The following is a 133,038-nucleotide window of genomic DNA, read 5'->3' as shown; positions in this document are numbered from 1 at the left end:
CATTGTTTCACAGGGTCACCGGGATATAAACCGACGCGCCGTTCATTAATCATGTGTTCGAAACACTATATTTAGACGTAATAGCTTTAATTCTGCAGCCTTGACGGATTGTCCTCAGCTATATTGTTGCACACTATAGCGTAACATCCAGATGTGTACACATGTGGGCTCCACTTCAAGGCTTAACATGAGGATTACACAGGGTGACTCACATTGTCCCACAACTCACAATCAAATTACGTAATAACATGTACAATGAGTAGGTAACATGTCAACGTCTTTCTGCGTAAACACACACGATGCAGGAACTAATATTGAAATTAGTTTTCGCATAAAGATGATGATTAAATGTTAATGTGACCCAAGCTACAGAATATACTCTTAGTGGAAGCTGTCACATCTGGTGTACAGTACATCTATTCTGGGAAAAAGTATCTGCTTAACAGGAAATTATGCTTTTTTTTATTCTGGCAGCAGCAGGAAGAACATTTATCTGAATCACAATCTTTTTGTGCATTTAGCAAAGTTACTTTACCTTTCTTTAAGTTCAGTTTTACACAGTGACGACATGATCCGGTTAGGTTTAGGTACAAAACCACTTGGTCAGGGTTAGGAAAGGCTGGAAGGTCCCAACGTCTCTGTTAAAATATCTTTACGTCCAACAAAGCTGGGAATAATATATCTGGTTTTCGGCTTGGTGTTGTGCCTACACCATCCCCTCTTTTTCCTGATTAAGGCAGTTGGCTCATATACAGATAATCTGAACATATTATGCAACATATTTAAGAAATATTGATATGGTATGTATGAAACATACAAACTAAATGTATCCGCGATGCAGTCTTGAATAATATAACACATCTTCTGTCACTGTCATGACATTTGTTAAGGGATGATCCATAAGAATTAAGAAAAATGGAAATTGTTAAACTAACTTAACAAATGAGATGCATTCGAGACATAACATTGGTATGACATAATGACATTTGTTTGCATTTAAAAACTACATTATGTCCGATGTTCGAGGTTAAATATCTCGGTCGAGGTTTCGGGTTAAGGATGATTTCGTTCACTTTAAAATAAAGGCCTGTTTGAGTCGACAGTTTGTATCCTCTTTCCACAAACAACTGCAAATCTCAGATGAGGACAGACTTCACGGTACTGAAACACACGATTCTAACAGTTGGTCTCTGTGTGCAGGATAAACACGATGCAGCAGACTGTGCATCAACAAAGAAAACCAACAGTACAGTGGAGACGTTTTGAAAGAAAGTGAACATTTTTGACGTCCGGTGTTGCACGGTTTTAAAAAATTGATGGCAGAGGAAACATGCTGGAACACGTTGTATACTCTTCCCTGCTCTGTCTGCAGCTTGGACACACAACGCACCAAGCAATCCAGATTAGTGACAACACACACTGTCCTCATGTCCCCTACATACGTCCCCAGAGCTACAGTATAGTAAGTTGTAAATTATGACTTGATGAGGACAAGAGAAGAGATGAATCTGTGGACCCTTAATAACCCCACAGTTTCAAGACACTTTTAAATTATCTGTGTGAAAGTGTGTGGCGTTATCTAAGCCTGAGCTGTCAGTCCCTCCTCTGACCTTTGCCTTCAGCTATATGTCAAAATGAAAGTGGATCTGAAGTTTCTTGTTCTTACGGCGAACTTGGAAGACGATAAAATCAAAGCTGTGGAATTGGCCAGAACGACCTCGCTGTGATTTCAGCGAGTTAGACTACAATTATCTCTGGGTCGGTCCGTCCCCGGAGACGTAGAACATTTTCTACTTACACTCAACTTTTGATTGCAGCAAAAAGGCAACACAGGGGACAAAGAGTTTCTGCAGTATATTTTGTTTTAAATCAAAACGTCTCTCCGGCTTTTAGCTACTTTAGCTTTGCCTGTCAGGCTTATGCGCTCTGGGACAGCACATACACGGCGTACAGTGATAACAGTGGCAGATTTACTGTACCTCCCGAAAATCTTGGTAACTTCTGACACAATGAGGACTTCTCGTTTCTAGTCGCTGACAACCAAAGAACATTAAGTCCGTGAGTTGGCTAAAAACACAGTCTGCGGTTGAATTTTTAATGTTTCCTGCTGACTCGTTTGCAAATGAGGATGTAGTAAAAGGTGCTTCAATGGGCACTTGATGGCTACACTGATGTATTCAAAGAGTGAGAGTACAGCTGCACGTCTCAGGCAAGGGTTTATCTGGTATCGCTGCGTTGGTGTTCCCAGAACATCACATTTTATGTTTCTCAAAGACCATCGATATAACAGGAAAAAAAGCAAGACAGTCAAAATTCAGAGTTAGTTGTGGCCTAAACACAAACTTCTCACCCATGAGACAGAGCTTTGTGTTCGGTGACCTTTTTTTTTACACCGAGGTCACTTATTATTTATTTTATTCTGTTTTCTGTTGCAGTTTGGTTAGGTTTAGGCAACAAAACTACTTGGTTAGGTATGGGAAACATAATTTGGGGTAAAACAGACCTTTTACAATCACAACTTCTCCCGTGTGTCATTTTCCAGAGTGGCAAAGCTCTCTCAAAGTTTCCATGATGGCCCCACAGCAACCGTAACTATGATGGCAAAACGGTAGCATCCTCACCAGTTGAAGATCCATGGAGGAAACATATAAAATCAGACCGTGACACCATTTTCATTTAGCCTAACCCTGTTTGGCTGCTTAGCTTACATATTGTTTGTATTTTAAACTAGTATGTTTCAGGAGAAAGGCTTTAAGGATGACAACATTAATGTTGGTTGACTGTAAACTTCCCCAAATCCAACAGAGAGCAGGATAGAGATGTTAGCCTAAACTCTTCTAGCACACAGGACTGGCAATCAGACACAGTGCAGCCGAGCATAACAAGCTAGCAGCGTTGTCGTCAAGACCACCTCAACCGAGACCAATTCACATCTTTAAAAAAATGCTTAAATTCATGTTTTTCTGTGGTAATACATATTTTTGCAAGCCGTCTGTTTCAAGCTTTAACTAACCTGGATGGATCTTTTTGGAAGGTAAAGGAGGTGATTTTCATCAAATTAATTTTAAATGCAATAAAGGCTGTAAAATATGGGGCAGGATCATGTACTGAAGCTCATGTAACTCCTTTTCCCTGATATCTGGTGCAAGAAGGAGAGGATTTGTGCTGAAGGGGCCCTCAGGGGCTGATCTTAACAAGGAAAGAGCAGATGGATTCCTCGAACACACACACACACACACACACACACACACTCACGGTCAGAGAAATGGAAATGGATTTGCACTGGGAGCCTCTGGGGGCCAATATGACGCTGGTTGCAAAGTCAAATATTTCCAGATCCCCTCTGAGCTTCTGCTGCGGTAGAAACTTGAATTTAGATTTAGACTCCACTTACAGCCCTGCTGGATCATCTCAGCGGCTGCACACACACAGGAAACAACGTGAGCGCGGATTTGAACCCGGACAAGAACCGCACATAGAGGCAGCGTGGATTTCTCTCCGGAGCCCGAGGGAGCGATCTCAGCCTCTTTATGGTTATGGAGCCAGAGAGATGGATTTACCGTGGCGGGGAGGGATGAGAGAGGGCAGCACTGATGGACACACACGGTCAGCAGAATTGGACGACTGCTCAGAAAACAGTCTCGTCGAGGCGCGTAAAGTCCTCTCCGAGTCCGGTTCCACGCACACACTTGAGCACAAATTGTCGTTGGCGACGCCGTCACACACTCCCAAAGAGACCCTCTCGCTATAGAGGGTCAGGTGCACACAAAAACAGATGCACCACTCGCCATCTTAACCCCATTACCTAGTTGCCATGACAACAACTCACACCCGACAGCCATTGCAGCAGTAGGCTACACATACTGTGACCATAGACCGTGTAATAATTTATTGGACGGAGTCACGGTGAACTAGTTTGTGCACGTTCGAAGCCTCAAGTTTGGCATTATAGCTGCCGACACATTGATTTTTGGAGCCAGAAGTGACCATATTTGGACGAGAGGGTGGAGCTGGGGAGGATATCCTGATTGGATCTGACCGAGGACACGCTGGTAGCGACCTGTCAAACACGAGGTAGCCATGCTCTATCGTCTCTTATACTCTAAATGGGACCATAAACTCAGTAGGAAACTGTTAAGTGATGTAATAAACTGAGTGAGAAGTAGGGTCATTTTCTCATAAGCTTACATACAATCGGACTTCTTTCTGCAACCAGTCACAGTCGCCCCGTGTGGGCTATTGGAGAGAATGCTCTGCTTTCACTTTTCACACCCAGAAGCTCCATCTGCTGTTTATACTGTCTAACTGACACCTACGCATGAACTCTGGATGATCCGGTGTGTATACGGCGTTTAAGCCCACGAAGAAGACCGCCAGGCAAGACACATTCATCGAGTGTGTGTGTGTGTGTGTGTGTGTAGGATTAGGCAGATACATATGATGGTGAGATTAGTGAAGCTGAGCAACGAAAGAACAAGCAGCTGCCATCACTCTTTTTGTGACTTTCTATTCGATCTGATGTATATTTATGTCTGGATCGAACACTCATCCATCGTCCTGCACGAGTTCTTTACTTTGAATCATTGTACATCTTAATATATGTAGTTTCTTTTATAATAATGAATCTTTTTAGTGTGCAAACAAATAGTATTTTCATAGTTTTCACCTCATTTTTCCTGAAAAAGTCAAAATCCTTTAAATATATTTATACTTTTATATTTGAATTTGTTGTGAAGGGCAAAAACAAACAATAAAATCATATACTGTTGTGCAAAAATGACTCCACCAAAGCAGCTAAGACAAACTGTGACACATTCATCCATCTGTCTGCATTACTTCTGAATAACACACTGGCTCGTCCAGATTTAGTCGCTCATACATAACGGCAAATAAAGAAAAAACAACAGTTTAAGATGCATTTCTTGAACAAAACAACACTGCGTATCATCCATTTTTATCTTATCGTGTCATATTGATTTCAATCTCATATCACCAGCCTTGAATATCAGAAAAAAACATGAATACATTTATGGATTACAGCCTGTTGCAGGTCAGCTGTTTCAGAAAAGCCTCAACATTGGAAAACTCATTCAATCTGATCGCGGCAGGATTTGCAGGACGCTTTCACGTGGACACTCGAGGGGAGTAACCGCTGAATAAACATCATTTATAGTGTGTCAAAGTATCAGTGCAGTATAATACAGAACGTGACATTATCTATTGATTTTCCTCCTCCCCTGCTGCCTCTTCAGCTCGCCTCCCATCTGTTTGTCTGCCTGTCACTCTGACACACTCTTGTGAATGAAGCGCCGAAACACACACTTAATCACACACACACACACACACACAGATATGGGTGCGCGCACACATAACAGCGGCACAGCATGTCATATGGTGTGGGCAGCTGACATTTCACTGCAAGCAATCTGCCAGTCAGAGTTGGATGCACTCACGCGAACACACGCTCATACAAGCGAATCTTGTCAGTGAATGAGGGATTTTTTTTTCTTTCTTTCTTTCGCCCGGTTTACTTGATCAAGTACACATGTGCGCTGAATTGTCATTACGTAACGCTTCATTCCCAGCTCTGACTTTTTGCCATTTAGTTATCCATGTGTGCAGTGAATCACAGAGCCGCCACGGTTTAATATAGCACGCACGTGCGACCTGTTACGTAACGATCTAATCATCGGGTAATTAAAAGCTGCCGCTGCGTCCTGTGCGCACAGGCTGCTTCGTGAAACCTGGCAGCCGAGGAAAAAATAACAGCTCGTAAACTGGAGGAAAATGCTGCTGAGATGTCACCTCGTGACAGACGCGCTGATACAATACAGCGAGTTTAATGTGATATGTGTGTGCAAAGAAAAGAACACAACTGATTTTACATCCGTCTACATTTGCCTCAAAAGAGGAAAAAACAATATCTGATGTTTTGTCTGTTTTTCATCAAGAAAAGATGATGTGATGAAGTTTAGATTGGACTTATTAATTAGAACAAAATCATATGAAATAATGTGATAAAAAGAGGGAATAAAATGAAAATGGATGAAAAGTGTTGCAATATTTTGGGGGGAAAACAACAAAAATAAATATTGCATCGCTCAGTAATTGCGTATATTTATTTGATGTCATAGTGAAATAAAAATCGACTTTCCCCAACCCTGACTCTAGAATACTTCCCTACATTTCCCAGAATGCATTTCAACGAAAGAATATCTGAACCTGATGCACTCAGTTGTTGTTTTTATGTGTATCTGGGGAACTAGACCAGGACTGGGGTCGCATAGTGAAGAAAAATGACGTCATATTGTCTTTTCCCAAACATTTTTCCTCGACCGTGATGGAAAACGTCACAAAGTCGAGGAAAGATGTGAAGAATACGAAATCAGGATGTGTGTTAGTTGAGTGTTTCGTGGCCATCCATTCAATAGTCGTTGAGATATTTCACTTAAAATCACAAATAACCTCATGACAGCGCTCGAGGAAAAGTCAGGGGATCACCAAAGATATTGGGATCAGGGTTTTCATGGCATACCATTCAACTATTGTTGAGATACATGGCTTAAAACAGCATGCAGCAACAAAACAGCCAGGTTTTACATTTAATAACAACAAAGTGTCACCTTTTTCTGTACACTGTAGTCACATCATGTATCCTGTAGTTAAATAACGCATGTCATCAGTCGTCCAAGTGCCCTCAAGTCATGTGGGAGATATTAGGAGTGCAGTGCAATATGGATGTAATCCCATACACTTTATCTTTATTGTTAAACTTAAAAGGAGGACTTTGTGCCGGGCATGATTTAATCTACTTGTGCTGGTAACGTGGGCTTAAAATATTTAATGGAGCTTAGCTGAAGTTCAATCAGGAAGAGTAGTAGTCCATTCAGTCTCCCTTGAGCCTTTCATTCATTACTCCTACGCAGCCACACCTCTTCGCTGCTGTCCATTCATGATTTTAAATCAAAGAGGAAACAACTTGTTGGGTCATTTTAATCTGATCAAATAAAGTTGAATCTACCTTAAGTCTCATCCACACTCGCTGTAACGCCAAAGTAAATAAAAGCACACCAAACTCCCTTCTGGTTTTTCACTTTTTTTAAAGAACATTAAAAAAATCTGTTCTGTTTTTTGGCTGCAACATAAATCGTCTATTTTATGACAACAATTGTAAGATGTGTTGCCAACATCTTTGTTTGTTAGTGCTGCAGTGGGATTGTGTTCAAAGGACAAGACGTTCTCACACATGTTGTTATATAAGCATGGTTGTGTGTGTCTCCGCTCCCCACAATGGCAAAACTTACAGCACATGCAAAAATCTGAAATCGTCACAATCGGGATGTTTTTGAAAGTCTTGCTGCTGCTGTGGGTGGAAATCGTCGCGTCTTTAGCATCTCTGCCAGACTCCACTTGCAAAACGGCTAATTTAAGACCGCGTGTGTACGTCTGCACGTCTGCATGTGACAGGTGTAAAGGTAACCATGGCAGTCAGGCGGCGGGAGATGCTTTTAGAAACAGTCTAATGAGGGAAGATAAGGGGGGAAAATTCTTCCCTGCCTCTCTCACACACTCACACACTGGAAAAACTGACATGGCAGATGATACCTTCTCTCCTTTTTGCTGAATGGTCACTGACAGATTGCATCAGTAAAACACCTCCTCTGTGTATTTGTGTTTTTCCCCCTCGAGTGTCGCTAAGAGCATTAATGGTGACGACGTGCCAGCTATAGTCAGACACACAATGTGTGTGTGTGTGTGTGTGTGTGCAACACCGCCTAGAGGAAGCCAGAGTTTCATGCTGTCATTATCTCTCCGCATCCCTCATCGGAGCTGCAAGTCGCTGAGAAGTGGGTCAACGTCGTCTTTGAAGAAACAGCGAGGAGAGGAGCGGAGAGAAGAAGGTGAATGTGAAGGGAAAGTTTGGAGTCAGAAGACTAGAGGAGAAATGTCATGAACATGAGAGTATGTTTTACGTTTTATCTACAAAGTCTCCTCTATCCACAAAATACACAACTCATGTATCTATAATGCTCAGATGCAGATGTGTGTGTTCGTCAGTCAGTTTTCAATATCTTCAACCAGAAGGTTTAAGGAGCTATATGTAACATTTTGTAGCAATTTACTCGTATAAATCATTTTTTATTGGCTGTATGTGATTTCTTTCAAATTCTACCACATTTCATTGTGGATTATATGAATTTATTACACTGTACGGACGGACGGATGGATGCTTTATCTATCCCAAGGGAAATTTAGTCATCCAGTAGCTTTTATGGATCAGAGCTGCTCCAGCAGGTCTTACAGATGCTCGATCAGATTGAGATCTGGGGAATTTGGAGGCCCGGTCAACACCTTGAGCCCTTTATTGTGTTCCTGAGCAGTGTTTGCGGTGTGTCAGGGCACATTGTCCTGCTGGGGGGCCACTGCCATCGGGTAGTGTTGTTGTGATGAGGGGGTGTACTCGGTCCACAACACTGTGAGGATGGGTGGTGCGTGTCAAGTGGCATTCACATGAATTCCCAGCAGAACATCGCATTGTGATGAGATGATATATTATATATATGGAGTCACCACTTCACTTGAGCGTCTGACTGTCAGCAAGGACAGTCAATGAATAATGCAGCGGTATTGATGTTAATAATTGTTCATGGGTTTATGTTATGTGGCTAAACAGCACTTTAGGCTGAAGGAATTCTTGAGTGAGTGAGTGGTTGCTTTGTTTTACTGACGTCGGCGTTTTGAAGTAAAAGTTTGAATCTTCTCTTTGAAAACTCTTCAGCTGCATCGACTGCAAATCTTCATGAATCACTTGGGTCTGTTAACTCCATCACAAAACAAAAACGGTCACCTTGAGTGGGGGAAAAGGCCAAAAAACGAGACAACAATACTCGAGTATTTGTTTTATTCCACTCGGGAACGGAGGGGAGGCAGAATCATGTGACTTTGCGAGGTGTGAAGCAGTTTCTCTTCGTCTGTGATCAGAAAGGAAAGTAAATGAGAAGGGTTCATGCGGAGGACAGTTTTGCTGGTGCACACACACACACACATACAAAATGGCTGCCATGGTAACAGCAGCTCTCGCATCCGGGATGTGTGCCTTAAATAACCCTTGCCTATATTTGCCCGTCTGACTGACTGTCTGAGCGTCTTCATCCACCCGAACAAGACGAGTTCTGTTTCTGCAGTGAAACTTTTTCACCTCGTGGGACTCAGAGCTCAGCTGCACACAGACGCATTAAAAATGTATGACGAGATCTGACACGTTTCACTACAGCAGTGTTGTTCTCTGCAAGTTTGTCCACCGTGAAGCACCAAAACAATAACAGAATATCCGTCAATCATTCTGCCTCTTTTGCTACATCATTTAATAGATCCAGGATGTTACATGTTCATTATCTATTAAATTATTGCTAATTGGAAAGTTTTAAATCATTTCCCTTATATGAACATTTTAAAGGTTTTTCTCTTGTTAGTATATCTCTTTGTTGTATTTTTGTTTTGTTTGCTCAGTAATCGACTCATCGTCACCACTTAAAGAAAGCTTGAAAAAATGAATGTATGAAATAATAAACTACCCATCAAGAGACATGTTAAACATATCAAACTGGAAAAGGTAACACATTCTGTACTTAACAGGCACGTTTGTCTAAAAACACACAATTGCAGCCGTCATATTTCTCCCTGCCTTTCCATCAATTATTCTCTCACACACACTTGTTAATTAGGTAACCTGCCACTAATTAGAGGCATCAGTTAATTAAGGCCAACTAACCGCATGGGCTTCACAATGAGCAGCTGTGTATGAGTGTTTATGAGCACAAGATTGACATGTGGCGGGGGCGTACTGTAGTTGAACATGCGACCCAGGGGCACACGCAAGTCTCCAGAAAACTGCTGTATTGCACACTTTAAACTTTACTACAAGTTCTTTTATTTTGAAATCCTCCCTCTTGAAGGAGACGAGAGACAAAATGAAGCAAAAACAGGACAGGGGAAGTAAGAGTGTGAAAGATCAGCTGAAGTAAAGGCTCAGCATGTGCAGCAGATGGACGCCAGTGGCCACCCAGTGACGTGACGGTATCTACTGCCCTCCTCACATCTGCCACAACATCCCTCTGAGTGTGCGATCGTATGTAATTTACATCCACATCTGCCGCTAAAGCCCTTTGTGCATTACGTGACTGCCTGAGTTCAGAAGTCGGTGCGCTGTAAATCGCTCTCATCCACATCGCATTCACAGAGCCATAACAACATGTCAAAGGTTTGTCATAGTTACAGCAATGTGAGATGTAGTGCGACATGCACCACAATGTCATTCATGAAAGTGTATTTTAATTTACAGTGCGCGAAACAGGATGTAAAGATTAGAAGTTGGGTCAACAACACTATCAAAGGTATGAATGCATCGACAAAAAAGCAGTTTTAGCGTTACTAAAGGGCAATAACGAGCCAAAAAAAGAGTCAAGACCGACAACAAACTGTTTATTAATGTTAACAATATCCATGACTAGCACAGAAGTCCGATAACAAAGCTCTACTCGTGTCCGGGAGGTTATTCCTCCAATCAACCTCCAGGTTTACCCATCATTGCCCACATGAGCTTAAGACCAAGACCCCACCGAAGACTTGAAGAAGGCTTTTGGTTTGAGGTGCAAACAACAGAACCTTCCTCTAAGCAACTCGACGGGCCTTTCTCAAACCAGAACCACCTAATTCCCACTCCATCATAGAGTGTACTCTGCAGTCACCCTTAAAGCTGAATGAAGGTGTATAATAAGTTGTAGGGTAGCAGCAAACGGGAGAAACTGTCATACCTTTCCTTAATCATGGTTTCGTATCAGCATCTTTTGGAAGTTTCTTAACTCTTCAAGTTACTTTTTTACCGACGGTCGCAGGAAACTTACATTCCTATGGAGCATCGTTTATGACGAACACGACACAGCGGGGTCAGTGAGTCAGCATCGGTGTAGACTCACTGTTGGAGGTTTTTATATCACACCTCCACTCCCTGCTAATTAGTTTGGGGTGGCAGATCTCCACGCAGGCACGTACACAGGGTGGAAGTGGGTATGGAGAGGGTGTATGGGATGGTTTGAGAAAGGCCTATGGTCTCATAGAGGTGACCTCTCGCTCTCCAACACAGCTCGAGCTCAAGACTCAAGCTCCTCTCCAAGAGTTTGGTTCGAGACCAAGTGCTATACGTAGAGGCGAGCCCAATATCTAGTTCGTTGTGCACCAAATCCGTCCTAGCTCTAGTTACTTCCCTACCAGATGTTTCTCGTCAACAGAACCAGTCTAAGATGCCAGGGATCAGGAAAGGGTCTTTGCTTGCCAACCAGCATGTAGGTCTTTCAAAACTGTACCCGACCACGACCCACGGGTCGAAGCATGGCCACCAGACGACCCTGGCAACATCCCCTCCAAGGTCTGGGCCCCAGTTTTCCTGCTCTGGGCAAAGTGCTGCAACTCCTTACGACTTATTTTGCAGATTAAGATTTTAAAAATGTAAAAAAAAAATATACAGTTGCATATTTAGTTCTTTTAGTTGTGAGGCTGTCCACAACACACAAAACTCCAGCTAGAAATTGAGATATTGTAAAACTAACATCTGACTGACCCACACAGTTGTCCATAGTGGAAAGAGATGATACAGCACAGTACTCCTCTGCCCTCTATCAGCTGTGTGTGATTGTCTGTTTTCTCATCAGGGAGCCCTTTTTTTTCCCCACGTTGATCCACATCTGCTCCTGATCGTGAAAAGTAATATTTATCCAATGCAACATCTGACTCTCATTATTAAAACAAACACAATATGGAGCTGACTTAAAGGCCAAATCCCCGGATCAGAGTGTCTCGGCTACACGCAGCAGAACACAAAATACTGGTCTTAGTTTACACACGATACAAACTGTCGAGAGTAAACGCTGGTGCGGCTCTGAGATCTTACACCCCCCCCTGCTGTGAGCTCAGTCATCAAGAGCAACTTTTGATTAAACGTAAACAGCAGAACAAATCTGCTTTTGAATTTCAAGTCCTCTCACTGTTGCACAAGGGTGTAAATACAAACTGTAGAGATTGAAAAGATTAGAGGACTTTTTTTCATTTTTAAAACGAACTTAACCGTTGCCCTGCGGTTGCGGTGCGCACCCGGCAATGGAAAATTTTGAGTGATGCACAGGCTTGAAGTTTGAGATAGGAATACGAGAGGTGCTGGCTCGAGGAGATTAGAGAGACTGTACTGTAACCTGAAGGTCACATGTTTGATCTCCAGGATACTTGTATGCCTTCTCAAAGCGTCCAAGGTCAAAAGGCCAGCTCAGTCTCTCTCAATACTTTAAAACTTGGAGATAAATTTCAAGCCAGTATGTGGACACAGGGTTAGGTGGACAATCTGATGATTTCAGATCACGATCGATCTTGAAACCTCATCAATCTACGTATAGATCGCGGTATTTAATGTCCTCTTACTGTCCGAACTTGACCTCATTGGCCAGCAAAACCATGCTACGTGAACAAACTAATAGAGCTATGTAGCCAACTAGATGGCCATGCTGACTGGACACGTCACACGTCACATGGTCTGTCCTTTGGTGACGCATTTTAAACAATGCAAGATGACTTATTGCTAGAAACACGGCACATGAGGAGCGTGAGCCAAAAAATCTTACATCGCAATGTAGATTGTGGAACATAATTGCAATTAAATAGATCGTATCAGACCATATTGCGTACCCTTACAATAAGGGCGCACTCACACTAGGCAATCAGCACCGTGGCCGAGATCATTTGACCCCTAAAGTCCAGTTTGCTTGGCTAGTGTGAGCGCTTCGTACCATGCTCAAGCACAGTACACTTCCTTGGAAGAGGAACGAATATCGCCAGCCTTTTTAATCCTATGCATTAAATAACTAGAAGAATATGCATTCAACCTTTATTTTACAGACTGACTGATTTATGAAATGCGACTGCTATACCCAATGAACCCTCCTGCACGGAAAGAAATTGTCAGTTTTCCACAGAAGGACCAAACAAGGAAACTAAATTTCCAATCAATCATTTCACACAAAGCTGCTTTGACCACAGTAAAAGTGATTCCAGTGCCACAGCCTCGACTACGACTCAATCTGGGACAAATGTTGAATCTGAGCTAAAATTATTCCCAGGAGAAAAAAAATCCAATAATCATAAACTTGTGCTTGAATACATGTACTCGTCTGTCTCTCGCACACATACACACAGATGTTGTTTGTATTTAAAAAAAGCCCTCCTCCCGTCTTTCCCAGAATCCCTTGTTGTTTCTCCCAGCACGCTTGCAGGTTGCAGGGAGAAGAAGGAGGAGCTAAAATGTCAAAGGTCACCTGCGAAAAATGTTCGATCTTTTATCCTCTCTGCATGTCTACCACCTCTCTACCTCCCCTCCCTCTTCCCAGTATACATTCGCTCTGCTCTCCCTGTGTACGTGCGCGTTAACACTCTTCTTCTGGTCTCCAGGGTCGTAAACTTTTTCATCCCGGGACCAAAACGCTTCGACAGATTTCCAATAAAGGAGCCAGACTTTTCCGCTTTGATGAGTTCACAATGACATGCAGCAATTTAATGGCACAAAGTGAAATCTCCACACTTTTGTCTGCTCCCAAGCAGTGATTTAATGCAGTTGAAGTTTTCAGTGCTATAATGAGATGTCACTTTTTGAAAGGATGTCATCTGACGTCCCTAAATTCAAATTTAATAATGCTTCTTCTCGAAAAGGACAACGTGTCACCGAAGTCCTTTATTGGAATTGTCTTTCACCCCCTCCAACCACATCACTTGTATTTTAGATCATTTAAATTAAACTCTATCAATCTTAATCTGGATGTTGGCGCTTGTAAATGTTTTCAATATGAGCACTGATCAAACCTCCTCAATCTATTTCCTTTCTATTCTGTGGATCTCTGACTTCTGTTGTCTCAGGTCCAATGATTCACCCTCTTACAATAAATCTCTAGCGCCATCTAATGGATGATTTTGTGCAAGACAGTCACACTTGGACACATTTATATCTGTGTCTATGGGGGCGGGTTACCTGATGGTATTTCATTCAGGGTCATGCAACCTATGCATGAAAGGTTTTTTATTTTATATTCATCCCCAAACAAATAATACCTGTGGAGTCAATTTGGTTTACTTCACTAACAGAGTTTGTGTGCTCGGTAACATTTGAGCTCTCACACGAATGTTATTAAATACTTGCCTGAAAATGCTGCACAATTAAAGGGTCATTTCTTTTGTTTTTAGCCTGAATCCCACTAGGTTGATCAGCATCTCTTCTTGTCATTAGATTTAGATTATACGAACAACCCTCATCTACCTATCCCACCGCACATCTCCAAAGTAAGATACATAATACAAACAATACAAATAATAAGCAGTGGTAGAGGAACAAAAAGTGGATTTATAAGCATACTTTAAGATTAAGTAAGTCACACTTATTAAAATAACATTAATTGTTATTGTTAATAACAAACCAACAATGGATTGTTAAGGTAGCTGACTATCAATTAAAGAAATTGCTGTTTCCAAGCTGATATAAACAATTCGACTGCAGTGGCAGGTGAAGCGACATGGGAATGTGAGTCTCCAAAAAACTTGATACCGATCCAAGCTCAGCCTTGACCTGGATGATACAGTGGGCTGCATGCTTACACTAAACCACTCTGAGAGAGTCGGCTTAACACTTGGATGCTTTTAAAGCCACAAAAGGTGACGTTGCATCAGTTATACACCAGAGTCTGTGCGGTGATAGTGTGAAGCAGACGGTGGTACACTGGGTCGGGTGCATTTTGGCTGTAGTATGCAGACCTTCTTGCATAGTCCAACTTTGTGGAAAGGAGCTTGATTGAGCAGAAACAGTTTCCTTGGTGTCAAACAGAGTTGACTGACATCCCGTTAAGAAGCCTGCGGTTTCAATCCTCTTCAGCGTTTGATATTGAAACCCAATCTGAGGACAAAGCGCAGCACTGTGCTTTTGATTGCTGGTGCGGTCATTGTACCTAGCAGCTGCAGGGATGACTGCCTGGATGAGAATGTCAGAGGTACCAGCGACCTTAAATGGAGCCACTTCTGTGGTGTGAGTCCTCCAGATGACTCTATCGCTATTCATTTAGCAAATTGTTTACTGACACATGCTTGTTTGTGGTGGTTATCTATTTTTTTTTTAACTTCCATTTCTCTGAATTATATCTGTGTTCCAGATGCCAACCGTTGCAAAGTGATCTAAGCTATGTGACCAGCGCTGAAGGTCAAATATCTATGACGACAGTTTGCAGTTGTGGCACCGGCTTGAGCTGACCAAAACACTCCACTTGAAGAGATATCTTAGACAGCTATCGTCTGAGAATGCAGGCGATGAGTGTCCACACCGGATGCAAACTGGTCATGGTGGGAGGCCATTGTGAACTGTGTAAGAAATAGAAACAATGAGTAATCCTTGTTTCACTTGGTATTTAAACAGCTATCTGCACTATCAAAGTAGCTGAATTAAAATAAGCAGTATGAGCTTTTTATGCTTCATGTTTGAAATGCAGATGAGCCATTAAAACTGTTTCCTAACACCCTGATAGTGAGGATGTCTCTTGCCAGATCATAATGGGCTTAAATGCTTCAAACACTCGAGCAATCGTTTCCTTATCAGTGTCCCATACATCACTGAGAGCAGCCTCAGCTTATAGAGGCGATCACTTGGCACATGCCATGGCTGTAATGGTGTGCAACATCATCTCTGTTCTGTTTTACTTTCTTGTCTTCTTATATAATATTGGTACGAACTTTTATGTCGGATGATTAAAGGCTCAATGGTCTAAACTGAGCTAAATGTACAGCTACACATAGTTCACTGATATGAAAGGTAAGTGGCAGAGGTGGGACACAGACTTTTATTTGAAAATGAAAAAGTCTAAGGTCAAGTATAACAAGTGCCGAGTCAAGTCCAAGTGCTATTGTGCTACTACTAAAAACACTTCAACCAAGTTGCAAATCCTTTTTTTCCAGTTCAGTTTTCTATGTGTAACTTTTAAATATAATAATCTTGTTATCTCGTCTATTGGTTTCTACTCGTAGGCACATTAACTGATAATTCTTCGAAGCACACCAGACAAAATTAATCTGATTTGCATGTCAAGCAGTTGCTCGACTTGAGAGTATGTGGAAGTGAAAATGTTGTTCATCTTGATGATTTTTAGAGGCATAGAGGGGAAATCATCAAACAAAGTGGTGACAGTACTTAATAGTAGTTCTAGTGATACAAACATATATGTTTTGTTTCCTATCTTTTCAATCATCTTGTGACCATTTAGTTTCTTCTTGACTCCTGTCCCTGAGGATTTCTACAATCCTGCCTATCCTACAATCTCAGCATTTTTGTGATACAGTCTCAAACATTGTGTGACAATTTAACCACAATAACTCCTTACTATATTAATGTCACTACAAATTGTCCCTATTTATGGGTCAACGTGACTCATGACTCAAGGAGCTCCAGCAGGTGGGGTGTCCTTTCTCTTTTGAGGTTTAACTCAGGCTATCTGTTAAGCTGAGTGATCCATCGCAGAGCTCGGCCTCCCCTCTATCTTTAGTGAGCCACCGTCTGTGAATGGAGAGCCTAACTTTATCTCGCCCACTGTCATAGAAGCTGCTGTTATTTTTAGGGGGTGGCTTGCAGTGGCAGCAGCTGTGAAAGCATTTAATGCCCCCCCACCCCCCATTCCAACTCTCTCTTGCTCACTCTTTAGCCGTTGGACAATGACAGTATCAGAGCTGACGCACAAACCAAGCACTTGGCTGAAACACAGTGGTCATTTTCCTCTCTGCCACCTGCAACCAAACGCCAATTGGAGGGGACGCAACCAAGAGATGATACTTGTGATGACGGGCCACCCAGCGTGAATGGAGGACTTCATTTTTCTCACGTGCTTTGACTCTCAGTGACCAGGAGGTGTGTCAAAAGTGAGCCAGAATCTAAAAGCAACAAGCCAAAACAAGAAAGGGACACAGCCGAAGAGTCTACAGAAGGAATATCTGCCATTTCTACAAGTCGAAGACCAATTGAAAGAAGGGCCAAAGGTCATATGAATTAACTGATGCCAGCTTGAACATTTTGAGGGCATCATCTTTAAGTTAACATCACAACATCAACGAGATGTTTTGAAGTCTTCTTAAAGACGCACAGAAGCGGTAAGTCTATCTTGTGAATGTTCTTTAATGGATATTTAGAAAAGGGTCAGTTTTCCGTAAGTTTTATGAGCTCCCCATGTCTAGATCTTGCTTTCTAGGCTTGCTTAAGTAGAATAATTTCCATCCATGCGCCCACAAAATGCTCAATGAGTCATAAGACTTTAGAAATATCTGACATGCTACGTGAAGAGCTATTTTCTAACAGAGACATGAGGGCATGCCTGTATGGTCCATGCTGTTTCGAGGATGTGCATTAGATGGGAGTATGGTGCGTCATATAGCGGGGATGGTGGCCATTCTTTTAATGCCAAAAGAAAGATGTCGACAACACGAGGGAGACAACGTGTTTTCCAATGGTTACTAGAAAGATCAAATCATAATCCGCAAGAAAGCAATAAGTTTTTACCAAGAAAGAAGAATTTTGTTTCAAATAATGATTGACTTAGGACCAACAATGCAATCAATAGATAAGAAAGCCAATCAGGAAAGATGCTGTTGACATACGTACTCCATACATACATACAGACAAAGTTTGTGTGCTATGTGGCACATGGGCTCCCGTGTCTGTTTTTGGAAAGACTAATTTATAAATACACTCTTCAATGAGTTACAGCACCAGCTGTGAGACAACTGAGATAGTTTACCTTGCTCAAAACCCACTTTACTAAACCACCAAGCATGTGATAAACACTTTGCTAAATCTCAGTTAAGCCAAGGTAAGTATGGTAGGTATTTTGAATAGTTTAAACATTTTAATACATCTCCTCTGTGCAGTGAATCAGATACCAGGTCATTTTAAAAGCACTTTCCAGTTTTTTCTCTCAAAAATATGTCACATTTGAAATGTGACACAACAGTCGAGCGAGAAAGCTCCAGTCCAACGCATATTATGTAGACATTTAGTATTTAGATTGTGATGTCAAGTCAAGTGGTCTGGGCAAGGTCTGTTTTCTTTGAGTTCCCATTGATTGCCTGCTAAAATATACTTTTTCTACACGTTACAGCTCCTTCACCAACAGAAAAGGCTCTAATCGAGGCAAACCTACAACAAAAGACATTTCTTCATTTGAATTAGTGAGAGGGTGACATCACCATGGATATTTTTGGAGGTGCTCCTCGTGTTTTGGGTTACCCACGCCCTGTTTTGGCACAGTGCGGCACTGTTGCAACCCTGAGGTGTCAAATCGATGGGGATCCTCGCCCTGACGTGATCTGGGAGCGTAAAAACATCCAGATCTTGTCTGACGGACACTACAAGCTCTCAGAGGAAGGGAAAGCTTACCTGCTGACCATTACTGGAGTGACCCCACAGGATGCTGGCCAGTATATTTGTAAAGCCAAAAATAGTATAGGTGAAACCTATGCAGCAGCCTCACTCAAAGTGGAAGGAGAGGCCCAGCCACAGGAAGGGGGGCAACGGCAATCAGGGGTCAATGGTGTGACGCAACCAATGAAAGAAAATGGAGAACTCGAAGGACACATGAATGGCTACTGCACAGTGCAAAATGGTGATCAAAGGAAAGAAAATGGAGAGGTGCTGAATGGAAAGCACAAGTGGAACAGCAAGAATGGGGTAAAACCAGAAGAGGTAGACTTAACGCCTGATGATAAACCGCGATTCCTCATCAAGCCCCTTTCTCTGCGCGTGGATCGAGGAGAAGATGCTGCCTTCTCCTGCAAAATCTGGGGTACTCCTCTTCCTGAAGTAACATGGGAGAAAGATGGGAAGAAGCTGAACGACATCTTCGAGAGTTCACACTTCAGCGTGAGCAATCAAGATGGCGGCTGGTTCCAGCTCAAGATCTACAGGACACGCATGCCAGACAAAGGTGTCTACACCTGCAGGGCCATCAACTGCTACGGTGAGGCCTTGGCCGGCGCCGTCCTTCTCGTCGAGCCCGTACCGGAGCGGGAGGAAAGTAAAATGTCCTCAAATAGCCACAGTAACAGCCAGTGGTCGCCAAAGCACAGGGGTGGGAGGCTCAGTTTGTCGAGGCTTACAGAGGAATCAAGTGTCAACGCTTCAAAAGCCAAGAAATTTGCAGTGGCAGAGGGGAAACACGCCAAGTTTCGCTGTTTTGTGACAGGGAAGCCCAAGCCAGACATCATCTGGAAGAAAGATGGGGTTCCCTTGGAGCCCGGGAGGCGTCATCTGATATTTGAGGACCGAGAGGGATACTACACGCTGAAGGTTCTGTACTGTAAAGTGCAGGATACAGGGCTGTATGTGTGTGCAGCATCAAACGCTCTCGGGAACACCCTCAGCGCTGTTCACCTGTCTGTCAAAGGTAGGCCATACCTGCCTGTGCTTTCATAAAATCAGGTTTTCCATTTCTAACTGGCTAAACACACAAATGTCTTAATGTGACAACATATTTAAAATGTTATCACTGTTCGAAACACCAATGGATTGATAGATGGATGGAAAACCAACGCTTATATGATCCAAAACACGAACAACAACCCATTTCAAGAACTGTGCCATTTACATTCTTGTCATTGGTCGTGATTATTTTCAAAGAAATGAGGGGTCACATGAATGAATCATCGGGTCAATGATTTGTCCAACCACATAGATAAAACATTAGGTCATAAGCTGCACTTGTGGGCTAATTGCTTTGTGTGCGTGTTGAAATGCATGGCATCACGTTTTAAAGTGGTTAATCATTTTGTCCTAATCCCTTTATAATGGGCAGATAACTCTCAGGGTCACATACCTTTTCGTATGCACAGTGCCGCAGTGTGCCAGCTGCCTCTATCATAAGAGTCAGTTTAGGCCTGAGGTCAACATGCCGGTCCTTAATATACAGATAATACGGAGTGGCATTGCAGCAACTGGGCGCTGCTTAGAAAGTTATCAGTGGTGGCATGAGATATTCAAACAAACTGAAAGAGTTCGTACTAAGTTTGCGCCAGAAAGTCTCTATCAAAAATATTACAGTAAAAGCTTAAATCAAATTCATATCACTCACCCAAATTTGCTGTTATTCCCCTTGTTCTTCAGGCCCAGCTGTGCGCTTTACACGTCCATTAAAAGATGTAGAAGTGAGGGAGAGGGATGTGGCCGTGCTGGAGTGCGAGGTACCCGATGAGTCAATCCCATCCGCCTGGTACCTGGAGGACCAGCGGCTGATGCCCAGCAATAAATACGGGATGGAGCAGAAAGGAACGAAAAGAAGACTGACCATCCATGATGTCGGGACGGATGACGATGGAGTGTATCTCTGTGAGATGCCTGATGGAGGGAAGAGCATTGCTGAGCTGTCAGTTAAAGGTAAGTTGTCCTTAACCATCTCAACTTCCATCAGTTTAATTATGTCATGTTAGACTAATCTCTAATTAAGTAGCATTGTAGATATGTTTTAGCTTGATGTAAAGTTGTAAATCTACAGTAGATAAGAGCTGAATGTTGAACAGAAAGTTTAGTAATACACTTGTTGTAAATGAAATGTTTTTTCTACTTACAGGCACTATTGTTCGCAAACTTCCCCGGAAGCTGGAAGTCCTGGAGGGAGAGAACGCTGTGTTCTGTGTAGAGGTGGAGAGCGATGAAATGGAGATCCACTGGTTCAAAGATGGTTTTAAGCTGCACGAGTCTCACCAGACGATCCTGAAGTCTTTCGGGAAAACTCACATTCTGGTCTTTGTCAACGTGGCCTACCAAGACTCAGGGGTAGTGACGTTTGTCGCAGGAAGATCCAAGACCTCATCACGTCTCAAGGTCAAAGGTACATTCAGAGAGCACTAATGTTGGTTTCCCAGTTTCCAGCTATTTGATATGATATTTGATATTGGGTGGCTTCTTAAAAACTAGCTCAAGCCATAATCATTCATACCCATCATATTTTTTGTCCTCTCTGTCTTTTAGCCACAAGACATTGCCCTCCCATCTGCCCCGTGGGAGTCAAAATGGACATGGATCGACCCAACAGCGCCCTGCTTACCTGGACGCCTGCGCCCAACAGCCAGACCTCCACCCGATCCGTCTTTGTCGTGGAGAGACAGGAAGTGGGCTCCCAAGAGTGGCAGAAGTGTTTCACCACAGAGAACGCCACTTCCGCTGAGATCGCCGGCGACAGCGTGCAGTGTGAAGGCGATTACCGGTTCCGTGTCTGTTGCATCAACAAGTATGGGCGGAGTGGCCATGTGGAGTTTCCCAAAGCTGTCCATCTGGGTGAGGAACCTACTGTGAGACAGAAATGTGTATCTAATGTCACTCTAACAAGCCCATCTTCAATGATATTCAGTGAAAACCAATGGCGACCAGGAAGGGAAAATGCTTCCTGGTCGCCATTGACAGCGACTCTTTTATTAACTTGTAATTCTGCTTTTTCCGCTCAGTTCCTGGGCCAAAGATTCACAGAAGTCTCAAAGGCTGTGAGGTTATGGAAGGAGAAGACGCTCACTTCTCCATCGAATTGTCTGCTACAATGGTTGGAACCTGGTTTCTGAATAGCGCTCAACTGCAGCATGGTGGACGATATTCAATAAAACAGTCCCAAACAAATCACTCGTTGGTTATCCATGAAACCTGCGCTGCAGAGGACACAGCAGAGGTCACGTTTATAGCCAATGGAGTCCGGGACTCAGCTGTACTCAATGTTAAACGTAGGTTTAAACAAATGTTATTTCTGTTAAATTTAGCACGTGATGGGTGCATTTATTTTGAATGGATGTTTTTATGCATATTTCTTTTCAGCTGCGGTGGTGAAATTCAGCCCTATGTCAGACTCAGACAGCAATAAGAAGGTGGACATTGGTGATGCCATTGTACTCTACTGCGAGGTCTCCCACCCCTGCGCAAAGGTATCCTGGTTCAAAGACGGCGAGGAGCTCCAGGTAGCCGATGGCCTCAACATCCAATCAGATGGGAATATGAGAAGGATTGTGATTCAGTCAGCTGATGCATCTCACTCTGGGGTTTATACATGTGAAACTTCGGGAGATGTCATCAAATTCAACGTGAATGTTGCAGGTAAAGGGTTGTTTGAATGTGGAGAAATTTCAGGCCTTTGAATTTCAATCAAGTCAAATTAAATTAGTGCCTTTTTAAAATCATTTTTATATTACAACAGCTGGTTTCAACAACTAGTTAAACTATGTTTAATGTACAAATTCATCATCTTGTACCTTCAGTGCCAGCATTTGACATCCATTTCTCCGACCACGATTTTTTTCAGATCGTCCGGTGGAGTTCACCCCGGTCCCAGAGGAGGAGCTACATAAGAGCAGCATGGAGCTGGACCCCGTGGTGCTGCTCTGTCATGTCTCCACAGATGATGCTGAAGTCGTGTGGTAAGTCAGTTGGGGAGTGAATACCTGTCCGAAAAATGTATAGTAATTAACTGTAATGACTGCTTGTGTGTACTTCCCCTGGTACATTGCACTGAATGAGCCATTATTCAAGTTATTTGGTGTGTCTCAGGTATAAGGACGGGTGTGAGGTCCAGCCCAGTGACAACATCACTCTGCAGGCAGAGGGAACCATGAGGAGGCTGATCATCCGCTCTTCAGAGACCTCAGATGCTGGCAGCTACACCTGCCAAGCAGGAAACAACAGCATCGAGTTCACTGTCAATGTCAGAGGTACAAGAACCTTTCCAACTCCTGTTGGTCCAAGTACTGTTTAAAGACTCGTATACATGTACATTTTACACTCTGAACTCTCTCTACTTCCTCTTATTGCAAACGCAGAGCCTCCAGTGATGATTGTCGAACCGAAGGATGATATTGTGATGGAGAGATATATCTCAGAGGAGATCCACCTGCAGTGTGAGTTGTCTCGTACCAGTGGGAAGGTGCGGTGGTTCAAGGACGGCCAGGTGGTTGAGGAAAGCAACAACGTCCAGCTGATATCTGAGGGTCCTTACAGGAGGCTGACCATCCTCAGTGGCTCAGCAGAGGATGGCGGAGAATACGTCTGTGAAACAGACGGAGACTCTGTCTTTTTCCAGCTTACTGTCAAGGGTAAGGCTGAACTTTCCCTGTGTGCACACTTCTGATTAAACCATACATCTAATACAATTGTGCAGAATCCCTAAGTATTTAAAAGGATATTTACATCCTCTTTTTCCAGAGCCACCCGTAAGAATCATCTCACCCAGTGAATCAGAGCTGGAACTGACCCACTTGGCTTCCAAAAGGCTGGAGCTCAGCTGTGAAATCTCTCATGCGGATGCCCCTGTCCGGTGGTACAAAGACAGCCTGGAGGTAGATGAGGGTCCTAACTTGATCCTGGAGGTAGATGGGGCCAAACGCCGACTGGTAATACCCCTAACCACTGTGGACGACACAGGGGAGTATGTATGTGACACCGAAGATGACTCTGTGGCCTTCCTGGTGACTATTACAGGTAAGAATGAGGACACAGGCAAAATAATAAATGGAAACTCAATAAATTGATAGAATTTTTTATATAATTTCTATCTGTAATGTCCTCATTTTTCATTTAGAGCCACCAGTGACGCTCACTCGTCCAGAAAACATGCCCGACAAACTGGAAAGTTTTGCTGGCAAACCAATAGTGCTGGAGATCAAGGTGTCACGGCCAAATGCTGAAGTCAAGTGGTGGCTAAATGGCAGAGAAATAGAGGAGAGCAGTAATGTCACCATCACAGAGGATGGGCTCACCCATCGTCTGACAATTCACTCTCCCACCCCAGAAGATTCTGGGAAATATACCTGTGACGCTTTTGATGATAAAATCGATTTCCAGGTCACAGTTTCAGGTAAGAGGCAATGTCACGTCAGCTTTAGAGATGATTTCTGTCACGTAATGCGATTTCTGACTGTCAGTATGTAATTCTTGCATCATCAGAGCCTCCAGTGAAGATCCTAAGAAAGTCAGAGATTAAGACAAATCTTAAATCCCTGCTTTCTGATGACATTGAGCTGGAGTGTGAGCTCTCAAGAGCCAATGCTGTTGCCAAATGGTACAAGGATAACTGTCGTATTGAGGGCGATGAAAGGTACTGCGAAGAGGAAGAAGGTGCTTTTCGCTCACTGGTTATCCTTAATGCTGAACTTGGAGACTCGGGAGAGTATTTTCTGGACGTCGGAGATGACAGTATCAGCTTCCAGGTTACGGTAGAAGGTACAATTGATTTAGCGACTTTTTCAATTAAATGATTTGGTTTAAAAGCTGTTTCTTAAATCGATCACCTGTCTCCTCTTCTTGGCCGTAGAGCCTCCAGTGATGATCGTGGGCAACTCAAATGAAGCTGACTATCAGGAGATGATGGCAGGGGAAGACCTGATCCTAGCCTGTGAAGTGTCCCGTGACAACGCCCCTGTCCAGTGGTACTGCAATGACAGGCTGCTTACCAACGACTCCCGTACTAACATCGAGAGCTACGGCACTCTGAGGAAAATTGTCATCTCGAATGTCCAGCACTCAGATTCTGGGAAGTATGTGTGTGATGCTGTGGATGACAAGATGATCTGCGTTTTTAAGATTCAAGGTAAAAACTCACAAGACATCTCGAGAAATATGATTATCAATACGATCACAAGATTGCCTTGTATATGACTCCATTTCTTTCTCTATCAAAGAGGCTCCAGTCACGTTTGTGCACAGGAAGGATGACATTGTTGTGACGGGTTACGAAGCAGAGAGCATGACCTTGACGAGCTATGTATCTAAGGAAAGCGCTCAAGTGCGTTGGCTGAAAGACTGGACTCCTGTTGAAGGCGAGCGTTTCAAAGCACTCGTGGAGGGCCATGAGCGCACTCTCACCATTGAGCCTTTGAGGCGCTCTGATGCTGGCGAGTACACCTGCGATGTCAACACGGACCAGATCCACTTCAGCTTGCTGGTGAAAGGTTAAAAGTTATTTTTCATCTTGTCAACTTCACACACACCTCAGTTTGGACTTAAGAGCCGTATCAACTTTGTTCTTTTGCGTCACAGAAATGAGAATCAAGTTTGTGAGGCCACTCCGAGACACTGTGGCCCACGCTGACGGCATGGTGACACTTCGCTGTGAGGTGTGCAAGCCAAAAGCAGACGTTCAGTGGCTGAGGAATGGTGTGGAGGTGGTTCCAAGCCGGAGGTTCTCCATCCGGGCGGATGGACTTGAGCGAAGCTTGACCATCCACCGTTTAACTAGGGAGGATGCTGGGGAGTACGCCTGCGAGTCAAGAGATGACAGGACTGCTGCAATGCTGAGAGTAGAGAGTAAGTACGCCTGGACTCAGGACTTTCTTTCTTTTTTTGTGTGAGGTAGCAGGTCCATGAACTTTTCTTTTGTCTCTTCAGTGCCTCGAGTGGTGGAGTTCCTTACAGAGCTCCACAACACCACTGTGCTTGAGGGAGAAGATGCCATCTTCAAGTGTGTGGTTTCCCCTGAGGATGTCCAGTTGGTCTGGATCATGGACAATGAGCCTATCACCCTGGGCGATCGCTTCCAGGCAAACCAGAACGGCCTGTGCCACACATTGGTGATCAAGAAGTGCCAGATGTTGGACTGTTCGAAGATCACAGCTGAGGCAGAGGGACAAATAAGCAAAGCCACCCTCAAAGTTCAGGGTAAGACGATTGAATGAGGCAGAGGATATGGTGTTACCAGAATTCTCAAGAGTTCCTTGTAACTTTTATTTCTGTCTGGTATTTTCAGAGGCTCAAGTCATGTTTACAAAGAAAATGGATGCAGTTATGGCAGAAGAGTTTGGAGATGCCACGTTGGAGACGGAGATCAGCCTCGAGATGGGAGAGGTCCAGTGGATGAGGCAAGGGGTGGTCATTCAACCAGGCCCGCGATACACACTGGCCCAGAATGGCTGCAAACGTACTCTGACCATCCAAAACCTGACTCTATCAGACCGGGGAACCTATCGCTGCGAGACTCTGCATGACCGGACGCAGGTCAAGCTCAATGTAGAACGTAAGTGGTCCGAGGTGGCGTGTGGGTGGTGTGTTGCCAGAGATGTTTAGGCATGAATAGTGTATGGGTTGAGGACTAACATCTCTATCTCAAATACTAACGTAATGAGGGATGCTTATAAGAGAGCCCCAGAGCCCAAGACAGCATTTTCATATTTCATGTTGTGTCTGACTTACAGATCCAACATTCAAGAAATGTGATTTACAATGATATAAAATGGATAAAAGCAGCATCACATCACATTTGACAGAAAATGGAACCAATGCATCATTGTACGATGAATAAACTCAATGATTAATAAAAGAAACAAACACATTAGTTGTTTCAGCACTAATAGAAATACTATCGAAGTATTATTTTCAAATACTTTCTAATCTTTGGCGTCCAAACAGAACATTAAAATGAGCAGGAATTATTGTGGACTCAGTCTAGTGTAGCACATTGTGGCTGGCATCTCATCTGACATGGATGAGTTCGTGGTAACTGAAGAACAGTACATACTTTGTGTTTTTCACAGTAAGTCACAGTGCAAAAAGATGCTAAGAATAGCAGGGCTAGACCTGTATGTGTGAAAAGGTTTTTGAAACACAGCCATGCTGTTATACAATAGTGTGCTGAATGACACAGTGACAATGGACCGTGGAGCTCCAGTAGGTGTTGTTTTTGTAACGTGATAAACCGAGTCTATATTTGAACCACCTTTTGTTGTCCTTGAAACACAGCGTTCTTTCAATGTACTGTGAAATTGTTAAAGAAGTGTGCTTATATTTAAAATGCATTATATTAAAATGGATTTAGGACTTATCCTTCAAATCCATTTTTTATGAATGTCTGGATAGTTTTATTTGACCCTGATACCATTCCTAAGAAGCACATTATTATATATACTTACATAACACTCTTTCAACACACTCCTCATTTCTTCCAATCCAGCACGTAAAATCTGCATCCGTAAAGGCCTAACTGACCAGGAAACCTTTGAGCGAGAGACTGCCTCCTTCGAGGTGGAGCTCTCCCACACAGATGTGGAGGGCATCTGGCAGAAAGACGGCATCCGGGTGAAACCGAACAACCAGTGGCGGGTGAGCACCAACGGGCTAGTCCACGGCCTCACCCTATCCAACCTCACCCTGGAGGACACAGGCACTATCGTCTTCTCAGCTGAGGGGGTGCGCACCACTGCTAGGCTCACTATTAAAGGTGAATACTGGCTCTGTTGTGCATTATGGTATGGATAAAGGACAATTTGTGGTTTGTTTTCAAGCATAATGGTATTAAATCATAATTTATTTTAGTGTGGACCGATAGGAAACCCCTTTAAGAACATTTTAATCAATTCTGGACTCAAACAAATTGATTGTGATGTAGTGTTCACATAGCTTTTGAGAAATCTAACCATATGAGTGATTTATTAGGTTGTTGATTTGTTGGTTAATTGATTGGATTTGCTAAATTGACAGAGACTCCGGTTACTATCCTAAAAAACCTGACCGACGTCCGCGTGGAGGAGGAATTTCCTGCCACTCTGGAGTGCGAGTTCTCCAGACAAATCATCGAAGTCAAGTGGCTTAAGGTAAAATAAACCAGGCTCAAATGCTTTAAAAGATTTACAGGAATGGCAACTGGTTTTAGACATGTGAGGAATACCTTTGTCTCTTTTCTGTGAATCAGAATGGGAAGGAGCTGAAGCCTGGGAAGAGCTGTCGGATCTACTCCATGGGCCGGAAACGGTTCTGTCAGATCATGCAGTGCTCCCTGGCTGACTCTGGCACCTACACATGTGACGCTGGGGAAGTCAACACTTCCTGTTCACTGGAGGTTTATGGTAAGACGGGCCTCTGCAACACACATCACATTAAATATTAAAAAGAAATTCAAACAACAAAGTTACATTTTTGCAGATATTTATGACTTCAGGGCTCCTCTTTGTTGTTTTGTGTGTGCGAGGACTGAAACAGTGTGTGTGGCTTATTAAACATCTCCACCTAGTGGTTGTAATGCTTATTATCTTTCTGTTTTTCCTCACCTAACAGAGCACAAGTTGGAGATAGTGCAGGATCTGGAGGACCTTTACATTCAGGAGGACCAGAACGCTGTCTTCATGTGTGAGGTGTCTCTGGAGGATGTTAACGGGGAGTGGTACAGAGACGGCCACAAGATCCGGCCCACGAGCACCATCAAGATCCGCACTGAAGGTCAGAGAAAGAGATCACTTATAACTGATCAACCTAAATAGGAAACAGTGCAGGAAAAGTGTGAAAGCATGGACGTATGTTATGTTGAATGTCTAGTGTGCAAGCTCAGAGAATTTTAGAGACTCTTTCATATAGGCAGGTGGAATAGTTCTCCTTCGACTAGTGTATGAAGGAGGACCTCTGGTGGACATAATAGGGAATAGTAAGACCTTGGAAGGAGCAGAGAACAAGATATACACTGTGTAAAATCAAAGGAAAAAACAGCCTCTAGAACAAGTCTGTTGTTGTTTTTCTTCAGGGACCAAACACTTCCTGCTGATGTGCAACGTCAAAGCTGAAGATGCTGGGGAAATCCGCTTTGCAGCCAAGGATGTTGAATCTACAGGATACCTTGAGGTAGAAGGTAAGTCCTTTTTAAACTCTTTTTTTGGTTCAACGGCTTAAAAAGGGTCAAATAACAAATCTGAAAAATCGTTCTCTTGTTTCAGAGCTCCCTATTTCCATTGTAAAACCCCTGCGAGATCGAACAGCCCTGGAGAAACACCGTGTGATCCTTGAATGCACTGTGTCCTCACCTCGCTGCAGCGCCACCTGGTACAAGGGCAGGGAGGAACTGGTTCCCTCGGATCGGGTGGAGATGCTGGCCGACGGCTGCTCCCTGAAACTGGTGATCAGTCAGGTGGCTGTGGAGGATGAGGGAACCTATAGTGTCGAGGTCGGGGAGCACATGTCCAAAGCCAAACTGATGGTGGAAGGTGAGTTGGGATGTCCAGACGTCTTTTCTTATTTTCCTTCACACCTGGTTAACTCTTCTTTCTCTCCGTGCTGCTGCAGCCCAAGCCCTTGTGGTGGTCAAAGAGCTGGAGGACGTGGAGGTAACCGAGCCCGAGCCTGCATCTTTCCAGTGCGAGGTGTCCGTCGACATAAACAAGCCTCCCGTCTGGACTCTGAACGGAGAGGCCCTTCAGTCGGGCCCCTCTGTCCGCCTGGAAGACCACGGGACGGTCCACAAACTCACCCTGAAAGACACCAGCGTGGACATGAGCGGGGTGGTGAAGTTTACCCTGGGCAAGGCAAAGAGCAGCGCCCAGCTCAGTGTGAACTAGAGGAAGATCGAGAAAAGAAAGTGACTCAAAGAGAAAGTGACCAGAACCAGAACTGCTCATCACGCCTTAAACTTGTCAAGATCCATTTGTCATGTTTAGATGATGATGTTTATTTCAAAATGAAGGTATTCAGCGAAGTTAGAGGAAGCATTTTGAACCTTGAGTCAAGTTATTCCTTTTTTTATTTATTTGCCTGATTATGATGTATAATTGACTTTACATTCTTGTGTGCTGATTCTGATTAAAATCCCACCCGCCAAAATAAAACAAAAAGTAACAGTGGTTAGCATAAAATACATGTCATTAATGTTTTCTGTTTAAGGACGGAGTCCATGAGAATCCACTAGAAAACAGTTTTGTAATGTGTATATATCAATGCTACACAGACCTGCAACCATTAATTGATTTAAAAATTATGGACAGATTGATCAACAATGAAAATAATCATTAGTTACAGCCCTGATGCTAAATCAACAGTGGTGCTGATTCAGGAGTAATGAAACTAGTGGTGACTCTTACATTAATCCCCCTTGTGGCTTATTGAATATGAGAAATTATTCATATTAGCGCAACACAGTTTTAAACCACACTTTTCTTACATTTTCTACGCTTTTTCCTGATAAAAATAAACCGCTTACGCTGTAACTCACCTAGCTACCTAGTCGCTAGCCTCTGCAATTAGCATAATACAGGTGACTAGCTAACACTTTATTTCATTTAGTAGCTTTGAGATAACTTTATTTCCCTTAGGTGATTAGTTAAGAGAAAAACAGCTAAAATGAGAGTAACTATTGTACTTACATTCATTAGTTGGACAAAACACGACTCCCAATGAAGCATGCTGGTTGTGTAAGCTAGCAAGGCAGCTGTTGGCTAGTATGTTAGCCAACAGCTAGCCTGACAAACGAAAAACTATAGCTGGGCATAAAAAAAAAAATCACTTTTACCTGCTCATGCTGCCTCCAGGTGGCAGAAAACCTTATTTAAATAATATATATATGGGTTTTGATGCTGTAACAGATAAACTATCGTTATATTCAGATATTGGGAAAATATAGCATTATATAGCTTTTAAAAACTTGTGCTAAATTAAATGAATCCACTACTAACTTAAAGTTATGTATCTAGAAAGAAGAAACGCTCAACAACGCAGCATTTGGACCATCTTTCATTTAGCATTTATGGGAGAAAATGGCATTATTACATAGAGTCCATATATAATTTGGTATGATAAAACAACAGGTCAAAAAAAAAAAAAAAAAAATTAGGTTACATCTATTCAATCATGAGTACAGTAACATGAATATTCCATATATTAATGAACATTTGTTTGCTTTATTACCGTGCAAAACAAAATATACAAATCTACTGAATGTGTGAGAAGTACAGTATCAGTGAATGGGCCCCCGGTAGTGACACAACACTTGTTTTATATGTAATCAAATGACTGAAAGTTCCTATAAATACTCCTGTTCGCCAATGAAATTTCAACAAAACCAACAGTTATCAGTAATGAACCTAAATCGAGACATGTAATGATGGCTTATGTGAAACAAAAAATCAAAAATAATTACCCCGTTATGTGCCTACAACAGTAAGATGCTATCATTTTAGTCACTTGCTGGTGTTTCTGATCCATATATTATGTATTAATATACGAGGTAACGACCAGGTTTTGCACAGAACCACAAATATTGTATCGGAGGACCACTCAAGAGAATCAGTAATTATCGAGAAAAGAAACAGGCTAATTTGATTGACAATGATAATTTGTTAAACATAGAAAATAATAACTCTTAATATGGTGCCCCGTCCGTCTCGGTAGAGTCACATCACAAGCCTGCCGTGGAGGCTCTTCGTCAAATCCGCCATTTCATTCATCAGTGTCAACACGTGGTTATTGTCAACGCGTATGAGGAGAGCCACGTCCTCCTTAAAACAGACCAGACCGAGGAGGTTCGAGTCGCTAACACGTAGAGCTAAAAAAAGCAATGTGGTCGATAAGATTTTAAAAGGACAATTCCACCCTCGAAGCGTTTCACACAGCTACGTATCATTTTTTTGATACACTTACTACTTAAAACACAAACCCTGACATCGTCTCTCCATCCTAGCTGCACTGGAATCATCTCAACATTACGTCACGTCCGAACCATCCACTCGAACAACAGGAAGGACCCAGAGGTGCAAGATAAATCACCAACAGCGCGGTCATTAGTTGGGTGGATTTCTCCTTTAAATCTGGCCTGAATTAAACCACTTCTTGTTTCAAAAAAGGCACAACGACGTCACAAATCCTCCCCTCCTCGACACACATTTTATTACAAAGTCCTGAAATTGTTTCCAGCCCATGTGTACCGCTTCCGGGAAAAAAAACAAAAACAAACTCTGAAGCTTATGAAAACCAAACTTGACAGGCCAAACTGTAACTTTTATTCAAATACAGTCTGTAAATGCTGTTTGAGATTCAAGTTTTGTGGCTTTTTAAAACGAGCAACTGATCCGATCAGACTCCCGATCATGGTCCTCTAGTCTCTGGACTGTTCGTGACATCTGCATTACGGCTGTCCATCGATCTTTAAAACTGGGAAATCCTTGTCCGATAAACATAGCAGCTGCTCTTCGATGTTCATATTAGTGTCAGGTTTTTAGGAAGAAATACCACGGTCAACATCTGTTTCAACTGTTTTTGATACAGACCAAACTCCACTTGAAAAAAGTCAAATTGTTTTAAATGGTTCACATCGACACGCCTCCTTTATTTAACTGTTTTTTAAGCTTAAGCTAAAATCAGCTCCTCCACTGCACTGAAGGAGAACACTGTACTGTACATCATAGACTATACTTGTAAAGTGCTGTCCAATCATTTTCTTATTAGCAAATTTAACAACTCCTGATTAAATCTGACATTACAACCCCACTCAGGTTTACAGAATAAGCTTTTTTTTTTCCATCCGATTCATCCATAACACTGTCGTGATTACTCAAAAAAATACCTGATCACATCGCTCTAAAAAGACTAAAATGACACCCGAGGATCACGCGCTTTCGACTGCAGACTAATAGTGTGATAACTGACGAGATCGGGGTGCGTGGCAAAGATAATGATCTACAGTACGTATACACCATCTGTTCTTTCGATGACAAGACTGATCAAGTTTCCAAAAAATTCCTTTCCACTCCGTTCCTGCATCTTCTGCAGGATCAGACGGCTGAATCCACGAGAGAAAGTCCATTTCCAGTACCCAGTCTGTGTCCAGAGGATTCGTGGTTACAGACATCTGCTGTGTTAACCGCAAGACTGTCCATCCGTTCGCTCGCATCAGCTGGTTCGTTGCAGGCTGATAGGGAGAAAGTTACAAGGCATGTTTCAGGCAGTTTTTCTGTTTGACCAGAAGGTGGCAGTGACGACGGCATCAAAGTCACTCAAGATACTGGGAAGGTGAAGGCTCTGGCAGCCGTGGAGCAGTCTGTGTTCTGTTGGGCAGTGAAAAGCTGGTGCTGGTGCCGGAGCCTCGCTGGTGTGTGCATTTTTTTTTCCATTGTTGTACGTCGGTTTTGTTCAGAGCTGAGATGAGAAGTCGAACGCTGTTAGCTGGCGGTCCCTTGGTGCTTGAGGACCGAGTAGACGTTGTCCACTTTGCTCAGCCTCTCGAAGAAGGGGATGAGGTCCAGCAGCTCGGTGTCGGACATGTCGTCGAACCACGAGGCCACGGGCACCTGGAGGGAAACGCAGAGTATTAGCAACCACAACGAGGAAACTGTTTATCCTTTGCGGTCTGTAACTGTGGAGGATTTGTGGCTCATCTACAAAGCTGTCATTAAGTAAAACCAAGTTTTAGGGGCCAGCAGGAAGCTGGTTTGAGGGAAACATTTACTTTTGAGTCCTTTTGGGACACAATTGATAGTAAACAGTGGTGAGTTAAAGTTTTCTGACAAGTCAATGGCTAAAAAGGGGAAGTAAAAGATGTGTCGCAGCAGTGGGTTGGTGACAGGACGTTTGTATCGCGGTTTCAGACTCAGTTTCAGAATCGTCACGCCCCTGGTTAGTTCTCTTTGAGACAAAAGCACAAAAGTATTGATGCATTTTCTGTTTTCATGTCAGGGGCTTTTTTTTTTTAGGCAGGTGAATAACTCCACCCAAAGACATCACTGTCACCGTCATGACTCGGGTGCTGTGGTCCGAGGACACTCACCGCGTTGTCAGGGTGGAAGACGTAGGAGGCAGGGGAGTTGTCCACGATGATGACCTTGTTCAGGTCGCGACCCAGGCGGCTCAGGTCCTTGACGTAGTTACCTCGGTGGAAGACGCAGGACTCCCGGAACAGGCGGCAGCGGAAAGCGCCCCACTTGTCCAGGAGGTCGGAGACGGGGTCTGCATACTGAGACAAACATACTCCTTTTAACGTTTCATTAAAGTTAAATTAATGTTACTTGTGCAGCTGCTACAAAACAAAAATCAAATGTCGTGCAGTGCAGTAGTTTCTTACCTTGGCTAAACTGGCAGTGAACAGGACGCACTCAAACAGCTCCCCCATCCTCTTCAGGAACTCGTCCACGTGGGGCCGCTTCAGGACATACACCTGGAGCGCACAGGAATGCTTAACACCAGGTTCCTTTACGGCGTGCATTTCAAAATAAAACGTGTTTCTACAAACCGTTACTGCCTGAAGAGCTATGACGCTTTCTTTAGGCGTTAGATATGATCTACTGTGCTGTATTATGGATGCAGTAGACAGGTTTTACATACGAGTCAAAGCATTACAGGCATTCTTGCATTGGAAACTAAATATAGAGACAGCTGCAGAAGTTAAATCCTCGACTTGTGTCCTCGTTCCCCCTCCATTTTTTCTTCTTTCAGCAGCGCCGGCGGTTAAGGGCAGCGTTCCTGAACCAAGTCATCCGGAATAGGCTGTGCTTGTCTGAACAAACCTATCCTGGATTACTTGAATCAGGCCCAGACCCACAGTGCGTCTTCCATCTCTGAGCAAGCAGCCATCTTTAAATCCCTTAAACGGCACCTACTGCACTCAGCAATTTAAACTTGGGAGCTTAAAGGATGACGAGGCAGTGTCCGGTTAGATGACAAGTTACAGGATGAACATGTTTGCTGAGGTTATTGAGTGATGCCACCATTATTACCTGGTGTACCGTTCCATCTATTTCCACAGGAATGATGAAATCTGCGTTGTTCACAGGCTGTCGGAGGGACAAAAAAGTTGCTTTTAACACACAAGAAGACAAGAATATTCATGTTTTTCTACTGCAGGCATGACTCAGCAACAACATCAAGTCACAAGAAAGTTTACTTCTAGGAACTGAGACACTGCAGGCCTTATTATATAAAATATGACTGGTATTATTGTAGGACAGATGCAGGTAGAGACAAACAGTCTGCAGTGGAGGAGCGGCGGTGTTTATTTGGGTTTAGGAACCAGCTAGTTTGGGTTTGGCATTTGCCAGCGATGACAGAAATGTCACCGTCTGAGCCAACAACAACCAGATGGGGGAAAATGTGGACCTTATAGAGTGTTTTTACTATTAAACATAACTATGACATGATGTAATGTGATCACAGGGGACAACTATGAGCTGTTAAGTCCTTGCATCATCGAGAAAATTAAAAAGGATACGCTTGCACATAGCTGCTTGAGATTAATTCTTACCTTAAAGGAGCTGTGAACTAACGTCTCATCCAGATCTATAACCACACAGATCTTTCCAGAGTCTTTTGACTTCACTGAAGGCAGCAGAGGCTTCACCTGGATCTAAAAATGCCACAAAACGAATGTTTGAAGGATGACAAAGTAGAGAAATCTGTCTCCGACACAGATCGGATCTTTTCACTGCTGCCAAAACAGGACAAAAATGCAAGAGGCGAGACGACGGTAAACACACCTTGGAGACGGTTCCGTTCTCCTCCACCAGCAGAGGGGCGTTGTTGTTTACCGGTGGAGGATCGGGCTGCTCCCGACAGAGGCAGCAGAAGAGGCTGGACAGGAGGCCTCTGCTCCTGGGCTTCTTGGAGGACAGAGAGGGCGAAGAACCTGGAGAGGAAGATGGAGGATTAGGAGGTCACCAAGCTGATTTAAAAAAAACACTGACTTTCATATATGACAAAGAAACAGCAAATCCATGGTGGATGTTTGGCATTTTTGCTTGCAAAATGACCGAAACTACCATCTAAATAATTTTCTGACAATCGACTAATCGTTTCATTTGTTAGAAGGGGCGATATGGACGAATTTTTAGCTGAAAACGTTAAAAAATTAACCAAAATGATCAACAGATTGTGAAGACGTAGCAGTTTTGACATCATTTCGTCTACATATTGTGTTTTGGAGATATCTACTGAAGGTAACACGCTAACCGACTTTCCTCGGCCCGTCCAAAGCTCCTGTGTTAGCTGTGTGAACAACAATACTCCCCTGGTGCCCGAGCTCCAAACTGCTAAATTCACGGCTAACTGAGCTAACTAACTAATGAAAGCTCTAGTTAGCAGCAGTTAGCCGTTACTCTGGTGATAAGCGGCCCCCTATTTTTATAATATGAATTTGACAGGTGGCCAATTCTTACGCATTGCACCTTTAAAAATGTGCTGCAAACCCTTTAAAATAAAGCATTAAGCTGCAGTAACTGCCTTTTAGCTACAATCCTTGCACATTGGGACCCTGGCTAATCACTTACACACTGCATCATGTCAGTGAATGTGTGAACACTGTAAAACAACAAAACCACATCCAGCAGCTTTCCTCATACTTTGGTCATGTGCACAAACCCTCCTGGAGACGCACGTTGTCGCTGCCAGGAGCTGTTGCGTAACGGCCTCTCTGATGTCAGCAGCAAATAGCTTCGACTGCCACCAATAACCATTCAGCACTTCGACACCAAAAGTTGCTACTCTAAGCAGGCATCATAAAGACATCATGAGTTCATTGAGGAATGCAGTGTGCCAATCCGAAGAGGGCAGATGCCACATGATCTTTTAGAAATACTGGTTTAGCATAACGTCTCTGGCTTTTGTGTGTTTTAATCCATTTGATTTTGCATCCTCTATTTCTGTTTGTACACGAACATGTCCTTAATAGTCTTATTACATATAATACAACCATGAAAAACAATATTACTAATTGTAGAAGGTAATGAATATGAGGTATTTTAAATATCAGTGTACAATAAAGTAGAAGTTGGCCTTTAACTGCGATAGAAAACAACACGATTCTACATAAATAGACGGACACTGAGTCAATAATGTGACTCGAACGGTAACAAACTTCCACTTATGTTCAGTATCACCTGCGTACGTCAAGCAGCAAATGACTCTACTCCACTTCTTAATCCAAAACAAGCTGCTACAGTTCAGCATAACAAAAATGTACAGCTGCTCAACAGATGATGAACCAGACTAACTTGGCGAATGGTGACTGAGGGTTTAGTCTCACACCCTCATCTCTGTAACTGCAGTGGTGTGACAGATGAGGAAGTGTTTATCTGCGCAGATCAACAGGTAGAAAGCTTCAGTTCCTACATTGTTTATTGTGCTGCTTCATATCTTCAATTGATTTAATCATATACTGGATCAGGGCTGCAACTGATGATTATTTTCACAATCAAGTAATCTGATGAATAATTTCTTGATTCGTAGTTTTGGAAAAAAGATGATGCTTTGTCAGACCACACTTTGTTTCTCTCAAACAAGCCTTTGTCAGGGAGTCAAGATTTGACTCAGGCTTTGACGTTCAAAAACGTTTGTTTTATGGTCTAACGTGACCACGTCTTGGAGTTTTTTCAGTCAACTTGTATCCCTATCCAAATAGCGCGTCTAACAAACTCAATTTAAGTGCAAGAAGCGCTCCTAGCTTCACATTATTTTGTTTATTCAAAATATATCCAGTTTACTATCCAGTATAACAAAGAAAAGCATCAAACCCTCACATTTAAGAAGCTGGAAGCAACGACATTGTGGCATTTCTTCTGAACAAAACTACTAAAAAGGATTATTCTTTACTCTTTTATCAGTTTTGGCATAATGTCTGTTTTAGCTCCTGTCTCTTTAAGGAGAATACCCTGTCTCCTCTGATTGGTCAGCTCACACACGCCTGAGCAAGCACCTCTAACAACAACAGAGCAGCTGTGTTAAATCAATCCTTACGTGCCAAACTGGCTGCTTGGCATTGAACGACGCAAATGTGTGACATGGTGAGGTAACGTGACGTCACAAAGTCACAGAATTAAAGGCGGGACTTCTGACGAGGCGTTTCAGGGGCAAAACGCTTTCTGTTGGTGCAAAACGCTAAATAAGTCTCCTTTTACTTACTTCATCTTGGATATTCCCAATTATGAAATATTACACAGAAAAGCAGAACTGTTTGGAAAAAACTTTTTCAGGACAATATGACCGACCTAATAATGATGTATTGTCTAAATATGAGTTTCGTTCATTCGTGACATCACCTTACTGACATCATCTTGAAAAGGTCAGCAGGCTAACTGGCTGACCGAGATAACTTCTTAGAGGAGGAACTTTTGAGGTTGTATCAGAAGTTTTAAGCTTTGTTCGGCTCAGTTTAAGGATTGAGGATTTAGTCCGACAGTCACTGATTATTTCTGCTCTCGCAAATGTTCGTCGAGACAAAACTCTCCTCCTCCTCACTTCTCTGTCCCGCGTCACACTTTGTTTTGGCCTCTTTTATGCCCCGTCCTCCCTCTCTCTGTCTGTCCGGACGTGACTGGGCTACCAACACACAGGCCTCTGTTGTGCATCTCTCACGCCTCTTTCATTCCCTCTCCGCCGTGCCCTCCTACTGCATTTGTGGACTCAAACCCCGGCTGACCCTCCGCTGGCCTCGCTGGCGCGCTCGGGCCAAAAAACAGGAAGAGGAAACAGACGGGTATCAGCGAAGGAAGCTACTTGCCACCGTGTTTTAGCGAGGCAGGCGAGTCGATTTCATGTCAAATCAGGGTTTTAAAAAGGCAGATTGTTGTCTTCAATTTTTAATGCGATTATGAATTCAAACAGGCGTTTTATTGTGGATTTTTCTGTAAAGTAATACCAATTAGTGCCAGATAATGCAGCCTCAAACCACCAATGCTGTGACCTTAAGCAAAAAGAAGAGGAAAGATGTAGATTTAAAGGGATTATCACCCCTTTGTGCATTTATTTACTCCCCAATGTCCTTGCTACCTAGGCTCTTCACTCCTTTGTTTCCTTTTCCACTCCCTCCTGTCCTTCTAATTTCCAGCGTTCACTCCCATGTCCTTATTTGCTCCCTCAAGTCTGCTTTATCTTCAATATTCATGTATGCTATCACACGCCTTTCAGCAGGAGAAATGACGTACTGACCACAAAACACAGAGCGTGCATTAATTCATAAGGGGCATTACGAAGATGGCTCGTAGGAGTTGGAGTTGGAGTGGAACATACTGCAGGCTTCTCAGAAAATATCCCGACTGCTTGTTAAACCTGAATCATCAAAAAAGGACCCAGGCTCAGTGCTGTGTCATCCCCATAAAGGTTTTTATGTGACCAGAAGGTTTGTACTCTGGGAAATTTCCAAGCATTTCATTCCTGTGCAGCTCGAACAATGTTCGGGCAGTCGTGTTGTTCTTAAAATAGAGGCTGATGCAGATTATATGCACTGTAAACAGGGTGACGGGAGCACTGGACATCCTTGTTTTGCTCACAAACAAGTCTGAGGAGAGATTTGTCCGAACCCTTAATCAATTATTCATTTGTTTATGTAATTTACTACAGTCAAGAGGGCAAATTCTCACCTTTTAGAGGCTGGAACAGACAATATTTGGCTTTTCTACGTGGAAACATGGTTGTGAACGTTACTGACAACACCTGGCCCAGCTGGCACATGCACATCCCCAGTGAACATACTCAACATATGCTCTCATGCACGGGTGGAGTTAACAAACGTTAGTCCTTAAAACTGGAGCTCGTTTGTTGCGTTACGATTTTCAGGTGATACAACACAGAAAACAATAAAGTCTGATATTGATCTTGTGTAGTTTGAAGCATCTGTCTTACAAGACACATTAGGTGGGTTGCTGACAACGCCAAAAAAGCACTGACGCTCTGCGCTGGTCGTTTCCTCTGTGATCGAGAGCACCGAATATCTGAGTAATATCTAATCAAATCACTTCTCACCCCCTTCAACTGAAAACAGACTGACACCTGTTACTGAAGAAGTAGCATTTAATTTTGCAGTATTTTAAGTTGTGGTTCTTACACTGTGTTTAACAACCCCCCAACACATCTGGTTTGAGACAAAGATTGAACAGTCGTCTGATGTGTCTTTGCTGTGTAAAGTCAGAGATACCGACACTTAAAATAATGCATTTAAAGCTCGTGTGGGCTCGACAACAAATACACAAGCAACCACGAGGCGTGAGAACCACAATCCGCCGGATCAAAGTATAATCAGTGTGTTGCCGGCCCAGCAAACAAACACAAACCTTCACGACTGTTGGCATGCTTCCTGAACATCACCTGTGAATTAGGCAGAAATGCAGACTTTAACATGTTATCTCCTGTCCTATCACTTACAGAAAATGAATAATTCAAATACCGCATGACATCAGTGTGGAATAACTCACACTCCATACGCTCATGATAACACGCTTATCGGACCGATCCATCAGCCCAGGATCCATTTTAAGGGCCTGTGCGTCGGATAGTTTCCTGTAAACGCTTCCACTCCCATTTCTGATGATTTCCTATTTGACAGCTGAGCTTTAGTCACATTATAAATCTGGCCATTTATCTGTGGCCTCTATGATCTCAACCAATCTTATCAATGCAGGAACCTGAAGTGTGTCCGATGCTTAACTGTTTTAAATCGGTGACGAGGATTCAACTATTTTTAAGGATTGAAGTCTTTGAAACAGCTGTAAGACTTTCACGTGACAACGAAACTCTCCAATAAAAACACGCATATGAAACTTGTTAGATTGGTTAGTGATGTTAAAGTGACGAACCTGGCCTGAAGGGTTTCAGGAACTTGATCTGATGTCTGATAAGATGCTATATCCGCCTATTTTACTGAAGATCTGATAAATGAGTGTGAGCACACGGTGGGACGTGGCGTTTCAGAAGCTACCACTCAGTAATTAGTGGCAAATGATGAATTGGCCTTGATGAGCAAGAAACTGGGTGACAAAACAATATTTTGCATTGAATGAGACCGTGACACCAAGGTAGTCTGATAAACATAGACGAGGGGAGTTTTTCTTTAACCATCTGGTTAAAGTCAACCACTGACAAGGTATCTAAACCACAAATCTGACTCCTGAAGCCTTTATCATCACATCTACACTGTTACTATAAATGCTTGACAATAAAAATAAAAAACACGTGCACTCTGACCCAGTGTATGAGCACGAGAAGCCTTTTCTACCAGCATTAAGAGGGTTTCCTACCATCTCTTACCTTTCACACCACTTTTAGGTTCAAAATGATCATCTGGCAATGCAGTAAGACAGTAGCTCTGTAAGGATTATACAGAAATAATGTTGGATTCCTGGAGAACTGAAACTATTAGTCAATTAACCGATGAAAATAAAAATTAATCTCAAACATTTGCTGGTTTCAGCTTCTTAAAAGTGAGGATTTGCTGCTTTTCTTTGTCATTTCTGACAGTAAATAAAGTGTTTTTGTGTTTTGGACGTAAGATGCAATCTCAAGACGTCACTTTGGGCTCTGAAAAAGTAATAATTAAAACAATCGTTAGCTGCATCCCTATAATTCAGTGTCCAACAGCGCTCATTTATGAATAACAATATGCACGTCGCCATAATCAGTCGAAGGGATCTACAACTACTTTGTCAGCATGTTAAGCAACACCTTGTTCGGTCCTGACCCCAAAGTTGAGAAACACTTACTCCATCACCAGAGATGGCCTCGCATGACAAGACGTTCATCTGCAGACTTTTACAACGATCGACTCTGAACCACAGAGCCGACGTTCGTCGTTGAGGTACATTATCAGTCGCAGAGGGTTTCGTTAGGTGCTTTTTGCAACCTGAAACTGTCGTCAAACTGAAACTAAAACTTGTTTTGACACGGCTATAAACTTCATCAATGTATCCTTTCCTACGTGTCACCGTCTCTTTGAGCCGCACAGGGTAAACAAGCTGTTTGGAGACAGCAGCTGTGTGTCACACTGAGTTCATATGTTCACAAAGCGTGGGGACAAGCTTATGTAATAGATTAGGCTACCACTACACATTTACCACACGGCCACCTTGCTCGACATCTCTGCTTATCTTTTAATGTCAAATTAAGCACGACCACATGTATATCTGTGTGTACAGTATGTCTGATAATGTCTTTAACTCCAGCCACGACTTAAATATGTGCTGTTTGCGTTACATGTGACACCAGACATAAAAAATGTGAGGCTGCAGCAGTTTCTCAGGGATGATGACCGACAGGCCACCTGATTATTCAGTAACCTGCATTTGCACTCTGCGGTATCTCACTGGTTTGTGTACAGTGTACAGAAATCCATGTGAAGTGAACAGAGGGGGCTGATTGAGTTAATGTTGCACGGTGGAAATCAGGATTTCACAGGCCTTTCATTAAGTTAAGAGAGGAAACAGAGGAGCTTTGTGATGAGATAAGTCCTGCCAGGAAAATAGAGATATAAGGAGATTTAAAAAAAAATGTTATTTATTACAATCACAGTGTAAAAATGTCATCTGAGCTGTAGATATTTGATTTATCACACTGAAGCCATGAGTAAACACATTTAAAAAAAGATGCATTATGTAAGAATAGGGGCAGCATATCACCAGCGCAACTGCTAACTGCTGCTAACTGTATACTTTTTATTCAACCTTGACTGTAGCCAGCTCAGTTAGCCGTGCAGCTAGCAGTCTGGACTGCAAGCTCGGAGTAGTATTATGAAAAAAGGGACAGGTCTTGGTTAGCTGGTTAGCATGCTAACGTCGGTAGATACCACTTCTACACAATACATGTTGACAAAACATCAAAACTGTTATTTCTTCACATTCTGTTGATCATATTAGTTAATTGTTTTCATGTTTCGGACTTAAATTCTCACGTACTGCACCTTTAAATAATAATTTAAAGGTGCACTTCACAGTTTTGTGGAAGAAAGTTTGCACATCTTCATTGACTGATATTATTTATTCCTAAACAAACTAAATAAACAAACTCTCTCTGTTTTCACGACTGAATAAACAAACTGACATTAAAGCACAACCCATACTGTTTTACGTTGTTTATGTGTGGCGGACCCTGCCACCTTTCTAGCTTAAGTGCCCCTTTAATATGTGAGTGTTTTGAACTAAATTCCTACATATTGCACCTTTAAAAAACATCTTACACAGCCACGATGCTGCAATCCTTCATTTTTTAATCACCAGATTAAGAGTTTGTGGTGACTTTAAAACAGTTTTAAGCTCTTATTAAAGTATTATAGCCGTGTTAATCAAGCTTTGGTACGTCATTTCCTTTACTTTCATCACAGGCCGCAGCCATAATCTATGCAGGACACGAGAACAGTGACAGTTTTAGTGCTTTCACTTGTTTTCAGACCACTTCCCTCCTCGCAGTGTTATTATATATAGTATATACATAAGTTTGCAGAAAGGTTTAATATACAGACGTAAAGTAAAAGATTGCTGTGCGGGTTTTGCGTTGAGGGTCGTGAACTCACGCAGCTGCAAAACTTTTTGACATGAGCGCAAACACCCCCCCCCCCCCCAAAAAAAAAAACTCAGCGCCACTTACCCCTCTCCCCAGCGGCTTTACTCCCCTCTTCATCCCGGCTGACTTGCGTGATTACTGAGGACGGATTGTCCATCACATCCAGGTCTGGTGGTCCAGAGTGCTGACCTCACACTTTAAACTTCAGAGATTGTTTCGCTCGCTCGCTCGCTCGCCGCATTAACTTTAACATGAAGGGAGACGACGCTGAGGCAGCCCGGAAAACATCGCAACCAAAAGTCGGCCCTTTTTCACTGCGCCTCCATTACGCGTAGCGTCGCCGTCCTCCGCTCGGAAAAGCCGCTCAAGTTGGAGGTCTGAAAGTTGTAAAACATTTGTCAAGGAGACGGCAACTTTGATTCAATATGGTGCTCGACTCCGCTCGCAATTTCAAGATACAAACACGGAGGTTTCAAGGCTTCCCATTTCACTTAAAGTGGCGCAGTAAGGGGATGGCGGCGTACTGCGCTCCCTCCCCTTGGCGTCTCGCCTTTTTGACGACGGTCCCTTAAAGTAGCCTGCAACAAAGTTACTCCAAAGTTAGCTAGCAGGCTAAGCTAGCCGCGGCGGACTTCTTTTTAGACAAATACGCTGTGCTTGTAAATGATCTAAAGGCGTGTGTTACTTCATCTACACTGCAAACGTTTAATAACTTGCTCCACTAACCGTTTAAATGTTTAAAAAAAATAAGCCCGACGCCATTTATTTACAGGCTACAGTTAGCTTAGCGAACTCACCAACTTTAGCTAACGGCTACTCCTGCAACACACCACAGGACTAAACCGTGACACCGTCTAACACCGTGTGTCCAAACTTAATGACCGGCACGTTTGTGTTTACGTGTGTGTGAGCTGCTGTGGTGGCTCGGTTAAATTAGCGAAAACTTTTTTTTAAAAACACAAGAGCGAAAGTTTTTGTGAAAGTAGCCGCAAAGAAACGCCCAGTGCGGGTCCCCTTGAAACTGCCTGCAGCCAGGGAGCGTCGCACAAGTGCAGTCTGTGGCTGTGGCGTACATCTGGTTTTTTTTATTTGTCCTCCTCCAAAATACACGAGCACTGTGAGGTTAAATCACACAAACAACTGGATCGTAGTTTTTTAAAGTAAAGACAAGTGCATACAAGAGCCCTCCTGAGTTGTTGCTAAGCGTTTAACATAATCTGAGCTGAATGAAAAGTGTTAAAAGGAGTAATCGTTGGCGTCAGTGCCAAGTAGAAAAACAATAAAATTAATAAAATAGGGTCAATTACAATAAAAACTAAAATAGAAAAGTAGGGATGCATGATACTGATAATAATTTAATATTTTTGTATTTTAAAAATAAGTTCATAATCTGTAGTTTATGCACCCCTGAGGGTCAAAATGCTAAAATGGATGATTTATTATTCACAGCTCTAATAAGATTATTGTGTTATTGTATTATATAAGTTACAATTGGGTTGTCTTCTTCTGAACTTGAAAAACAACACCCACTCCAGCGCCGACATGTGTGGCTCTTGTTTACATTGCGTGGCTCTACACAGGTGCAGCAGCTCTACGTCATGAGCATTGTTGTTGTGTTTCTTCCTCTCTTTGTTTACCAACATTAAAGGTGCATACCACCACGTACTGTGTGCAAAGGCTGCACTTGTTGAGTCAGCGAAAGCAGTTTGGCTTTGTATTATCGGTTCTATGTATCAGCTATAATTTCATTATCTGCCGATAACCGATAATGTAAATTTTCCATCATCGGGCAGATAATTTATTGGTCCAATATATATCATGCATCCCTATAGAAAAGCTAGTATATGCAAGGATACAAGGTAACTTTGCACATGGCATCGGAAACATCGCACCTGATGTTGTACAAAGCAGCACTGTAAACATCGAGCGTAAAACAGTGACAGCTGTACGTTAGGAGACTCACACGCTCAGGCTTTTATTGGTCGCCGCCCTTGTTTGACTGCCATTGTTCTGTAAGTAAACACTCAGAGTCTGAACGAAGTGCTTCAGCCGTTGCGTTAAGAGGCTCCCGTAATGCGCTTCAGGCCCCATCAGGGATCCTTTTCCAGGGAATCATCAGCAACACAAACAGCACACACGAGAGGAGATTACACAACGCTGTTTGTGTCGTTTCACAGCCCGAAACTGCGTCCCAGAGAGAGAGAGTGACGAGTGACTTTCTCCAATTGTATCAATAGTTTATTACATACTATCTCATAAAAACATGTTCAACTTTTTTCCACATATAAACACCGCAAATTGGTACATTTACAAATCTTCAACCGTCCAAATTCATACAAAAAAGGAACACTGTGAGAGATCAATACACAAGACGCTCTATTATTACAAGGACTGCATGTGCTGTGCTGTACGTGTGCATGTAGAAATGTCTGCATGTGTGTAAGAATCTGTCCAAATGTTTGCAGTCAAATTTTTGCTTTCATCAATTGTGAGTTCAATGGAGACACATTTACAAGATCAATATGTTTTTGGATATCAATCCGATTTAGGCACTGACTGGGTGATCGTGGTTTGAGCAACCTGACCAACCGATGGGTAATACTGAGAAACAACAGCGATTTTTTTTACCAGCGTGTGAGACGTTTCTAAGTAAAATGTAACCTACATTTCATAGTTTTATTACAGATAAGAGTTCAGTTTTAACCACAGAACAAGAAGTTGTACCAAAAAAGTCCTAGCTCACCCTAAACTAGTTCATTTTTACGGCGTGAATCCTAACACCAATCACAAAGACACTCCTTATTTTTATTTTATTATCTTTTTTTTTTTTTTGCCTCGATGCTAATTTCGAAATCAGAAATGCTCGCGCGCGCACACACACATGCAAATAAATTAACATGGAAAAAAGTAAACAATTTCAAGAACAGGAAAAACAAAAAAAAGAAAGAATATTTTTGGTTTTGAGTTTTAAAATGTGTAAGTAAATGCGACAAAATAAAATAAATTAGCAGCTTAAATCATGGTACATTCACATGAGTTGTTTACTACTAAGTTCAGTGACATCGACGCTAATGATACACATGTTCCAGGCCGATCGTGCAGAGTGGAGTCCAAAAGTTGATCTAAACCAAAAACGTTAATGTGCAATTTTTCACAATGTGACTGAGAAATTGTGCAATCAATCAAAAAGAAAAGAAAGAAAACAAAAGAACATCCCGTGTCCTCTCAGTGGATTAACAGTTTATGAGAAGTTCTGAACCGAAGTTCTGTCACGGCGGTCCGCTTCTCTTCCGGTGTCATCTCAGAATCCCACTGAAGTTTCCCAAAATAACACGTGGACTCCTGTCTTTTCTTTGGATGCCTTAACCTGCGCCTCGCTCGGCAGGCTGACATTCCTCACGCGGCAGTAAAGAGGCAAAAAGTTCTTATTTTTGCTTCACTGTGCGCCGATCCGACTCTGCATTCTCGGTGCTGCGTTGTCACCGTCGTGTCACTTCGGGCTGGGAGCATGCGGCGCAGTCCCGGTCGGCGTGGACTGGGGCGAGCTCTGGTAGGTGCGCAGCATCACCTTGTGCCTGGTGGCGCCCTCTGTGCGACGGCATTGTTGGTCCACCAGGAACTCTTTGAGTCGGCTGGAGGTGAAGGTGAGAGTCTGTCTCCTCAGCTTCATAAGGTAGGAGTCCTGCAGCCAGGCCTGTGTGAAGCAGTCTCGTGTCGTCGGACGAGCCCTGAAAATACAAATACGCAGAACTTAAAGGAGACCCATTATGCTTTTTTTGTTTTTTTCCCTTTCCTTTTGTTTTATATATGTTGCTGTGCATGTAGAAGATCTTGAAAGTCCACACCAACAGAAGCTCTTCTCTCCCACAGAAAGCACTGCTCCTCAAACGCCTCGTCACCAGTCCCGCCTTTAATTTTGTGATGCTGTGACATCACACTACGTCACCATGTCACACATTTGCGTAATTTTTGCCTAGGAGCTAGGTTGGCACTCAAGAGTTGATTAAGCACAGCTGCTCTGTTGTTGACAGCGGTGCTGGCTTAGGCGTGTGTCAGCTGACCAATCAGCACAGACTGGGGTTTTCAGGAGGCGGGCCTTAAAGAGACAGACATCTTCAGACAGAGGGTGAATAGAGGTGCTGCAGCAGTATGAGAAAACTGATGTTTTTTGAGCATTAAAGCATGTAACCCTGTTCTAGTAGTAACCCAAAATAAATGTATGAACCTGACAATGAACATAACATGGCCCCTTTAAAATCTTACGTTATTTAAAGGTCCCATATTACAGTCATTTCCAAGTTCATACTCTTATTTTGGGTGTCTGCTAGAAAATGTTTGCATGTTCAAAACCACATTATTTTTCTCATACTGTCAATTGCTTCAGAACCTCTATTTACCCTCTGTCTGAACGTGCCTGTCTCTTTAAGGCCCCCCCCCCTGAAAACCCCAGTCTGCTCTGATTGGTCAGTTCTCACAGGCCTGAGCAGGCACTGTCCTCTTTGTTTCTGCATCAGCAGTGCCAACGTTTTTGCAACCTTGGCCATGCTATGGCCTGTGACTGTATATACAACCCTGCCCTAGACTGAGTTAAATACTTTAGCAGTATTCATTTAGCACCTAGACCTGCTTTATAATCAAAAAAGAGATCTCGCCTTTTAAAGGGAGAGTAAAATACATTTTTGCTGGCACTCACCACGGGTAACTGCTCAACATCTTCTTGAGAAAGGCGGAGGCACTTTGGGACACATTTGGGTACAGTTTCGTCGGGTCAAACTTCGCCATCAGGATTTTGGATTCGACTTTAAGAGGGTCTTTATCTTCGAAGGGCAGTCGACCACTGAGCCTGGTTGTAAACACAGAAAAATCATGGTTCAGGAGGATCATTCCAGGATTCAAAACTTCACTAAAGTAGCTAAATGTGGCACCTTCTTCAACAAAATACAGATATAACAACAGATATTTAATTGATTGAACGCTCGACAAAGAAAACACCCAATAAAAGCCAAGTCGTTTATCATATCTTTGCTTTAAATGTACATTTAGTTTCAAAGGGACGTTTCACTTACATGATGTGGGTGACAACGCCAACGGTCCAAATATCCGCAGGAGGACCAACCACTTCACCTTTTACCATCTCAGGAGCTTTTTCAAGAGGATGTAAAATGTAGAAAAAAGAGAGATTGCATTAATAGCGGATCTATGGAACATTGCTTAAGAGACAAAGGAGCAACATATTTTTGTTTTTACCCATGTACTCCAGGGTTCCCACTCCCGAGTCCTGGTGTTTGAGGCTGAGGGGGTTGAAGCACTGAGCGCTTCCGAAGTCCACAATCTTGATGGCGTTGAGGTTGGTCACCATGATGTTGTCGGGCTTGAGGTCCAGGTGGAGGACGCGCCGGTTGTGGAGGTACTCGACTCCCTGGAGGATCTGGACCAGATAACCCGCCACGTCGTCCTCGGAGTAACGGAACCTTTAGTGAAGAGAAAGATAGTTGATGCTGATAGTTAAGTTTTCTTTTAACATTAGGTTTTCTGGTTTTATCAGTTTATTTCACCTTCAGGGTTTTTAAATTGTACGTGGAACAATAAAAAACAAGAAGAAGACTGAATCTACTGTATTTGCCATTTAATGGTGATTGCCCATTTCTATTGGTGCTGTTGTGCCTTATGATTAGGAGCAGCCAACTCCCCTCAGGAGAACTGAACAAAACTGTCTTTATATACCCACTTATCCACAAAAAATGTAATTTAAAAAAAAGGTACACAGAATCCTTTTGTAACGAATATAATTGAGGTTTGATTCAAAAATTGCAAAAGTTCCTCACTTCCTGGAATTTAAATCATGTGCTGAGAGGGGAGTTATTGCGATTATACACCACACATCTGAGGAAAGTCATAATACCCGCGTCTTTCAATGTGAAAAGGAAATTTGTATGTCTTTCCTAGAAGAGAAGCATAACTGAGCGTCTGCGATCGTCTTTCCATCAACCTTTCTAGCTTCAAACAGTGTTCTGGGACCTTATTTTCCTCTGAGAACAGCTTGTTTATTCACTTATGGAAAAAATAAATATTTCTGAGTTTGTATTGTACCTCATTAATATTGTTGAGTTTAACGTCATAGTGGCCCTTTAAAGTCACTGAAGTAACATTAAATGGTTTCACTAAAGCACCGTGCTGTCTCAGAATGAAAAGGTCTCCTCTCTAACCCCCTACTATGTACGTCTGCCTGACTTTGTCTATCTCAGTGTGAGGTGACACATCCGCCCTCCTACCTGTCGATGAGGCTGTACAGCAGCTCTTTGCCGGTGCAGTACTCCGCCACCAGCACCAGGTAGCGCGGCGTGACGTAGGCCTCGTGCAGAGCCATGACCTTCTCGTTGTGGAGGGACTTCAGGATCTCGTACTCCTTCAGGACTTCCTGTTTGCTCTCCAGGCTGTAGGGAATGATCTTTGCCATGTAGATTTTGCCCGTCGCGTTCTCGCGGCACTCTCGGACGACTCCAAAACGACCCCTGGCAAAAAACAAACATATCACATGATTACAACACCAGAAAAAGGCAGTTATGGCCTCCATCCGGACAAGGACATTCTGTCTCACCTTGCTTTCTCGTCCAGGAAGGTGTAGGGTTTTTGTGGGACCCCCTGTCGTAAAGCAGTGGAGGGTGTAGCACGTCCTGATGGGGTGCTTCTGGAGGGGGTACTGGCCCCGTCAGCGATGGGGCTCAGGCTGGAGCTCTGGAGCACTTGCGGGGAGAAGGAGACGGGAGTTGGGGCCACGCGAGCAGTGACGGTGGTGGTGGGGACGTACGTGGGCACAGAGGCCGCTGCGGGTTTAGTTGGGGTCAAAGGCGGGGTTACAAGAGCGGGTGGAGGTGATACTGCTGGTGTCTGGGTCATAGGAGACACCACGTTTATCGGACTCTGGGGTTTGGGGACGACAAAAGGTGGAGGTGCTTTGACTGTGGATGAAGAAGGGAGAGCAGAGGTTACTTTTGGAGCGTCCTCGGCTGTTGCGGGGCCGGAAGGCAGAGAGGACGGAGGGGTGGGTGTGACGTCCATTTTGGATGGAGGTAAAGCAGCGGGTGGGGGTGCATCTTTTGGAGAGGTGACGGGTATCCTGGGAGCGCTGTTCTGGGCTGGTCTGAGTGTAGGGACGGACACTGAGGAGGTGACGACCGGCTCAGGTGGGGCTGGGACTGTTTTTACAACGGCTACAGCAGGTGGAGGTCCTCCACCTGTGAAACACAACCACATACTTGCTCAGCATTTTTAAACAGATATGCTTTTTACATAACTTTTAATGAATACATTTTCATCTGGTTATTTTATCGAGTTTTGTCTTTCCGGGTGCAATTCCAGTCTAGTACTGCTACTTTCCCCTCTAACTCTATGCAGTAGTTTACAGTGTCAGACAGTGTATAAATACCTGTTGGGTCCAGGCTGACCGGAGCAGAGCAGCTGCTGTACGGGCCCTGTCCTGCCTTGTTGGTACAGGTGACGCGGAACCTGAACGCGCCCCCTGCTGGCAGGTCCGTGACGTTGTAGTAGCAGTCGACCACTCCAGTGGCCACAGTCAGCCAGTTAGAGCCACCTACAGGACAGAGGAAGAAGACATTTATACAAATTTGTATGTATTTAAGTATGCATATTGGATTTCTATGTTTTTTTAAATAAAATCATGATGAAATTATTGAAATTATGAAATTATTATCTCCTGTTTTTTCCTCTTTAAAGGTCCCATATTATGAAAAACACGTTTTCTCTGGTGTCTACATAAGAAGAAGAAGAAGAAGAAGAAGAAGAAGAAGAAGAAGAAGAAGAAGGCCGAAAACACGCCCCCCTCTCCCCGGAGAGAGGAGGGTGCTCATCCCCGAGGTGAAGGTCGGTGTGTCCAGCGGTAAGCTAGCAGTGTTTCGCAGTGTCGTCGCTCAGAGACACGCAAATCCTCCCCCCCCCCCTCGTAAAAGGATCAGTCCCAACCACACGGACCCGAGCCACAGGTAAGTGTCGCCACGTGTTGACAGTATTTACAGTTGCCTACGAGTTTGGTGAAGTCAGCTTGACGTTGGCTAACTAGTTAGCTCCGCTTCGGTCCGCTATGCAACGGCGTTTGAAGCGAGTTTAATGTTAATAAAATGACGAGGGAGCTCGGTTGTCACAGTGGAAAGTCTGGAAACATGTGCAGACTGGAGACAGACAACCAGTTGAAGGACAGCATCTCGGCGAGCCATAGGATACATCCACCGTAAACATTAGCACATGCTATTGCTAGCGTTAGCAGCATCCTGAGGGGCGCGTAGCAGGCAAGGCAGGTGTTGACAGACGGAGCTCATTAGCATTAGATGTGCAGGCACAGTAGACAGCTGAAATTCAGGACCATGGATGGGTTTGGGTCAGTACATTTCGCATACAGTGTTGTTGGACCTCTGACAGCTGTGTGAAATTGATGAAAAACAGTATAACATGGGACCTTTTTAAAAATGAATTGTTGTAGTTCACATAGTCAGCACCAGATGGCGGTGTTGTCAAGCTGATACACTGGTGATAATCTGGACATGCACATGGACCAAAAAAAGGTTTCATAAAAAGGCTTCAAAATTGAAATGCACACAATAAAAATATATAGTGTATATGCAAAGAAGTTAGTGCTCAGTTTGGCTGCTGAGGAATTATGCGCCACAGTATCTTATTTGTTCCTAAGGCACGCTCAAACAGAGGTGAATTAAAATGTAAATTAAGTAGTGACACACTCGCCTCATGGCAAAGATGTCATTCGAGGCAAAATACATGCCAGAATGAAATCTTATCAGACCGAAAAGTTCAATAAATATTCACAAATTCTGAGTCTGCAACTCCAAGTCTGTGTGACTTCATTTTCCTCCAGTACATCATGAGATAACGATGAATCATCGCAGCACTGCTACAGTCACTATTCCCTCGTGGACCGACTCATTTTCTCTGTCTAAGTGGCGTCTATGGATTTGAAAACTCTTTTCCCCAGAGAACATGCAGTGCAAAGCCAAACATTGTCAAAGCTTCACCTCCTTGAAACATTTTAATTTCATTTTTCCTCATGTGGCTGTACCACATCAAACTGACGAGAGTACGGCCAGAGAAAGCGGTTTTAAAGCTGCGGACAAGCCACAATATACGTCTTTGGATGAGCTCACCTTCTGTCTTTCTTTCCAGGGTGTAGCTGCAGGGCGACTTGGTGTCTGCTGGCTTCCAGAGCACCAGGGCTGTGTTGTTGTACGTCTGGGGGACTTCAGGGGTCCCTGGTCGTTTTGGGACACCTTAGGTCAGGGAGGAGGGGTGGACATGAGGAAATTAGGTGAGTGTACACTGGACACAACACATCATAGCAGTCTCTGTTGAAGCTCTTCAGGCCAAAATACTGTCCCATGTTTATTTTATTCTATTTTATTTTTTTCTTAGTCAATTCCTACCCTACTTCCTTCTGTTGTTGTTTTGCACACGGATGTTCCCTTGTGTTATAGATAAGATCCCTATTAGCCTTCATAAAGTGATTGCTTCTCTTTCTGTGGTCCAATTTAACATACCGAGTACAAGAATTACCAATTAAAATGGCGCAGCATCAATCAATTTCCACTGAATAAAGTAATATCCACACACATTTATCACCTCTGCATTGATTTATTAATAAAGGTTGACGTTTTATTCACTTTCTCTTCATCTTTTGGAGGGATTTGATTCCCTTCATCACAGGAGGAGCCTTCGATTCATCTTGCCATTTGATTGACTTGGTGAAGCGAAACTATTTTTGATCTATTTGATGTTTTTACTGTAGGTGAAAGCTAGTTTTTACGTAGAAGAAGCTTGACGTAGCATTCAACATGACAGTTTGCAGAAATACCAGAAGACTCAATTGTAATTTAGCCTCAACAGTTAGCCAGGATGGTCGTCTCACACACATTAGTTCGCAAAGAAAAAAAATTGGCTGCAATTCGAAGGTATTTTTAAGGTATTTTTCAGAGCACTTGACCGAAAGAGTGCGGTCATGCTTTGCAGATTTGAAGTCCGATTGCATGAGTGCTGTAAAAGAGCATTTCTAATGACTAAATCCACCCTTATTAAGATATCACTGTTGATTTTTGGTGAAGTGTGTCTGTATGTGCAGGGTTTTGACTGTTTTGTGTCTGTGGTTTGAAGGGTGTGTACAGTGTGTGGGTGGTTTCACTGTGAAGTGTGCAAGTTTGAGAACACGTTTGTGATTTCAGTAGTACAGTAAATGTGCACAGCTTTAATACTGTGCGAGTGAGATAGAAGTTTGTTCTGCCATTGCTTATTATTAGCAAGAATCCGTATGTCATGCTTTTAACGTCTCGTTTTAGTCAATTTTCAATCATCAGTATTCTGATGTCTAGTTGATCATGTTTGACTTTCTGTAGTTTGGTTTTTATTTTAATCGTGACTCATGCTTGAAGCTCAGTTGTGGAAGGAGAGAGAGTTGTTTTTTCTCAACAAACTGCATATTTCCTTTGCCAGATCATTAACTTTAATCCGACTTATAAGAGCGTCTGTGTTTACTTAGAGCAGCATGAATTGGCTATAGTTTACATAACAACTCTGTCATAGAAATATGTTCATTTATTTACACAGAAATGTCACAATTTTATCACATTGAGAGTCAAGATGCCAAAGAAGAAAAGAAATTTTCATTTTCTCGAGCCCAGGGTACAGAAACAATCCAGACAGAAACAGTTCGAGTTTTGTTGTTACACCAAACCAAACTCGACGCAAATAGTGTCATCCCGTAATTTTTCAAATGTATTTCCCATCAGGCCCATGCACCGGCATGAACAATAGAGCCAATGCTCCAGGCGAGATAAGCTGTCTGAAGCATTTCTCACACGGCTGATAGATTGTCAAGCGGAGACAAATAGCATCAGTGGCTGAGATTAGTAACACGTCTGACGCCGTAACAAATAAAGTTCCAATGCAGACGATTACATCTGACGTCTGAGAAATATATCTTCCACCGAAGCCTCAAAAGTCTCATTATCAGTGTTGCATTTGTGAGCAGCAGAGGCAGAATCCGAGCGCTGTTGTTCCCATTACACTCTGTTCGTGCAGAGGCATGACTGGAGTGTTATATGTGACGAGCCGCAGCTGATTTCAAATTGCAGGAAGCGTCATTTGTTCTTATTACATGATGAATATGAGAAACGACAAAAATCCATTAAGTTAATCTAGTGTAAAGTTAATCTGTTGACATTAATATTCATTTAGACTGTATTAATATTCATACCATTCTTCCTGCTATTAAAATTAAATTAGGTAAAATACATCACATTATGACGATAATTACTGTAAGTGCATGAAAGATGAAGGAGCAGTCGGATGTCTGAGAAAACTCACTCCATGCTGTAATGAGGGCTGAGCAACAATCGATTATAACATTATTACACAACTGTGATATGAGACTATGTATCATCTTGGATTTGGATATCTAAATATGGCTTACTTACAAGCTATAGACAGTGTGCAGGAGGTGGTGATGGTAGCTATAGGGTTGGTAGCTACACACTCATAAACTCCATCGTCCTTCCGGCTGGACTTCATGATTGTGAGAAGCTGCCTGCCATCTGGGTGGGAGATCAGGTTGATTTTGTCATCCACCTCCAGCGGTTTCCGATCTGGAAATCACACAAAAAAAACAAACTTAACGACTGAACAGCAGCTTGATAAAGACACAATATTTTGGGCGAACTTAAGTGAGATACCTTTCATCCATGTAATTCCTGGATGTGGACTTCCAGCTGGAAGGCAGCTCAGAGTGACAGACTCCCCCTCCAACAAGACGTGGTCTTTTAGTTTGATGTGGAACACGGGGGCGAAATCCGAAGCAGAGCGTATAAACTGCTGGCTCTTTGACAAACCCTCCTCTTTGGATGTGGATGAAGGCAGGTCTGTCTGTGAGGGGGTTTTATCTCTCTTCCCTCTCGTCAAACCCCACCTGTCCCACCGTGATCGCCTATCGCTCTCAGAGGCTTTTTCTGACTGGACGCTAGAAGTGGATTCAATTGATTCCTTGGACGCACCAGCACCGGTTTGTTTTGCTAGCTGATTCTCAGGGATGCCCATACCCTTGAGTCCTCGCCCCTCAGACTGGGAATGACGATGGCGGGTAAACAGAGGCGTCCTCTTTCCCTCTCCATCCTCTTTTCTCTCCTCAGACTGACTACGGATTTTCGAGGATATTCCCGCCACTTTGTTCTCAAATTTCTGTTTCATTGCCAGGACTGGGGAGTCAGGGACTTTCTTCAAATCCTTTTGCACCAGCTCTTTCTGACTTCCCCCAGTGTCTTTATCCTTCCTCTCCTCTGACTGCGTCCTTATTTTGGCAGAGATCCCTGCCACTTTGGACTCAAACTTGCGCCTCATAGCAGAAACCGATGACTCCTCAGCTTTCCTTTGTTCTCTTTCATCCAGCTGCTTCTGTGCACTGCTCAGCTCCTTTGTATCCAGGGACTTACTGCGACCAATCGCCCACGAAACTCTCTTGCTTGTAGCAGTTTCCTGACTCTTTTCCTCCTTTGGTTTCTCACCCTTCTTATCAACGGATGTTGACCTCTTTGCCCGCAAAGAAAACCTCCCAATTAGACCAAACCCTGTTTCCTTATCTTCCGCTCTTAGATCTTGAACAGATTTGGATTTCTCCTGTAATCCTCTGGATAGCATTTCAAGTGGTGCCCCCCTCGGCCCAGGCCTGTAAACCTCCTCACCGCCCTCGACCCCCTTCCGGCTAAGCACAGGTGATTTCTCCTCTGATTTGTTTCTGGTCAGTTTGCGGAGGCCACGGGTCAAAGACGACTCCCGTTTCTTAAACCTGGCTTCAAAGACCTCTTCCGAGTCGATGTCTTTGATATCTGTTCTGAGCACAGGCTGGCGGGTGATGGCAGGAAGATCAGGGTTTGATGATGTGGAAACAGAACTAGGAGATCGGTCAGCAGTCGCTACCTTGGAAAATACTGCTGCATGTTCCGGTAATGTGGTAGCATCTGTGGATTTTGTATCAGTTGGCGTGGCTGCAGCAGTGGGATGTTTGGATTGGGCCTGGTCAGATATACCACTCGCATATGCAGATGACGGTTTACTATTTACTAGTGTTTCTTCGTCTCCCTTTTCATTAATATGCAACTCTTGATTTTCTTTCCTCTCTTCTTCCTCATCATCCTCCTCTATTACGATTATAGGAGTAATAACAGATGGTGATCTAGACTCAGATTCTCCTTTATCTGCCTTTTCTAACTGGGTTTTGGTCCTTTTCTCTGTTATGTTCTTCTCATTCATACTTTGCATATCCTCATGGTCTTTCACATTGTTCTGTTGGTCCAGTCTTTCTTGCGTTGGGAGTATAAAGGAAGTCCTCTTCGTAGGCGAGCCAGGTTTCGACTCAAGTGTCATTTGTTCTGTAAGTGCGGACATCGAGGTTGCCTCCTGGAGCTTCTTCCCTTCTACGCTCCCATTGCCCACCAATGGGATCTCTAAGGGGGCTCCAAATCTGCGGTGTAAAGGCATGGGCTCAGAATCCCCCTGAGTGAAGGAAGCGCTTTTACGAAAAACTTTGGTCTGTGGCATGTCCTCCCCTGTATTCTCTGAAGATGCTGCTCTGATGAGTGTCGATGGCCCCGCTCTGGATCTCCTCAGATTACGATCAAGAGACCCAGTCCGCCTCTCGTCTTCCATACCGAGTGTTTCAAATAAGGGCCCTCGTAGGCCGCTCATCTTTTTGTCCATGCTTCCTCCCCTGAGCAGCCGCTGTCTCATCAGTTCCAGTTTTAGGGCGTAATCCTCTTGGCTCAACTTTGCCGCACCAGGGCTCGGACTGCGATTGGGTAGTTCCATAGAAACAGCCTTTTTGAGGTTTTTGTTACTTGCTTCTGAATCACTGTTGGCGTTTCCCTCTTCTGGGTCTATATGGAGAAGCAGTGCAGAATCAGCAGAGCTGCCTCTTCTCATGGTCGCCCTCCTGGATTTTGTTTGTGAATCATCAGACTCCACACTTGATCCTTTTTTAAGGGGAGCTCGTTTTGTCTTTTCCATATTCTCCTCATTTGGGGTTTCCTCTTCCTCTTTCACCCTTTTCTTAATAGCCCCTCCTCTTGTATCTGCTATCTCCATGTCATCCTTTTTCCTTGTCCCTTCAGCTGCAACACTGGGCCATGCAGTGGCATCTTCGTCCCCTGGGATCTCATTAAGGGAGACCCTGGACCCAGAGAAGACCATCGACAGAGGCATAGGAATAAAGGGAAGCTCATCTACATCTGCATCTGAGTCAGAGGAAGAGGAGGGTGGTGGGGAGCCTTCTTTTAAATGTCTTGCCACAGCGATGGAGATATGGCTGGATGAGTCATTTAAGAGCTCCGGGATTGACCGCATCACCATCTTTGATTTGTAGCTGATCAGTGAACGCTGAAAAAGCCAAAGGAGGACAATGTGAGAGAATTTATTTAATTTCCCTGCTTTCAATGCAAAGTCTCCTGTCTGAGATAATTATACAATTTTGAGATTCAAATGGGTCTCATTTAGTATGAATTAATCAACATGGGTTTCTATTAAATTGAAGTGGTTTTGGAACTTAATTAATCAAAGTTAATGTGTTACTTCCATCAGAAAGTACTTTTGTGACTGATCATGTTTCAGATGGTTTGGACAATGTCTAACCTTATAGATTCAATTGTGCTGTTTTCTGAGTGTTTTCTTACTTTCAGACCAATCGACTAGTCTAAGTTTGTCAAGTTTAAACTTCTATTTAAATATGAAAGGGAAAGTCAGTCATCTCCAATGACAGAAAGCATTGTATATGATGTCAATCCTTCCAGCCTGCCAGAGGTATACCTAGTTCTTAATTTACTCCTGGACTATGTCTAATCTTACTTCAGAAAATCTGTTCATTTAATTCAAGAGCATTGGGAATGTAGGACTGTTCTAAACTATGAAACATCCAATGAGTTTTTCTGGTCTAAATGTCCCTTTTTGTTTCCACATACTAAAATGCCCTTCTACCAATTTGTCATCATGGTGGCTTTACCTGCCATCGCCTTCTGGACAAAACTTGCTTCAGCATAGCCGTGCTGATGCTCTTGTTCGTTGGTGACTGCAAGACAAAAAGAGGGGAGTCGCCATTAACCTTGGTGGGGATATAAACACAAATCTCATGACACACTGAAAAGTTTGAGGCTGGGTGATTCATTTTCTGAATGATGACTCACCTTGAACCAAGGATGACGAAGGCACTCGATGGCACTGGGCCTCCTAGGAGAGGCAGATGAGGCAGGAGCATGTTTAGAAAAGAAGTTATAGATATTTATATGTTTATGGTAAATGATCAAGATGCTTACAGTCTGTCCACCACCAAGAGCTTGATGACAAATCCCTTCGCTTCTTTGCAGAGGTCAGAGAACATGCTCTCCTCGAACGCCACGTTGTAGTTACGGATGTTTAAGGCTGTGGCACGGTCGTTCTCACCAGCAAAAGGAGACACACCAGTCAGGCTAAAATAAAATAAAACATAATCCTTTTGAGTAACATTTAGGTTTGGGCCTCTAAAAATACATATTTTTGTACAAAACAGAAGTCTATATATCATACCAGAGGTAAGTGATGACACCGACAGGCCTGTGGGAGAGCAGGACAGATGAATGACATGTGGAAACGACATGAAAGCTCATAAAAGACAAGAGACTTTATTGCATTGCAGTTAACGAGGCAGGAGCCTGCAGTGTGTAGTCACTTCTCCACGCTGAATAACAGGTGGCTCACCATATGTCTGTTGCCGGGGAGACGGGCGTTTGGTTAACGATCTCTGGTGCGACATATTCTGGCGTGCCGTACTTGCAGTAGTACTCCTCAGAAGAATCCAATTTCATGGCGTTACCAAAATCACAAATGCGGATCTGGTCACTCCCAGGACTCGCCATTAAAATGTTTTCGGGCTAGAGGAAACAATATTAGGTACTTTAACAGGGATATATTGATCAATAAATCTGCAAAGTTGGGACGGAGAGCTACCTTAATATCAAGGTGGGCAATGTTTTTTTGATGAAGATAACGAAGACCTTCCAAAACCTGCTGAACACTCCAGCGGATCTGTGAAGAAAAACACAAGGGAAGGAACTTAAAAGTCATGTTACATAATGATGGCGCAGTGCAGTCAGCACAAGCACACACAAACCTCCAGCTCCTTGACTGTTGTTTTTTTGGACATTCTCTCCAGCAGCTCCTCGTGACATCTTCACACAACAGTTGAGGAAAAAAAAATTGAAGAAGAAGAAAAGAGCTGTGACTTGACTGCACAGATAAGCCAAGTGGTAGGTGCATGAGAAATGAATTATAAATGAGCAAAACTCCCACACATCCTATCTCTTGCTAATTCCACTCATCGGCGATGAGTCAGAGAGAAAAAGCTATGCTGCGCTTCATTCATGCCTCCAGGGGACTGCAGAAGACATTAGGATTAATGCTCTGGATCTTTAGTGTCCTTGAGATGCATTTAAGTGCACTTTTGTTCAACAATGAAGCAGATAAAATTTGAAACAGTACTGCAGGAAAAGTAGAGCCTTTTCGACTTTCGACAGGTAAAAAAAGGAAGCCACAACCTTTCCTGTTGTTGTAAATAAGCCACGTTGAAAGGATACAACTCTGTGATGATCACCACCATGTTCTTCTTCTCAAAGGCGTCGTGGAAGTAGAGGATCCTCTCGTTGTCGAGCTCAGACAGCAGGTCCATCTCTCTGAGAGCCAAGGCTTTCCTCTTCCCTCGAGCAGAGATGAACTTGGCAGCGAACTCGGCCTTTGCCTTTTTCTGAGTCACCCGCTTCACATAGGAGAAGGCCCCCCTGCATCAATCAGACATTTAGACGTTAAAAAATGATACCAAAAGAATATTTTCAAAGGAGACTTGCTTCTTTTTTTCATAATCATACCAGCCGGAGTGACCTCATTACGGCCACAGATCAAAATACAGTTACTGTTAGAGCGTTGGAGTTCATTCTTGACCTTTACAAGCATTATGTCTGACAAAATAATATATCAGCTTAAATGTCAACACACTTGCTTTTCAGCATTCGGTAAATTACTGCAGCTGGAGGCTCAAAGCTAGTGAGTGGACCTCTGAGCTTAGGTTATTTTATCAGACTCATTTTTATCCCATTCTTGTCTAATATGTTGTTTAAAGAGAAATTTAACACAAGGCTGAAAAGAAAGAAAAAGAGTTTGACTCTGGTATTCGACTTTGAAACAAATACTATTGTCTGATCAATGGTATCAGTCGATATTCGCCTTGACTGGTATCTGCTATAAGATGAAATTCAGAGAAGGGGCTGATGTTTGTCTGTTATTTTAATTTTGGCCTGGCACATCCAGGCTCTTGACATTGCCGCTGTCATAGTAAGTTTAGAGAAGGTTATATTCAAGGCTGTTTCATACATTTGTGCTCTTTGAAAGATAGTGTAATGAAGTGTAATGTTACTGTCATGTCGCGTCCAGTATCTTGTTTTCTTTGTTACACATGCTTGCTGCTTTACTTCCTGTTTTATTTTGCGCCTTTGTGATTGTCTGGTCCTGATGCTTTCCACCTGTGTCCCATTATCCCTGCCTCCCTTGGCTATTTACCAGTTCGCCTTTGTCCCTTGTGTCAAGCATTCCAGCATTATTTGCCAGTGTTTAGTGTTCCTGGTAACTTAGATCTCTTCTAACTCAGACCAAGACTTCACCTTTGCCCTAGCCCTTTTCTGGATTGTTGCCTGATTGACTGCCTTTTGTGTACCGAACCATTTCTTGAGTAGAGACTGTTTATCCAACAAGAATGCACATCCTTTAAAAGTTTTAACCAACCGATTACTTATAATTTTGACCTTTTCCTCCCATTTACTGATAAATTCTTGAGAATAAATCTGAATTCTATCTAAGTTTGCTTCTCAGTTTAATAACTAAAACACATCCACTGGTTTGAAAACAAATTTTCCTGCCTGCTTAATATGTCGTTCAGATTGCTCTACAATTCACAGTAAACGTCTGTCTCCACCGAGTCAGACGGAAGCAAATCATCTGTCGGCTAATGCGTTCACTCCACTCAGCCTGGTGACTCATCTCTCATTTCTGTCTGCTGTTGTTAAGCAGGTGCGACTCCCCGCCCTCCCACAGCCCGACCCTCGCCGCTCAAACTGCCATTAGCGCCGATGCGTTCGTGTGAAGGGATGCGAGGCGGCAGGAGTGCGTGCGTTCGTCACCTCTCTCGCACTCACCTCCCTATCTCTTTGTGGTTATCGTAGTAATCCGTCAAATGCCTCATCTTCCTCAGAATGGTTCCCTCGTCCTCCATTGGCTCGGCCACTTCTTTTCGCTCTGCATGGAGCAACGACATAGGCATTTTTAGTGTGTGCATGTGTGTGTGGGTGTACGTTTGCCAGCAGAGTGACAGATGGTTTCATATTGTAGTCTCAAACCACCTTGTGTTCCCGCCCATATGGTGTAGATTTTAAACAACAACTAGCTTGTATTGGTGCAAGACTAAATGTTAAAGATCAACAGAAAAATGGAGGAAAAGCCCCTAATTTCTCATTATATGACCATTTTACTGATTCTCAATACAAAACTGATTTAGAAATTATCATGAAAAGATGTTACCTCCTTGTGTCTTTATTAATTTTTAGATTTATAATCCTTATTACAAGTTTGGATCTGATATGTTTGACAGCAGACCTGTATGAACGGTGAGTTCAGCCTTGCAGGAGTTGGAGCCGGCCAGGTTCTTTGCGGTGCAGGTGTACACACCGGAGTGATCGGGACAGGCGTTGAGGACAACGAGGGAGTATTCTGGGTCATCGTACACAAATGTGAAGTGGCTGCTCTCGGAGAGAAGCACATCATCCTGCAACAGACCAATCAACTATTAATATGCTTTTCTCGATTACACAACCTGGCTGCTGGCCTGCACCACTGCAAAGGAAACACACTGTCTGGAAGATATTCATCACAAATGACAATTTCTCAAACATCATACCTTAAACCACAGAATATCTGGGTCTGGTTTCCCTTCAACCACAACAGCCAGACGGCACGTCTCTCCAATGTGCACGTCCACATCCTCCATGATGGTTTCAAACTTGGGAGGCACTACGGAAGAAGAAAAAGAATGAAAAAGAACTTGAAAAGGTGGACATTTAAATCATGGATGACTAAAACATGAAGAATGCTTGAGTGTAATGACCTCCCGTCTTTACCCAGAACCCCAGGATATGCCAGCAGGTTTGTTTGCTTTAAAAAAATTGTCAAAAACATATGACTTATCACAGAAATTATCATTGGATTTTCAAATTTAAGATGGTTCTTGAACCAATCATGTGCATTAGGAGGAACCATACTTTTCCAATATTGGTAATACTTCTCATCTCAAAACTGAAGTCGTTCTTGGAGAAGCTATGATCCTTAACTTCATAAATAGCTAAACTTAAATTACAAACAGCTTCCCCTCTTTGGCATTTACTGCTGCCAGGAATTCAGTAGTAAGTTCTTTGGATTCAAGCTGAAATGCTAAATGTATCATGTGGTGCTCTGCCTGAACTGAACTGACCTGCCATGGCCAGCTGAAGTGTGCAGAGGTCGCTGCCAAACTGGTTGCTGGCCGTGACCACCAACTGGCCGATGTCTGTGCTCCGGACCCGCTGGAGCTTCAGGGTGTGTTGATCGTCGTCTGGCATGCTCATCTCATACACCCCCGGTTTGTTGACCAGCACCACCCCCCTCCTGAGGAAGAAGAAGGCAACAAATAAGGCCCCTGAGCCCTTTTCTTTGCAAGCCTGTATATTGCTGCTCACTGACTTCAATATATGTTAAACACTTGAAATGGAGACCTGCATTAAAAGAGGAAACGTAAGGTAATATATTTTTTTTGTTTCTAAAATACCAAAAAACACGTGCTTGAACATCAAATGCTAAATTCAATCAAAGCACCGTGAATCTCTGCACAGTGGTGCTTCTCAGTCCAGGTCCCCTGGAGCTAGACTCCTGCTATTTTTCTCACCAATCCACATTTGTTCACATGATCTGTCCTTATTTATAAAACAGTCCCTGATGAGAATAAAAAAGGGATGAAAACCAGCATAGCTACGGCTCCCAGAGGACTTCTTCAACAGGGGTTTTTTTGTTTAAAAGTGCCTTCACTTGATTAAAAACACATAAATTGACAGGAGAAAGAGGAACCGACCTTTTCCAGGTGACTACTGCATGCACGTGGTTCAGCGTGATGGTGATGTTCGCCGGTTGGTTCTCAACAACATAAACAATGTCAGGTTTCTCCAAGATGACTGGTGTTTTCCTCAAATAGGGTCCTAAGGTGTAAAAGATTAAAAAAAGACATCAATCATCATTATCATCCTTCTCCGTGGCAACTAAACGCCTTCCTCAGCTTTTTTTTTTACCTCTGTCCAGCAGCTGGACTAGGTCAGTAAAGGGTGATGGCTTGCTGAATGTCTTCCCGGTGGACGTCAGCACTCTGAAAGCATATCGGACTCCTTTGGACAGTGAGGTGATGGTGTAGTTGGTTTCCCTCAGGTTAGACGCCACCACAGACCACTGGATCGAGCCCAGAGGCTGCTGCTGGACCACATAAAGCAAGGCGCCGGAGTCTGCAGTCACATATGGTTTTTAGTTACTTAATCTGGACGATAATAAAACACATGGTGAGGTGCTTAAGATGCAAAGAGAAAAGGATTTTGTTTTGTTTTCAAATCTGTGCTGATGAGCTATGAAATCCAAAGAGGCTTAAAAACATCTCGGAATGAAAAGAAAGCAAAGATCCAGGACGAGCACGCTATAAATAGTATTTCCCTGCAAGTGTTTTATGTTAATTTAATTCCAACTTTTTTTGATAAAGCCTTTCTTTGTGCAGTATTGAGGCCAAAAAATTAAATTAGCATCACAGAAGCAGGATGAACCTACCAAAAGAAGAGTCAAGCCTCTTTGGTCTCTTCCAGCTGAGGCTGATGGTTTTCCCTGTAATAGCCTCAATCACTGGGGGACCATCAGGGGGGTCAGGAACGATGTCTGTTTTCAAATGAATAAATACATCATTATATACACAACTACACTGGAATTATACATATTCTCGGGAAAGATTAAGCCTCTGTCTTTACCTGTGACGTAAAGATGTGCATAGCAGGCTGCTTTGCCCACTTTATTGGAGATGACGGCCTTGTAGACGCCCCCGTGAGCGTGACAAGCATTCCGAATGACCAGGTTGTGGACATCCCTGTCTGGATAACAGACACACAAGTTTCTTATTCACTATCTCCCCCTAAAAAAAATGATTTATTTTTGTTTGTTCTTGACATCTTTCCTTACACTGGGTCATTTTGCGTTCCTCACTGCTCTCGATACGCTTGCCGTTGTGGTACCAGCCGATCGTCGGGTAGGGTAGGCCCGCCACCTTGCATTTCAGCACCACCTCTTTGCCTTCGATCACCTCCACGTCAGCCAGAGGTTTGACGAAGTCTGGCATCGTCCTCCTCTCCACTTCACTCTCCAGCACCTCAGGCTCCTCGGGGATGGATGGCATCTTCTCAAGCTTGGCCCTGGAGGAAAAAAAGGTTGACGGGTTTATTTAATTTCTGTGCCCTTGAGAACAAGACTGTTTCCTCCTCTCCTGGCAGTTTGGTTTTGTTTTCAAAGCTTATAAAATGACATAATATATCATAGAGTTGTCTTCCATATGAATGACTTCTCTTACATATGAGATGTGATGGCAGCTCGAGGTTCTTGCATGTAGAGCTCGGCGGTGCATTCAGCCTTTCCATGGACGTTTTGAGCGACTGCCGTGTAGAAGCCTTCCGTGTCGCTGCTAACATGGGTGATGACAAGTGAGTGACGACCCCCCTCTTGAAGGATGCGAATGTTCTCACTCTCCTCAACTCTTGTCTCTGAAACAACATTAACGTTATGAAAAATCAGGCGAGGCATTTCCTCTGAGGAGCTGTTAGTTATCTAGAAAACCACCATCAACAAATTCTTACCAAAGTGCATCCATGTGACTCGTGGAGCAGGTAAACCGCTCACTTTACAGTCAAACCGGGCAGTGCGACCTTCGATGACCTCCAGGATGTCCAGCTTACGGGTGAACAGAGGCTCCCTGGATGGGTTGACCCTCAGGTTTGCCCTTGAGGTCAGCTCCTCTGTAAATGCAATGCCACATCGCTTGGTAATGTATCTTTTCAGAGGCTTTTTTGAACATTACTAATGTTTTCTATTTGTCATTTATTTCAAAATGAAAACACCCTATCTGGAACTGTTAAAAAAGTTAATGGGGTAAATTCTGGGCCGAGACCCATCATCTATCCAAATTTAATTGAAATCTGTAGTTTTTGTAACCCTACTGAAAAACCAACCATCCAACCAACCATCCAACCAACCAACCAACCAACCAACCAACAAACAGACGCATGCAAAAACATACAGAACAAACGTACAGAAAGATACACAACCACAACATCCTCCATAAGGAACAGATATAAATATGTATTTTCCAACTTCTTTTCAACAATAGGAAAATGTTTGTGGTTTACCTTTGGCAGTGCTCAGCTTGCAAGTGTATGTTCCATTGTCATCCTCGTGTACTGAATTTAACAACAGGCGGCACCTGTAAGGTAAAACAAAACAGCCTTTAAAAAAACAATTCATGTTGAAAAGTAGAACAACCTAGAGCAATGGATTTTGGATCCAGGACAAACAGACGAAGGGATTTGAACAATCAACATTTTCCGGGTCAAACAAGTTTTCCAGGCTCTCATACACTAGAAGAAAACCTTTATTTACACAGACAGTAAAACAAAACTAACGAAATAAAGAAGAAACAACACAAATGACACACATGACATCACCTTTTGCCATCAAAGTGCATTTTGCAGTTAAGCAGTGCTGGCTGGATTAGCTTCCCATTGGACAGCCAGTCCACATCAACGTCTGGAGGTCCTGTGATGTAACACTCAAACATGGCCGACTCTCCAGCCCTCACCACCACATCTCTGACCTCCCTGGTGATTTTCAGCGCCATTTGTGCTGAAGTCGCTGTTGAACACAATAAAGATATAGCCACAAAGACATATTACAGGAGATTTGTTGCAACATGATTCCACTAGACGGATTCAATTCTTCATTGCTTACCTTTGACCTCCACTCTGCACTCCGCCTGCTTGCTTCCATACTCGTTGATGATCTTGCAGACATAAAGCCCTCCGTCTGACCTCTGAGCTGAACCGATTCTCATTTCACTGGTGCCGTCGTCTGTCTCTCGCACGGCGAAGCGCCCCGCTGTCTTCACCGTGACTCTGTCCTTCAACCTGGGTCGATATAAAGTGGCTGTCAAGTCCTTTATACTCATGTGTTTAATAGAGGGCTGGTGCGTATGTGACAGGGAGACAGTAAGTGACCTTGGGCTGAGGTAATAGCTTCAGGTGTCAACGAAGTCTGTAATAAAGCTTTCAAGAGAGGCGTCTTACCAGTAAACCATGGGTTTTGGCTGTCTGCTGACCTTCGCTGAGATGACGACGTCTTGACCCTCTGTTACCCCCTGGTCACATGGTGCCACCTTTAAAAAATTACACCATCGTCAGTAGTAATAATTGTTTGAGGCAATTCTGCCAGCCATACAAGCTTCTGAAATCAGAAAGGTTTCAGCTTTTTCCTGTAAATAGAAGTAGAAGTATAATTAAATAGAATTAAACATGTTTTGGTTAGGTTTTATTGGACAAAACAAGCAACTGGACCCAAAGGATCCACTGTAAAGTCGCAGGATACCCCCAAAGGTCCTTTTTCCAAGCTGTGACCTCGGGTCATAGCATTCATGTGAATGCCACTTGACTTGCATGGCAGTAGCCCCTCAACAGGACTATGCACCCAGTTACACCGCAAAAACTGTTCAGGAATGCAATCGAGCATTTGTGTGACATAATTTAACAAGTCCAATCCATGGAGGCCCTACCGTGGATCGGACTTGGCTCAGACCCATTGAGGCATGGACACAGGAGTGGTGGTTGGCACCAGGGCGCTGGCAGAGATCCTTTGAATCCTGTGAATTGCGAGGTGGAGTATGCTTTGACTGGACTTTATCCAGGAAGTCCCAAGGATGCCCAATCGAAATTTAGAGGCCAAGTCATCAAGTACTTTAGCATGTTTTTTAGGCCATTCCTGGGCAATTTTTGCAGTGTTGTGTTCTGCATTGTCCTGTTGGGGGGAGCACTGCCATCAGAATAATTCCAAGATGGTGCCAAGGATGCTCAATCAGATTGGGATCTGGAGAATATGAAGGCCAGGTCGATGAGTTCTTTGTAACATGTCTCAGGCTGTTCCTGAGCAGTTTTTGCGGTGTGGTGGGGTGCATTATCTTGCTGAGGGGCTGCTGCCATCGGGGAGTGCTGCTGCCATGAGAAGGTGTACTTGGTGGTATGTTTCAAGTGGCCTCCACGTGAATGCAGGGACCACAGGCTGTGCAAAGAGGATCTATCCAGCCTCTGGCTTACTGTTTTTTGGGTTGGTTTTGGGAATAATGTCTATGGACAGTTAGTACAGAAGATCGGATTTTAAGAACAAACCTAGGTTTTGCTTTTGAGACTCTCACCTGAAACAAGGGAGGTTCTTTAAAGTGGACCCTTTTACTCGGAGCGGGTGTGTCCCCGAGCTCCATCACCTCCTCCTGAGGGCTCAGGTACTCCTCGTCTGACTGGGTCGGACTGCTGACCTCCAAGGCCCCGGCCTGTTTCCCACATTGCATGTGGGTTGGCTCTGTAAAAAAAGTAGAGTGACACCACACATAAGAAAGCACACATGAACTAGATCTAATTCACTTTTCCTTTGGTTCATGAAAAGTCAAAACCAATTTGCACACTTCTTAATTTGTGTAATTAAGTGTAAATCTCTTTGAAATATGGTTACCACGACACCAGGGTGGCTTGTTAAACCTTTAGATGGGAACAATCTGTCAGGGCTCTGATGTTTACAGTCTTTGGTTGCTTTTCTGGAGATTACTATCTTTGCCAAGATGAGCAGTTGGCAACATAGAGCGGTGACTTAGACATGAGTTGGCCACATATATATACACAGGCGCACACACACACACACATAGTGTAGGGACCTCTCTGAAGTGACCGTAGCTGAACAGATAATGAATTAATCCCTTAATCCCTGACCCAATCATTCGCTTTTTCCCAAGGAGGTTCCAGAGCAGACGCTGTGTCTGGACTCCTGGCAGCTTCTACTAAAAGTCAGAATTAATTCACCGCTGGATAGAGAAATATAAAACACCGCCACCCGACAGTAGCTCTCTTTAGACTCTTATATCTGTCTCTTTCTGCCTTGTCGCTTTCTTTTTGCTTCTGCTTCTTACTTTCTCTGTAAAACTCAGACATCTGACATTAGCAGATAAGACTGCGACAACTGGAAATGAATAATAGCCATCAGTGGAACAGAATGAAGACATGTCCTCCTTTGAGGACTGACAGCAGATTGGATAGATGAAAATGCTGCTATTAAATTAACTCAACAGTCTAAAAGGACGAGAAAACGTGGTCCTCTGCTGTAAACGGGCTTGTCCACATGAACAGATGCTAAAAATACCGATAAACCAAACAAGACTCGACTAGTAGCAATAAAACATTATATTTATTGTATTCCTCTTTACAGAAAAAAACAGAAAAGGCCAAATTATTACATTTAAGTATGTAGATATTCACGATCAAGTCATCATGCTGGCATTCAAAGGAAAAATATCAAAATAACCTACCTAGAGTCACATCTCTGAGCTGCGTCTGTGCACCAGGGGATAACTCTCAGGAGTATTTACGTGAACCTGCCAACTCTTACACAACTGCTGCACAGTTCCATCCAGTTAACCTTCCTTTTCAGTCTCATCTCCTATTCTCTCCTCTGCTTCCCGTCACCGTCACGTCCATATTCTCTAAAGATCCTGACATCCTAAAGCTACTAAAATATCTTAAGTCAACTATTGTATAGATTCATTAAAGTTTTGGTGATTTTTTTTTTTTCATTAAGAACTGAATGAACAGCTGGGAAATCTTAAACTTATTTCATGTTTTATGCAGAAAGTACAAGAAAACAGTGTTAATCCCCTTCACCAAATTGAGGTTTGACATCCTTTGTAGCCTATAAATCACTCCCTCTCTCTGTTTTGGTGTGCCCTGCCAAAGCACCACTCTGTTCCCAGCAAAAAATGACTCACAAAATCTCCCACCACATTTTGACAACTCCAAGCCCTGTAGCGTGAAATCTGAGGGAGAGATGAAAAACTCCATGATTGCAGCAGCAATCTCGCACTGGGGACATAAAGCAGACTGCAATTACCCGCGAGAACAAGAGGGCGGCTAAAAATACTCCTGCAAGTTCGACTCTGCTGGCCTAATATGGCAACGCAGGCCCCCGTGCTACTGGAGAGACAGTACCAGTGAGTGCAATGCTCACATTTGTTGACAAAACTAGTGACGTGCAGGTTGCATTTACATGAGATGAATCAACACTCTGGTACAAGGAGGTACAAGCTCTTCACACACTGTACACCATAAACACACATCCACTTTTGCAAAAAGGAATATTTATTTTGTTTACACCCGATTCTGAATCCAGTGCCTGCCTTTAAGACTTCGGAGACCTCTGTGTGACAGGGCAGGCCCGCGTTTTTGAATCCTCACCCAGTGCCGTTAAGAATTAATGGGTTGCCATGGCAACTATCGCTGCGAGGAGCCCCCGGTCGGGATGCTGAGCTCCAGCAGGCCTTTGTAGTCATTAAGACAGAATGTCAGGCGGAGGAGGGCTGGCAGTGGATTAAAGCGAGTTTGCGTGTGAGTCAACATGTATTTCAAGGGAGAGCATCGTTTTCATGTGCCTCAGCGTCTCTGTCTTCATTTAAATGTTTGTGTTTCGTGCTTGTAAATGTGCCACTCCAACATCAAATCCAAATCCCTCTGCATGTAGGGCTATCCTCGCATCTCTGGCCTCATCTCACCTGATTGGATATAAAGCCTGGCACTGCAGGAGACTCTGCCCGCTGCGTTGACAGCCGTGACGCAGTACGACCCCGCGTTGTTCGGCCTCATCTGCTTTATCACCAGACTGTGCCTCTCACCATCGGCCTTAACCACATGGAAAGCATCGCTCCGTATCTCTACATTATTCTTCCTCCATGTCACTGAGGAGGCAGAGAAAAAAACACATTCACACAGATGACAAACACCCAATAATACCACCCACAGGAAAACAGATATAGCACTATCCACCTTACAAAGATGAGCTCACTGGTTATCATTGAAAAGCATCTTGAATTTTTCAAAGATGGATTGAGAGCAGATTTTCAATTCAATTTTAATTCCTGAAATAAAAATCTTTGCATTCCCTGTTGCAAGAAGTCACTACTCGCTGGATTTATGTCAGTAAGAAAAAAGTGAATTGCGGGAAAAAGCTACAGAGCTGTTTATCTTAAAATAATAATGCGTCTATAGAGGGTACTACTCTATTATTTAAGGTACACAAAAAGAGTAAGTAACGATTAAGTAATTAGTTGTTAATAAGTAGTCATTAGTTTGTTCCACTCAGTTCATCAAGAGTGACTCATGAAGGAAGTGTTCAGTATGTTGATTCACACGTATTAATAAAGTAATGATTTACTCATAATTTATAAACGTACTATCTCTCTGTCTGTCCTCCAGTAACGAATCATTATCTACTATGTAATCTACAAACTGTTATTCTGTAATTCATTTTAACCAATAGCATTCATAATTAATACTCTATCATCTTCTCAGTTGTACCTTTAGGTGGCGGACTCCCAGTGATGATGCATTTCAGCGTGACCTCAGTGCCACTTGATGCAGTGACGTCCTCAAGAGGCCTCTCAAACCTCGGGCCCTCAGCTGGCTCCTCATCAGCAGACAGGTAGGAGTCATCAGATGAGCCCCCTGAAGAGGACAGGTCAGGTTAATGTGAGGCGGCATGCTCGGTTACCTGGTTTCCTAAATGGGTCAGCCCCAAATTAGTCATGGGCTGGTTTCTTTTTTTGGCATCCTTAATGTGGAATGAATTCTATCAATGAGTCTGGGCCCTGCAGCTAATCCGTGTATTGGATTAAATTTCCGTAGTGGACATGATAGATAAACGTTCTACATTTTTGATCCATATCACCTTTTTATCTTTAGCCCTATTGTGTTCATTGGTTGTAGTTCCTTAAAAAAGTTGTAGTTCTTTTAAACTATTTCAAAATATGCCGTTGTATAGCCCCATAACCTTGGTGCCTCTTCTGTAATAACAGAATAAATAACAACAATATTGAAGTAAAAATCTATCAAGAAAAAAATAAATGCTTTCCCTAATTTAGATAATTATCATCAAGACCCCTTAGTCTCAGGGTATCTCAACCCGACACTAGGTTGAGAACCACTCACTGAGGCTAATGGAGCCAAATTACTACTTAACATACTTAAATGAAGTTGGTTCACACAACCCAGAAAAAAATACTTTGATGTTGGCACTTTGGATTGAAAAACCCAAATATGGCCAACGTAACAGAGTATTAAAGGCTCAGAGTTAAGAGCAGACTAATTATAGTTTTGCATTTATGATTGTTTTTATTTCTGTTATCAATTAATAATAATTACTAATTTAGTATTAGACTAAAAGACTTACTCAAATGAAAGACTAAAACGAAAGACATGTCCTGTATTGTTTTAAGTTTCAGGTCATCGTATCATCATGAAGTTAATGTTGAAAATGACTGTAGAATAATGAAAACATCTGTGTTTACGTTGGTTCCCTGTAAACCTCGCTATCACCATACAGTTTTGGTCACCTGGGAAAATGAAGCGATCCATTACTATCATATTGAAAAAACTCATGTTTTGTCCCGTGTTGTTGTTATTTGTGACTGTGAGAAAAAACGGAAACAATCTTTGCAACAGCGTCATCAACAATAATAGCACTTGGAAACACTAGAGGGTAAATGTTGTCTGTTGCCACTTTAACTACAATGACCTTGGTTGGGTCATGCAAGCAGCAAGCCACTGTGGTGTGGCCTTTCCCGAGAGACCTGTCAATCAAGGCAAACATGACCTCAAATATACCAATAGACGGACAGAAGAAACACTTTGAAGTTTCTCAGCGACTTTGGTGCAGTCCTAGTATTTTTGGAGCCAGCAGCCTGAGGCCAGTCGGAGAACTGCTTCATAACAAAGTTGTGCATTGGCTTTAACATCCATCTGTAGTAGCTGCTGCTTGCTTTGATTTTTTTACAAAGGCAATCACCATAAAATACATCCTACCTTCCTCTGGAGATCGGGGTTGAACAGCACGGCCTGTCTTGCTCTTTCGAACTTTCCCATCCTTCCTCCTGGTCTTGCTTCCCTCAGTGCTCCTGTCTGCGACACATTCTGTCTCCATGGGTTCATCCTCCACCAGGATCGTGGGGATGTTTAATTTCAAGGCCGGAGATGTCCGACCCACCTCCGCCTTCCTCCTTTTCAGGAGGGGGCTGATGGAAGGAGTGGGCGATGGGGTGAGTCTGGGGGGCTTGGGTGGATACTGGGACCCTGGTTCCCTCACAGTTATTTGGGACGCTCTCTTCCCATGCGGGCTTGGTGATCTACGGTCCATCTTTGAATCCATCTCCAGATTTCTGAAGGAGGATTTCTGAGACGTGGGAACATGTGCGTCTTTGTCAGCTGCCGGAGTGCTTTGTAGGGTTTCCCTGTGTGCAAAGACAAGAAAACTGTTATGTAATTCTGACAAATGTGATATAAATATTCAAGAAGTGGAGAACGGATCTTGATTTTGTATCCAGATTTGTGGAAAAATTGGCTAATCTAATGAAGAAAAATAGTTTTTTAAAGATTTTAAAAACACACAAATTCATCAATAAAGATGATTTTCTCCAAACCTGGTGAGGCTTGTCCTTGTGGCTGTTGGCAATGGTTGTCCTGGTAACTGGTGTACTGGTGCTGTCTCCATGGTAACAGAGATTTTTGCTGTGCTATCCACTGGTTTCCCCTGCGAGTCTGGCTGTGTCATCTTATCCTTCTCAGGGTTTTCCCTCTGATTCCCCAGACCTTTTCCTTGGATGTTCCCTTCCCTCTCCTCCACGGCTCGCTCCCTCGCCTCCAACTTTTTAACCACCTGGGGAGGAATGGGTTCTAGTTTCCCCGTGGTCACCCTCTCTTTCTGCGACAGCTGCTCGGTGGAGAAGGCCTTCTTCAAGCTTGGCTTCCCCACAAGTTTCTTGATCCTCTGAAGCTCCTCTGCGAACTTGCTCTGGTAGCTCTGGACCCTCTGGGAGTAGCTCGTCTTGTCCTCTAAAGAAGAGGCCCGTTGCTTGAACGCCATTCGTTTCTGGGCCGTGCCGGGGCCTCCTGTCTTCTTTCCGCTGTCAACTGAGTCGAAGGAAACCGCTCGTCCTGATACTCCTCCTGGCAGGTCCACGCTAGCCCTTCGCTCCTCAAAAGCGCGCACCTTGTCGAAGATCTTTGGCGCCGTACGAGCCAGTTTGGGCGTCATGACCACACTTGATGCCTGGTCTGTCTTAGAAGATTGGGGATCCGAAGGTTTGGTTTTATCCGGGTCTTGCTTTGGGGTACTGATGCCATTTTTGTGTGTGGTGGGAGGTGGCTGGGGAGAAGACAGGGGGGCATGGGCGGAGGGCCCATGTGATTCAACAGCAGTTTGAGTCCTAGAGGGTTGAGGATTGAGGGGACATGGAGGTGTGACGTTAGAGCTGTAGTTGCTGTAGGCGTTGGAAGGAGCAGATGTACCTCCATATTGTGTTTGTGTTATGTTTCATATTCATTAGTGAGTTCCTTGTGTTTTGTCTGTGCTCCTTGTGTCTCGTTTTCAGAGAGCAACATATATGATAGTGTAAAATGAAATGGCTGATAAAGGAATAGAAATAAAACAACATTGCCCACATGTAAGATTTTTTATAAGAACTTAATCTAACTGTGGTGAAGTGGAAGACACTCTAAAAAACAGCAATAACTGGAAAATGTTAGGCATGTTGCAGCAACAAAATTGCAGATTTACAACATGGACTTTTACAAAATGCCAGAAAAAATACCCCTGCTTCAAAATACAAAAAACATCATGCCTAAAAAGAACCTGTGATCAATAATTTGTGAGAAAATTCATGCTAATATTAGCTCGGATCAAAGCCAGCAACCCATGCATGCCACAGCAAACCGATAAAGATATGGTGTTAATCCAAAAGTGAGGGGACGCTCTACAAAACATGCAGTGACTAAAAAGAGTAATCACAGTTTTCAGAAAGTGCTGAATAATACATGTTAGCAGATTGTACCATTTTGTCTTCTTAAATGGCTATAAGAAATACATTTTGTTAGCTTAAGACTTGTTAGCTTAAAACCAAACCACACTCACAGCAATAAAAACAGAGTCAAAGGAAAGCGTGATATCAAAATAAACATGTATGAAAAATGGCTGAATATATGAAATAAGAGTAGAAAAAAATGAATCACTTTGTAACTTATAACACATGAAGTACAATTTTTGCGAGTTGGGTTCATGGAGGATATAATGTCTTGTCTTATGTGTCAGTTTTCTTTGCAATTTGGGGTTTTGTGGCCAGTCTTTCTTGTTTTGTATCCTAAAAATTAAAATGCCATGTGCTATAACGGCATAGAAAATGTTCTCCCTCTGTAGAGGCTGAACATGCTCCCATAGTAGTCGCTGCCTACAGAAACACTTTCCTCTGACCCTTGAACAGGCCGCGCAAGGTTAGCATGAGACGCCCGGATCAGCGGTTCCACACCCAGGTGACGGACAGGGGGGGCCCCCTCGGCAGGAGCCCCTCCGAGGGCTTGCCTGGCTGGGTTTGTGGGGTCCAAGTGGGGCCCCGGAGGGCGGGAGCCCAGAGCGCGGAGCTCTCGCTCCACCACAGGGTCATAGCCACCGGGCAGGGTCGCCCTGCGATCTGAAGCATCCGGGTTATAGTCCATCATCCCTCCTCCCTCACCTGGAGAGAGACGCAGACAAACAAGACCTGATTATAGTTATCCGTCACAGCTGTAAGTAAAGCTTGTTTTTAAAAAATATAAGAATAAATCAAATAAAAACCAATGTGATCAGGGCTGTCCAAACCAAGATCAATCTGTTTGACGATATCAATCTGAGCATCCAAACTGATGGAGGATAACATTTTGTAAACGATGGTGACAAGCATGCGCTGCACGCTCCACTGCGCTGGCAGCTCAGGAAAATAGATACTGATGACCTGCTGCACGTTGCGGAGAAACAAGGACACAGTTTTCACGATACTTTAAAAAAAAATAAGGAGTTAGGAGAATCCAATGCTGTGTTACGAGAGTCGCGTCTTTTGAAGTCACATTTTTTTTTTCATACTTCGTGAGAGTCAACATCAGTTTTCCCGTCGATCGTCAAAGAAGACATCAGTAAAGACAAACGCACTTCAGACAGTCAGTTTGAACATTGGGTTCTAGATGAGACCCTTGGAATATAAAGGGGGTCTCAGTAGAACCACCCATTGGTTCCTTCTGAAGACTAGACTCCTTTCAGGACTACTTTAAGCCGTGGATGAATACACATTTAGTAGTCTAATGAGTAATTACAGCAGCAGGATGTTGTACTATATCTGGGATTGACTCAAAATAAACTACAGTGCCTGTGTTCGTTGTAATTAAGGAACACCCAGTGAAACAGTTTGGCTAATTGATGCGTTTTTAATCAGTTTTGGACAACAATGGAGCTCTGTGGCACAGAGGAGTAAGCCACAGGGCTTTGTCTGCACAGGCAGTGCTTCGGTGTTGGTTTTGCTCTTAGGAAATATCACCAGACGGTGAGAGAAAGATAAACCTGACTTGAATTCCAGAGAACGTTTCAATAATGTTAAATGAAAGGTTGATTAAATGTCAGATTTATTTAATTAATCATTTTCACTCTATTATCGTTAATGTCAAACCTTTTGTCGAGTTAATATCATTTTTGTAACAATTAAGCTTTCTGCTGTATTTTATGTTGTAGGCATAGCATGTATTAAAAAAGCGCAGATTATCAAGGCTTGTATTTTGTTTAAATGTCTGAAAAGTCTGTAAAAAGATTAATTAATTAACTAAAAGATTCATCAATCCGAGGAGCAAGAATCCTGAGCTGGTAGAAACTGATGCTGACGTAAAACGGAGGGCAGGAACATCATTAGAAGTCGGGATTAAGAGTCTATTGATTGCTTGAAAACAGGAAATGAAACAGAAAGTGGAGGAGCGACGTCGCGGGGCAGCGTGCGCCACTTAAAGAGGTCCTCCCCCATCGCAAATCAGGTAATGATTGACATTTTAGTGATGAGCAACGGAGACAGGACTGCTTGGGGCAGCAAAAAGACGGAGCAGTCAGCATCTCGGCCTAACGACAGAAACCTTGAAGCGCCGATGGTGTCGAGGATATAAAACGACAGACTCGCGCTGCAATCAGAAATGGTACTGACTCAGCGCCACAATCGGGAAAACAGGAAAATATCACAAGGGCTTGACATATTGAGCTTCAAAACGCTGTTGCCATTTGCTTGTGAGGCAATTGGGTCACCTTCACCTTTCATTTTAGGCTTTTAGTGCTTGGTGTTGAAGCTAATGGAGGGTCATTTTCACAAACAATCCTGCCTCGTACGTGTCAGCAAGTCTTCTGCAGAAGGCAGGAAATGCATCTCTAATTTCTGTATGCAGCTGAGGCAACCAGAATCTGCTCCTTGAAGAGAACAAATGATGTATCACCTCATCCCTCCCTCATTTGATATTCTCTTTCTTTTTTTTCCCGTTGTTGCTCGTCTCTAGAGGGACGTGATGAGGGCGTAGTCAGCCCGCCGACACGAAATCTTACAGTGCAAACACTGTGCACAAGCGAGGGAAAGAATATAAACTTTCTCTGTGGTTCAGGAGAAGGGTGTCAATATTTCGGATCTATATTCAGACATCCTGTTGCCTGGTTAGGAGAGGCTGGTGAGGAGGGCAGGCAGCTTCTGTGACGCCAATGCACCAACACCACTTTAGCAAATTAGTGAGGAGTATTTCAGGGAATCTTTTCTATACAGGGAAAAGATCGAGGGTTAACATCTGCCACTCGAGATGATGAAATCCTTTTAACATTTTCATTTTTAGACATTTGCGTGACGAGATCACAAGTTTTCTTTAGGCTTGATCTGATTTGCCTTTAACCAAATTAAATAGCCTGTTCTTGACCTGCAGTATCTCAAGTAAAAGCCTGTTTTGCTAAAACAAATGGCTTTAAAGCACATCTAAGCTGTAAGTTAGCTCTTACAAACTGCTCTTCCACGTATCGAGCCCCGACTCCTTAATAATCTTAATATTTTTAGTTGTTTATCCAGTAAAAATACCAAACATCCACTGGTTACTGCTTCTCAGATGTGAGACTTCTGTAATGTCTGTGTTTGATGTCTGTATTAAAGGTGCACTACGTAGTTTTGGAGAAGAAATTTTAATTAGAAGAGAAAGATCTAAACAAACTAAATAAACAAACTCTTTGTTCTCATGACTGATAAAAACTGAATGAACAAGCTGACCTCAAAGGACAACACAATTCTATACTGTTTACTTTGTTTATATTTGGCGGACCCTGCCACCTTTGACCGATAAAATAGCTTTCAGCTCTCAAAACCTGGTGTAGAAATGCAATCCAGCAAAAAACAGTCTCCTATAACAACTAATCTTAAGCAAGTATATCTTAATATCCACTTACTGAATGTACTGTAGCTCCATCCTGGCGCTACATTTATTTCCTAATTGAATTCTGGCAAAGCAAGAGCACACAGTATCGTAGAATAATTGCTGCCATTAGCTTTAACATCATTTATCCAAAAGAAGCAGCCTCAGTTTTCTGGGCTGTGTGTTCCCTGTGGAGCCCCGACAGTGAGATCCAGACCTTAGACAGGTTCCCTGCTGGAAACTGGGGCAGTGTGTCACTCTGTTGCATCACGCCATCGAGCATTCTGCCATATCGGATTTTATCCAATGCACGTCTTGGGCCAAGCTGATAACAAGCCTCCATTAAATCCATCAATCCGCATTGAATCATAATTTTGTAGAAGTGTGCTTTTGGCAGCGACGTTGGTGCTGCAGTCAATCAGACTGAAGATCACATCATAAATACTGTTTAAAGAACCACTGAATATGTGCGTGCTGCATAATCTTCTGCAAGTATTGCAACTTTAAAAATGTACATTTAAAGAGTAAAAAAAGCTGAAATGTCAGTTGTGAAGAGCTGATCTAGAAAGTGCTTAAACCTCAGCAAGATTCGAGATTGTAGTACCTGCAGGTCCTCTCCGTCCAGCCTTGTCATGGTGCCTCCCGGGCCCTTCTTTGGTTTCCATCTGAGGTTCAGTGGTCTCATCCTCTGTGGTCTCAGAGTCTGCAATTAAGAGATGTGAAACAAGGTGAGTTAAGGTGGAGAAAGAAGAAGAAGTGGAAAAGAGTAAGGAAACAGAAAAACAGAGGTGGTGGTGGAGGAGAAGAGGAGGTCGAAAGCAACAACAGGGTCCCGGAGAAAATGACATTTCACATTGACTTAGCGGGCGCAGAGTTTGATGGGTCCTTGAAAAGAGCCGCGGAGAGCCCCCGGAGTGAAATAAATGTGCTGAGGCTGGAGCGTGACATGAAGCCAGCTGTGGCTTATAAAAATACATGGCCGCTACATGGAGGGGAGGGGTATGTATAGATGCTCTTTGCTCGGGTCTGCAGCCGTTTGACTTTGGCATCAAAACAGACTGAGCTTATTTTCTTTATTGAGGCTGACTGCTGTGTTCCTTTTTATATTTACTTTATTGGATTTAAAAATTATATCAATATGACCCCTGTTGAGATCACAGTGCCTCTTAACCAAAGAAGATTTAATCCAAAAAAAGCACAAAATAGTCAGGATATTGAAAGATGCCAGAAAAGCTGGTTTTAAAGGGACAGTTCACCCTTAAAATCAAACATAACGTTGTATGCGTTGTGTTTTGGAGGCATCGGCTGTAAAGATGTCTGCCATCGCTCTGATATAAACAAACAAGATGGCACTCGGCAGTGACGTTATGTAACTAAATACTTTTACACAAGTACTGTACTTCCACTGTACTATACAATGTGTTTAGTTTGTTTCCGGGGATCTTGGGGAGTGTTGGTGACCCTGCTAGCACAGGAGCTTTGGGCCCAGGCTAGCTGGTTAGCATGCTAACTTCTGTAGATATCTCTGCAACACAACGATACTTAAACATCATTACTGTACTTTAACATGCTATTTATTTAAGTTAATATAAGGTGTCAAACACTCCTACACACTATAGATCAAAATTGTGCAAAATTTGGACTTTTTAAAAATATCTTCTCACTTTTAGTCGACTAGTCTAAGTTTGAACTTCAGTTTAAAACGACAGGGAAATAAGTTATTCGTAACCGACCCCCTGGTCGACCTTTTCAAAGGATCAGTATGAATGAAACAGCAGGAACTAACACTTGAAAATGACAAAACATTTAGAGAATGACAGTCACAGAAACTCAAACCACAAAAATGTAACGTGCCAACAAAAAGACAGATTGACTATATTCATTCGACTGTGGTCTCGATTTAATAAGAAACATTCAAAAGCATAAAGAGGAGACAAATATAGGGTTGTGGTGGCAGTGCAGACAAATAAAATATTATGAGGCAATTTCTCGAGGGATCTGATCTATAAAAAAAAACAAAAAAATAGACACAATAAAGGGAAAAAAAAAAGGACGGAGAAACAGAAACCACAGACACTGTCGAAAACAAACTGCCTGAAGCCGCAGCAGCTCTGTGGCTGAGATCACATTACATCAGCAGGATGAACAGACGAAGTCGGAGAGGAACGGATGGAAAGATGTTTAAAATAAATAAATAAATCAACTGAAGATAAATCAAGACAGGCAGGTTTACCATAGCTTTGCTTTCGGCAGGAGCGGAAAACTTCGCTTCCATAGTGGCAGCAAGAGAGGGCAGACGGGAGAGCACCGTTACTATGGAAACCAGCATCTCTCTCACCCACACGACCAATCCTCTTCGTACCCATTAGAGTCTAAAATCACCAGCCAAACTGCTGGGTGGCTGACAGATATGTTTACTGGTTAGAGAGCTCGTGAAGGAGGAGGAGGAGGACGACAACCACAAAATGGGTTGCACCTCATTGCGCCTCAACATCAAGTCAGATCCTGATTAGATAATTCCAGAAGGTTCCGCCTAATGATAAGAAAGCCAGTGTAACATGAACAATCACCATTAACTCATTACATTGCTAGCAGCATGTGTGCATGTATCTTCCTGGGTGTGGGTATGTAGATCCACCCGGCTGTATCGAATGAAGTTAAATGGCTCGCACACCAGGCAAGGGGGGGGGAATCGACTCGGCAATGTAATTATGAGGGAATATATTTCAGCTTGTGTTGTAATGCAAATATGATTTGGAGTGGAGTACAGCGAGCCTCTGGTTTGGCTTCGATCATGGATTGCACGAATACGGCCAAATATTCGACCGTAAATCATCGAGGCCAGACATTATTCACTCCAGGATTTTGTGCAGTGAGAGGCAACGGCGTGATTACAAAAATATTGCTTTGAGGGGGTGGATGTACAATAATAAAACCCACTCTTTGTTGTAAGCAGTCAAGCAGTAAAAGCATAAAAGTAACACTACAGCAATACAGATGTTCTACAACAGCAGCTTTCATACATAAAAGGGTTATTAGAGGAGTAAATCAAAGTGGAGCACAAGCAGAAACAGGAAAAGGCTGCAGTAGGTAACATTTTTTTTTTTTTTTTTTTTTTACAGAAAAGAAAACAATATGTAAGATGGTAGAATTGGTTTAAAGCTCATACTGACAACACACCATGGGTAAATCTGCCAAAAGTCCGTGTGGAATGCCCAGTTCTCTGAAACAAGATACAGAGCACAATGCATTATTTAACAGTAAACACCACCTGAGTCTGTTTTACACAAAACACCAGAGTGCAAACACAAAAGTACTGTCGTTGTCGCATAAAAGTGTGAAAGTAGCGCGATGTTTTTACTTTCAGTATGAGAGATTTGTGCGAGAATTTGGTTAAAAATCACATTTATGTAGGAAGAAATGTTTTGGATATCGTGATATGGCGCAGGTGTTGTCTTTTTCTGGTTTTAAAGGCTGCATACTTGGTTTTACCCACAATTATATCGACAATATTGATGATTATTCAACAAGAATCTCATTGCGTTATTATTTGTGAAAGTGCCAATAATCATCCCTAAAATATTGTTGGAATATCAATATCGAGGTATTTGGTGAAAATTATCATGATATTTGATTTTGTCGCCAAGTTCTAGCATTTATGAAATGTTTTTGCGGAAATTTTGAAATATGGAGATATAAAGGTGCAATATGTACAGCACCTTACCTGCTAACTGCTGCTAATTGTATTCTGTTTGTAGCTGCTGTTAGCTTGTTAGTTCAGTTAGCCGTGCAGCTAGCCAAACTACATTGTGAGTGTTGGTGTTTACACCGCTAGCACTGGACCTTTGGACTGCTGGGAGAAAGCAGGTTTTTTTAGCAAACTAGCTGGTTAGCATGCTAACTTCCGATTGCCCAGTCCTACTTTAGGTATAATGATAAAATGTCATAATACAAACAATGTTTATGGCAAGAAACGCTGCATATCATAAAAAGTGAAAGATTCAGATTCTTTGAGTGTGTGTGATGAAATAAACACAATTTAGAGGTCAAATCATGTTTGGAGCTTTATGTTTAGCCCTCAAGAGGTTTCTTCAGTTGTTTTGACTTCCAGTTCAGAGCCCAATAAAAGCTGGTGAGTGGAACTAGACATCTAATAAAATAAGATTATATATAAGCTTTAAAGTCCTATCAAGGGGCCCATTTCACGAAAGCAATCTACACTAGGTGGTTTCACAAATGATTGTCGCTTGCAGGTTCTACACTCAACTGATATTTAATGTGGTAAACTTCAGAATCACATCAGACAAAACTTCTCAGTTATGTGCCAAAAACCCTTCAATAAACCGGTGTGCATTTTTTGGTTGGTTTGTTGGTTTGTGAACAGGATTACACAAAAACTACTGAACGGATTTCCACAAAACTTGGATGGAGGATAGGTCTCAGCCCAGAATAGACCCCTTTAACGTTTGGTGCAGATCCAGGAATTTTTTCATTGTGAGATAGGGGCTTATTTTAGTTGATTTTGCAGGGTTCCAGATGAAAAAGATCTAGTGTAATTAGGTTGCTGGTATCTAGTGGGTACAATTTGATGTGGCTCCAAATACAAATCCACATCTAGCGGATTTAAATCTGTTTTCATGGACGGTCCTCAGCTGCTATAGTAACGACATTGGATTAGGCTTGATTCAATTAAAGGAGACTGTTGGGCCTTGGTGGAGTTATGCCCTCTAGAGTGCCATTCTAGTTTTTAATTAAATTTTGCTTGAAAACATTAATCTAGTGAAGAAACTTTAACACGATATGATCTCTTTTATGCCCAGATTTGATTCGAGGAGAGTTGAAAAATGATAGCGAATCGTCGCTCAGCCATGTCTAAAACGAAAAATATCTGACTAACTCTCGAGGCCATGTTTGAGAAAGTGTCCCTTGCTGATAAAGCACTTGGCAAAAGTGCTTCTTGGACAGTCTGTCTGTCAATCAGCACCGAGGAGAGCTCCTCACAATGACTCACGGCTTTGCAGCGAATGGGAAGCAAAAGTAGCAGAAGTGCAAAGTGAAATGACTCATTTCACACTCATTTCCCTCCCCGGCGTTTGCAGCGCACTCCCCATTGGTTAATGTCTTCGTGTCAGGCAATTTGATTAACTGTTGCCTGGTGGTAACTGCTGTTTGACAGACTCCACTGGAAGCTTCCATCGTTTGTCGTGATCTCCATTGTTGTGGCCTCGAGGCAATCATATCAGCGGAACCCAGCCGCAAATGGCATCCTTTTGAACAGGCAGCATTTGGCGAATACTTCAGAAAAATATTTCTATGGATGTAATCCAAATCCTCGCAGCATTATTCACACAAATCTGCTTCTGGAAGCAAAAGGACGAGTCTCGGGGGTCTGATATTGATGCAGAATTCAGAGGAGGCAAAGCGAGCGTCAGAAATCCGCTTTATCCTGCGCCCCTGCTCACTTCGCAGCCCCTGTGACTGGCTGGCCTGATTCTCATGTCTCCACGGAGCGTAGCCTACTGACACACTTTTCATCTGCTCCCAATTTGTGAAACCTGTTATAAGAATTATTTATCGTGTAACAAAACTGTCACGACGGCCAAGGAGGGATGCATATTTCGCGAGAATGTGCACAAAGGCGCAGAGGAGATTTGGACAGTTTGAGGACGTGAAAGGGGATTATTGAGCCCTTTTAGGGTGTCAGTGTGAGGGTCTTTCACTGCACTAAAATACATTTCTCTACCTGGCAACCCAGAGTTTTCCTCAGCTGACTTTCTTTGTTACGCTGTCCTGATTTGTCCTCAGTTTGCCGACAGATAATAGAAAACAAAGGCGGAGAACAGCAAGCGTCACCTCTCCTGTCTTTTCCCATTTTCCCTGAACAGTGGTGCTAGGTTTTAATGAATGTATTCCCCCTCAAAATGTTTCTTTTACCACTTTTATCTGTTACAAATCAACACATTTGCGTTAAATTATCAGTTAAAGGGTGTGGCATGACATCCAAATATGTAAAAACCTACTATTCTCCATGAAAAACAACTAGAATCCAGCTTTCGTAAACACCATCATTTCCTTCCAAAAAGGAGCAAACTCACCTGAAATCTCTTCTTGGACCAGATTTTCTTCATCTCTGCAAGTAGCGCTTCCTGTCAAGCATGCGAGATTACCTGTGGCATGGGCTCACAAAAGCATCCCCACAACCCGAATAAGCCCAGGGTGTGGCATGAACGACCCAAAAAAAAACAGAGGGTGGGAGAAGGAGAAGAAGAAGGAAAAAAAAATCAAGATTCATAAGCGGGATTCAGCCGCCTTTTGTGCGTGGGTGTGTTTACTCTCCAGTCTGGCAGCAAGACGGGGAGAAAAGAGCGAGAGAGGATGCAAATAAGCCGGAGCCAGGTGTCTTTGTGTCTGAGTGTGTATCCGCTGATGTGAACCGCGTCCCTCTCTGACGTAGAGCGTCGCCTTCAGAGGGGCAATTCTCAGCTGGTTCGTCCGATCTCCCCCCCACCCCTACCTCTGCTGCTTCAGTCGAGAGCAGAGCAAGAGGAGGTGGGGGTGGGAAGTCAGAGCAGAGGGGGTGTGTTGGTCTTGATTGCGGTGATGAGAGGAGGAGGAGGAGGATGGGGGGAAATGAGGAAGAAAACAACCGGCTTTAAGAGAGCATCTTGACTTTTATTTATCTTTTTCACGAGCGAGATTGGGGCAAAGGAAAAAAGTCAAAAAGGGGGGGGGAGAAGGAAACAGACAAAGAGGAGAGGAGGCGAGAGAACGATTCACGAGGGAGGAGGCAAAGCAGAGGAGGAACAGAGAGAGAAAGGAAGAGGGATAGATGACAGGATAGAGGGGATGAAAGAGGGGGGAAGGGTGATCAGGGTTGAAATGTATCCTCTAAGAATGATAAATATGAGCAACCCTCCTGATTTCCTTCTTACAACACTCTACCTCCATTCTCCTGTTTTCTTTGTTTTCCTCTCAGCAAGGTAGCAGCCCTCAGCAAAACCCATAAGCCATCAATTATGTATCCATATTCCATGTCTGTTAGCTTTAACCAGTGATAGGGGTCAAGGTAGCAACAGCCTCGAGCAGCCAATGGCTATTTGGCCTGGAAGAGCAAACACGCGTTTCCCCACCTGGATTACACCGTGATGCATGTTACTAACCCTAACCCTGTGTATGAATTACTGTAAGTCGCTTTGGATGTCATTATTTGATTTATTTAAAAAGGGACAGTGTACTGCTCAAACAGATTCGCGTCTGTAGTCTCTTGGCAGGTCAGAGCAAAGAAAAAAAAGACGTACGATACTACAAAGGAAATCTGCAGGCTTAATAAATGACCTAAGTGATTACTAAATACAGAAGTAGTCAAATAGATTTTTGCCAATTAAAGCTGTATTCATTGATTTTTGGCCACTGGGGGGCAGTAGAACATATTGTCACCTGTTAGCAAGCAGTCGATTATTTGCACATCACAGCTTTCACAGAGCAACATTAACGAAATGTCGGAAGTTAATGTGTCTGCAAACCACTACGCTCACATTTGTATGTGTCAGACATGACATATTCACTTTCATGTCACGATCACATGACATGTTTATGATCTGACTTTTGTGGTGGTAGAGTTACAGGCGAGAAGGCTGCCAAGCCCCTGACCGCCATTCAAGACTGTGTTTCAACATTTGTAAGTATGAAACTGCTTGATATTTATTTATTTTTAAAGGAGACTCGGGACTTTTTCAAGCTGTCTTTATGGCAACAAAAAACAGATATTTTTCGATGAGAAGTCACGCTCCAATGCTGTATTTTTGGTAACTAAAACAGGTACTTTAAGCCAAGACATGATCTTTCCCTTACCCTAATCAAGTCTCTTTTTTGCCTAAACCTCATCACACCATCAGAACAACGGACAAAATGAAATTAAAAATATTAAGTTGTAACCTAAAGAAATCTTTCAGCATATCTGTGGTTTCTGTGAACATTTATTCTGGCGGTTGGGTAGCAGATGCTACAAATAGTCAGGTCAAATATGGTTTATTTTCTGGTTTCATTGGTTTCATTGGGTCTCCATCAACTCTGGAGGGAAAAATCTGCCTCTTTAGTTGCTAAATGCTCCAAAATATTCACCTGCTTGTTGCTAACTTTGCCTGTTTGCCATTACATGCTAGGCAATTAGCATTTGCTCGATTTATTTTGGCTTTTTTTTTTTGGGGCGAAACCCCAATTTGTTGCATTAAAACAATGAGCTGAAAGACACTAAAAAACCCAGTATAGCTGATGGGAAAATGTAAGAGTTATGGTATGCATGCTAACCAGCTAGCCTAAGCACATATTGTCTTGCAATACAACTCTCAGCTCCCAGTTGGGACTGCTAACTGCACAGCCAACGGTGCTAACTAGCTACCAGCAGCTACATTTGGTATCGCTTGGTGGTTACTGTGGTGCTGTTGTCAAGCCGTGCCAGTATGTCGGCATGCACAATGCCCTGATGCTCGCTAACCTAAATGGAATGCAGCCATCAACAATATTATAAATTTCCGCCTGTGCTCGTTCTGCTTCAACGACTCAAAATGTCTGCTTTGTCACTTAAAGTAACACCTTTCACATTACATGTAGTCGTTTAATCAATAGCGGATCTAAAACATTGATGGGAGCTGTTTGAGGTTTATTACATTAGCGGCACAAATCTGGCACGTTTCAGCGAAGCAGAACTAAAAGGTTTGCTCCTCTCGCTGAATTATTATTGATATACTACTACTGTCTCTACTGAATAAATCAGACAAAGAAGATATGAAGGAACACTCTCCTCCTGGAAGTCTGATTTGTTGAGCAAACGTGACGAGAATATGTAACCGCTTCCCACCACCCGTCCACCTCCCTCCTCCGCCGACCCCCTCAGTCTCCATCTTGGGCTCAAATACACACTCTGACACACGTTAATTGTTCTTCCAGACACACCTGTGCTCTCCACACCACCTCCATCTAATGAATCTAGAAATAATTACAGATGGACCCAGAGCTCCATGAATCCTCGTCCACATTTCAGCTTAGCTCTTCTAACAATGTGCTTTTTAGTGTTGGTAAGTGAGGCATGTTAATGTTGACGGCCTTGTAAACACCGGATCAATATGTGAGATTTACTCCTGCCATGAATCAGGAGTTATTCAGGTCATTACTTCTTTCTAAATGATAATCACCCAGCTTCAAGTGGTATTTTTTTTTTAAAGGCAATCAGAAGTAGATTTCAATTTAAATAGTCGTCCTAGATTCAGTGGACCGCAGTTCGCAATTGTTATTTTAACAAACCTCCCTCTCTTCACCCTCGCCCGCCTCGCACTCCTCCTCCATCCATCACCGGTGAGAGGCACTTGCTCCGGCAGAAAGTGCAGCGATCAATACCGATGCTTTATGCGTGATACGGGATACACCCCCAAGTAACAGTTCAAACGCCCCCGGATCAATAAGCCCATCATAATACAAGATTCCATGACCATCATCTGGGCCAGATACGGCGGTGAGGCGTCCATTTCATGCTGCTTGGAAATATCTCTCATGAGTGTTTTTTTGTTTGTTTGCTCTCTAAAAGCCAAAACGACTCGGCTTCAACCAACCTCTGGCTGTGATATCATAAAATATCAGCCATTAAGAGAAGATTATTAGATTTTATAGGTGCATGTCATTTATCTTGCTTTGAATCTGCTTTTGTTTGATGCTTCAGGAGACCAAAATATCCTACGGCAATATACACCAACTTTGCCTTCGGCAAATCCTCATTTTTGACATCAGACATGCCCGTACAAACAAAACAGAGACTGTTTTTTTTTTTTTTTATTCCGGGTCGGATTTAAATGCCTCTGTTGAAGCAGCCCGACCCACAGATGCAAATTCTGACTCCTGCAATCTCAAAATTGAAATCATGAGCATTAAAAAAGACTTTGGGGCAGATAAAATTCGGAGCATGCTATAGTTTAATTAGTCTAAAACAACAACGGAGTAAGCAGACTTCACGGAAACCCATTGATTTTGTGACAGAGGCTGCTTTCTGTGGAGCAGCCTTGATGGATGCCTTCCAGGCATACAGCTTTATCAGCAGCAAGTCTGGCATAATCTCTCTGCAACGGATAACAGATTCTGCTGCTGTTACATCACACTGTGATCACACCGTTTCTCTTTCTCAGTGCAGACCAAGTCCTGTCAAACCTTCCACATCATGTGAGTCTAACATCACATTTGCCACCACTCCCAAGAAAAACCTGCACATAAATAGGCCTGCATGATCTGAGAATGAGAAACGGCATCGTTCAATATTGCGATAAATAAAGAAATATTTCACTTTGAAACACCATAGTTTTGCCTCCTTCCTCAGCCAATGATTGTGCCCGCTAACCTGGCAGTCACAACCAACTTGAAACCAATTAGTCTCAGGTCAGCTGCACTCAAGGTTGTATAGACAAGTTCCATGAGTTTTGCACAAACTTGTGGGGTCCATGCCAGCTCGAGTGCACGCTATCCTTAAAGCAAAAGAGGGGGGATAACAAATACGAAGACACAGTATTCTGACTCCACAAGTTCCATGAGGCATCAGGTTTTGCGCAAACTTGTGTGGTCCATGTCAGCTCGAGTGCATGCTGTCTTTGAAGCAAAAGGGGGTCATACCAAATGTTAAGATATTCTGAAATTCTCTCCCTCCTTAGCCATCGATTGAGCTAGCTAACCTCGCAGTCAGCTGCACTGAAGCTGGTATGGACTCTGCAAGTTCCATGAGTCATCAGGTTTGCGCAAACTTGTGTGGTCCATGCCAGCTCATGTGCATGCTGTCCTTGAAGCAAAATGTAGCATACCAAATAGATTTTCTGAAATTCTCTCCTCCCTCAGCCACGAACCTCGCAGTCACAAACAAATGACACCGGTTAATCTAAGGTTAGCTGCACTGAAGCTGGTATGGACTCCACAAGTCCCATCATTAATCAGGTTTTGCACAAACTTGAGGGGTCCATGCAAGCTCAAGTACATGTTGTTATTTAAAAAAAAAAAGGAAAAAAAAAGTTTTACAATTGAAACAAAGGCAAAATCGTAGTATTTGGACTTGTGGTCTGAGACTTTTTGACCCTACTGTATATGGGAGATTTGTCTCTTGGCAGCCATCAACCTGAACGAATGAGAAAAACTATAATAAAGCTAATGCTTCTGTATTTTGTCACCCAAAAGCCTTTAAAAGCAAACCTTAACGGCGATATGTCGATCAGTTCATACGGTGAGCTGGTTTGGAAATCCCAAATGACAGTGGCCAATGTTGACAGTCACACTGCAACCCGATCCTACCACCTAATCCTGACCAAATCCCTGAGGGTTCCTGTGAATGACTGTGTACCAGCGGGATGGAACACAAACACACCCTCTGCCAGACCAAACACCAGGGAAACAGCGTTGGCTTCACCCTCACATATTGCCTCAGCTGCCTCGTGAGAATAGAGAACCTAATTAATTGAACTGTATCCTTAATCCACTTGAACGTAACATTTAGAGAATGTGAAATCATCAAGCGGCTATAGATTATCTCTGCATCAGTATGCCAATGTAGGCCGACAGTCCAGACGGGAGGACGAGGTCAATAAGAAGTGGCGAGAGCAGGAACACCGTGCTATGTTTGGTCTAAAGCAGACACTGACTGAGCAGACAAATGGGTTTAAGGTTCAACTGCAGCACATTTGTCCATTAAATTAATGAGATTTTTAATAACTTTAAAATATCTTTTTATCATCAAAGTTTAAATGTAAGTTATTTCATTTTCAATGTTTCCTTAAAAGTCCCAATTTATACCATCTAAATTTCAGGTATTTTGCATGAAAAATGGCTGGCTGTCCATGTATTTTAACACCTGTCATCAGTTTTAGGGGCGTCTGATTTCAAATCTTGTTCTCTGGACTTGGGATGTGGGACGACCCCTTTGCTTACATTTGGGTCACCAAGCGATGGAGTAAAAGGGGATCTCTGTAGTTTAGTAAATCACACAGGACAGTTTTGGATAAGATTAGCTATATTCTGGTTGTGGCAGACTGGAATACAAAATGTTCCCACCTGGAAGTGGTGGATGTCATAGTGCCTGACAAGGATGTCCTCTTGGTTTTTGTGTACTAAAAAAGATTTTCCTGGAGAGGTCAATGGAGAGGTTATCAGGGAAACAATTATGAGTGATACTTGGTGGAACTAGCACTTTAAAAAGGCTTTAGAAGTGTTAGCTAATGTGGCTTCTCCATACACATGTGCTGGCTCGGCTTGAATTGGTTTGACGTGGCACGTAGCGGTCAAAGGAGCAGTTGTAAATACTCTCCCTTTCCGCAGTACTATCAAAGAATAGTTGTCAACAAAGCTCTGCTAAATCGGTTATAAATACATGTCATTTCCTATAAAAATTGTTACCATAAAAGTCTCCAGTTATTTAGTTATTTAAAATCTTTTCTGTGAAGCAACAAATTCAGGAAATGTTGGGTAATCGCCAACAGTAACTAGGCAGCAACGACTCCCGAAACAGCTGTAAGTTAACATAATGAAACGATAAATAACGCAGATTTCTGACAACACAAACAAGGCCGCAGGACAGAAACTAAATAGCTACAAAAGTACTGAGAGCTGAACACACAGATCATTTTAAAACAGTCTCTCTCTGGTCCCCTGCATAGACATGAGTTGACTATCGCAACCCAGGGCTGTTGGAGAAGAGGGTTGTCATGGGTTGGCCGCAGTCGGGGGAAGACGTCAACGCAGCCGACTTGGAGGCTCGGGCGCGGTTCAACTTGACACAGTAAAACAGGTAATGTAAAAGCAAATCAGGGCGTCATGGTTTGACTCGACGTGGACTTCAGTGCCAGCGGAAAAGCCACATAAGGCGGCTGAGCAATAATAATAGCGTTAGTAGTATTCACTCAATAAAGTAGCTAACCTAGACCTTCATGAATGAATGAAATGCTGTAGCAATCGCTCTAAGAAAGAGGATTAGCATCCTGTTACGAGGGAAAACGCTGGTTCTGGGAACACGCCGGAAGTCGCAAACAATAATTTTCATGGGGGCTCAGAATGAGGTGGATATGCTAGTTCATGGCTAGCTCTTGAGTAAAGAGGATATCCCAATGATGCCATAACCATTATTAAGAAGCTTAAATTTGATCCAGTTGAGAGAAAACAACAGATACCTTGAGAGTTTACGGACAACCATATCAATATTTGCACAATACAAACAAGATTTCTGCGCCCTAAGGTAAAGTAAAAAAGCATTATCCATGGATGTAGCTGGGGCTTTGTCGAACAGGGCAAAGCACAGTGGAGACAAAGTGAATCCAATTAAGCAACAATAAAAGTGGCCTCGAGTGTATTACCTTGTTTTCATTTCCATTACAGCTGTTCCACTTAATTGAGTATGCATTTTATAATTCCCTGCCGCAGTGTGATCCTTCTCTTACTTCAGCCTGTTCAAGGATTCCCAACAACCCATTTTATGCCAGTGTAGTGTGTGTTTTGTATTGATACCAGCTCCCACTCACCTCTTTGCTTCTTGCTTCTCGGCCCACTCACGCCTTCCCGAACACCTCTCAAAGCTTTCCGCGCATCGAGCAGCTCCTTCCGCAACATGGCTCTCGTCTTCCTTTTTTTTTTTTTTTTTTTTTTTTTTTTTTTTTTTTTACAACCAAATAGATGGCTACATCTGCCAAAAAAAGCTTCTCCTCCTCGTACAAGTCTTCTCCATCGGGACACACCGCTAAAAACAAGGGAGCTTCCTCAAAATGACAGACGGGCCTACTCGAGCAAATATGTGTTGTCTCAAGATGGACCTCAAGACTTCTTCTTCCTCAGCCCATGTCTCACTTTCTTGCCCTCTCCCTGTCTTCCCCCAGTCCTCCCTAACCTCGACTGCCAACTTCAGCGGTCTATTTCCAGTCTTGCATAGTACAACCCCTTCAGTCGCACTGTACTCTCCCTCTGCACCCCCTTTGAGAGAGCCCAGCTATAGCAGGAGATTAAACCGAACCGGGCGACCTTTGCTGTCCTCTGTGGGTCACTCTGCTCTGCTCGGACTACGGGGAGTTTTGAAACTCTAGAACAAGGCAGACATGTTGCAATACACCATTAATGATATGCTACAAGTGCACAAACGTTATGGGCGGATGAGACAGTTGCAGGGACAGCAGTCGGAGTGATGCAGATCTATTTCAGACAGTGCTCATAAACCTTGGAGCTGGAGGGGGAAAACAACAGTGCAGCCTTGAATGAGTTAAAGATAAAGTTAGGTCTGTGTGACGAAATGAATACATGAAAACAAGTGTTCATGTGTGGGATTCATTTTAATCCACATATGAATGTGATTATAGATCACAATGTTGACCACAGTCTGGTTGCAAGTATTTTTAGAGCTGATTCTTCTGTACCTTCTCTGTCCACCTGTCACTCTTCTTGATAGATGTTGTTCGGGTGATGTAACAGACCGTCTAGCAGCTGTAAAACTACATCTCTAAGAAATGATTGCACCTTAAAAGAATACAGTCATTTTCAAGTGTATCTACCAGGCTTTATGAAGTGTTCCTGAGCCCATTGGATAATATCCAAAGTGTCGCTGTTTGACGAAGGAGACTCGTCTTTCTCCAGAATTGCCTCACCTACCTTTAATTCGATCATGTGTTTCACAAAGTGGCGAACCTCGGCCCATCCTTGCTTGTGAACGTCTGCGCCAATCGAGGATTCCCCTTTTCTAACCCAATCATGATACTATCACCTGTTTCCAATTAACCTGCTCCAACTCCAAATGCGTTGCCGGCATCAAATTCAGACCTAGAATGACAGTTAGTGAAGCGTAAACCTCTGCCAAGGCCCAAGAGTCCACTTTAATCCAATCAAGCCTGATCCAGTATCAAATTAAACATGTTTCAGTCCGATATATTGGGATTTTTTATTTGGAGCCGCATGAAATATGCCTTATTATTTTCATCAAAATCCGTGCTTAATCCTTTAAAAAAATTAAGAAAAATGTCAAAAAAAACTCCCTATAAAATATATAGGAACTAGACTGGCAGCCATGATGCTGAAGGGTCTGGTTGATCACAGTTTGGAAACCACAGAATGTACTAATGCATCACTGATCCGTTGTGGGGTCGCACGGATTATAATGTATGCAAGTGCTTGAGTGTAAAGTGATGTAAGACGTGGATGCTGGGTTGTATGTTTCTGATGTGTGACATGGCCTCCCCCTTTTTAGTTTTTCCTTTATCCTCCTATTTGTACTGGTCTATGCATTTGTTTGTGTCTTAAGTGTTTCTGATGCTGTACCGCATATAAGGAAGTGCAAACCCTTGATGCTATCCTTTGATAGGGATGTGTTCTTCCCCCTATGTTCATTTGGTATGTGGCGTAGCCTTTCCCCTGTGATACTGTCTGGTCTGTTGGCCTGTTCTGTACTTGTTTGTATATCAGAAAGCTTAATAAAGCCGTAAAAAACAACCGATCTCGCAATGTTAAAAGGCGTGTCCATTACTTTTTTGTGTTTTTGAGGTTGTAGTATCATTTTATGGCTTCCAAGTAGTGTTCCTTGTGTATAGAAATCCAAAAATTCCAAGTTTGGCCAAATTATTAGAGTCAAAATGCAAATTTTTCAAGCCCCTTAGAAAAGTTTGTCCCACATGACAGGCTTCTAGATGATGACGTTGCTACAAATAAACCCCGCAGCCGGCCTAATGTGCCTTTCCTCTGTGTCAGAGATCTTCAGGACTGTGTGTTGTGCTTTAGAGCGTAACATCTGTGACAGTCAGAAAATAACGTTCCACTTTTCTGATTCACTGCTTCGCTCGCGCTACCTCTGTGCTCTCTTCATTAACTCTCGTGGAGGTGGGGAGTAGGTGCCAACTTCTAAATGTATTTTTGCAAAACAGCAAAAGCATCATCTTTAATTTCAAAAGCCCAAATCTTCCAAGCTGAACCTTCACTCTTCATGCCTTCACTGTCAGCAAACTTCTGTGTGTGGGCGTAAAACCTTGGCAGAACGTGAGACAAAATTCCTGGAACTGTCCCTTTATCTGGATCCAAACTAATTTGGATAATTGGGTCTATCCTGGGACGAAACCTATCCTCCTTTTAAGTTTAGTGGAAATGAGTTCAGTAGTTTTTGTGCAATCATGCTGACAAACCAGCCAACCAACCAACCGACCAGCCAACAGACAAACAATAACATAACCTCCAAAGCATATGTTGACAAAAATCAATGACGTTGATGAGGCAAAACATTAAATATATTGAATATATGTCAAAAATTACAAACAAATGATCACTTTCCGGTTAATTTATGCTTTACAAAGTTAGGGGTTGTACCTTCTTAACATTGCCTCTCCTTTCCTTCATCCATTTTCCTCCCGTTCATCCTCTCATCCACTCTTTTCAATTCTCCTGTCTCCTCCTCCAGGTACCGTCTTGGGTTTATAATGGGATTGAGTGACGCAACAACAATGACTGTTTTGCTTCACTGAGTCGCTTTCTTCCTTGCTTCCATCACAAATGTCTAGACCAGCTCAACCCAACAACTTCCTCGTCCTACTTTGACCCTCTTCCTCACATCCACCCATCCTCAACACTCATACCTGCTTCATATAATTGAACTTTTATTCACATCCTGCCGTGACGCGATGTTGGTTACGCAAAATAAAGCAAATATGAGCATGGACCTTTAAAATAGTCTCAGACTGAAGCGGTGTCTCACCCATACCCATTCAAAAAGAGGCAGAATTGTGTATTTTTCTGCTCCTCCACCCTGTTATTCATCGCAGCGATCCCACACCTTTCGAGCCCTTATGGGATTGGACACCGCCGCCTTCAAGACGCAAAACAAAGACCTTTTCAAATGTTATGAGCAACTGCAAGTCATGTCTGGGACGTTAGTGCTCCTGCGTCACAATACAACAATGATCTTTTATCAGAAATGTGGCTTAAAATACCAACGGTGAAAGATGTGCTGCTTTTCAAAGCATCCATCAAACTGCTTATCCAACCTTTAGATGCCTGACAGTATGTTAATAAAAGCTATACGCCAGAGGGTGACGTCAATAAAGTAGTCTAGACTTGTGACACAGCACTACTCTGGTTTCTGGTTGGTCTGATCTCTCAGGGTGATATCTTAAAGTGACAGACCTGAGTGTCTGTCTGACTCACTGAGTGAGGCTCAAAAGCAGCCAGAACAGCCATTAAAACTTACCGCACACACGTGCGCAAACACACTAACACACACCCACGCAAACACACATTCGCTCCCCTCCTCCGCCTCTCTTTCATCACGCTGACCGTGATTGAGTGTGACAGCGCCGCGTCTTGACCGTGGTGATGCTATAATTATCTGTGATGTCTACTGGTGCAATCGGAGAAGGGGGCCGGCGGCATCCACACATCACTCGAGCACGAGCCCTCCGGTCGGCACGGCACATACCGGGCCATAAATAACCACAAGGGGAGAGAGAGGAAGGGAGACGTGAGAGGGAGGCAGAGGTCATAGAGATAGTGAGACAGCGAGGACCCAGAAAATGGAGAGAAATTTAGACACATGGGTGAAAAAATATGCTGTTTTGCTGGTTGTTAACATTAATCGAGCAAAAGTAAGGCAAGAAACAAAGAGGCACTGTTGTTGATTTTATGTCTTTTAGGAAGTTCGAGTAGAGTCTTGGTTAAAGTCATTTTCAGGTTTAAAAGCTGTGTTTATAGTGCCTTAATATATCTCTTACATATACAGTTCTGCAGTGCATTCACTGCAGGTTCACTGCTCTGCAAAGCCAGCCGGCTGCTGTCTTATTTATTTTTCATTGTTCCAGGGTTTTACAAGGGCAACGCTTGGATGTTTGGAGGGTCAGGTCTCAAGTGAGTCAGGTCGCACAACGGTCAAGACCAAGTGAAGTGTCAACTCTTCATTTTTGTGAGTCCAAGTGTCAAATATCCAGCTCAGATAGGGACCCAAAAAAAGACAATAATGGACAAAAAAGCATCTGTGCCGCAAGATAAATTTAAATCATGACTTCAATAATCTGAAATTAGCAGAGAGAGACAAAAGAAGAGACAGTGGGAGACGGATGAGGAGAGAGAAACAGAGAGCAGGAATAGGTAATGAGGACGGGGTCAAAAAGTAGAAACTGACGCACGATTGAAGTGAGAGGATCAAAACCAGGAGGGCGACACGGAGAGGTGATGAGTGATACGCCAGCTGGACCGTGAGTGCCAGCTCAGAGTGTGAGAGCTGGTGACATGTGAGCTCGACCGCCAACTTTCTCCGCGGGGCGAAGAACCAAGACCGCGATCGAATCTACCGAGCAGTGATCTCACTGCAAACCTTACTCTGTATTCCACATGTGGGACTCAATGTCACTCAAATGGGTGACGCAAACAAGTCGGGAGTATTTATACCACCAAATGTGATGTTGTTATCCTTGTAAAATGCAGTTGAGTGCTGTGGTTTTGTCCCACTGAGCTCTTGAAATCACTTGTGCGATAATTTAACAAAGCAGAAAATCACCACTCAACAGAATCTGAGTGACTGCGCTTTCAAAAGACTGTAACACAGTGCAACTGCAATGCAATTAGACCCGACTGTGCACAAATTTATCTTTTTATCTAAAGTGAAAGAAGGCTTCATTTATCATTAGAAACAATGGTATAAGATTAATCCAACTGCTTTGAAGTGAGCCACATATGTTTGAGAAAATGTCAATATGGACGTCACTTAGGAAAGAAAAGAGACGGATGTACTGGATAAAAACTGTGTGTTTACATGGAGCCTAATATTCCACTAATAATTGGAAAAATACCTTGTGTAGCCACGTTAATCAGTCTATGCTCTAGCTGGAAGGCAGCCTATAAAAGATTCATACATACAGATTTATACAAGAACTTTGTAGTTAATCTTGTTATGTTTTTTGTTTAGAAGCTTCACAGCTGGCAAAACCATTTTGAGCAAAATATTCTGATTAATTGCTCTGGGACATTAAAACACACATTATCTGATTACTTTATTTAGTCAACATGTGAACAGTAAATGTCCTTTTTGCGAGAAAAGCTGATTGTTCATTCCCAACTCGTCAATAACTGACACTTTGGGATTGCGGCCAATCCGACCTATGATTCCCAAAGCATTAGTATTTGAGAAGTTAGGAAACCCAAAGTGTTGGTTTTGACTACCTAAACAATCAACTTCTCTTACAAATACCAAATAATTTAAGGACTTTTCTTTAATGGCTTTAAAAGGCTGAGTTTTGTTATTGGTTTCTCTCACCCAAATTGCATGTTTTCTTTAGATTTCATGGATCTAGTCTACTAAACCATTACTAATTGTATTAATTAGTTCACGTTACCTTTTTTTGGGAGTATGGCTCCTCTGTTAACCTATATGTGAGATATATGGGGCTCTGTGATATGCTTATCCTTGAGTTAGTTGCCAGGGCATGGAGCAGAGTTTAGCTTAAAAAAGCCACAGAAGCGACACTGACAAATGCTATCCTTATCTCTGCAAGGGGAGAGGTGGTAAGACAAACTGGGAATTAAGAGACAATCTATTCAAATCTATCAAGCTGAAGTGTCCTTGATCAAGGCCCTATCAAGCATACCCAGACACTGGCTAGCTTACTTCTATTATTGAACTATTGAAAAGGCAAGTTAAAGGGCAACGAATATGCAAGATTTTGAGAGGAGTAAGTAAGACTGGGTGTGGAGGCCTTTCAAAAAGGTAATTTATGTCTTACATGCTTGGCGTTCTGAATTTATGCTGACAGAACAACCACCCCAAGCGAAACTGAGTTACGGAGCCACAACGGCAGAAATAGACCGAGCTAATCTTTACAGCTTAATCATGATCTAATTGTCCTGTTCAATCAGTTGGCAACCGTCCGCTTACAAATGTTAGTACTGCACAATCAGTAGAAAAAATAACTTACCAAAACACATACCATGAATTCCTTATTAGCTCTCTCGACTGGATTGTTTTTCAGTGTAAGCTAGCTTCACTTCTGCTGTTCCTCCAACATGGAAATAGAAACTATGCTCCACAATACTATGATCACTCAGTCAATAATATAAAATGTTTATCTTATTATTGTGCTTTTTGAGCTGTCGCAAGAAAATCAACATCACAACAACAGCCGAGGCAAGTACCAGAGCCTCAACTCTCACAGCTGACATCTATTTGCAGTTATCTGACCTTTTTGTATCATGTTGACAACCTTATTATAATATCATTGTGCCGTTTGTGCTATGTTACAATACACGGCAGCTGCAAGCTTTCAGACCGGCGATACAACTCATGAGTGATCACCAAAACAACTCCTAAATCACGTACACAGCTGTAGACAGTTTAATGATTTTTTATAGTCTTGAAGGAGACTTTTCCCAGGCTAGTGGGATTTCTCATGTTTCCTGACTTAAATTAGCTCCAACATATCCTCAGAGTAAGAATGATTCTACCAGGTGCCCAAATCCCAACTTCCTCAGCTCAGTACACACAACAAACAACATCCAAAAGGTGCAGCTGTGCAGCTAATAGAAAGCAACGGCAGGTGACACCGACAAATCTGAGACTCTATTTACATCCACGGGCTAATTTTAAGTATCTCCCAGTGCTGCTTTGCAGACACGGAAGACAGGGTTTCTGTCTGATGATCAAAACAGTATCTTGGATCTACAGTTGTTTTGTCTGGGGGAGCTTTAACTGACTGGGGTAATGTTTCAAGGCGTCTAATATTAATTAGAAAAGACAAAGCGTTGAGAATGGCAATTAGTTTTTGAATCTTTTAACTTTAAATATACTGGTGTCCCAGTGTTTGTCATAACTCAACTGATATTCTGTAGACTATAAAGGAAATGCAACATCAGTGTAAGTTAATGATTGGTCCTTTTTAGGTCATAGAATTTCAAAACTATTACCAAACATCAAAAGTGCAATATGTAAGATAGTTGATTGTTGAGTCTCAATCATAGGGCGTCAAATACCGATACTTTGGGTTTGTGCTTGACTCGACCTACCAACTAGGGTCCTGTACCGAATTTGGTTCTTCAGCGTACGGACTGAATTACATCGGTTTTACCAAGTAACATTTCACAATAAATCAAACCAAAGTTCAGTTCCTCTTAGCGCATCTTTAGAGTATAGAAAGGAAAAGAACGGACGAGACGTCACTCTTGCAACAAGTCGCAGTAAGTCGAGCAACATTCCCTGCAATATCTGTAATGTAAAAATCAGACCAAGCCAGCACGTCTAACCTGACGTAGCCCCTAGCCAAACGTGTATCTTGAGGTCATTAATAAGCTAGCTGGAGAAGTTGTTGTTGTTAACTGGACTTTTTCTACCCTCTTGGTACTTTTGCTAGCATTAGCCAACACTCAGCTTCTGGCTGCAACCAAAATTCCTTAACAACATGCTATTTGTTAGGGAAGGTTTTCCATGTCTGAAATGTCAACACTACCTCAACCCAAAACGACTTTATTTGACAACTTGGAAATGAGATCAACAATCAACTATCTTTCCTCAGAAATGCTTGTTGCAACGTTAACCTGTTGAAATGTTACTGAAGCTCATGACTTCGGTCAACCTGTAAAAGAAAGTTAAAGTTTCAGTTGGGTGTGATTACCTTCGCCAAGGTCCATAATCGCCAAGACAGCGCTGCAGCTTGCCTCTCCCAGCTCATTGGTCGCCACGCAGGCATACAGGCCAGCATCGCTGGTGCGGCAGTCCCGTATCCACAGCCCTCCTGAGTCTTGGGCTTCTGATGGTGGAAGGAACTCATCGTTGTGGTACCAGGTCAGCGAAGGTTTGGGAAAGCCTGTCACGGACACCCTCAGTCGGATATCGCAACCTGTTCCTACTGCTGCTTTACGGAGTTTACGGATGAAAACTGGTGGCGTGGGTTCCTCAAATGTAACATGGTCCTTGGTGACTTTGGGCCTCTTGGAAGGGATGCTGGGACTGGATCCAGGGACTTCAGCCATCTTGATTTCTTTAACACTTCTTTACTGACTGTACTTTTTAATTGGTAATCGATTGGGGTGTCAAGATGAGCTGCAGTTACTGAAGGCCTCTTCTAAAAGACTCCATTAGTTTTGATGTCTCTGGGCTCACAGAGGATGTTTGACCTGGGCTGTTGCACTGGGGACTGGAATGACCAGAGTACATCAATCAGAATGACATCAAAGTTTAGACATTTCACAGTTTGACTACAGACTGAATATGCTCGTTGGGGAAAAAATGTCATTGTTCATTTGTTCAAAAGTGCAGTAACAACTTTCCATCCATACAAATGACAGCATTGTGTTTGGAAAACTAATAAAAGAAGGCATAAACAAGGGGTAAACCACCCATTTTGAATGCCAAAGTTCGTCTCAGCCTGTGAAAACTGTTGCATAATATCTTCTGCTGATCTTGAGGAGCTTGAATTACATTCGTCTGGTATCCCAGCTTTGGCTTTGAGACTACAAATTCTTAATGATGTCATCAATTTGGATAAAATGGGTGGTGCAGCCTCATTAAAGATACTATAAAGTTGGACTATGGGTGTGTAGGATCGAGGGTTTTTGGAGTTTGGCCCATACTAAGCTACAAGTTAAGATGTCTCTGGCTCTTGTGTCAAGTCTCTTGCAAGTCTTCCAAAACTTATGAAGGGTACTAAATGGTTAGAGTACTCTTCAACAATGCAATAACTTATCTTTGACACACCAGCTGTGTCCTTCATTTCGATGCCAGTAGTACACACCTAATGAGCCATGCAGACGGAAGAAGTAGCCAAGGCACGGTAGCCAGGATGTGATCTGAGGAGTGAAGAAGAAGGCTTGTCCTGATAACTCGAACTATTGTAACCAATGTCAAGACCACGCTGCTCTGTGGTCTTAAGAAGAAGGTTGGTAGGATGGTCAAACAAAGGACTTTGACACTGAAGGCCAGAATTTTCATCCCATCTACCACAATTACAGCAACTTTGACAACCTTTTCCTGATCTTAAGCATGTTGTTTTTCAAAATGTTGAAAAACAAGGTACACATGGATCACGCTGAAATCCAGCGACAAGCGACCAATTCTATCGTTTTAGGCCTGAGAACTAATTCTTCACTAATTATTTTCAAGTAAAATAAGCAAATAACTACTCAAAATTGGAATGAATGGAAAGATATAAATACCGATTAAAGAATATGTAAAGACTTTACATTAGCTCCATATGCTAATTGATGTTATTCCACTAATGTGCTGATCCAAAGACTTGCCTAAAATAGACATTACCCGATAACAGAAAGAAATGCAGCTTACCTCACTTTTGCCAGTAAAGCTGAAAGGAATCCCTTTGGACATCCCCGCAAAGTCCAAGTGAAGGTAACAGGATCCATTGAGCAAAATATTTCATCTCAAATCATTTGCTAAAGCCCGTGTCTCTGTGTGTCCTTTAGCGAGCACGGGCTGTAGGTGTAAGTCCACCCTAGATCATGTAGCATTAGCAGCCACCACCATGGTCCCTTTCAACAGCTTTAACCCCGCTGAAGAGTGGTGAGACAGAGAGAGGGATCCTTTCTCCTGAATGTCAAACCACTCAGGCCTTCGGTTTTAGTGTGTTATTCAGTAGCTACATTTGAGTATCTTTTAAAAAAAAATACACTTTTAACCTTTGAAGCCTTCTTAGACTTAACTCAGCTCATGTTATCTGTCTCTCTCCCTCCCATCTCACTGCTTCACCCCCAACTCCCTCAGGTTGGGAACGACAGCTGCACCACCACGGATAGGTCACATTTCTTGGGCTGCCATGTCTGACCCGCACACACATACACACACACACGCACACACACACATGCTCTCACACTCCCAGCCCTTTAGATAAGCTTATCAACCAAAATGTGTGTGTGCGAGACAGGCAGAGACAGCATGCGTGTGACAGTTGGAGTCGCTATAAAAAGAAAGTCTAAGAATAAAGACAGGACTTAGTGATTCATACAACTGTAGGGCAGTGATATAACAATACAATGTAGTATAAGTGGAACAATTGCAGCAGACGCAATAGAAAATGTTAATCAAACAATTTAAGCAGCTCATTTGTAGTGGTATAACAACTGAATATCTGTATCGTTTTCATTGCGGGTTAGGGTTAAACATTGTCCCCTCTTTTTTATCTTTAAACTTGTTATTGTCTTTAGTTAAATACGTTGATTATAAGCTTTGTTACACCAAGCCATGTACATTATTCTGTGATATAGTGCAGTAGTAAATATAAATATGATTGCAAATACACTGGCAATGTAAAAATGATGATGATGATACACAGATTTCACCAGGGACATGGGATGGGTGCTGAGCATTAGCCTTTATAATGGTGTTGTTGTAAACGCTGCGCGAGCTTCATGTTTTTGTGTCTATTTGAATGGCTAGAATAGCCTGTATGTAATCGTAACTAACAATAATTTCCAACAATTTGAGTGTTTTGCTCCGCGGCAGACAGCAAACGTTGAACACCAGCCACGTCAACAACAGTCAACAACAGTCAACAACAGCAGGATATGAAGAGGTAGAGAAATTCCGAAGACTCCCTTATAAAATCTCTCAATTTTATGAGTTGTCAAGTGAGGAGAAACTTTATAAACTTTGTAAAACTCTTTCCATGACAAATTCTTAATTATTTGGGCCTTCTTGTAAATTCGGTATATGTTATATATTAAATTCCTTCTTACTTTGTGCAAAAAGCATCCAAAAGTGTCCATTTGTCCCAGTGATGTACATGGTTATTTCAATGTAGAGCGGGGTAGACTGTCACACTTATCAGTTGAATGCTTTTATGATGCCTTGTTTAAAGGGGTGCTGCAGCTCCCTCAACACCCCTAGTTCCTGCGTCAGTGGATACCAACAGCATTATACTATTGGCTCTATATGCTTTTTTTATTTTGTTGAATATCATTTATTTTTTTATTATTTCACAAAGACGCTGCGTAGCAATACATTTCCTTAATTACATATCGCTTGCAGCTCTAAGGTGTGCTGAAAAAGACAAACAAAAAAACTGTTGGACCCTAAGGTGTGCAAACATTGAGCAAATCCAAATATCATATACACGCCATGGGGCGTATCGCTTTATTAATACTGTTACACTCAGCTGTCATGTTTTTGAACAGAGAGAAACTTAAGAGTTGATGCCAATGTGTCAAAACTTCAAAAATGCGGCCTAGTCCAAGTGTGAGGGATTCAGTCAGACACTAAACACATGCTCTTATTTTTTAGCAAAAAGAGGCTAATTTTGACGTTCAGTTCAACATAACCATTAGGTACTGAGTTTGAAATCGAGATTACCTTTGTTAATGTAATTTAAAATGTTTCTGAAGAATGTTAAAAGATTTCTGTATTACTATAAACCTCAAATTTAGGAATTTCAGATCATTTTTAAGGATCTAAACTTGGATTATGTCGTAAAGACCAATCCTTGTCCAGCAATTAGTGGTCGTCTTTTCAATACCAGAGTGCAATTGTACCGAAAGTCAGCTGTGCCTTACAGACATTCTGCCAAAATACATGAAATTACATAATGTTCACAGTTTGGGGCTGGCAGACCGGGCAATTTTACATCAAACCGACTGTCTTGACTTTAGAGGGTCAGTAATTTTGGCCATGGAAATTATATCAGTGTGGTTCAGCCTTGGAGTTATTAGATACAGACATATGCTTAGATAATAAAGGATATGGCACACAGTGTTTTCCTCACAATGTAAGGTGTCTTTCAGAGTTTCTTCCAATGTTTTTATCTTCCAATTAATTCTGTGAGAAAAGTACAGTAGAGTACAGTGCGTGCATGACAGTGTTTAATCAAGCGCGATCAAATATACCTAAGTAATATATGACTAATATTTGATGTTCTATGTGAAAGCCAAACATTGTTTATTGCTTGAGGAGATTTAGGGTGTGAACTGAATGACACAAGTGAGAAAATGAGTTTCGAGTTTGCCTCTAATGACAGTCATCTGAACATTATGTTCAGTTTGGCAGTTTTACTAATTTAACTCTCAGAAAAATATTTTTCATCAGAATCAGATTAAATGATTAAGTTTCTTTTATTGCGCCTATAATCACCTGAAAAGTACCAACATAGCCAAACCACTGATGTTTATGAAATTGAAAAAAATGTTGACTCTCAGCATCATGTTTCTTTGACTGAATGAAACACAACTTTTATAAACCATGCTAAAGTCATAAGGGAGGAGTGTGGGCGTCCAAAGGCCAGGACTGTCACGCCAGAATCCAGGGTTCGCATCGGAATTGAATCTATAGGATTCACTTATCTTAAAAGGCCCTTTTTGTAACGATAGTTGATTTTTGAGTCTCCTTCCCAACTAACCAAACACTGACGCTTTGGGATTGTAGGACAGGTCAGCCACCATCCCTGTGCTTCAGTATTTGACGAGTTGGGTGGGAGACTCAAAAATCAACCTCTTACAAATAGGTCCTTTAAGGTTTGGGAAAAATCTAGATTTAGATTAGATGTCAATAATTAGAGTTACGGCCTCGTGGTTGTATGACTCTGCGCACCAGTCAAGTTGCTGTTCCACAGCTATGGCGTTGAATAATGGAGAGAACATTTTTAGCAAGAATATTATTATGTTACAGTGAAGTTAACCTTTGACCTTTTGGATATCAAATGTCATGATTTGATCACGTTATCCTATTAAGACACTTGCGTAAAATTGTATTGTAATTATTATACAACTTCTTGAGTTATGTGAGGTCACAGAAATCTTGTCCTTTGACTTCTGGCCACCAAATTCTAATCAGTTCATTTCTTCATGAGTTAAGTTTAACTTCCCTCCCTGCATTTCTTCATTTTTTTAAACAGATTTTTATTGATTTTCAACAAGAAAATATGTTACACATTGCACCATCATGTTTCTAATGCACTACTAAACTAAAAGTAAGAACACTAAAAAATTAAAAAACGACATCCATCCATTCCCAGCAGAGAAGTTTCCTAGTCAACCGAAGCTATCCCTCAACCTGACATTACGAACAGAAGTTCCCTTTATATTGGACTGGATACAGACACATTATTGGTGAGTATGGCCTGATATATTGGTCACATCAGCCTCCTCACTGCGTTTCTGATATATGTAATCCACCTGGATGGGACGCCCTGAGGTCACAGTGACCATGACCTTTGATCTTTGGCACTAAAATTTAATTGGCTCATCCTCGAGTCCAACATTTGTACCAAATTTAAAGAAATTCTGTCGAGGCGTTCTTGATATACGGCGCTCACAAGAATGGAATGGACAGAAAGACGGACAAGTCGAAAACATAATGCCTCCGTCCAACGAGTGCATCGCTACAAAATGGGCAATTCGGGCCCATGTACATGAATCCTTAAGATAACATTTTCATCTCTAATTCACAAACTGCCTTGATACTGGGTTGAAGGTGATGCTTTACGGCCTGAAGACCATCGATAGAAACAGGACTAACTGTGTTTGGAAACTGTTCTTACCCTCTAGGCTGAAGGTTCAGGCAGACAGGTTTGTCCCGTGACTCCTGTGTGCTAACGCCTTCAAGCGTTTAAATAAGTTTAATTAATAACCAATCAAAAGTATTCCAGCCCAGGAGGAGGGACAAAAATAAAGCTTTAATAACCGATGTTGGGAGAACTATAGTTGTATTGTTGTATTCCAGATCTGTAGCGTACTTTTCCTGCAATCTGAGGAAACCACGACAACACTGTCAAAATGCTTGCCATCAAATTGACAATCTTGGCCTGTGAGTATATGATTTGTAAGAGTAACTTATTTATTTTATTAAGCTCTTTATTTAATCAATGTCTTTGTTTAATTGTTCTAGGTCTTTCAGTCCTGGCTGCTGCTCGGTTTGACAGATCTCCGCTGAGTTATTACAATTTCTATGATCCTCACATTTTCTTGCATTATTTGATTTTGTTTGAATTGGTTGCTTGTTCAACTGTTTTTTCTAACTTTTTCACTTTATTCTGTAAAGTACAATTCATATTTCATAGTCCTGAATAAATCAAATAATTCATCCATTCACCAGAAATATGCAAATATTAGACTAAACAGCAAAAATTAAATAAAGTCTCGGTAAGTGATGATGATTGTCAACTGATGTACTTCTTCGTCTACTCCCATTTCTTTTTCTGCAGAAGTCGATATCGCATGTCCTGGAGTTAACAACGAGCTGCGATGTCGTATGTATTCTGTAATTTATTGAGATTTTAAAATAATACGAAATGCATTCATTCTCACCACCTTACTTACTCTCTCAGGCTTCAGGTCCTTTTTCTTCCCTCTCTGTCCTTCACGCATTGTTACTGCTTTACTTTATTCATCCATGTTTTTTGTGTGTTCAGCTAAAGGATCTACGATTGCCGTAAGGTATATGAACCATGGTTCCCAAAGCAATAAAACCTGTGCTGCCAGACACAAGCTTGCCTTGACCACTAGACTGAACTGCGTGAAACCGGAGATGCTGAATTGGGTCAAGCTGATGTAAGAGTTTTTTTATTCTGTTTACTTTATTATGGGTGTTCATCTTGTGGACTGTGTGGGAGCAAAAGTTAGATTAAGTAAACTGGTTTTATTAAAAAGTCATTGAGGCCTGAAGATATTTTTAAAAATTCCAAATATGTAGATTCATCCCTTTGGAGGGTGGGTGAACTAACTGTATATAAAGTCGTAGTAAACGTTTCTCCACCTTGAGCTGATTTGACCTTTTCCAATGTTTCTCTAGCTGTGACAAAACCGAACGCTGCCGACTGCCCAAGCCCAATGCACAGATGTTTATCCCTAAGTGTGTAGACCCAAAAGACCAGTTTATTCAGATCCAGTACGTCTGCCCCAAAAACACACATGGTGAGTTCTTTTAACACAATGAATGTCTTTCTGGTGTAAGGCATTTTGATTCTGCAGATGTCAGTGAAGGTGCTAGGGATCTTTAGGATCGCATTCTGAGATCTCACCTTATATCCTGATGTTTTGACAGATGTGTATACCGCTGTTGCCTGTGAAGGACAGGATGCCCAGATGAAGTGTGGTAAGAATGTGTCTATGATCCTTTCTGCATGGAAGTGTTTGGCAATTAGAAAAGTATCACAAATCTCTTCATGATTTTCTTGATAAATACACTTACATCCTGTGTATCGGCACAATATGTTGCATACATTTAGTGTAAAATGTTATAATTTAGATTTACAGCAGGATGGTTCAATTGTTTTTAAAAAACTGTACAAAATAAACAGAATTGTACATTTTTGTCAATCAAATATATCGCTGTGGTTTTGAAACACATACAGGTTGGAGACATTTAAAGGTAAATTTGTACAACATAATACAGTCTATATATATATAAATGTAAATATGTTTCCTTCATGAAGTTGACTGTGACAACTTCATAGTTAGATTGTGAATGAAAAGATGTGTTGACTCAACTTGCTTTACGGCGTTATATTGCAATACAGATGGTATCCTTCATTACAAGCTATGACATGTCCAGCACCGATAAAATAACATACATGGAATATACTCAATTACAATGGTATGGTTTACTTTCTGGAGTTCGGCGTGTTGGCTAACGCTATTAAGAATTCCAAGCTAACGTCGACCTAATTAGCCTGCCCCACTAGCTAATTAATTACATAAAGGTGTCGATAAAGTTGTCGATGCCTCACATGAAGTACAATCGTCCATGGAGGGTTCAGCTTCTTCGGTGCCCGCTGCAGGCATGCTAACATTAACTGTGTTTGCTGAGGTGGACTTGCAAGCGACGCTCCGAAAAAATGTGTCCACCATTTCACAGCCGCTTCATTCACAATGTAAGCTTGTGGGGAAAAAACTCTTTTTGGGCCCTTGTGCATCACGTGATGTCGTAATTCCACTTTTTGGCCACTATGAGAGTTTCCTTCTTCCTGGCGGCTTGGGGATTCAGCTTTCAGGTTATCAAACACAATACACTCATATCTTATCCATGTTATGACACGTTTGTCTTCTTCTCCCTCAGAGCAAGGATGCATTAAGGTTGTCAAAGCCTATTTTGGACGTCGTGATCAGACAACCTGCACCAGCACCCCTACGAAGATGACGTTCTGTACAAGTTACAAAGCTGATGGATACGTCACAAAGACGTGTGTATTTAATCATAAGACAAAAGATTTTCAGTTGTGGCAAAGGGAATAAGATATTTGTACAAAACTGTTTTTTCTTGAATGTCATTTTAATTACTATTTCTGTTATACAATAATAATTGTGTCAAGTAAACAGGAGTAGCAGCAGCACTTCTCTCTGTATCATTACGAGGAGTCAATCAATCAAAATGGCTGCCGTATTTTTTCAATGTGGAATTAATTTTTGATTTAATTTGGTTTTCTTTTGAATCTGTCCACAGGTGTGACGGACAAAAAGTGTGCAATGTTAAAGCCGACGTTAAAACACTGGGAAAGGCTCGTTACTGTGATGCTCTTCCCAAGTACCTTAATGTGGATTATGTTTGTCAGAAGGTGAGCAGAATAAAAAAAAGGCATGTGCTGTGGATGTTTCTGCAAAGAGTTAAACCTCCTGAAGTGTCATGTAATAACTGTGGATGTTTATTTTTTTTGTTGTCGTCATTTTTAGCGCTGCAACTGACACCATCGTCCCAGAGAGGAACGTTGACACTCTTTTCAGCGGTCACATATCAAGAAGATATGTCCATCCAAGATGTGATTGGATGAATTATTAAAAGAGTGCAACTAATCATTGTGTTTATGTTTTCTTTTTATGTGTGAAAGTCAATACTGCCGTTATCTTATTTTGAAGTTATTCTTAAGGTATCCTGTGATGCCAAACCTAAGATGTAAGTTAATGTTGTATAATATAAACAGGAGTTACTGTACTCAACCAATCAGGATTTCCTTTGACATATTCATTATGTTTCCTTACATTAAATGGTGTTTCAAGAAAATGTAAGCTAAAGTAAATGTTCCAATATTGAGGGAATTATAAGCAACACATGTAATATTGATGTAGTTTTCCTTCACTCAGTTATCTTAAGGCTTTTCCATTCATCAACATTATAATAGGACAAAAGTTAATGACCAGTTACAGTTGAAATATGAGCGAAATCAGTGGACAAGACTGAATTATGCCAAATGTTTGTGTTGTGGCTAAAACCTGTCTAATGTCAGTGGCATGAAACACACATCTGGTGATGTTTCACTGCCCTCTTCTGGTAAAAACAGTAAATGTTACTTTCAGCTTGCATGCTATAATCTGCCTGTATAAGAATGGCACCTTTTTTTAAGTGTCAACAGCAAAATGACTCATTATGGAAAACGGCCCATTTCAGAATAATACAGCATAACATATTACTAATTAATTATTACAAGCTAATTTTAATACACGCATATTCTGCTGGGTAGTGAGTTAATCATCAGTTCATCATTTATTGGTCCAGTTTAGATTACATCATATATTTATTAGAGATATTATATACAGTTTTTATTTATCACATTATTAATCTGAATCTACATTAATAGAAGTTATCAGATACATATAGTGCAGTAGAAGTATAAAGAGGAAGAAAATGACAAGAACAAAACAACAATTACTTCAAATTCTTTTTCTTCCTTTGTATAACTGAAGGTTCAGTCGTTTAAAATTCTATAAAAAGATTTACTGGCAGAACCTCATGTTGATTTTCTTCTCGCAAAGTTTGTTTTCATCTTGAAAACATGCGCTTTTATTTTGTTATATTTAATTTTTTCTTTAAATTTCACAAAGATGCTGCGTACTGTAGCAAAACATTTCCTCGATAAAGTCTTGCTTGCAGCTCTGAGGTTTGCTGAAAAACGGGTCCAGATCAGAATATGAGCACATGGCCAATGTTCTGTTTTCTGTCTCATTTACATTTAGGACATTTAGCAGACTCTTTTGTCCAAAGTGACTTACAATAAGTACAATTGTCACAGGAAAGAAACCACAACATATCACCGTCGATAAGTAGAAAAGAAACAGTAGAAACAATTTTCAAGCCCTCATCTGAGCATGGTAGCTGCTATTTATCAAGGATACCTTAAGTACATAAGTGCTATGGTTTAAGTGCACAGGGTAAGAACATACGAGTGCATGTACTTTTTTGGGGGGTTTGTTTTTGTGGGGGGGGGGCGAGTCATGCTGTGTGGGGTCGTGGTGAAGTCTGAACAAGTGAGTCTTGAGGATTACGCCCAGGCTCCTCGCAGTCGATGAAGGCGATGCAGTGACATCCTCGACAGATCCATGTGAGGGCAGTCTTTCCCCGGGATGAAGAGGAGTTCAGTTTTACTAAGGTTGAGCATGAGGTGATGTGCAGTTGTCCAAGCGGAGTTGCCTGCCAGACATTCCGAGATGCGCGTTGCAACTTGGGTGTCGGATGATGGAGGAAAAGAGAGGAACAGTTGGGTGTCGTCTGCATAACAGTGGTAAGCGAATCCATGTAATGTGATTGCAGAGCCTAGTGATCTAGTGTATAGTGAGAACAGAAGTGGTCCTAGTGCTGAGCCTTGAGGGACACCAGTTTCCAGAAAGCAGGATTTGGACAAGGAGCCCATTCCATGTGACCTGAAAGGTGCGATTTGTCAGGTATGATGTGAACCAGGTTAGAGCAGAGTCAGCAATGCCAGGAGTATCAGGAGTTCAAATATCGACAATGTCTGTGTTGGCCTGTAATCTCACAGTTTTTTCCTCAAGGATGTTTACTCCTGGTTAGACTGAGCTGTTGGAGCCTAAGGTGTGCTAACATTGAGCTAAAACAAATGACATATTCTTAAATACACACCACGGGGCGTATTGCTTTATTGATACTGTTACACCCAGCTGTCATGTTTTTGGACAGAGAGAAACTTGAGAGTTGATGCAAAGTGTGAAAAACTTAAAAGATGCGCCATAGTCCAAGTGTGAGTTTTAAATCAAGATTACCATCATTTATGTAATTTAAAACGTTTCTGAAGAATGTTAAAAATATGTCTGTATTTCTTTAAACCTCAAACTTTGGAATTTCAGATCATTTTTAAGGATCTAAATTTGGATTATGTAGTAAAGACCAACATCATAGAGCAATTTTACCAAAAGTCAGCTCTGGTGTCGACTCCCTGAAGACACGCAACCAACTGAGCAGGGGGAACTGCAACCCCATTGTATAATCTCCCAGCTGACTGATTGGAGCCAGCTGAGGGAGAACATCACAGGTGCACCCAATAGCTTTTCTGATAACCTGTGACCTAGATCTTGAGAAATCCCTGATCTGTCCATAACATATGGCAAACTGTTTTCCTCGCAATGTTCGTTGTCTTTCAGTGTTTCTTCCAATGTGGCATCAGCTTGTGCCGGTGACAATGTCGAATGTAAATATTAATGCCGTCTTCCTCAACTGACCCAAGCCCCCAGGAAGAGCGGCAGGCTTTGAAGCAAACTTTCAGCATCAACAAATAAATCTATGACAATATTGTTGAAAAAAAAAACTTATATTAATAAATATAGATTTAAAGATGACATGACCAGTGACAAGAGGAAGCGTGTACAGTCATTTTACCTATTTATTCATTTGTAGGATTGTTTTACATCCTTTCATTTATTGTTTCATTGGTTCAGTCATTTGTTTATTTTCATTTCCATTTCCATTTTCATAATGTATCAGTTGAACCCAGGAGGAAACGTACGGTCTGGGTCATGGGAGTAGAGTTGATGGACGTAGAAATTAGCTTCATTATTTTAACAGATGAGGTAAAATTATTTTCAAATGATTTCTGAGTTATGATTTTTATTGATTTTCTACAAGCTCTGCAGATCTATGATTTTTATCAATGACCTTTAAGAACTTGGACATACCAATAAATGTTTTCCATTTCTGTTGATGTACTTTTAAGTGACTCTATTCTTCAGTACTGAAGCTTCAGTCGCTTAAAATTCTATAAAAAGCAGATTTACTGGCAGAATCTCATCATGTTGTTTTTCTTCTCACAAAGTTTGTTTTCATCTTCTTTTATTTTGTTGTATTTCATTTTTTTGGTGATATCACAAAGTGTCTGGGCTGGCCTGTATTCTCACAGTTTTCCCTCAAGAATGTTTACTCCTGGCTAGACCGAGCTGTTGGACCCTAAGGTGTGCTAACATTGAGAAAACCAAATAACATATTCTTAAATACACACCACGGGGCGTATCGCTTTATTGATACTGTTACACTCTGGCATCAACTCTCAAGTTTCTCTCTGTTCAAAAACATGACAGCAAAGTGTGAATAGTCATAGCCATAGTCCAAGTGTGAGGTATTCAGTCATACACTAAACTCACGCTCTTATTTTTGAGCACAAAGAGGCTAATTGTGACGGTCAGTCCAACATAACCATTAGGTAACTAGTTCGAAATCAAGATTACCTTCGTTAATGTAATTTAAAATGTTTCTGAAGAATGTTTAAAGATTTCTGTATTACTTTAAGCTGCACACGAATGAATTTCAGATCATTTTTAAGGATCTAAATTTGGATTTTTGTAAATTTGGATTAGTATGGCCTCATATATTGGTCATGTCAGCCTCCTCACTGCATTTCTGATATATGTAATTCACCTGAATGGGATGACCTGAGGTCACAGTGACCTTGACCTTTGATCTTTGGCACTAAAATCTAATTGGCTCATCCTCGAGTCCAACATTTGTACCAAATTTAAAGAAATTCTGTCGAGGCGTCTGTGGGCAATTCGGGCCCATGTACATGAATCCTTAAGATAACATTTTCATCTCTAATTCACAAACTGCCTTGATACTGGGTTGAAGGTGATGCTTTACGGCCTGAAGACCATCGATAGAAACAGGACTAACTGTGTTTGGAGACTGTTCTTACCCTCTAGGCTGAAGGTTCAGGCAGACAGGTTTGTCCCGTGACTCCTGTGTGCTAACGCCTTCAAGCGTTTAAATAAGTTTAATTAATAACCAATCAGAAGTATTCCAGCCCAGGAGGAGGGACAAAAATAAAGCTTTAAAAACCGATGTTGGGAGAACTATAGTTGTATTGTTGTATTCCAGATCTGTAGCGTACTTTTCCTGCAATCTGAGGAAACCACGACAACACTGTCGAGATGCTCGCCATCAAATTGACAATCTTGGCCTGTGAGTATATGATTTGTAAGAGTAACTTAATTATTTTATTAAACTCTTTATTTAATCAATGTCTTTGTTAAATTGTTCTAGGTCTTTCAGTCCTGGCTGCTGCTCGGTTTGACAGATCTACGCTGGTTAATTACAGTATGGTCCTCACATTTTCTTGCATTATTTGATTTTGTTTGAATTGGTCGCTTGTTCAACTTCATTTTTTTTATTGCCAAGATGTTTTTTCTAACTTTTTCACTTTATTCTGTAAAGTACAATTCATATTTCACAGTCCTGAATAAATCAAATAATTCATCCATTCACCAGAAATATGCAAATATTAGACTAAACAGCAAAAATTAAATAAAGTCTCGGTAAGTGATGATGTTTGTCAACTGATGTACTTCTTCGTCTACTCCCATTTCTTTTTCTGCAGAAGTCGATATCGCATGTCCTGGAGTTAACAACGAGCTGCGATGTCGTATGTATTCTGTAATTTATTGAGATTTTAAAATAATACGAAATGCATTCATTCTCACCACCTTACTTACGCTCTCAGGCTTCAGGTCCTTTTTCTTCCCTCTCTGTCCTTCACGCATTGTTACTGCTTTACTTTATCCATCCATGTTTTTTGTGTGTTCAGCTAAAGGATCTACGATTGCCGTAAAAGTAATGGACAATGATTCTCAAAACACTACAATCTGCGCTGCCAGACACAAGCTTACCTGGACCACTAAAACGAACTGCGTGAAATGGGATTACGTGCTGTGGGCCAGGCTGATGTAAGAGGTTTTTTTTATTCTGTTGACTTTATTATGGATTTTTATCTTGTGGACTGTGTGGGGGAGCAAAAGTTAGATTAAGTCAACTCAAACCAAGCATATGTAACATGTGGAAAAGGACAATTAATCACTTTCAAAAATGACCTCAATGCACTGAAACAGTACACTTAACTTGGAATGTAATTCATTATGAATTATCCTATCCATCTTTTTCTGTGTGTGTGTGTGTGTGTGTGTGTGTGTGTGTGTGTGTGTGTGTATAGGCCAACCGATTAATCTTAAGTTTGCAGTGGTTGTTATTTAATTAAAGATTCAAAAACATTTATAGCAGATTGTTGAACTTTAAATCAAAAACAGTATCTTGTTACATTTCATATGTCCATAAGTTATAATATGTAAAAATATGTATTACAAATATATATGTCAAATAATATGTAGAAATCACCTAACAACCCTTTGGAGGGTGGGTGACCTCTAGTTTGGGAACCAAACTAACTGTATATAAAGTCGTAGTAAAACTTGCTCCAACTCGAGCTGACTTGACCTTTTCTAATGTTTCTCTAGCTGTGACAAAAGCGAACGCTGCCGACTGCCCAAGCCCAATGCACAGATGTTTATCCCTAAGTGCGTAGACCCAAAAGACCAGTTTATTCAGATCTTCTACGACTGCCCCAAAAACACACATGGTGAGTTCTTTTAACACAATGAATGTCTTTCTGGTGTAAGGCATTTTGATTCTGCAGATGTCAGTGAAGGTGCTGGGGATCTTTAGGATCGCATTCTGAGATCTCACCTTATATCCTGATGTTTTGACAGATGTGTATACCGCTGTTGCCTGTGAAGGACAGGATGCCCAGATGAAGTGTGGTAAGAATGTGTCTATGATCCTTTCTGCATGGAAGTGTTTGGCAATTAGAAAAGTATCACAAATCTCTTCATGATGTTCTTGATAAATACACTTACATCCTGTGTATCGGCACAATATGTTGCATACATTTAGTGTAAAATGTTATAATTTAGATTTACAGCAGGATGGTTCAATTGTTTTTAAAAAACTGTACAAAATTAACAGAATTGTAAATTTTTGTCAATCAAATATATCGCTGTGGTTTTGAAACACATACAGGTTGGAGACATTTAAAGGTAAATTTGTACAACATAATACAGTCTATATATATATAAATGTAAATATGTTTCCTTCATGAAGTTGACTGTGACAACTTCATAGTTAGATTGTGAATGAAAAGATGTGTTGACTCAACTTGCTTTACGGCGTTATATTGCAATACAGATGGTATCCTTCATTACAAGCTATGACATGTCCAGCACCGATAAAATAACATACATGGAATATACTCAATTACAATGGTATGGTTTACTTTCTGGAGTTCGGCGTGTTGGCTAACGCTATTAAGAATTCCAAGCTAACGTCGACCTAGATGACATAAGAACCAGGTCTTTCCACCAACAGCCTGCCCCACTAGCTAATTAATTACATAAAGGTGTCGATAAAGTTGTCGATGCCTCACATGAAGTACAATCGTCCATGGAGGGTTCAGCTGCAGGCATGCTAACATTAACTGTGTTTGCTGAGGTGGACTTGCAAGCGACGCTCCGAAAAAATGTGTCCACCATTTCACAGCCGCTTCATTCACAATGTAAGCTTGTGGGGAAAAAACTCTTTTTGGGCCCTTGTGCATCACGTGATGTCGTAATTCCACTTTTTGGCCACTATGAGAGTTTCCCTCTTCCTGGCGGCTTGGGGATTCAGCTTTCAGGTTATCAAACACAATACACTCATATCTTATCCATGTTATGACACGTTTGTCTTCTTCTCCCTCAGAGCAAGGATGCATTAAGGTTGTCAAAGCCTATTTTGGACGTCGTGATCAGACAACCTGCACCAGCACCCCTACGAAGATGACGTTCTGTACAAGTTACAAAGCTGATGGATACGTCAGAAAGACGTGTGTATTTAATCATAAGACAAAAGATTTTCAGTTGTGGCAAAGGGAATAAGATATTTGTACAAAACTGTTTTTTCTTGAATGTCATTTTAATTACTATTTCTGTTATACAATAATAATTGTGTCAAGTAAACAGGAGTAGCAGCAGCACTTCTCTCTGTATCATTACGAGGAGTCAATCAATCAAAATGGCTGCCGTATTTTTTCAATGTGGAATTAATTTTTGATTTAATTTGGTTTTCTTTTGAATCTGTCCACAGGTGTGACGGACAAAAAGTGTGCAATGTTAAAGCCGACGTTAAAACACTGGGAAAGGCTCGTTACTGTGAAGCTCTTCCCAAGTACCTTAATGTGGATTATGTTTGTCAGAAGGTGAGCAGAATAAAAAAAAGGCATGTGCTGTGGATGTTTCTGCAAAGAGTTAAACCTCCTGAAGTGTCATGTAATAACTGTGGATGTTTATTTTTTTTGTTGTCGTCATTTTTAGTGCTGCAACTGACACCATCGTCCCAGAGAGGAACGTTGACACTCTTTTCAGCGGTCACATATCAAGAAGATATGTCCATCCAGGATGTGATTGGATGAATTATTAAAAGAGTGCAACTAATCATTGTGTTTATGTTTTCTTTTTATGTGTGAAAGTCAATACTGCCGTTATCTTATTTTGAAGTTTAGTAATAGTAGTTAATAGTTAGTTAAGTAATTTATACAGGAGTTACTGTACTCAACCAATCAGGATTTCCTTTGACATATTCATTATGTTTCCTTACATTAAATGGTGTTTCAAGAAAATGTAAGCTAAAGTAAATGTTCCAATATTGAGGGAATTATAAGCAACACGTGTAACATTGATGTAGTTTTCCTTCACTCAGTTATCTTAAGGCTTTTCCATTCATCAACATTATAATAGGACAAAAGTTAATGACCAGTTACAGTTGAAATATGAGCGAAATCAGTGGACAAGACTGAATTATGCCAAATGTTTGTGTTGTGGCTAAAACCTGTCTAATGTCAGTGGCATGAAACACACATCTGGTGATGTTTCACTGCCCTCTGCTGGTAAAAACAGTAAATGTTACTTTCAGATTGCATGCTATAATCTGCCTGTATAAGAATGGCACCTTTTAAAGTGTCAACAGCAAAATGACTCATTATGGAGAACGGCCCATTTCAGAATAATACAGCATAACATATTACTAATTAATTATTACAAGGTCATTTTAATACACGCATATTCTGCTGGGTAGTGAGTTAATTGCCCCCGCAGGGATCAGTTATCAGATACATGTAGTGCAGTAGAAGTATAAAGAAGAAGAAAATGACCAGAACAAAACAACAATTGCTTTGAATTCTTACTTACAGTACTGCAGTTAATGTACTCCTTCCACCACTGATTACTCAATGTAAATATTCTGTGATAGTTTCATTTATATTTTGAGCAGCAACTTTATATTCAGTGGAAATTTGGTTTGCGGGCAGGTATTCAAGTATGGAATAGGATTAGGGCCACTGAAAAATAAATGAATACATTTTTTTTCTTTTTCTTTTCTTCAGCGGTCTAACTTTTTTCTAAGAAGTCTGACTTTAAACAAAAAATGCTGACTTTTTCCTCACGATTTAGACTTTTTTATTTTTTTCCAGTGGCCCTTATCCTCTTACGTATTAAACATGTAAGTCACTTGAACACACTTATGACAACAATGTGGTAAGAGACATAAAAGCACAAGGGTAATCAGATGATCTTCATGTCACTTTTGCTCCATGACGACGAAGCAAAATCCATCTTCTGATTAATACTATTAAATGTGGTTTAAAGCTCAGAAAATAACAACTGCACCTTGATTTAAGATGTTTCAAAACACTACCGATGATTGTTTGGTTTCCTTTTGTGAACATCTGGTCTTTCGGCCTGTTACCCAGCTGATAAAATGTCCTCGCACAGAAACACACATTATGAAAAGATATTTCTCTGAGACACATGGAAGGATTCAAGGCCGGTCAGATAAAGGAGGCACAGGCAGGTTTCCTGTACAGTAGAGAAAGGCTTTTTGTTTAATGGGAAAGCAACTGGTGTGTTAGATATGGCCGTTAGTGATGTCGAGAAATTATTTTCCACATATAGTGGTTGATTACTGGACAAATTAGATCCTTTTTCAAGTCGACTGTGAACTGAAAGCAGCTCTGCAGGAAACAAAATAAAAAATAAAATATGCAGACTCGTTCCCTCGGTTCTGTGTGAAACAGATAATGCAACATCCCAAACGTCAAGGTCATTCTTCGCTATCTTCCATTTGTGCAACAAAATGCTTTTGCTGGCAGACTTCACTCAGACTCAGATAGCTGCAGAGCCAAACAAATGTGTGTGAGAGTAAGGAAAGTCACAGAGGGGAGGTCGTTTTATAGAGCTAATTCTCCGGACCGGTAAAATAGTCAAACTTTGGTACAAGGTATTTTATGGTCTGAACAGTCATGGTCTCCTGTGCTCTCTTCATCATGGGTCCTCTGTGGATCCACATTCTGACACGAGCCTGCCTGGGAGAGGAGCTGCCCCGGGAAGCGGTGGTGTCCTGGTTCAGAGAGCGGCTTCTGGCGGGCCTCGGGCTGGAGGAGCCTCCTCCAACCACAGTACAGAGTCCTGATGGGGATACAGCGCAGCCAGAAGCCAGGCAAGCACCGTGGAGGGCCCCCAGGACGAGCAGGACAGCGTGGGTCAACCGTGGAACCAGTCCGGACCAGGAAACGTCTCAGATTATTGTGTTCCCCAGCTCTGGTGAGAGGCTTTGATGTTATTTATTTTATTTTTTTACCTGAATACGTCAATTTTGGAGCCTAGTTTTTGTTCTTTAATCAGAATAATTAGGTTTTTTAAAGCCTTTGATGAACTGATCATCAACCCAACCATTCATTGAAGTCATACAGATTTTTTTTTTTTAACCAGTAAACTAAAAACTTTTCTTTACAGTATAGCAAAGTTTTCTTATATTCTTATTGTAACTGCACAACAAAACTGACCTGATCATGTGAACATGGATCACAAACTTTATGCTTTTGTTAGTGTGCAGACCTGACGTACGCATCACCATCTGTTTTCTGTAGCAGGTTTAGGGTTTGAGATAACAATATATAAAACAAGCTGCGAGAGGAAGACAGATTTGACCCATGAGTGCCCATTTAGTCTTTATGGGATTTTTTTTTTTTAAATAAAGGCTGCTGATAGTGAAAACCGATAGTGGCCATATTTACTTTTGAAATAAAATACGAAAATACAATGTAATTGTAATTTCTTTTTAAAAAACAACAACAAATGTTTAACCAAAATAAAAGCTCCTCCCAACTGAAACATCCACAGAAAACTGAAAATGTACAGCTTTCAAGTAATTTTTTTATAAGATCCACTCCTCATACAAACAGTTTCCATGCAGATTTTAAGGTCATTTAATATGTGTTTCTTCTTTGAAACAACAGTAAACGTGTGTATTGATTATGTTTTGCTAATCTTACTGTGGAAATAGCATACTTTTAATTTGTTTTGGGGTTTTTGCCTTTCCTTTATTGTGTTGTGTAGCATTTTTGTGCATGTAAAAGGTCTGCAAAGTGAAAAATAAATACATCCCAGTCAATCAGCAGACACACAGCTGCTACTGCTGTAGCCCCGTTATTTTAGATCACACTACCTTGGTCATTATGACCCGCCCTACGCTGCCTCTGATTGGCTACATCCTCCCTGATAAGTAATGCGGATGCCCAATCTAACCAAAGATTGAACAGAGGTGAGATGTCTCACTCCATAGCTAAAATGGAGCGTTCAAGACACATTGTGTGAGGGGCTGCTGCAGCAATGCACCATATGAGAAAAATAATGTGTCCTGGGTCCTGGAGTACAAGTTGCACCACTGGTGATCAGCAAAAACAAGATTTTAGCGAGGCGTAAAGTGACTTATTATAAACATTCTGGATGTATGACTTCTTATTTGTTGGTCTGACAGAGTCCACACACTAAAGTCTAAGAAAACCCCAAATAGTCCAATCAAAAGCTTTACTGACTGCTCTCTAATTTTACTTTGGCAGACTCCGCCTGTGCCACATCTGACTCAGCTCTTGGAGAAACCGCCAGCAGCCACTTCACATATTACTTCCAGCCCTCCATGAACAGCCACGACACCCTGGTCACATCTGCCCACTTCTGGTTCTATGCAGGGGAAGGAGCCACCGGCAACTCCTCCACCCAGCTGTTCATCGTCACCTCGGCCCAGCAGCTTCTTCAGGCTGCAGAGGCTCCATCCACAATGAGCTCAGATGGATGGAGCACTTACCAGCTGGATCAGAACCTGCTGGCCTCTGTGGCTGAGGGCCCTTTTCTGCTGCAGGTCCGCTGTCCGGCCTGCCAGTGCCATGCCGACCAACCAGACAAGATGCCCTTCCTTCACCTCCATGCTCGGCCTCGTGCTCCTGTCCGCTCACCCCGCCGGGCACCGCTAACCATCCCCTGGTCTCCCTCTGCTATCGACCTGCTCCAGAGGCCCTCTCAGGAGAGACCCCAGCACAGCGACTGCCACCGAGCAGAGATCAAGATCAGCTTTGAGGAGCTGGGCTGGGACAGCTGGATCGTCCATCCCAAGGTGCTGACCTTCTACTACTGTCACGGGAACTGCTCGGCCTGGGATCGGACCAACACCATGCTGGGGATCACGCAGTGCTGTGCTCCGGTCCCCGGGACCATGCGGTCCCTGAGGATCACCACGACCTCTGACGGCGGGTACTCGTTCATGTATGAGACCTTGCCCAACATTATACCTGAGGAGTGTACCTGTATCTGAACATTAAAGATTAAAGGGCCAGTTCACCCAAATTACAAATTTATTGTTTACTTACAGAAGGTTACAATGTGAATTTATTATCATTTTTTTTTAAAACACATGGGTTTAAATAACTATGTTTGCGTCTCACAGCCTGGGGAAGGAAGCTGCTGCTTAGTCTGGTGGTATGGCACCGGATACTTCTGTATCTTTTGCCAGAAAACATCAAGTGGTATGAAGGTATTTTGGGTTTGATGTGCTGAGGTTTTGAGATTTCTGCATCTGACTGGAACTACTTTCTGATTAACTCGAAGAAATAGTCCCTATGAAAATCCACAACAGCAGAGTCCGTGACAGGAACATTATTTTGTGGAATAACATGTTGATGTTCAGTTTCTCACATTTTTCTTTAAACTCATCTGAAAGACATGTTAGAAAAATCCAAAGCTTGAAAATGAAATAAAAGATGTCTTCACCTGCTGTGTCTGCCATCAAGATGGCCATAAATAACACGTTCATATCTCCTCTGTTGTGTTAAAATAAGTGGCACAAGATTAGGAGGTGGGTACCTCCATAAGGCTTCACACAATACCACTCGAGGTAAAAGTTAGAAAATGTGATGTGTAATTGGGGTGAACTGGGCCTTTAAATTAAATTTTTTTAAAGCTACAATCTGTAAACAAACTTAGTAAAGGTCAGTGTTGTATTGCTGTTCTTTAGTGTTGTGATTCTCACCTGTAGAGGGCAGTGTCGGCCTACTTGTACCTTCACATACTGTGTGACTTCTCCTGTTATTAACTGATATAACACACATGTATGATATTAAATCATGTATTTAAATATGGAGCTCTATTGTGTTCTGTAAATACCAACAATATGACTGCTGCATGGAGAACATTTCACACTAGATCCGCATTTTTACTTTCTTTTATGTCCACATGTGTTTGTAGTGGTAACTCAGGCTGCACAATTATATGAAATATTATTTAAATATGGCCGAGTACAGTGTCCAACATCGGTTATGGTTTAATTCTTTGATAAAAGGTAAAGTCTTCTAAATATGTCACAACATACATGAAGCATTGTGGGGCTACTGAGCCTTCAGATGCTTGTTTGGTACAAACCCCTGCCAAACTTGACATTCCCACTAAAATCAGGACTGATATCACAATATCTGTCAAAATAACTCCAGCATGTTCTGTATTTCAGTCGGCTCCAGTGTTAGAAAGAGGCCTTGTTTTTCCAAATTCAGTGTTCAATCTCCTGACTCATATTGGGACTTGTCCATTTATTCACCGAGTAACATATACAGGCTTAGAGAGACAAAAACATGGGAAAAGCAGATATAAATACGCAGGGACTTCACAGAAAAGAGTCGAGTCCAAAGACCAAAACATACCGTTCAAATATATTTATTTACTCTGAAGACAAAATAATCTCTACAGTTACAAAAACTACAAAACTTGCAATAGAAACAAAAAAGTACAAACCATTGAAGATGTACCGTATTCAAAATGGAATGTCGTACCTTGCAATAATTAGCAAAACTGGAAGTGAGATGATTACAAAAATACAGCATCAAACAGCTCTTTGGCAGTCTGTAGTGTTATTACTTCAGCCAAAGATCATAAAACCAACTGACAGGCGATGAAAAAGTATCAACTCTGTACGAACACGGAAAGCTATTGATCAAAAGTCTCACAGCGGATTGAAGATTATATGTGTTTACATGGCACCGGGCTGTGCGTCAGCAGCCAACTGTCATCCTGTCCTCAGCTGGGTCGCGGTGTTTTGTTTTGTTTTTTTTGGGGGGGGGGGGTGTTTTTTTTTTTCAGGATGCATGAAAGCATCGCCGTTTCAGCACAACGGAGGGGTAGTGGTGCATGTCAAGGATGGAAAAATATGTCTCACCAAAGAAGAATGTAAATTTTCAAAAGACAAGGGTGGAATGTCATTGTTGACAGTAGCCCAGAAGACAGATGTTTCCAGCTGTTTCGCAAAAAAAACATAAAGTGATATTGTTTTAAATCTTTCTGCACGAACGCTGAAAATCACTTTTATTTACATAATTTCGGAAAGACAGAGATTTACCTACGTACCAACTGCTCAGGACACTTCCCTCTAGGCAAATAAATCTATAGCTCTGGTCAAGACATCGTATTTTGAATGAACTGATTGTACAAAGAGTGATTATTGGAAATTCCTCGGAACATTTCCTGTCAAAAGAATTCAAGCATTTCCCAGGTAAACATTTTGGCCGATTGGAGAAAATATACAGGCTTCAAAATTGTGTCAAATATTTCTGAAATGTTGTGGCATCTGGCTAATAAACACCAATAATCCCCGACATCAAATCTGTTTAAATTAAACATGGTACATGACTCGTCTAGCACAGGTTAAGCCGCCCTCGTTTCAAAAACAAAACAAAAAAATCCCCGCTGCTGCACACGCTCCAGAAATGACATAACCCAAGGCTGTGTTGTTCGAGACTCTCTCTGTGGCCAACGAAATGAGACGTTAACATTCGGCGACATCTTCTAAACAGAGAGCCTTCTCTTTTGTGAGGGAGACAACAGACGTAGACTTGGCCAGGGGAGTTTAAAGCTTTTCGATCATCCTCGCAAGGTTTGAAAAAAATGGACGAGCCACAAAAACACAGAGTGGGCGAAAGAACAGGGTGTAGACTAGGTTTTTAGCCGAGAGGCACAGTCGAGGCTTGGACGTGGTTCGGCAAGTAGAAACTCGAGATGGAGCAGGCTTTCAAGTTTAGAGTCGTGGAGAGGAACCATTTGTCACAACACAGCTTGGTCAGCATTTTTCTTTTCTTTCTTGACTGACCCCCTAATACTGAAAGGCATAATTCGCTCATGCACACAAACACACACTCTCTCGCGCACACACACACATACGCTCTGGTCTCCCTCAGTGGTCTGACTGCACTCCCATATGTGCTTCCCCCATGTGTTTAAGGCCAGTAGGAATGGAAGGGCAGACGTTTGAGGCAGGAAGCACGCTCAGGCATGTATTCCTAAGAGAGGAAGAGGCAAAACAGAGGCATCTTCAGCATGTACGCTCACTTAAAACCTGTGCTGTTGTTACATCAGCTACGCACAAGTTCAAACATTCTCGGTTCGGAGTTAAATTTCTAAATTTCACTTTGGCTGGACTTTAAATCTTACGTCTGGCCCTAGTAGGTTTAAACTTGAGAGTTAGCGTGGCGCTTTTGTTTTGAAAGGATAACTTTGAGGATGAGGAAGGGTGAGTTACATCGGCTAACTTTACAGTTTTGGCAGCAAATATAAAAGGCTTAGAAAACGTTCTAATTAACAGCTAGGCCTACTAATTTATAACAGCTTGGCAGTGCAGGCTATCATCATGCCGTTTTCATTCCCCCCCAAAAAAAGGGTGCCTTTATATTAACCCTATGTTGTAGTTAATGGTTTCCCCACTCGATGTCACTGTTGTTTTTAACACTAGCTATAGATTGAGGCTGTATATAGGTAGTTATCACCTTTTCATAATGCTTTATCCTCATTAACGTACCTTTTTGCTGTCTTTTGTTGGTTAACACTAGCTACTGTTAGCATCTTTGCTATTGCATAGCAGCGTTCAAAGACAATTGGGCAACAAGAGACAATATGGTAACACTATATTAAGAATAGTACTTTGCAAAGTTGCAAAAAAGTTGGTTAAACTTTTCTTCCAAATGTTTTTCCCAACACATCTAGTCCAAGGTTTAGGACTGCAACTAGGAGTTGTTCAAATGTCTTCAAATTGCTTGTCTTGTCCACTCAACAGGCCAAAACCCAAATGATTGAGAGGCCTCAAATGTGTTAATTGATTTAATAATATATAAAACTGCCCGTAAAAATGACATTTTAGAAAAATCTCAAATTTTAACCAGTTCGGGGCATATTCTTTACCTTTCTCGCTCGCCTCTCCCTGCTTCTCCTGGGCAAAGTTGAGGCGGTTCTGCTCGGCGGCCGTCTGTGCAGCCGTGTTGACCTCGGGGCTGCTGCTTCGTGAAGGGCTTCCTTCATCTGCCTGGTAGGCCAGGTCCAGGTGCTGCTGGGCCAGCTTCAGGTGCCTCCTCAACCGCTCCAGCTCCCTGGACGACGGGCCCTCGTCACCGAAGCTCTCCCGCCCGGAGTCTCCCAGTGGCGAGTCCCTCAGCTCTCCTTTCAGTTTCTCCTTCTTCATGGTGGCGTGGTATCCAGGTGGAGCTGTGGGCATCGCACGCGCGGTGGATGGACGAGGGGTGCGTGAGTTGAGGGTGGCCCTCCTGCGGAAGGTGTCGCGGATGCCGCCGATCCCCAGATGGATGATCTCAAAGAAGGTGAGGAGCAGGCAGAGGAAAGACACCACGTACATCACCAGCAGGAAGATGGTCTTCTCCGTGGGTCGGGACACAAAGCAGTCCACGGTGTGCGGGCAGGGCGAGCGAGTGCAGACGTAGGAGGGGATCACCTCAAAGCCGTAGAGGATGTACTGGCCGAAAAGGAAGGCGATCTCGAAGCCAGAGCGCCACAGCAGCTGGCACACGTAGACTTTCATCAGACCGTCACGGAGAATCCGCCGACGACCGTCGTGCTTCTTCTCTGCGCCTTGAAAATAGAAACACTGGTAAGACTCAGAACCCAGGTAAAACCTTTTGGACAGACTAGCTCAAATCTCCACCTTACTTTTTTCTGCTTTGTCAGGCTTGTCTTGTTCGATCTCTTCGGCGATCATCGGGTCTTCCTCTCCGTTGTCCTCTGCCTCCTCGTAGTCTCGAACCGCCCCACGGCTGACGATGGGCATCCTCTTCTTCTGGGTCCGAACTGGCCGGTACTCGCTGTCATCCATTCTGGCAATCTTGTGCATGGCAAAGCCCAGGTACATAATGGTCGGGGTGGTGATCAGAATCACCTGGACAAAAAACAAAACAAAAACAGGCGTGTTGGACACTCGACACAACCATGACTAAATTATCACTGTAGATTGAAATGCGACACGCAGCTCACCTGAAAGATCCAGAATCGTACATGTGAGAGCGGCGCAAACGCGTCGTAGCACACGTTCTCACACCCGGGCTGCTGCGTGTTGCACACAAATTTACTCTGTTCATCGTAGTAGATGGTTTCGCCACCGACGGCTGTCAGCACGATGCGGAAGATGATGAGCACAGTCAGCCAGATCTTCCCCACGAAGGTGGAGTGGTTGGAGATCTCATCCAGCAGACGAGTTAGGAAGCTCCAGCTCATGGTGACGAGGTGACCGGGGAGCTAAAGCAGCTCTGGAGGGGGAAAAAAAACAGACTTAATACTTTTTACACTTGTTTTCCCTTCTCTAATTCAGTGACACAAAGCAGTCAAAACATTTTTAATGGTTACCAATGCCTTGACTTCGATAAGTTCCTGAACAAAACTGTCTTGTCGTACGATACCAAATCTTGAAATATGGTATCGTATGACAAGACCTTTTTCCAAATGCAATAGTATCGAGGCCGTTTCGTCTGTGCCATGAAAGTAACTTCGATACCCAGCCCCACCATTGCATTGCAAATATATTGTCTCTTGCAGTTTTCCATATTTTTTTTGTCTTTTCTTGAAGTTGCATCTAAAAACGGAGACAACCACAAAAGAAACTACAAGCAGTATTTAGTCAATTCACACAGCAAATGTTGGACAAATTGCTTCAGCTTCAATGGTCAACAAAAATTATTGACCAATATTTGGATTTTGACACATTTTTGATCAACTTTTTCATTTTCAATTAAAAAATGCCCCAAATTCACCATTTCTAGCTACTCCCACATGATTATTTGCTAATTTTCTTTGTTACCGATGATATTAAACTGAATATATTTGGCTTATTGGGGTTGGTTGGACAAATCAACACATCTCATTGGAATATCTGAAATTGTGATTGACATTTTCTACCATTTTATGGACCAAAGCATTGACTCTAGTCCACCTTTAAAAAAAGGTTTCCAAACATGCCTCACAGTCCTCATTGGATTAATAAAAAAGGTGCACACATGCATCAAACTACCAGGTTTACACATCCACACAAGGATTAAACAACGCAAGAACAAATACTTCACGCAAGTATTTCATGTAGACCTGAACCCCAGGCGCTGAGACATAAACACAGCCACATGTTTTGGTTTAATCAGACACAGATCTCTCCGGCATCCAGGTATCCATGCGTATAAACTGGTGCGCAACAAACTGTGAATCAGCCCCGTCGGTCAGGGTCCTGGTAGCTGTTTGGTAAGCCTGCATTCTTACAGCTCCATGCCACTCTGAGCCTGAGCCGCTTAATCAAACTTCAAAGTGCCGGCTGGCAAGTTGCAGCTAGCTGTGAGGAGACCTGCTGTGGCTTTGGACTGCAGGAATAATGATACCAGAGCAGTGAATGGGGCTGAGGAATTTATTTCCTGAGACCCTTGCCAGGAGTTGTCCCTTTAATTTCTTTAAAACCACTGTTTGATAACGTGACATAGCCAAGAGGAGAAGAAAAGAAAACTGGCTCCTTTTCAGTTCAGTAACCATTATTAGTGATTGCTCCTTGAAAGTGGCTCAGAGAAGCTTGATTTAGCAATTTCATTGGCTAATGTGAAACAATTCAGACAACTTTAGATAACTTTAAGATAAGATTCTTATAAACAAAAAAAGAAAAAAGGTACAAATAACCCGAAAAGTGCCAAACGAACTCAAGTCCTGGAGAACTTACGGCCTCTCTGAGCCTACCTTCAGAAAACAGGGTGTAGCAAAGAAAATAACCAGCATTTCGTGACTCATTGCAACAGGACAAGGCTGAAGCCATTACAAGCATCTTTAGGCATGTCTTCCAGGATTAGTGCACTAGACTCGGGCCCACCCTCGCCAGGTTACTCATCCATTCCTTTTGCGAAATCCTTCTCCCCAAACTGGCACCGGCGCTTGCAAAATGGCAAGGCAGACTTGCCCGAGCCTGACCAGAAAAAATGTTCGACCAAACTCTGGTGTTCAAAGTTCAGACGCTCGTCGGCCACACCAGTGGAAACATGTTACAAGTCTGTCTCGGGAAATTATGGGCTGTGGTCAGAAAGGTCGCACTAAAAAAAGGGTTTGAAAAGGCAAGAATCACCCACGACAGGGATGTCTCACCATTTTCTGTAAAAGTGTTGGTTGTTGACGGTGGGAACGGCTCATTGCTTGACAAAACAGACAACTGTGTGACCCCGAACCAAGTACAGCCGTGAGGCGACATCTGTTTTACCTCAACGTACAATTACACACACCTGAGTGGCAAAGGTGCTTCTGCAGATGACAAGTTAAAACCACTCAGGAAAATCCAACAGCGACGGATATTCTTGCTTAAAACCATTTTTCCCCGTGTTTGTGTTGGATTTCTCGCGGCCAAAAAGCGATTCGGCGCCGAGATTTTCCTCCACAATGTTCGGTTTCTGCAATTTACAAACTGAGCTATGAGGACACCACCAGCTATGCAAAGTGCTGCGCGCTGACCAAAAGCATCTTTTGAGAAATGAACGGCATTGCAGTCACTGAAACCGCAGCGACCAAACCACTAATGGTCATCTAATATCAGTATAATCCAAGAACGAGGGCTGGAAGAGAAGACCAGTTTTCATGTCTTGATTAAAACAAAAACTCATTCGGGTCGATCAGCGTTCCCAAAAGCCCAGGATGACGCCCCTCAGAGGTCTTGATTTGTCCAAAACAAAAATTCACATTTGAGAAGCTGGGATCAGAATTTTTCGATCATCCGAATAGTTGGCTTTCAATTTAGTGGTTGACAACCAGCTGATTGATCGCTGCGGCTTCAGAACATGCTGAACTGCCAAACAAGACATTTAAATGTGACCTCCGGGGCGTTCTGCTTCAGCTCGTGCCATTTTTTAAAATCAACCTTTAAACAAACTTATCAGCCACCTGTGCAGCACAAACGCTCACACGTACTTGGATGTTATTTAACCTTGCAAACACAGAGGGTAGAACTGCAGCACTGGGCCTGTCAAACTGTCGATACGTCAGTTTATTTGAGTTCCGTCATCGTCTTTCCATCTTTTTTTAGGTTTTAAGCCGCTTTCATGGAGTCTGAAATCCACTAAACACAGCTGATCCACCACAAAAAAAGCAAAATGCACATATCGCAGTGTCCCAGAGTCAAACGTGACGTCTTCAAAAAGCTTCTTTTGTCCAACAAACAGCCCAAAACCCAAGAGACACTTCATTTACCGTCACATGAGAAAAGAAACACACATTTCTACATTTAAAAAGCTGGAAATCAGAGATGTTTGACAGTTTTTTGCTTGAAAAATCATTGCTTAATCGCAGCAGCTCTTACGCACAATGCCCGAGAGCTGTACCTGGCTGGTAAATCACTCCAGCACCTTTTGGAGACTTTGGAAAAGTGTAGTTTTGATTCTCACTGTGATATAAACTGAGTGCGGCAGGTGTTACAGGAGCTTCAGCAAAAAAACTCTCCTCCTCTGACAGCAGACAGACAAAATGTGCTCTTCACAGCGACACGCCGTTAAATGCCTTCACTGCCACCCTCCTCCTCCTCCTCCTCCTCAGTACACAACGACACAAGGGCAAACAAGAGGAGAAACGATCTATTTAACTCAGACAAACTGGCTTCCTCGCTCGAGTAAAACGCAAACATTTTTGCAATGCCAGCCTGGTCCCAAACAGCTAACCAGAGACAGCTTTTAAACAGTAGCTTATTTGCTCATGTGGGCTAAACCCAGCTCAACTGATTTAATGGCTTTTCTGCTTCAGGAGTCACTGGGCTGCAGGAGGAGATGGAGAGGAGGAGGAGGAGGAGGAAGAGGAGGAGGGGGTTGGATGGTTGGTTGGAGTTTTTTGGGCAAAAGGATCTGGACAAAAGCGAAAGGCGAGTTAACATTCCTGCCTAACCAAAAGCAGAAAGCTGGATTTTTTAGGGTTCAGGGAGCAGACAGGGGGCACATGAAAACCCCACATGCAAGCACCTACAAATGTCAATCACAGCTCCAGATACTGCTTCTGACTTCAGAGGGGCATCGAGAGTTTGTGCACAAGTCAAGTCTAACTTTTTTTTTTTTCTGCTTTAAATCAAATCAAAAAGAAAAAGAAAGGGTTTTTTTTTTTTTAAAGATCCTCATGAACACGCTTTGCTGAGTCAGACTGGACTGTTTTGGAAATTGTGGCATTCCTGCAGGAAAACAAAGTGCTGCCAAGCTTCAGTGGGGAAACAAAAAAAAATCCGAAATTACGAGATGAAGCCATCATTTTCACAAAAAAAAAAAAAAAAAAAAGAGTCACACACACGATTATTCAGGAAAGTCAAAGCCACTATTAGAGGGAGAATTAGTCATTTTGTAGAAAAACTAAAGGAAAATCGCTGTAACGCGCAGGAGAGTGCGGTGTGGCGTTAAAGACAGCACCTCAGAGCCCACCTCCAACAACTTCTCTTTAAAGAGCGCTACAACTTTTAAAAGTCACACATTTTAAAACTTTTTAAAAACAAGACTTTCCTCGCGACTCACCGCTCTCCGGCACGCGCAGAATCCAAAGGGAGAGAAAAGGGGAAAAAAAAGAAAAACCGCGTTACGTGGACACACTTTGACAGATTTAGACTCAGCTCTGCCTGTAAAACACAACTCCAGAGAGAAGCCTCCACAGTTTAATTAAAGCTGTAACACAAAAAAAAAAAAACAGAAGGAGAAACTTAAGGAGTTAGTTTTTTTTCCCCCCGCAACGCAATCACGCACCTTCTGCGCTCCAATCTGCGCCGTCTTCTCTCCTCGCGCTTAATTGCTCGACCAGGTTTTCCTAATTAGCGCGCGCTCTCCTCCTCGCCGGCGTCTGCGTGCGTCCGAGGCAGTCCGTCACTCTGAAGCCATTCTGTTGACCCCATGTGTCGGCGAGCGAGAGGACAAAAGAGCTCTGATCCCCGCAGGCTCCTTCTCCTCCTCCTCCTCCTCCTCCTCAGTGAGAAGAGGAGGCCCCTCCGTCTGTAACCTGAGATCCACCACGCTGGCTACTGTTCTGCCCAGGCGACAAAGGGGCTCTGGGAGTCCCATTGTACGTGTTATAATATGATGATGCTGTGAAAGTGTCACAGTTCTCTATAGGAATTTTCATAAGTGATTAAAAAAACACACCATGCGGCGCGTAAAAGCCTCCGTCACCTCCCCGCTGCATGCCTATACATTATTTTAACACTCAGTCACGGTGTTTAAATAAATGAGCATGTCTGATGATAAAAGATTTATATATTAAATTTAAAAAATCCATATAAAAGCAGTTAAAAGTATCTGAATCCACCGTCACCCCAATATATCTCCAAAATGACCCTTAAAGGTGCAATATGTAAGAATTGGCCACCTGTCAAATCCATATTTAAAACAATAAACGAGTAGCATTTCACCAGAATAACCGCTAACTGCTGCTACCGAGAGCAGCCATTAGCTAATTAGCTCAGTTAGCCCTGCAGGCACATTAAAGCCTCCGTAACCTCCCTGCTTAGTCATGGTGTTTAAATAAATGAGCATGTCTGATGATAAAGGATTTACACATACACAAAAATCCATATAAATGCAGTTAAAAGTCTGTCCTGAATCCAGCTAGTTAGCTCAGTTAGCGGTGCAACTAGCAGTTTAGGGCATCCAAATCTCCACCCTCCGGACATGCGGACTGAATATGAACTGGAGCATATGAGAATTGGCCACCTGACAAATTCAAAACAATAACCATGCAGCAAGTCTCCAGATTTATTGGTAAATGCTGCTAACTAGAGCGACCATTAGCTAGTTAGCTCAGTTAGCCGTGCAGGCACATTAAAGCCTCCGTTACCTCCCTGCTGCATATCTATACCTTATTTTAACACTTAGTCATGGTGTTTAAATAAATGAACATGTCTGATGATAAAAGTTTTATACATTCAAAAAAACCAAACATATAAATGCAGTTAAAAGTCTGTTCTGAATCCAGCTAGTTAGCTGAGTTAGCAGTGCAGCTAGCGGTTTAGGCCATCCAAATCCCCACCAGCAGAATGTGAAGAACTACTCACAGTTTTGAGGTTATCACGTATATTTATTGCGTTGCAGAAAAGTTAGCATGCTAACCAGCTAGCCCCAGTCTAAAACTCCTGTGCCAGCAGTGTAAACACCAGCAGACATCTGGTTTCGGAGCTCCCAGCCCGTCACCATCTTTGTTTACTGGAGCCAGAAGTGACCATGTTCGGATGGGAGGGTGGAGGTGGAGAGGATCCTGATTGGATGTGACAAGTGAGTCTATTTTTTTCTAAATGGGACCATATTTCACAAAAGGAACATCATGTTGTGCTGAAGAAGACTTAAAACAATGGAGACCATAAACTCATTAGGAAACTGTTTACTGAGGTTATAAAACAAGTGAGAAGTAGGGTCATTTTCTCATAAGCTTCCATACAATCAGTCTATATTTGAAACCAGGGGAGTCACCCGGAAATACTTCCATATTTTACACAGTTTAACGGTAAATTCTTATGTATTTTTTAACTCCACACCGAGATGGCAGCACATTTTTGGTCATCTCCAAGCGGAGATTACCCTGATGACATCACTATGACATCATCAGGGTTATTTTCTAAGTCTTTCAGAGCCCCTCCAGAGCCACAGTAGACATTATAAAACAGGTTGAATCTAGACATTAATGGTGGCGTGCCCCTTTAAACACGTCCGCGTCTAAAGGGACTCCACCTGAGAGGATTTATGTTCCTAGACTCTGTTTACATTCTGGATTTGTTCTGTGCCCCGAGTCCAACGACTCCACCATCGAATCACTCCTCCCTGTGTCGAGGACCCCGTGTTATCCTCCGGACCGCAGTCTGGCAGCTCACCGGGCCTGACGGAGCGCTGCGTGACTACGGCCTTTAGACGAGGAGGCCCACCTTCCAAGAATTTAGTTGACTCGGGCGTTCGGCAAAACAACAGATTTCTTGCTGTCATGCACGGTGCAGCTGTAGTGCTCCTGATTTACCAGAGGACTCGAAATGTTTGGAGGAGGCTGTGGGAAGTCGAATCAGGCCAGATGTCTGCGCCCGGCCAAGTCGGCGTGGCTGCATCCCAGCTTCTCCTCACACTAACTATCCTCCCTGCTTTCCTCCGGTTCTTCAAACGTGGACTATGAACTCATTCACCTGCATCTTTTTAATCCGCGGTTATTTACAGATAAGAGCAGCGCATCTCTTGGCATCGGCGAGGAGCTTAATGTTTCGTCTGCGCTCGTGGATTCTTGTGAGGGTGTGTTAGGATCAGTGTGGTCGAGGTGGGAAAGGTGCGACATTCAGGGCCCCATAGCTGGACGAGGGCCAAAGAAACGACTGGGGGGAATATGCAATCTGAGCCAAAAACGGGTGGGTTAAGTCTCTCTCGGGGTTTGAAAAATTCCTTCCTACACCCCTGCAGTGAATACATCAGCTGCTTGAACGAGGCCAGGACTCACTCCTGACTTTCTGCCCACCTGCGAAGCGTTCCGCCTTGTCACACCGAACGTGCAACATGTTGTGGTCGTGTTTTAGTACCAGGCCTCGATTGCTCGTTTCCTCCCCGA

At 42.4% G+C, this 133,038-nt stretch overlaps 7 protein-coding genes and 1 long non-coding RNA gene across 19 annotated transcripts; 5 read left to right on the top strand and 3 right to left on the bottom strand.

Moving 5' to 3' along the window:
• Window positions 1-16,782: 16,782 nt before the first annotated feature.
• obsl1a (obscurin like cytoskeletal adaptor 1a) lies at window positions 16,783-31,776 on the top strand. Its single transcript, XM_084347357.1, has 25 exons — window positions 16,783-17,211; window positions 18,216-19,499; window positions 20,216-20,485; window positions 20,679-20,939; window positions 21,080-21,385; window positions 21,553-21,819; window positions 21,911-22,186; window positions 22,392-22,506; window positions 22,637-22,797; window positions 22,906-23,178; window positions 23,288-23,563; window positions 23,664-23,939; window positions 24,029-24,304; window positions 24,396-24,671; window positions 24,763-25,032; window positions 25,121-25,387; window positions 25,469-25,738; window positions 25,827-26,093; window positions 27,027-27,293; window positions 27,554-27,666; window positions 27,765-27,918; window positions 28,127-28,288; window positions 28,587-28,691; window positions 28,777-29,043; window positions 29,123-31,776. Exons 2-25 carry the CDS (start codon window positions 18,305-18,307, stop codon window positions 29,392-29,394), a joined length of 6,642 nt encoding a protein of 2,213 aa, XP_084203483.1. The 5' UTR covers window positions 16,783-17,211; window positions 18,216-18,304; the 3' UTR covers window positions 29,395-31,776.
• Window positions 30,547-44,091, bottom strand: LOC311253413 (carboxy-terminal domain RNA polymerase II polypeptide A small phosphatase 1-like). The gene is made up of 7 exons (XM_084347358.1): window positions 43,160-44,091; window positions 35,293-35,441; window positions 35,061-35,162; window positions 34,537-34,593; window positions 33,885-33,977; window positions 33,591-33,776; window positions 30,547-33,114 (listed from the first exon to the last, which is right to left on the bottom strand). Exons 1-7 carry the CDS (start codon window positions 43,230-43,232, stop codon window positions 32,986-32,988), a joined length of 789 nt encoding a protein of 262 aa, XP_084203484.1. The 5' UTR covers window positions 43,233-44,091; the 3' UTR covers window positions 30,547-32,985.
• Window positions 44,092-45,291: 1,200 nt separating this feature from the next.
• Window positions 45,292-104,608, bottom strand: spega (striated muscle enriched protein kinase a). Of its 10 annotated transcripts, none has more exons than XM_084347353.1 (43): window positions 83,919-84,430; window positions 81,004-81,046; window positions 80,057-80,086; window positions 78,428-78,526; window positions 74,960-75,110; window positions 73,026-73,811; window positions 72,412-72,836; window positions 70,909-71,055; window positions 70,107-70,289; window positions 67,710-67,873; window positions 66,592-66,680; window positions 66,257-66,432; window positions 65,974-66,160; window positions 65,659-65,732; window positions 65,110-65,268; window positions 64,827-65,016; window positions 64,442-64,671; window positions 64,234-64,353; window positions 64,040-64,144; window positions 63,520-63,726; window positions 63,306-63,429; window positions 62,673-62,845; window positions 62,103-62,215; window positions 61,802-61,970; window positions 61,345-61,444; window positions 59,737-59,937; window positions 59,274-59,331; window positions 59,111-59,188; window positions 58,862-59,034; window positions 58,691-58,717; window positions 58,441-58,593; window positions 58,312-58,354; window positions 58,131-58,196; window positions 54,820-57,511; window positions 54,565-54,732; window positions 52,246-52,368; window positions 50,502-50,666; window positions 49,674-50,310; window positions 49,348-49,587; window positions 48,323-48,546; window positions 48,142-48,217; window positions 47,769-47,918; window positions 45,292-46,803 (listed from the first exon to the last, which is right to left on the bottom strand). In XM_084347353.1, the coding sequence occupies exons 1-43, from the start codon at window positions 83,949-83,951 to the stop codon at window positions 46,566-46,568; spliced, it is 9,789 nt and encodes a 3,262-aa protein (XP_084203479.1). In that variant the 5' UTR covers window positions 83,952-84,430; the 3' UTR covers window positions 45,292-46,565. The 10 variants fall into 10 exon arrangements, with proteins under 10 accessions (XP_084203479.1, XP_084203477.1, XP_084203473.1 ...); XM_084347351.1 differs by having other exon boundaries at window positions 80,057-80,356; window positions 83,919-83,934; XM_084347347.1 differs by having other exon boundaries at window positions 80,057-80,091; window positions 83,919-83,933.
• LOC311253415 lies at window positions 50,907-99,441 on the top strand. 2 transcript variants are annotated; one of them, XR_014621679.1, is made up of 5 exons: window positions 50,907-51,075; window positions 52,265-52,406; window positions 70,903-71,032; window positions 90,498-90,628; window positions 95,652-99,441. It is a non-coding gene; the product is annotated as an uncharacterized lncRNA (long non-coding RNA). The 2 variants fall into 2 exon arrangements; XR_014621680.1 differs by lacking the exons at window positions 90,498-90,628; window positions 95,652-99,441 and adding an exon at window positions 74,862-74,947.
• An 888-nt stretch (window positions 104,609-105,496) lies between the features above and the next one.
• On the top strand, window positions 105,497-108,561 carry LOC311253414 (L-rhamnose-binding lectin CSL3-like). Its single transcript, XM_084347359.1, has 9 exons — window positions 105,497-105,580; window positions 105,662-105,706; window positions 105,978-106,022; window positions 106,185-106,323; window positions 106,565-106,686; window positions 106,817-106,867; window positions 107,831-107,954; window positions 108,215-108,326; window positions 108,442-108,561. The coding sequence occupies exons 1-9, from the start codon at window positions 105,550-105,552 to the stop codon at window positions 108,451-108,453; spliced, it is 681 nt and encodes a 226-aa protein (XP_084203485.1). The 5' UTR covers window positions 105,497-105,549; the 3' UTR covers window positions 108,454-108,561.
• Window positions 108,562-112,839: 4,278 nt separating this feature from the next.
• LOC311253521 (L-rhamnose-binding lectin CSL3-like) lies at window positions 112,840-116,280 on the top strand. The gene is made up of 9 exons (XM_084347549.1): window positions 112,840-112,945; window positions 113,027-113,080; window positions 113,361-113,405; window positions 113,568-113,706; window positions 114,271-114,392; window positions 114,523-114,573; window positions 115,550-115,673; window positions 115,934-116,045; window positions 116,161-116,280. Exons 1-9 carry the CDS (start codon window positions 112,915-112,917, stop codon window positions 116,170-116,172), a joined length of 690 nt encoding a protein of 229 aa, XP_084203675.1. The 5' UTR covers window positions 112,840-112,914; the 3' UTR covers window positions 116,173-116,280.
• Window positions 116,281-117,212: 932 nt separating this feature from the next.
• inha (inhibin subunit alpha) lies at window positions 117,213-121,303 on the top strand. Its single transcript, XM_084347548.1, has 2 exons — window positions 117,213-118,443; window positions 119,742-121,303. The coding sequence occupies exons 1-2, from the start codon at window positions 118,143-118,145 to the stop codon at window positions 120,488-120,490; spliced, it is 1,050 nt and encodes a 349-aa protein (XP_084203674.1). The 5' UTR covers window positions 117,213-118,142; the 3' UTR covers window positions 120,491-121,303.
• Window positions 121,304-121,865: 562 nt separating this feature from the next.
• Window positions 121,866-130,375, bottom strand: LOC311253149 (gap junction gamma-1 protein-like). Of its 2 annotated transcripts, none has more exons than XM_084346928.1 (5): window positions 130,215-130,375; window positions 125,473-125,744; window positions 125,152-125,377; window positions 124,393-125,073; window positions 121,866-123,497 (listed from the first exon to the last, which is right to left on the bottom strand). In XM_084346928.1, the coding sequence occupies exons 2-5, from the start codon at window positions 125,710-125,712 to the stop codon at window positions 123,484-123,486; spliced, it is 1,161 nt and encodes a 386-aa protein (XP_084203054.1). In that variant the 5' UTR covers window positions 125,713-125,744; window positions 130,215-130,375; the 3' UTR covers window positions 121,866-123,483. The 2 variants fall into 2 exon arrangements, with proteins under 2 accessions (XP_084203054.1, XP_084203053.1); XM_084346927.1 differs by lacking the exon at window positions 130,215-130,375 and adding an exon at window positions 129,990-130,207.
• Window positions 130,376-133,038: the final 2,663 nt, after the last annotated feature.

The sequence above is a fragment of the Pagrus pagrus genome, assembly GCF_965226575.1.
Source record: "Pagrus pagrus genome assembly, chromosome: 24".
NCBI classification, from domain to species: domain Eukaryota; kingdom Metazoa; phylum Chordata; class Actinopteri; order Spariformes; family Sparidae; genus Pagrus; species Pagrus pagrus.
This window is presented reverse-complemented; position numbering and strand designations above follow the sequence as displayed.

Excerpts from the sequence above, each read along its gene's own strand:
- obsl1a (XM_084347357.1), top strand. The coding sequence starts at position 18,305 with ATGGATATTTTTGGAGGTGCTCCTCGTGTTTTGGGTTACCCACGCCCT. Across the intron at positions 20,940-21,079 it reads ATCACGTCTCAAGGTCAAAG|CCACAAGACATTGCCCTCCC; the intron begins GTACATTCAGAG and ends TCTGTCTTTTAG. Across the intron at positions 21,386-21,552 it reads TCCCAAAGCTGTCCATCTGG|TTCCTGGGCCAAAGATTCAC; the intron begins GTGAGGAACCTA and ends TTTTCCGCTCAG.
- LOC311253413 (XM_084347358.1), bottom strand. The coding sequence starts at position 43,232 with ATGGACAATCCGTCCTCAGTAATCACGCAAGTCAGCCGGGATGAAGAG. Across the intron at positions 35,163-35,292 it reads AGAACGGAACCGTCTCCAAG|ATCCAGGTGAAGCCTCTGCT; the intron begins GTGTGTTTACCG and ends TGGCATTTTTAG. Across the intron at positions 33,777-33,884 it reads TCACTGCCAGTTTAGCCAAG|TATGCAGACCCCGTCTCCGA; the intron begins GTAAGAAACTAC and ends TGTTTGTCTCAG.
- spega (XM_084347346.1), bottom strand. The coding sequence starts at position 99,807 with ATGGCTGAAGTCCCTGGATCCAGTCCCAGCATCCCTTCCAAGAGGCCC. Across the intron at positions 58,718-58,861 it reads TCCCCGGCAACAGACATATG|GCCTGTCGGTGTCATCACTT; the intron begins GTGAGCCACCTG and ends GCTCTCCCACAG. Across the intron at positions 58,355-58,440 it reads CTCTTGGTGGTGGACAGACT|GAGGCCCAGTGCCATCGAGT; the intron begins GTAAGCATCTTG and ends TGCCTCTCCTAG.
- LOC311253414 (XM_084347359.1), top strand. The coding sequence starts at position 105,550 with ATGCTTGCCATCAAATTGACAATCTTGGCCT. Across the intron at positions 106,023-106,184 it reads TAACAACGAGCTGCGATGTC|CTAAAGGATCTACGATTGCC; the intron begins GTATGTATTCTG and ends TTGTGTGTTCAG. Across the intron at positions 106,687-106,816 it reads CTGCCCCAAAAACACACATG|ATGTGTATACCGCTGTTGCC; the intron begins GTGAGTTCTTTT and ends ATGTTTTGACAG.
- LOC311253521 (XM_084347549.1), top strand. The coding sequence starts at position 112,915 with ATGCTCGCCATCAAATTGACAATCTTGGCCT. Across the intron at positions 113,707-114,270 it reads GTGCTGTGGGCCAGGCTGAT|CTGTGACAAAAGCGAACGCT; the intron begins GTAAGAGGTTTT and ends ATGTTTCTCTAG. Across the intron at positions 115,674-115,933 it reads GATGGATACGTCAGAAAGAC|GTGTGACGGACAAAAAGTGT; the intron begins GTGTGTATTTAA and ends ATCTGTCCACAG.
- inha (XM_084347548.1), top strand. The coding sequence starts at position 118,143 with ATGGTCTCCTGTGCTCTCTTCATCATGGGTCCTCTGTGGATCCACATT. Across the intron at positions 118,444-119,741 it reads TATTGTGTTCCCCAGCTCTG|ACTCCGCCTGTGCCACATCT; the intron begins GTGAGAGGCTTT and ends TTACTTTGGCAG.
- LOC311253149 (XM_084346928.1), bottom strand. The coding sequence starts at position 125,712 with ATGAGCTGGAGCTTCCTAACTCGTCTGCTGGATGAGATCTCCAACCAC. Across the intron at positions 125,378-125,472 it reads TACGATTCTGGATCTTTCAG|GTGATTCTGATCACCACCCC; the intron begins GTGAGCTGCGTG and ends TTTTTTGTCCAG. Across the intron at positions 125,074-125,151 it reads GCCTGACAAAGCAGAAAAAA|GCGCAGAGAAGAAGCACGAC; the intron begins GTAAGGTGGAGA and ends TCTATTTTCAAG.